The sequence below is a fragment of the Neovison vison genome, chromosome 1, assembly GCF_020171115.1.
Source record: "Neovison vison isolate M4711 chromosome 1, ASM_NN_V1, whole genome shotgun sequence".
Classification (NCBI taxonomy): Eukaryota; Metazoa; Chordata; class Mammalia; order Carnivora; family Mustelidae; genus Neogale; species Neogale vison.
In genome coordinates, this window is record NC_058091.1 from 109,360,390 (window position 1) to 109,504,568 (window position 144,179).

Here is a 144,179-nt window from a genome sequence, read left to right on the forward strand (position 1 = left end):
GGTATCTTGACTTTTTCTACATTGTCTATCTTGTCACACTGCAGTCTTCTTTTTCTCTTTTCTTCTTTCCAACAAGTAAATTTGGAGCACTGTGATGGGGAGGACTCTTTTATTAATTCCTGCTGTTTGAAGTAATACTATATATGTAGTTAGTAAAATTTGTTTAACAAATGAATAACTGAGAGAACCTAGCTGGCTCAGTTGGTAGAGCATGGAACTCTTTATCTCAGGGTCATGAGTTCAACCCACACACTGGGTGCAGAACTCACTAAATGAATGCCTAACTGACTGAAAGAATGAATGAATGATTGAATAAAAAGGAAAAGGAATATTATTGAAGAATATTCAAAAGTACCAATTATATAAACTTTCAGTGACTGGAATGAATACTTATTATTTGAAATAAGGCAAAAGAGAGAGAGAAAGGCAAACATGTTTTGATATTTTGAAGTTGAAAGGATAAACACAGAGAAAATTCATTTCAAATTGTTTGATTTTTTTCTGGGTAAAATATAAAGTAATGTGGTGTTCAGAATAAAGGTTATAAACTTAGAACTGGAGTTGGCACATTGTAATTTTTCTTAGTAAATGATTTAATTGAAATAGGATTTAATAGGATATATATATAGAAAATTTAATAAACCATAATTATACAGATCAACAAATTTTTACAATGTGATAAAAACTGAGGTCTTTCGCTTTCTCTAAGACTGTTTAAAACTGAAAGAAAACATCACTTCTATCTTAGCAAAGCCATGAAGTATGAAAATTTTGTGAGTCCATCAGAAAGCCAAGTTCACAAATCAGCCAGGTGAATTAAATTACAGTATATGACAAGCCCTTTGTGTGTGTGTGTGTGTGTGTGTGTGTGTGTGTGTATACACATATATATATGAGAAGCATGAGCTTCTTATTTTTTTACCTTTAGCAAATTACAGGAGGAGGAGTTAGCTGTCATTAAAGTATAAAAACATGTTAGTTAATTTTTAATCAATTGATTAAAGCCACTCTTCACCCAAGACAAGGGAAAAATCAACCTGCACTATGAGAAAAATTGAGGGAGGATAAGGAACCAGAAAAGGTCCCCTCCCCGTCCCCCACTGTGCTCCATGATAGATCATAGGCATGAAACAAGCCCACTTTTTGGATTCTTCCCCCCATAAAAGACAAAGTCTTAAGATGTTAGAGTAAGGACAGTAAACCAGGGGCCCAAGCAAAGATCTGTTGCTTTGGAAGGAGTGGTAGAAGCAAAGCCCTTTGCCATGTGGTGGGCAGGAAGAATAACTTTCATAGGCAAGGTTCTGCAGTCATTCAAAGGAACGGTTTGCTGTCACGGGGAAAGACACAAGAAATCATCTCATGCCCAAACCCCATAAAATATACCAGCCAGCATTTAGCTATCCCAACTAGGGAGAAAAAGGTGTACTGAGAAAGTTGTACCTCTAAGGTTCAGGGACAGCCCTTCAGAGGCAGAGGTTGGAACAGGAAAACCAAATATCTCCTTGACTCCACCATTAAGTTCAATACTGAATAGTAAGCAATGGTAATCTATAGCTGGAGAATAGGTTGAACCTAGAGTGAGACCACCACCTCTAGTGCAAACATAAGTAGACTTCCAAGAATTGCAGGCTAAACAAGAACATTGAGAAAAACTTACCAGTACCCCATGCCTATAAGATCCACAAAGCAGATTTGTTCACTAAAAATAACTGAACCCAGGTATACCCTGAAGTCAACTTTATCAGTTGAGAAAACTCAAACCCTGCTTAAAAGTCTAAATTAGGGACACCTGGGTGGCTCAGTTGGTTAAGCAGCTGCCTTCGGCTCAGGTCATGATCCCAGCGTCCTGGGATCGAGTCCCACATCGGGCTCCTTGCTCGGCAGGGAGCCTGCTTCTCCCTCTGCCTCTGCCTGCCATTCTGTCTGCCTGTGCTCGCTCTCTCTCCCTCTCTCTCTCTGATAAATAAATAAAATCTTTAAAAAAAAAAAAAGTCTAAATTAACTCAACATCTCATTCTAATAAACTAACGAGAGAAAAGGTGTGTCTATTGAAAAAAAAAAAAATCTTTAGGGACACCTGGGTGGCTCAGTGGGTTAAACCCTCTGCCTTTGGCTCAGGTCATGATCCTAGGGTCCTGGGATGAAGCTCTGCATCGGGCTATTTGCTTAGCGGGGAGCCTGCTTCCTCCTCTTTCTCTCTCTCTCTGCCTGCCTCTCTGCCTACTTGTGATCTCTGTCCATCAAATTAAAAAATATATATATATCTTTGTCTTGACTTTTCTGTACAAAATATTGAGCACTCAGTCAAAAATTATGAGATAATCCAAAAAAGCAAATGGATGAGAAGACAAAATAGTCCACAGAATCATACCTGTAGATGCCCTAGAATATGGAACCACATAAACAGGATTTAAAATAACTTCGACTACCATGTAAAGAGATCTAATAGTCAAAAAGATGATAACTATGTAATATGAATACACCTATATAACCATCAACCCGATCAAAATAGGGCATTTTACCATCATCTTATAAACATTGCTCATGATTTGTTTTAGACAATAGCCTTTCAAAGGTCACCACTATTGGCTTATATTACCATAGATGTTTTTGTTTTTATAATAGGTGGAGATATGCACGTGTACACACACACACACACACACACATACATGCATACACACATATAGATGTTCGTATTATGCAATTTTGTGTATCTGGTTCCTTTTGCTTAAATAGCATTGGTGATATTCATTACGGCTTTGCATTTAGCAAAATGCTAAATTTTGTTTTGTTATTTGGAGAAAAAATAGATACAAAAGAGGTAAGAAAGAATGCTGTCATGAAAACTTTTAAGGTTTCTACTGTAAAAAAATGGATGCTCTCATTAAGCTGGATTGAGAACTCAGGGTGGGAACTAGCAATTCCTATAATCAGTAACAAATAAGTTAAATATAGCATACCTTCAGTACATTCAAGTACAGATTCAAAATCTGTTACTTAAAATCACTGGAGCCAAATGTGTTTTGAAATATTTTCAAATATTTCAAAATATTTTAGGCACAAAATAAATTTCATTTTCATTTTTACATCTCTTAAGCTTTTGTAATAGTGGATAAGAGATTTAGAAAATGGAGCATTTTCACTAGACATACCAAATGAAAAGACCCCATAGAATTTTACTGCTGGAAATAGATACTCTGCAATTTTGGCATGCACATCATAAATGAAACCACTGAAGTAAGAATTTAGAATGAATATAGGAAATGAGAAATCAAAGATAGATTAGGGAAGAGCCATAGAAGGCATATGCTTGAGCACATACCTGGATGTCATGGCATAGGAACATTGACACATAAAATTAATCATCACAATGGTTAAATTGTCAAATGTTTACAAAATAAATCTAGAAGACCAAAATGCCTCTACTGAATTAAGTAGTTTTTATAACTATAAATATAAATTAAATATATTTAATTAACTATAGTTAAATAGTTTTATTTATGGGGCGCCTGGGTGGCTCAGTGGTTAAAGTCACTGCCTTTGGCTCGGGTCATGATCCTAGGGTCTTGGGATTGAGCCCCACATTGGGCTCTCTGCTCAGCAGGGAGCCTGCTTCCTCCTCCCTCTCTCTGCCTGCCTCTGTGCCTACTTGTGATCTCTGTCTGTTAAATAAATAAATAAAATCTTCATAAAAAATAGTTTTATTAACTAGTTATACACATATATACACTACTTATACACTTATACACTACTTATACACATCTCACCTAAACATAACAACACACAAATTTCATATAATTGCTTCAGATCCACCATGGTACCATCTTACCTCTTTCTCCACTTCTCTGAGGGCCTTATAGTCTCTTGATTTTCATTAGAGCTTGTATTTCTATCATTCTTTAATTTGTTTAATTGCATTCTGAATCACTCAGGGAGAACATTTGAGTTCTGCATCGCATAACCAATAAATTGTTAAGTTGTTAAAATTCTACTTCTATGTTATTTCTCATATTTATTTATATCCTTCTTTCCATTTCTAATTGTCATTAATTATTTCCCTATAGAACCTCATTATTTCTAATCTAGAGTATGGAAGTAGCATAATAAGCAAGGTCACCACCTACCCTCTCTTCATTTTGCAATATTTTTACATAGGCCCTTTGTACAGCAAAATTCCAATCATACTGCTTCCACTAATTTTACATTTCTCCGTATTACTATAGTGTAAGCTCCTTTGTCATCAGTTCAGAACCTCCCAAGATCTTGCCACATCTAATCTATAATTTATATACTATACAGTTTTGTCACTATTGTAAATCAATATATCTTATTATATTTAATTTATTAAAGAAACTATATTTTACTTATTATTATAGAAACTATTGCTTTTTGAATATTAATTTTTTATCTTGTTATTGGTGAAATTATCATTTAATTGTCTTAAATTATCTGTAGATGCCCTTGGATTTGCTAAAATGACAGTCATGTAATTTTCCAATAATTCTAGCTTAGTTTCCTTCATTTATTTTCCATGGTTCTTATGATTCCAGAAATAAGAGTAGTTGAGAGATACTGAATAAATATGTTGAGTACAAATTAAGATATTTTTAATCTTTGTCTTGTACCTTACTTTAACGGGACTGTTATCCACATAGTTCCCGTTAAGTATGTCAACGTTTGATAGATATTCTATCAGGTTTGGATGTATCCTTCTATTTCTAATTTTGAAATTATTCTTATAATAAATGATTATTAAATTACAGAACATGATTTTATTCTTTTGAAATAAATACTATTTTTCTCTTTTAACCTACTACACATTTTCCTATTCTGAACCAAATTTTCATTTGTCTTAATGTGTTAACATTTTATACATCTTTGATTTTGAGACTTTTTACTAAAAAGCTCTTCAGTTAGTTTGAGAAGTGAAATTACTTTTTCTGAGAGAACAGGAAGATGGCAGAGAGGGAGGATCCTGAGCTTACTTCTTCCACCAGATACACCCACGCAATAACTACGTGTATTGCAACTCACTCTGAAGATGACCCAAAGACTGACAGCAGAGGCATTCATAGCTAATTATAGAGAGAAGGCCACATGAAAAGGGGCAGGAAGGATGGAGACATAGTCATGAACCAAACCTCTAGGGTAATTACTCACAGATGGGAGTGATATCACAAGTACATAGAAGCTAGAGGATCAGGCCCTACACTAGGCATTCCTGGGTCTGGGGAGCCACAGTGGGAAGATGTGTCCCCATAATATCTGGCTTTAAAAATCACTGGGGCTTACTTTGGGAACTTTACCAATCAGTGGGGCTTAACTTAACTTGATTTAGATAGCTGGATGCTTGCAGAAGCCAGTTCTGACATTCTCCATCTACCTTGTGAGCACTACTTGTCCTGCCCTGGCATTCCCTTGAAGACCCACCCCAGAAGGCACTCCCCCAAAGCAACTACCATCCCACCACAGCCAGTAGGTAACCCCAGCCAGGACTACTTTCTCCAAAGCAGTTACTGCCCTGGGGAGGAGAGCTAATCTCCAAGACCAGCATACCCATAGTTGAAGCAGCCAGGCCTCTCATCCATTTGCACAAGGAACAAATCCTAACCATCAGTTCACCCTCAGCTATCAGGCCAGTTGTAGCAATTCATTGCAGATGGTTGAGCTGAGAGACAACCTTACTCACCAGTGAACATGCAGCAGTTGTGGCTCAGCCAAAAAAAAAAAGACATATGCAACCCACACAGGGGGTAGCCCTAGAGTGTCTGGTTCTGGTTACCAGGTAAAATCGCAGTACAGACCACCAAAACCCCTTCTTTACTTTGACACTACTTCAAGACCAGGAGATAGAGTTGACGTACTTAATATTTAGAAACAAACACGCAGAAACAAAATGAGAAGACATAGGAATATGTCTCGAATGAAAACACAAAACAAAATCACAGATAGAGTTAATAAAACAGACACACAATGTGCCTGATAAACAGTTCAAAGTAATTGTTATAAAAATACTCACTAGCTTGAGAGAAGAGTAAATGAACTCAGTGATAACTACAACAAAAATATAGAAAATATATCTATTATACAGAATAACTAAAGAATATAACTAGAGAATACAATAACTAGAAATGAAAAATACACTATAGGGAATCAATACAAATTAGCAGATATAGAAGAACAGATCATTCATCAGAGGACAGGATAATGGAAACCTATCAAGCATAATAGCAAAAAGAAGAAAAAAATAAGGACAGGTCAAGAGACCTCTGTGATATCATCAAGTATAATATTTACATTATAGGGGTCTCAGAAAGAGAAGAAACAGAGATAGGGGCTACTATTTGAAGAAATAATAGCTGAAAGTGTTCCTAATCCTGGGAAGGAAACAGACATCCAGGTCCAGAAGGTGCAGAAAGCCTCAAACAAGATGAACCCAACCAAGGTAGTCAACATGAAGAAAAATAATTAAAATATAAAAAAAAAATTAAAAAAAATCTTAAAAGTAGCGAATGAAAAATAGTTACATACAAGGGAAACCCCATAAGGCTATTTGCTGATTTTTCAGCAGAAACTTCACAGACAGAAGAAAGAGGCATAATATATTCAAAGTGATGAAAGGAAAAAATCAACAACCCAAGAATACCCAACAAGATTATCATTCAGACTTGGAGTAGAGATAAAGCTTTCCAGACAAAAGTTAAAGTAGTTTGTCACTATTAAACTGGCCTTCCAAGAAATGTTAAAGATAATTCTTATAGTGGAAGAAAGGCCATAGCTAGAGGTAAAAAGCAAACAAACAAACAAAAAAACACAAATCACTATTAAGCAAATATATAATATAGGGGTTAGATCAATTACTTATATAGCTAGTATGAAAGGTAAGCACAAGAGTAGCAAAATCAATTATAAGTCAAGGGATATACAGATTTTTTAACATGTAATATGTGATATCATATACATAAAATATGGAAAGGGATTAAAAATGCAGTGTTTATTGTGTTCATACTTAAACAATTAACAACTTAATATTAAACTACTATACCCATAGGATGTTATTTGTGAATCCCATGGTAACCACAAACCAAAAATCTTTTAATAGACCATTGTCTCCCTGGGACAGAAAAAATACAAACAAATGTGGATTCCCCCATCACTTTTCAGACTGCAGAGATCCTTTATCTTCTGTTTATCTTTGCAGAGAAAGAGAATTTCTATTAGAGATTTTACTGTTGCTATATACCAATACTAAATGTCCAGCTCTTGCCTTTGGGATACTGTCACAAGCGCAGAGAGCGAGAGTTCTCATGCTTCTGTCTAACCTATACTAGTCACGTCTCCAACTTTTGAATCCACTTTGCAATCTGTGTGCCTTCAATTTAATTTTTACAGTTTCCCTAAGTTGTAGTCAACAAGTAGAGATAGGTTATACATGGCTTTCTTCATCTTGGCCAAATATCTCATTGTAATATGATTATATAATTATCAATATTGTTTAACACTTTAAAGAAATTATACACTATAAAAATAAATCCAAAAGCTGTAATTTACTGTCTAAATTATATATGAATTTTCTTTCCAACTCTTCTGTTTAAAAAGCACTTGAATATTTTAATGATCCTAATATTATGAATACTGATGCTGTTTTTGGTGCATTTCCTATTACTGTACCTTAGTCAATACCTGCAATCAGGAATTTTAAACATGAAGGTTTTCATACCTACATGAAAGAGTTTTTTTTTCCTTTGTCACAAAACCTATGTGCTCCAGTAAGTTTATGAAATATAATCTAAATGCTCTATTCAATAATTTTAAAATCCAACTTCAATATGTCTTTTGTTTTGGGGTTGCTTCATCTGACTTTAATTTAATGAGATATAATGCTTATAATAGCTTAACTGTAATCACATGGCTGATAGAGCACAAATAAATTATATGATTGCAAGTACAAGTTGAAATAATTCTTGCAAAATACAAAGATATATTTAGTTATCATTACCTCCAGCTTTACTTATTTTAAATTAAATCTTAAAGAGTAGAATTCTTTTTCCCAGTTAATCCCAAATTCTAAGAGGTCTTTTCTGAACCTGCTAAAATACTGCTTAAGAAGATTCATTAAAAAGAGAACAAAACAAAAAAACAGTAAAGCATATGAACAGAGCAGTATTTTCTTCTCCTTGGAAAATTCCTAATAGAAACCAAGCAACATATAAAATTGAGAATGCACATTAGGGAATACCTTTACATTCCAAAAATAATATTAAATTAAAATATTATCTTCTAAGGGGCGCCTGGGTGGCTCAGTGGGTTAAGCCGCTGCCTTCGGCTCAGGTCATGATCTCAGGGTCCTGGAATCGAGTCCCGCATCAGGCTCCCTGCTTAGCAGGGAGCCTGCTTCCCTCTCTCTCTCTGCCTGCCTCTCCATCTACTTGTGATTTCTCTCTGTCAAATAAATACATAAAATCTTAAAAAAATATATTATCATGTAATAAAATTCTAAGTTAGATTTTGTGCTGAAAATTTTATGAAGGAAAAATGTCGTCAAGACATTCAGTCTTGGGGCCCCTGGGTGGCTCAATGGGTTAAAGCCTCTGCCTTCAGCTCAAGTCAAGATCTCAGGGTCCTGGGATCGAGCCTCACATCAGGCTCTCTGCTCAGCCAGGAGACTGCTTCCCTTCCTCTCTCTCTTCCTGCCTCTCTGCCTACTTGTGATCTCTGTCTGTCAAATAAATAAATAAAATCTTTAAAAAAAAACACAAAAAACAACTCAGTAGATTCTAATTTTAGAGACAGGCTTATGTCACCCAAAACTTGAGGATGAATTTAAATCAAAATTCCCTAACTGAATTTGTACTTGCCTAACAGCCACCTCAAACTTCCCAAAGAAGAAAGGCTGTATTTCTTGGCTAGACCAGAAGGAACATTTTCATGATTCATGGACCATTTACCTTTTATCTTATTAGGGAACAATTATTTGTAAAGGTGGTCTTTGAACTGTGGTGCTATACCCCTCAATATGTCTAGGCTTTATAAGGATTCTTGTTTTCAGGTAGTCTTAAAGGAATAATTTTCAGAGTCTAGCTTCTGCATGTACTTTTTTTTTTTTTTTTTTTCAATACGTAGTGCTCACCGCAACACATACACTCCCCAGTTCCATCAACAAGCCACCCTATCCCACCATCCCCCTCAGCTCCAGCAACCCTCAGTTTGTTTCCTGAAATTAGGAGTCTCTTATGGTTTGTCTCCCTCTCTGGTTTCATCTTGTTTCATTTTTTCCTCTCTTTCCCTTTAAGCATGTGCTTTTAAAAACAGGTCTGCCTGGGGACATATCTGTGATAGAGCAGCATCTCTTCTCACCTTTCACAACCACACTTTCCTACTTGATAAAAAAAAGATATAATACTTAACCTTACTCTTCCTATATCGAATTACCTCCAGGGATTAAACCTCCAGAACAGCCAATGAAATGATTATTTAAAATATTGTTACAAGAACTGGCAAAATGAACTACAGATCTTTTCAATCAAATAGTTTCCAACATTTTCCTTCCAACAAAATTTAGTGAGAGCCCATTCTAATATTCTTTATTCTAACTAATGTCACCAATTTCACAAATAAAGACAGATTTCAGGTATTCAGTAATAATTACCTTATTGAATATCTGTGATGAGGTTTTTTGTTTGTTTGTTTTTTTCTCTTTTTGGTAAACTCTGATTTAACATTTGCTGAATAGTATCCAAAAATGCATTTCTGATCAGCATGTTATCGTGACTAGCTAATTCCTAGATTATTAATCTTTCATTAAAGCTTAGTGTATATGTGCTGCCAAAGCGAGCACTAAAGCTTAGTGTAATATGTCACTCTATGTGCTGATAAAATATCTTGGAATAAATTGTAGATATCATAAGAAATTTTATGTAGGAGCACTACATTATCAATAATTACATGTCAATAATCTAGTTAAGTTCTTGAGTCCTATCACAAGGCACTATTCCTTAAAATGGGTTAAAAAATAAGTACCCAAAGATGTTTCTTTTCATACCATGGAAAAATTTTAAACCATACGAATATTGAAAATTAGGCTTAAGTAATCTTTCGTATTTCTACTTGATGCATTTTTTAATGAATACACAATTCTCAATACTATTTGGAAAATACTACCATTTAAAAAAATAAAATAAAATAAAATAGAAATTTTATTTATTTATTTGACAGACAGAGATCACAAGTAGGCAGAGAGGCAGGCAGAGAGAGGAGGAAACAGGCACCCCACCAAGCAGAGAGCCTGATGTGGGGCTCGATCCCAGGACCCTGGGATCATGACCTAAGCCAAAGGCAGAGGCTTTAATCCACTGAGCCACCCCAGCACCCCAAGAGCAGATATTTCCAAACATGAAAAAACTCAGGAAATTTCTCCTAGAACATCTTAGGCTTTTAATGTAAAAAACTTTATTTCAATTAGAACTTATTTTTTTTCCCAAAAAAGGTATATATTATTTCTCTCTCATATTTTAAAAATAATATTTGAAGTTCTCAAATAATTTTCAAAGCAAATTTTTAATTTTAAGCTTAAAGCTTAATTTTCTTGGTTTAGAAAATCTTGATCATATTTAGAAATTACCTTCATTATTTTACAGAATTTTTAATGAATGGATATTGATTGATATCATAATAATTTTCTACATTTATTGATATGATCATGTTTTTCTCTCCCCAATTTTTAAATGAATATTAAAATAATAACTTTCTTAATGATGACATACTATTCCTTGTTTTCCAGGTCTGTACCTTACTTGGTCTTTGGACATGATTCATCTGATACACTGCCAAACTCCATTCCCTGTACATTATAGTTTTAATTTACATCAATCATCAGTCTTTTTTCAGACTATCTTTATCATTTTCAATACTAATAGTATGCTGGTACCATAAAATGTAAGAAACATGTTTTTTCTTTTTTTCTGGCATTAAAATATTAGGTAACATTCAGAATTATTTTTATGGAAACAAACTAAAATGACTTAGAAAAGTTCACATTGAAAGAACAGGGACTAATGTTTGCAGATCTTTGAACAAATAATGACGACTATTTTTAAATTCCTGCTTTATTTTCAACCCTGAGTTCTCTTTGAAGGCACAAAAAATGATCTGCTTTGTTTACTTATCACCATTAAATCATGAAAGTTAGCATCTTCCAAGAAGTTTGACTATCACCATAAAGCCGGGAATTCAACACTTGGATAAAGCCTTGTATGTTGTCAATGACCCTCATAAGCCATTAAATATACTTAGAGAACATCTCAGATTGCCTTCAACTGAGAAATTGAAATAATTATCCTAAAAGAATTAACTCAATAAAGAAATTTTGATAAATTTCAGAAGAAAATGGAAAATAATATAATTAAACTTTGTAAAAATTATTATTTGTAATTATATCACTATAAGTTTTATAAATAATTTCATTAAAATACCATACAGATTATTCAAATAAGTTTGAATGGTATAGCACTAGTTCAATAAACTAGAATGAAAGCATTCTACTTAACAAATCATCTATTACATTAAAATCTCTTTAAAACTGGAATGAGTAGAGAATTTCCTTTCAAAGTTTTATGAAAATCATGATTAGGACAAAACAACATTTTGAATTAAAATATATACTATCCAGAATTGTATTTAATTATTTATTCAATCACTGACATAAGTGACCTGAAAAAATATATTTTGTGAGGCAAAGTCCTAAGTGAACAGATCTCATATATTTGATGAATTTAAACACAATTTATTTGACTTAAATGCTCTCACTGTAATTAAGAAAAAAGTCTAAAAACCACAGTAAAGAAGACTATGTAACCACTTCTCCTTTGCAAATTAAATGGTACTTCCTGTAACTGCCAGTGGCAAAAAAGTCAAGACCATGAGTGATTGCTTTTTACTATTCAAATATTCAAGTATTGTATTAAATATTTCACCAGTTAATGGATCTCAGGTGACTTAATGACTGAGGCAGGTCACAGCTTAAAGAATTCAATTCTATCATGAAGTTGGCCAAAAGAGTCAAATCAGCTTAAGCATGACAAAATATGTATTTATTTATTTATTTAATATTTATGTAACAAAATAACTTATAACATTCATGACATAATTAATCTCAGGCAAATGGATTAATTTCTAGAGTCAACTTATGCTTTGTTTCAACCAGCCAAATCAGCCTTTACTTTGGTCAATCTGAAGTAGGTAAATACCAGAACAAGCAAACTTCTTAAACCATTACAAAGAAACAAGGTATGCCGCTGGCTCAGTGTCATTGTTCTTCCCTCCAAATGAAATGTTCTTCTATGTATATGAAGAATCACCCTCCCTTCAGCTCATTCAGGTTCTGCTTAGATATTAATTCCAGAGAGACATCCATCCCTGTTCTCTCTGTTTTGTACAATATGATAACCACCACCACTATGTGGCTATTTAACTTTACTCTAAAATAAAATATTTAGTTCCCTTGTTTCCCCAAGAACATTTCAAGTGTTCAAAAACAAATGTAATTAGTGGCTACTACATTAGATAAAACAGAATATATCTGCCATTACAAAGAATTCTATTGGGTATTTCTGCTCTAGGTCCTTAACACATTTTACTTTGCTTAGTTTGTATAACTATTTGCTTTCATTTTATCAATCTATTGATTTCTAATTAGTTGTCTTTTTTATGACAGGAAACCTTGCTTTAGTTACCACACCTTCTAGCATCCAAAATGATGGCTATACAGAGAAGGTGCTCAATAAACACTTGTAGAATGAAAAGTAGAAATTCTTCAGTTTGCTTTGTTTCCCAGCAAACCCTATGATACCTGGGATAACCTATGTTATCTGGTCCTTATAAACATATTAGATATATGCCCTTTGCCATTCTAGTCTATAGCATAGATAAGTAGACATTTTCCTGAGTTTTTTTTTTAACTATATTTTCTGCTTGGCCTTCTAAGCATTATATTGCATATACTAAAGGAGGAAATATCTCTAAATATTAATTACTCTATGAGTAATATGAAGTGTTTCAGTAAACAACTGACCTACAGGGGAGGATCACCATGTTGAGAAACAAAATCAAATACCCACAATGTATAACAAAAAACAAAACAAACAACCCCCCCCACACACAATTAGCCAGTGCAAATTCCAAAGCAAAGTATGTAAATAGAAAAAAAAAGTACTTTATAGTTTGAGAGTTTTAATACTCATGGTTCTTTCCACAGATCATGGCCAAATTGTATGTCCTTGCATTTCCTTTTAATTCTTGTCAAAAATGTAATTAAGAGGAAGGGAAGGAAAGTGAGTAGCCCTTGAGCTCATTAGGCATGAGAGTACATACATTTATTTAAATTCTATGAGGAATTCCAGGCCTACTGAAAAAGATGTATCTTTCTCTTATTGATTTCTCTCATAGTAATACATTTTACTTCTCCGTAAGCTATAACTACACAATGCATTATTATTTTTGTTCTATTGTTTTTCCTGTGGTAGGTGAATGGACACACATAATCTAAACTATTAGTATCATTCTTGTACGGACCTCAAAGAGAAAATTCTTTATTAATTTTGAAAGAGGAGAGAGCTCTGTTTTACTTATCTGTCTGGTATTCTGGGGAAGTTAGATAAAGATAATTATTTTATCAGGGTTCCTGGGTGACTCAGTCATTAAGCATTTGCCTTTGGCTCAGGTCATGATCCCAGAGTCCTGGGATCAAATCTCACATTGGGCTCCCTGCTCAGCAGGAGGCTGCTTCTCCCTCTCCCACTTCTTTTGCTGGTGTTCCCTCTCCTGCTATCTCTTTCTGACAAATAAATAAAATCTTAAAAAAAATAATAATTTTATCAAGCTTATTTCTAAACCAATTTATTCATATTGGTGAATTGATTATTATAAATCAAAACTACAAAAATCATCTTACCAAGCCTGCTGTTACCAGATTATTTTAATAAGCTTTATTGAAATATAACTTACACATTGTAAAATGTGCCCATTTTCAGTATATAATTTTATGAGCTTTGACAAGTTTATATATATATATGTGTGTGTGTGTGTGTGTGTGTGTGTGTTCTGAATAGCCAAAGCAATATTGGAAAAGAAAAACAAAACTGGAGGGTATCGCAATCCTAGATTTCAGGCTATACTACAAAGCTTAGTATTCAAAATGGTATGGTACTTGCACAAAAACAGGTTCATAGGTCAATAGACTAGGGAGTTCAGAAATAAACCCATGATTTATGGTCAATTAATCTATGATGAAGAAGGCAAGAATTATACAAGAAAAGGAAAAGGAAAAGACAGTCTTTTCAACAGCCAGGCTTGGGAAAACTGAACTGCTACATGCAAAAGAATGAAACTGGACCACTTTATTATACCATATACAAAAATAAATCAAAATGGATTGCATATCCAAATGTGAGACTTGAAACCATAGAATTCCTGGAAGAAAACCTAGGCAGTTGCTTCTTTGGTGCTGGTTATAGAAACATCTTTCTAGATGTGTACTCTAAGGCAGGGGAATGAAATAAAAATTAAACTATTGGGACTACACTAAAATAAAAAGTTTTTCACAGTGAATAAAACCATCAACAAAACAAAAGCAGGGGAGGAGTCAAGATGGGGGAGGAGTAGCAGACTGAGATGACTTCAGGTAGCAGGAGATCAGCTAGATAGTTTATCAAACCATTCCAAGCACCTACAAATCCAACAGGAGTTTGAAGAGAAGATGAGCAGCAATTCTAGAAAGAAAATTAACCACTTTTTGAAAGGTAGGACCTGCAGAAAAGTGCATCCAAAGTGACAGGAAGATAGACTGCAGGGGGAGGGGCTGGGTCCCAGCAAGTGGCAGAACAATGGAGCACAAAATCTGAACTTTCAAAAGTCTGCTCCACTGAGGGACATCACTCCAGAGGCTAAGAGGGTCTGGAGTCTTTGTGGGGACAGCAAGATCTCAGCTCCCACAGGGTCACCAAAGGATCGGTGGTGTCTGAGTATTACAGAGCTTGCAGGTATTAGAGCAGGGAAGCTGCCTATAGAGACAGAGCCAAGAGAGTGAGCTCTCAATTCAGGATTACCTTAAACTGTGGTCAGTGGCACAGTCAGACCATTACTCTATGAGCAGGGACCCCACAAGTGGCAGATCTGGGAGATCCCTGGAATGGCAGCAGTTATCTGCTGGGTTTGGAGATGCCACGTGGGGCTGTGTACCAGAGACAGAGATGCTTGGTCACAGGCCAGGTGAGTTTGGCATGCAGCTGGAGGCCAGGGAGATAGGAGTGATTGAGTGCTTTTCTCTGAGGTTGTGCTGAGGAGTGGGGCCAGGAGCTCTCTGCCACTCTGGCCCAGAGATTGGGAGGCCGCCATTTTCATTCTCATTCTCCAGAACTCTACAGAAAGTCTTCAGGGAACAAAAGCTCATGAGAGCGAACCCAAGAAGATTACTTAGCCTGGCCCCTGCCAAAGGTAGCACAATTCCACTTCAGACAAAGACACTTGAGAATCACTACAAAGGCCCCTCCCCAAGAAGATCATCAAGAAATCCCACCAACGGGTGCCTGGGTGGCTCAGTGGGTTAAGCCGCTGCCTTCGGCTCAGGTCATGATCTCAGGGTCCTAGGATCGAGTCCCGCATCAGGCTCTCTGCTCGGCAGGGAGCCTGCTTCTCTCTCTCTCTGCCTGCCTCTCCATCTACTTGTGATTTCTCTCTGTCAAATAAATAAATAAAATCTTAAAAAAAAAAAAAAAAAAAAAAAAAAAGAAATCCAAGACCAAGCTCACTTATCAAGGAGAACAGCGGAATTCCAGAGGAGGAGAAAGAAAAGCATGGAATTCATGGCTTTCTCCCCATGATTCTTTAGTCTTACAAAGTTAATTATTTTATTTTATTTTATTTTCTTATTCTAATTTTTTAAACTATTACTCTTTCCTCTTTTAACAGTTTTAAAACTAGTTCATCTTAACAATACCTTTCATTAAAAAATCATTCTGAAGCTAAATTATTACAGTCATAATTTATCCTTCATCATATCTAACTTTATTTTTTTGTCTACACCTAGGTTTTTTTTTTCCTAAAAAAACTGGGGATAAAACTTCTTCTAATAGATCAAAATATACCCTAAAACTAGCGCAGGGCTTTGTTCTAGTCTCCAGACTGAGCAAATTCTCTCCACTTTCTTTTTCTTTCTTTTCCCAACCAACTTATCTTATCAACTCCTTTTTTAGATTTTTTTTAAATTTTCATCTTTACAGTCATCTCTATCCCTTCATCATGTTTATCCTTATTTTTGTATATATATATATATATATATATATATATATATATATATAAAGTTTTTCTTTCTTTAAAATTTTGGGAGGTATTTTCTTCTAAGAGACCAAAATAATCCCAGAATTAAGTGGGTGACTCTGTTCTATTCACCAGTCTAATTTCTGTATTTTATTTATTTGTTTTTTTTTTTTTTAACTTCTTTTTACCCCCTTTCTTCCCCCATGATTTGGGGTCTCTTCTGATTTGGTTAACTCACATTTTTCTGACACACTGGACCAGAAGGACATCACAGATACATTCAGAACATTCCATCCTAAAGCAACAGAATACACATTCTTCTGTACTGCACATGGAACTTTCTCCAGAGTAGATGACATCCTGGGTCACAAGTCAAGTCTCAACAGGTACCAAAAGATTGGGATCATTCCCTGCATATTTTCAGACCACAATGCTCTGAAGCTAGAACTCAATCACAAGAGGAAATTTGAAAAGAACCCAAATACATGGAGACTAAAGAGTACCCTTCTAAAGAATGAATGGGTCAACCAGGAAATTAAAGAAGAATTGAAAAAAATCATGGGAACAAATGATAATGAAAACACAACTGTTCAAAATCTGTAGGACACAGCAAAGACAGTTCTGAGAGGAAAATATATAGCAATACAAGCCTTTCTCGAGAAACAGGAAAGTTCTCAAATATACAACATAACCCTACACCTAAAGGAGCTGGAGAAAGAACAGCAAAGAAAGTCTAAACCCATAAGGAGAAGAGAAATCATAAAGATCAGAGCAGAAATCAATGAAATAGAAACCCAAAAAACATAATAGAACAAATCAACAAAATTAGGCGCTGGTCCTTTGAAAGAATTAATAAGATTGATAAACCTTGGATCAGACTTCTCAGAAAGAAGAGAAAGGACACAAATAAAATCAAGAATAAAAGAGGAGAGATCACAACCAACACCAAAAAAATACAAATACTTATAAGAACATATTATGAGCAACTATACACCAGCTAATTTGACAATCTGGATGAAATGGATGCATTCCTAGAGACATATAAACTCCCCAAACTGAACCAGGAACAAAATAGGAAACCTGAACAGAGCCACAACCAGTAAGGAGATTGAAGCAGTCATCAAAAATCTCCCAACAAACTAGAGTCCAGAGCCAGACAGCTTTCCAGGGGAAGTCAACCAAATATTTAAAGAAGAATTAATACTTATACTCCTGAAACTATTCCAAGAAACAGAAATGAAAATAAAACTTCCAAACTCATTTTATAAGGCCAAAATTACCTTGATCCCAAAACCAGACAAAGATCCCATCAAAAAAGAAAATTACATACCAATATCTTTGATGAGCACAGATGTAAAAATTCTCACCAAAATACTAGCCAATATGATCCAACAGTACATTAAAAGGATTATTCACCACGGCCAAGTGGGATTTATTCCTGGGCTGCAAGGTTGGTTCAACACCACCAAACAATCAATGTGACAGAATACATTAATAGAAGAAAGAACAATAACCACACAATACTCTCAATAGATGCTGAAAAAGCATTTGACAAATTACAGCATCCTTTTCTGATCAAACTCTTCAAAATGCAGGGATATAGGGTACATACCTCAGTATCAACAAAGCCATCTATGAAAAACCCAAAGCGAATATCATTCTCAATGGGGAGAAACGGAGAGCTTTTCAGCTAAGGTCAGGAACATGGCAGGGATGTCCATTATCACCACTGCTATTCAACATAGTACTAAAAGTCCTAGCCTCAGCAATCATACAACAAAAAGAAATTAAAGACATCCACATTGGCAAAGAAATCAAACTATCACTCTTTGGAGATAATATGATATATTATGGGGAAAACCCAAAAGACTGCACTCCAAATCTGCTAGAACTTCTACAGGAATTCAATAAAGTGTGAGGATATAAAATCAATGCACAGGAGACAGTTGCATTTCTATACACCAACAGCAAGACAAAAGAAAGAGAAATTAAGGAGTCCATCCCATTTACAATTTCACCCAAAACCATAAGATACTTAGGGATAAACCTAACCAAAGAGGCTATGAATCTGTACTCAGAAAACTCTAAAGTACTCAGGAAAGAAATTGAGGAAGATACAAAGAAATGGAAAAATGTTCCATGCTCATGAACTGGAAGAACAAATATTATGTAAATGTTTATGCTACCTATAGCAATCTACACATTTAACTGGCACAAAAACAGACACATAGATCAATGGAACATAATAGAAAGCACAGAAATAGACCCTCAACTCTATGGTCAACTCATTTTTGACAAAACAAGAAAGAATGTCCAATGGAAAAAAAGACAGCCTCTTCAACAAATGGTGTTGGGAAAACTGAACAGCCACATGCATAAAAATGAAACTGGACCATTTCCTTACACCATACACAAAAATTGACTCCAAATGGATGAAGGACCTCAATGTGAGAAAGGAATCCATCAAAATCCTTGAGGAAAACACAGGCAGCAACCTCGTCGACCTCAGCCACAGTAACTTCTTCCTAGGAATATCGCCAAAGGCAAGGGAAGCAAGGGCAAAAATGAACAATTGGGACTTCATCAAGATCAAAAGCTTTTGCACAGCAAAAACTGACAGAATGGGAGAAGATATTTGCAAATGACATATCAGATAAAGGGGTAGTATCCAAAATCTATAAAGAACTTCTCAAACTCGACACCCAAAGAACAAATAATCCAATCAAGAAATGGGCAGAGGACATGAACAGACATTTCTACAAAGAAGACATCCAGATGGCCAATAGACACATGAAAAAGTGCTCCACATCTCTCGGCATCAGGGAAATACACATCAAAACCACAATGAGATATCACCTCACACCAGTCAAAATGGCTAAAACTGACAAATCAGGAAACAACAGATACTGGCAAGGATGCAGAGAAAGAGGAACCTTCCTACACTGTTGGTGGGAATGCAGGCAGGTGCAACCACTCTGGAAAACAGCATGGAGGCTCTTCAAAAAGTTGAAAATAGAGCTACCCTATGACCCAGCAATTGTACTAGATATAAATTTAGTGATTTACCTAAAGATATTTACCCTAAAGATACAAATGTAGTGATCTGAAGGGGCACGTGTACCCAAAAGTTTATAGCAGCAATTTCCACAATAGTCAAACTGTAGAAAGAACCTAGATGTCCATCAACCAATGAATGGATAAAGAAGAAGTGGTATACACACACACACACACACACACACACACTGGAATACTATGTAGCCATCAAAAGAAATGAAATCTTGCCATTTGCAGTGACATGGATGGAATTAGAGGGTATGATATTGAGCGAAATAAGTCAATCAGAGAAAGACAATTATATGATCTCCCTGATATGAGGAAGTTGAGAGGCAACGTGGGGGTTTTGGGTAGTAGGAAAGGAATAAATGAACAAGATGGGATCAGGAGGGAGACAAACCATAACAGACTCTTAATCTCACAAAACAAACTGAGGGTTGCTGGGAGTATGGGGGTAGGGAGAGGGTGATTGGGTTATGGACATTGGGGAAGGTATGTGCTATGGTGAGTGCTGTGAAGTATAAACCTGGTGATTCACAGACCTCTACCCCTGGAGCTAATAATACATTGTATGTTAATTTAAAAAAAAAGCAACCTACTGCATGGGAGGAGATATTTGCAGATGACATATCTGATAAGGGTTTGTTATCTAAAACATATGAAGCACTTACACAATTCTACAGCAAGAAACAAAATAATCTGATTACTGTTTTTGTTTTAAATGGTCAATAATGTTATAGGAATAATTTTAAACAAGAAAAATTACTCTCCATTTACTCAATGTTTGTGTGTGTGTGTGTGTGTGTATACTCCTCATTCTCTTCAAAAAAATCACATTTTCATTGGCTATTATTTTCTTTCATCCTCAATTACCTTCTGGAACATTTCTTGTGATATTAAATTAAGGTAAGAGAATACAGAAAATGAGAGAGATGGGATGAAACAAGATGGGAAAAACAGAAAACAACAGATAGTAGATTTAAATTCTATTTATTTCTAATTATTTGTCATTATTTTATTATATATAACTAAATGAATAGAAATGGACTAAGATTCAAATTAAAGGACAGAGACTAAATATAAAAAGAATGATCAAACTGAGGGTTTTAGAGGGGAGGAGATGGGGGCTGGGTTGGCCTGGTGATGGGTATTATGGAGGGCATGAATTGTATGGAGCACTGGGTGTTATATGTAAACAATGAACCTTGGAACACCACATCAAAAATTAATTATGTACTGTATGGTGGCTAACATAACATAATAAAAAATAATAATAAATAAATAAATAAATACAAATATAAATAAGAAGATCTATTCCCTTTCCAAAAAATTACCATTACTACCACCATAATTCAACAAAACAAATAATATTATTAAACAAAATAACAAGAAGATATTATTAAATAAAGAATACCCTTTTATAGTAAAAAAAAAAAGAAAGATCAACTACTTGCTGTGTGCAAAGTGACTTAAAATATAAAGACAGAAAAGACAAAGTAAAATTAGAAAAGATATGCAGAGACAAAGAATGAAAAAGCTGGAGTGGTTATTTTAAAACTGACAATGTAGTTTTATGAGTTAATAATGAGGGAAATTTCACAGTAATAAAGGGACCAATTCAACAGGAGCCATAATAATCATCAAAGTGTATGTACCCAAGAAAGGTGTTCAAAATATAAGAAGTGAAAATTGATAACATTTAAAAGAGAACAGACAAATGCACAATTATAGTTGTATACTCTAATACTTCCATAACTGATTTAATTGTATAGCAAGTAGAAAACCAGCAAAAATATAGAAGACTGGAAAAATACAATGATCTAACTGTACCTATTGACATTTATAAACACTCCACATATTAGAATGCATATTATTTTTCCAATGAACATAGTATATTCAGCAAAATAGAGCATATAATGTGTTATAAATCTCAATAAATTTTAAGTGATTACATTATGAAGAATGTGATTTTTGACCTCACTGGATTTCAGTTAAGAATTATAACAAAATAATATTTATGAACAAAAAAGTGGTTTGGAAAGTAAACAACCCATATCTAAGAAAGATGTGCCTCAAAAGATGAAGAAAGGACTATTAAAAGTATTTTGAACTTAATGCAAATTAAATACAGTATATAAAATTAATATTGGAAAATACAATATTGAATTAAAATGAAAAAAGAAAACATCTTTTACTTATTGTTTTGAACCCTGAAATTGAGGTCTTTTCCTGTGCAACAAGGCAAGAAAAACTTACAAAATGCATACAGAATGGAAAAATAGAGGTAAAATTCTATTAGTTAAGAGGAAAAATGAGTCTATATGTACATAACATGTACATTATTTAAAAAGCCACAGAAACTAAGAAGTGATTTAGTAAGTTCAGAGGATAAAAGGTCCATATTCATGTTTCAATTATCTTTCTTTATGATTTGGAAATAAAAGCAATTAAGAAGTTAAGTTAAGGGCACCTTGGTGCCTCAGTCAGTTAAGCATCTGCCTTCTGCTCAGGTCATGATCCCCGGGTCCTGGATTAGGTTCCCTGCTCAACAGGTTGCCTGCTTTTCCCTCTGCCTCCCCCCCTCTACTCTTGCACTTTCCTAGAAAAAAATAATAAATAAAATCTTTTTAAAAAAGAAGTTAAATATAATATACATTTATGAGTATAAAAATGAAATAAATAGGCCATATAAACAAAATATGTGCAAGCACTTCTTATTAATGACCTAAATTTTACTAAGAGAAATGAAATAAGCAAAAAATTAACTGAAATATGTTACAGACTAAATTTAAAAAGCTAAACTTAAAAAATATATAGCTGATAAAAAGTGTTGGAAAATAACCTTGGGGTAAATAAAGATTTCTTTTTTAGCAACGTACTGCTGAAACATGAAAGAGAAAACTGATAAATTGGCCTTTATAAAAAATTAAAAACTTCTATTTTTTTTAAAGGACACAGAAATTTAAATGCAGGCCACAGACTATGAGCTATGAAAACCAGCTTGCCTCTGTGCTTTCAATCTCAAATTCATTCTGCTCTGCTCCCTGTTATCTATAAATTCTTAAGGATTTAAAATAGTTGACTTTATTTCAATTTATGTCACTCTCAGATTATTCATGTAGTGTTGCATGCATATAATGGGTAAATGAATATAGCATCTATCAAAAGATCCACTTCCTCTTTAAAGTGTAATATAGTAGATAAGAATACATACTTCTGAATAAGAGAAATTAATAGTTTGATTCTTGTTTCTACCACTTATTGATAGAGATAATTAGTAAGACATTTAACCCTTTTAGTCTGTTTTAATATTTGTAAATTGGTTATTTAAATAGTCTAATAGGGCTGTAGAGGGTGTTTTAAAGCATTTAGCAGAATTACCAAAAATATGTTAGCTTTTTTTTTTTTTAATATGTTAGCTCTTAATAAGTATTAACTAAAAACATTTGAATTATCTTTAACTTTTTCCCTTCACTTCTAAATTGTAATCACCAGCTTCTCTATTTTGGAAAAAAATGAATAAATCTATTGCTTTCTATTTCATAGACCATCTCCTTAATCAGATCACCTATCTTCGATTGCTGAAACAACCTCCAAGTTTACCCTTTGTAAGTCATTTATAAAGCTGCACCACAATGTTCTTTCTAGAAAGCAAAATTTCCCCACTGTGAAGAGCTGTCCAGTAACTCTCCTGTTACAACTTGAACACTAATGAACATACACTGTAGAGTGCATTGAAATGTGGCCCTTTTTTTTTTCACTTTCCATTCTCCTCTTCTATCCTTCACTGTCTATTCTTTATGTGCAGCCATATTAAATGACTGTCATTCCTTTTCTTATGCTTTTTCTGCTCTATGAAAACATGTAGTACCTCTTTTTGCCTGAATGATTCCCACTTATTCTCACTGTCACTTCATCTGAGATACCCTATTATTTTATATTAGGTCAAACGTCGAGGCTATGTATCCCACAGCACTCTCTATTTCCCATCAGGAGGCTTGTGAGATTGTAATAATATTACCATCCAGTCCGCTGGTACCTCCAGTAGGTGCATGATTTATCGGGGCCAAAACTACATCTAATTTCATATGGAGAGCACTGATCTCAAGGCCTGGTATACAACCCATCACTAATGTTTCAGAAATACCTGTGAAGCATATTCTTGTTGAATAAGTATAATTCCCATAAAAAGGATCCCAGAGAATTTGGAAGTTGTCATTCCATATAATTACTTTCTTTAGCAGGTTTTTGTTTTTTGGTTATTTTATTTTATTTTTATTTCATGAGTTTTTTTCCAGCCTCTATCTTTTCTACTTGCTTTTCTATATTTGCTTGTTCACTTCTAAGTAAGTTTAAATCTGGAATTTAATACTGGTCTGCTCCTTTGTGCTCATTACATCTAACTTCTCTGTGTTCTTAGAAAGCCGTAGTCCAGGCTTCAGAATTTAGTTATCATTGACTCTGTTTAGGCTAAGTATTGTCCTGCCACCACTCATGCCAAACCCCAGTACTAGAAGTGACAGTCTTGCCCAGAGATTGAATTCTTGCCATCTAGGAGGGGAAGTAGGGCAAACAACTTCAAACCTGTTATACAGCCTACTGGAAAACAACTAGAAAGCTGAACAGACTAGTCCTCTGCTTACAGTGTATCTAGTGTATGTAATCGCTGCCACTTTCTGATCATCTTCCATTGCTATCTATGTGTCCTGATTCTCTTTTCTTTTGACTTATTCTACATCTCATTTTCCAGTTAAAATACTAACGTCAAAAGTCTCTGGACAATAAATGCATTAACTTATTATTCCCAGATCTATTTTTTTACCCTTATTCAAATACAGTTTTATTTTCTGCACAAAGAAGTTAATATGGACCCCAAATAAATATATTTACCTATTATTTACTAATATCTATTGTTAACCAATACCCCTTGTTTGTTCAAAAGATCATACTGTAGATTTCCCTTTAGGCCATTAGATATTTTACTAAACAAAAATATATGATTTGGGGGGTCTTATGCAGCATAAATTTATTTTCTCACAATTTTGAAAGCTGAGAAGTACAAGATGAAGGGCCAGACAATTCGGTTTCTGGTGAGAGCTTTCTTACTAGCTTGGAGACAGCCATCATCCCACTGCCTGGACGTGTGACTTCTTTGTGGCTTGGAAAGAGGGGGAGGAAGCTCTCCGTTGTCTCTGTGGTCCCTGATTCTGTCCACTGGATCAGGGCTCCACCTTGTGGCCTGTTTAACCTTAATTATCTCCTTGGAGGCCCTATGTCTAAATATAGTACATTGGGATTAGGGATTCAAGGTAAGAATTTTGCAGGGACCCAACTCAATCTACAGCAGAGTAGAAGCTATAAGCAGTAGAATGATCTCCCATGGAAACAGGTGGGGTAGAAACTCCATTTGTGGAGAAATAAAAAGTTCTGGGTTGGTGTGGTTCCACAATACGCTATAGGGAGGGACCACCCTTGCCCCCTACTCTTTGGAGATGCAAGGAAGGGAAGGGCAAGCTAAAATTACTAAGCCAAAGTTATGTTTTTAAATTAGAAAAAAAATGAATGTGCATAATGACAACTCTTCAGAAACATATAAATCTTAGTAATGTAAAATATTTAGAGTAATATTATAGCTTTCGAATCTACTGAATAACATTTAACAAATTCACATTTTATTTTAAATATTACATTTATTTCAAGTTATATCTTCTGTTTCTAGTTATATATTTAATTTACCAAAGAAAATACAGGGTGTTATTTGCTCTATCAGAAATAATAATACCTTATCTTGAGGTGCCTGCATGGCTCAGTCAGTTAAGCGATTACCTTCAGTTCAGGTCATAATTCCAGTGTTCTGGGATGGAGCCCTGTTTCTGGCTCCCTGCTCAGTGGGGAGTTTGTTTCTCTCTCTCCCGCTCCCCCTGCTTTGTGCTGTCTCTATCAAATAAATTATAAAATCTTTAAAAAAGAAAAAAAAATACCTTGTCTTTGTCCATTCTACTGCCACATTTATTTAAACAAAAAAAGGACCAATTCTGTTTGCTTCTCTAGTCCTAGACCATGTTATGGTCTACCCTCTTTCTCTCTCCTTTTCTTCTGGGACTTCTTTAATACAAATGTCATTACCTTTGATCTCCACAACCCTCTTAAATTTGTTTCACAGATTTGTAATATAGTTAGATTTTCTTTTTTGTCATAATCTGCATCCCATCGTGGTATCTCCCAAATTCCTAAATAATTTTGTGTTAATTTGATACATTAAAGTTCATCCTTTGTACTGTAAAATTCCATGGGTTTTGGCAAATGCATAATGCCATGTGTCCACCATTACTATATCATATGGAATATTATACAGTCCAAAAATGTACCCTGTATTTTACCTATTCAACATGCTCCTCAAGAGCATGTTGGCAAGAATCATTGATCTTTTTTACTATATTTACAGTTTTGCCTTCTCCACAATGTCATATAATTGGAACAATACACCATGGAGCTCTTTCATAGGATTCTTACACTTAACAACATGGATTTAAGGTTTATCAATGTCTTTTTGTGTTTTGATCACTTGTTTTTTAATCACTGAATAAAATCCCCTTTATGGATTTAGCCCAATTTCTTTCTTTCTTTTTTTTTTCTTTTCTTTTTTTGACTATATGATGTCTTTTTTTTTTTAGTTTCTTTTGAATTTTAGATTTTTTAAAATTTTATTTTATTTTTTTTCAGTGTTCCAAGATTCATTGTTTATGCACCACACCCAGTGCTCCATGCAATAAGTGCCCTCCTTAATACCCACCACCAGACTCACCCAACCCCTGCCCTCCTCCCCTCCAAAACCCTCAGTTTATTTCTCAGAGTCCACAGTCTCTCATGGTTCATCTCCTCCTCCGATTTCTCCCAACTCACTTCCCCTCTCTAACTCCTGATGTCCTACATGTTATTCCCTGTGCTCCACAAGTAAGTGAAACCATATGCTATGTTTGACTTATTTCACTCAGCATAATCTCCTTCAGTCCTATCCATGTTGATACAAAAGTTGGGTATTCATCCTTTCTGATGGAGGAATAATATTCCATTGTATATATGGACCATATCTTCTTTATCCATTCATGTTTTGAAAGGCATCTTGGTTCTTTCCACAGTTTGACAACTGTGGACATTGCTAATATGAACATTTACCCAATTTCTTTATCAATTCACATGTTGAAGAACATCATGTTTACTTCTAGCTTTTTGTAATTCTAAATAAATCTACTACAAATATTTTTGTGCAGGATTTTGTGTGCACATACTATTCAAATCAATTGAGTAAATATTTAGGAATATGATTAATGAATCATATGATAAAAGCACATGTAATATAGTAAGTATCTGCAAATTTATCTTCCAAAAAGTTACACCAGTTTTAATTCCCATCAGATAGGAAGGGCATTTTCTATTTTTCTTTACTTTTGCCAACATTTGATGTCATCAATTTCAGGATTTTAGACATTCTGATAGTATGTAATGGTACTTCACTATTGTTTAACTTTTAATTCCCTATTGACAAATGCTGTTAAGCATTTTTCCTTATTCTAATTTGTCATCTATTCATATTATTATGTCAGTTGTCTTTTGCTACTTTTTATTGGTTTGTTTTCATGTCGTTGAGTTTTAAGAATTGTTTGTACGTTTTGGTTATAGGTCTTTTACCACATATTGGTTTTATACTTCATTTTTCCAAGTCTGTGGCTTATCTTTTTATTATGTTAAGTGTCTTTTATAAAGCACAGCGTTTCAATTTTTATTTATTTTTTAAAGATTTTATTTATTTATTTGAGAGAGAGAGAGAGTGAGAGAGAGCATGAGAGAGGAGAAGGTCAGAGGGAGAAGCAGACTCCCCGTGGAGCTGGAAGCCTGATGCAGGACTCGATCCTTGGACTCCAGGATCATGACCCGAGCTGAAGGCAGTTGCTTAACCCACTGAGCCACCCAGGTGCCCCAATTTAATTTTTAATAAAGACTAATTTCTCATTTTTTTCTTTCATGGATTGTACTTATAGTTTGTATTTAAAAACTAATTGCCAAACACAAGGTCAATTAAACTTTCTCCTCTATTTTCTTTTAGAGATTTTATCATTTTATATTTTAACTTGGGTCTGTGTTCTATTTTGAGTTAATTTTAGCATAAGATGTAAAGATCATGTTTAGATTTATGTTTTGCAAATGGACATCCAGTTGGTCTAAAATCATTTGTTGAAAGCACTATCCTTTCTCTATTGAACTGATTCTGCTCCATTTCAAAGATCAGTTAATTATATTTGTTGTGTCAGCTCTTCAGCTCTTTGTTCTGTTCCATTAATCAATGCAAACTTTCTTTGACCACAACCAAGCAGTCTTGATATCTGTAGCTTTACAATAATCTCACAGTGTAAGTCCTCTGAACTTGTTTTTCTTCAATACTGTTTCAGTAATCTTTGGTCTTTTGCCTTTCCATCTAAGCTTTAGAATCAGTTTGTAAATACCCATAAAATAACTTAATGAAATTTTGGTTGAGATTGCATTGAATCTATAGATCAAGTTGGGTGTAACTGACATCTTAACAACATTGCATTTTCCTATCCATAAACAAAGAACATGTCTCCATTTCATTATATCTACTTTGATATGTTCATTAAAGTATTATCACTTCCTCATACACATCTTGTGCTTATTTTTTTTAGATTTACATATAAGCATTTCTCCTTTTTACATGCTAATATAAGTTGCATTATTTTTAATTTCCAATCCCAAACTTTAATTTCTTGTATCTAGAAAATAAATTGATTTTGCATATTAAACTTGTATCCTGTGACCCTATAATAATGCTTTTTAATTCTAGGACTTTATTTATGTATCAACCTTTTAGATTTTCAGCACAGACAATGCCATCTGTAAAGAATAGTTTTAATTTGTATTATTTAGTCCATATACTTTTGTATCCTTTATGTAGTAGCAAGGCTTTCCAGTAAGATGTTGAATAATAATGATGAGAAAATATATCCTTGCTTTTTTTCCCCAGTCCTGTCGGGGGAGACCCAGCTTGTCATCATTAAGTATAATGTGAGTTGTAGGATTTTTGCAGATATTCTTTATTGAATGTCATATTTTTTAAAGTGTTTTCTGTAACATTTGATAGGAGCATATGAATTTCCTAGTCTATAGATGTAATGGATTATTTATATAGATTAATGTCCCTTGTTGAAACTGCATTGTATACCTGAATAAATTATCTATAAAATTATTTTTATACATATGGGATTTGATTTGTTAATATTTTGCTAAGGGGTTGGCATCTGTATATATGAGAGATTTTGGTATGTAGCTTTCCTATGGTAATATCTTTTCTGATTTTTAGCTTTAGGACCCTTTCAGTGACATTGAATTAGGTTAAGGTCTCTCTTTTTTTCCCAAGAGACTATGAAGGTTTGGTAACATTTTTTCCTTAAATGTTTGTAAAAATTCACCAATAAAACCATCAGTGGCAGATTATTTCTTTTGGGGGGGAGGCTGGTGATTATTGATTCAATGTCTTAGCACATATGGCTTATTTAGGCTATTTTTCATATGATAGTTTCTCTCATGAAACTGGTTCATTTCATCTCAGTTACCAAATTTTGTAATTAGAGTTGTTTATAGTGTTGCTTTGTGGGATCAAACTGATCATTTTCCATTACTTATTTTGGACTCTGTGTCTTTTTTCTTTTTTCTTGGTTAACCTAGATAGAGATTCACCATTGTTTTAATCCATTAAAAAGAACCAGCTCTCTGTTATGTTGTTTTCTCCACTGATTTTTCTATTTTTTTAATCCATTGATTTCTGCTTATTTTTCTTTTCTATTGATTGCTTCTGTTTGTTTTAGGCTTTACTTGTTTTTCTTTTCTAAGATGTTGAGGTAAAATAATAATTAATTAATTAATTGATTTTTGACTTTGAAGTTTTTTTTTCTAATATTATGTCTTTAATAGTATGCATTTCCATCTAAACACTGCTTTCCCTGCCTCTTACCAATATCTGTATTCACCTTATCTTTTTAGCTTGTTTATTTTATCTGGTAGTTAGTCCTTCTAGTCAAATCACCATCCCTCAAAGGATATTTGAAAATCCTTCATTAAACTATTTTGTAGACAGCATTAAAAAATGCATATCATTCAAATAAATTTACTCACCTGCTTAAAATTAGTTATTTAATGACTTTCTATTTTTTCTTGAGATACAACCAAAACTCCTTAACAGAGATTTTGAGACCACAAATGAGCAGATATTTACATATTTGTAACAACTTATCTTTAAGTACACTGAGCTCTTTTTATTTTCTTTAATGTCTTATGATCATACTTGCTTGCAGTTTCATTACATGATATGTTGTCTACTTGGAATACTTCTATAGACGATTTTCTTGTAAAAACATTAAAACTCTCCCATCTCACAACTTCAACATCTAGTTAGATGCTCATCTCATGTGATCTAAAAGCACTATGTGCTTTCCTTGTATTACACAGCATTAATGCTCAGGCCTTAACTACCTACTTATTGAGAATATGAGTTTAATGAAAGTGGAGTAAAGATCTCTGTTTATCATTATAGGACTAACATCTAGGATAGTGCCAGACATGTACTATCTGAAGGGATTGAAGGGATTCAAAAGAAGAAGAAAATTTAACCATTATTTAATTTACAGACAGTCCATTCTCATGATACTTCAGAAGATAATATACAGTAAATTTTCACCATAATTTTAACGTGATTTAAGTCAGCTTCTGAACTTGCCAGCTCATTTTCCTGGTTAATTCTTTTTTTTTTTTTTAACGTTAACTAATGAAATTTAAACATGGGCATTATTAAAATAAAAATTGTCTGGAACCAGAAAAGACCCCGAATAACCAAGGAATCCAGAAGAAGAAAAGAAAAGCTGAGGTATCACTGTTTCAGACTTCAAGCTATATTACAAAGCTACAGACATAAAGACAGTATGGTGCTGGCATAAAAACAGACATACAGATAAATGAAACAGACTAGAAACCTAGAAATGGATCCATAACTACATGCTCAACTAATCTTAGACAAAGAAGGAAAGGTTATTCAATGGAAAAAAAGACAGTCTCTTCAACAAATGGTGTTGAGAAAACAGGATGACAACACGCAGAAAAACAAAACTGGACCAATTTCTCATACCAGAAATAAATTCAAAATGTATGAAATGCATGAAAGCTCTAAAAGTGAGACAGGAACCCATCAAAACAATAGAGGAGAACACAGGCAGCAACCTCTCTGATCTCAGCCTTAGAAATTTCTTACTAGATACATCTCTGGAGGCAAGGGAAACAAAAGCAGAAATGAACTATGGGACTTTATCAAGATAAACAACTTCAGCACAGCAATGGAAACAATCAACAAAACTAAAAGACAGCCTATGGAATGGGAAAACATATTTGCAAAAGACATATTTGATAAAGGGTCAGTAGTCAAAGCCTATAAAGAACTTATCAAACTCAATACCCTCAAACCCAAATAATCTGATTAAGAAATGGACAGATGACATGAGTAGGCATTTTTCCAAAGAAGAAATCCATATGGCTAACAGATACATTAAAAGATGCACAACATCACTCATCATTATGGAAATACACATCAAGAAAAACCACAATGAGGTATTACCTCACATCTGTCTGAATGGCCAAAATTAATAACACAGGAAACAATTTACTTAGCTCTCAAAGATTTTAAGTTTCATATACCTTAAGATGAAGTCAAAATAGTAATATGTGATTATATTACATGATACATGTTGAATATTTTTCTTGTTTGTAGCTCCTCCTATACCTTTGGTACAATTATCTTTGATTATTTTCTTAAGAAAATCATCAATTATTTTACTGTGATATTATTCATCATTTGGTTTATTCCTTCCCTATTTAACAAACTTTTTTTTTTCAGATACTATTCTAGGAACTAAGAAAATAAAAATGAACTAAGGAGATATAATTTTTCCTCCAAATACACCTTATATTCTAGAATAATGGTATTAAGGAAGTGATTAAAGTAAGATATTTAAACCTAGTGAAACATATTTTTAAATTCTCTATTTATAAAGAATAAAAGATTTAAAAAGAGAGAAAAATAAAACAGAAGAAAAAGGTAAGCTTTATGGAAATATTAGTCTTCCTTTCTTGAGTTCAGTGATAACTAAAAATGTAGTGAACCTGGGGTGCCTGGGTGTCTTGGTGAGCTAAAGCCTCTGCCTGGGATCAGGTCATGATCCCAGGGTCCTGGCATTGAGCCCTGCATTGGGCTCTCTGTTCAGCAGGGAGCCTGCTTCCTCTTCTCACTCTGCCTGCTCTCTGCTTACATTAAAAAAAAAAAAAAATTAGTGAACCTGACACAATTAGACTTAAATATTTCTGAAAGGTTGACTTGTCATGGAAATAAAATTTTAATTTTTTTATTTTAAATAAATTATATGTCTAATAGAATATTATTCTGTCTCTTTAAATTTGATATAACCAAAAATATTATGTTAAGATAGCTCTATTTTTGATTGTCACATAATAACAGGTTAAGGAATAATAGCTTTTTCATCATCTAGCTAAATCATTTTACACCAAAACCCATTGATCAACTAAAACAGCAACAGAAGAAAATTAGTTTAGATCTCTACTCGTAACTCTAAGGACTAATATATAACTTTATTATTACAATTCTCTGCTGGGTAGACTTTAGATTTGTACAATCCATTTGATTTAAACTTCAATTGCCAAGTGCCTAATTCCAAACTACATAACTCTAAATCCTCTTATTCATATTGCACATTCTTTTAAATTTCTTTACTTGTTTCTGATAGGCTTTTGAATTAGTTTTGAGGAGGATTATATTTGTTATAATATTAATGTTATTCTTGAATACCATGGTTTTGTGTTAAGTGGCTCATAAAATATTTGACTGTCATTAATTAAGAAATTTTTTAAAATATGAGCTCTTTGTTGCAAAGAATGGCAAAAATTACAGTCAGGCAGTGTGGAAAAGAATATTGATAATTTTTGTTATTGTTGTTGCTATGTTTTTAAATAAAATAGGCATCACTGGAAGTGATTTATTTTGCTCTGCATGGAATTAACTTCTTACTGAAATAGTTTGTGGAATTACTTTTCATAGTTTTTGTAGCAATAGGTAAGTATGCACAGAAGCAAGTGCAAAATAATTATTTGTTGAAGATACTCCACACTTCAAAATGCATTGTTATTGCTTCAACCCTGGGGAACTTCCTCAACTTTGAGGTCATTTTTTAGCAGCCAACCCCCCCACAACAAAAAAAAATTTGAGATGTGCTGGATGCCTTCAGGAGTCTGGAGAGTGGACACTGTACTTCAAAGCCTACTGATACTGATTAATAAATACATTAGGTTCAACTTTTGACACTGCTGTTTCTACAAGGCAGGAAATTAAAACAGCAAACCCATATTTCTGATTTTTTAAATACAATCCATAAATAACCTTGTTATTAGAGAACTCTATTAGCTCCTTTCCAAAATGGAGGTTTTTATAAAAAGATTTATTTATTTGTTTTAGAGACAGAGAGAGCAGAGGGGAGGGGTGGAGGTAGAGGGAAGAGAGAGAAAGAATCTCAACAAGAGTCTTTCCTGAGCACAGAGTGAGCCCCTCCAAAAGGAGTTTTTAATTGTTGAGTCTCTTTATTATTCATTGTTGAAAAATCAGGGGTAATTATGTTTCACTAGTGACTGGCTGATCAGCACTTCTTTATCTATTTTTCTATATAAACTTTCAGAAAGAATCTGTGGATTAAAGACATTTACAGAAGAGTTCTAATGGTTTGATGTGGGAATTTGAAAATCCAACTCCTCCACATAAACAAGGAATTAAAATAGACACTTGTTTTGTCATATTTATGCCTGAATGCCTAAAGCCATATTTTACTATTTATTCTTTAAAAACGACGTTTCCTCCAAGGGATAAATGGATATAAAAGGTAGGACATGCACACACACACACACACACACACAGTGGAAAGTCATGACAAAGAAGGAAATCCTGCCATTTTCAGCAACATGGATGGACCTTGGAGGCATCATTCTAAGTGAGATAAGTCAGACAGGGAAAGACAAATATGAGCTCTGTATGATATCACAAATGTGTGTACTTGTTAAAGCAGAGTGGAATGGTAGTTACCAGGGCCTGGGGGGTGGGAGAATTGGGCAGATACTGTGTAAGGGTACAAATCTGCAACTAGTAGATAAATAAGTCCTGAGCATCTATGCACATCATAGAAATTATAATACAAATATAGAAATTATAATACAAATACCATATTACAAACTTCAAAGTTGCTAAGAAACTAGATTTATTTTTTTTTCCCGACAAAAGAGAAATGATGATGAAGTAAAATGATAGATGTTAACTAATACTATCCTGGTAATCATATTACAGTATATTAATGTATCAAATCAGCATGTTGTACACCTCAAATTTATACACTGTTACATGCTATTTACCTCTCAATAAAAAATAAAGAATAAAAACTCTTCTATATTTTACTCTGATCATCTTTTATAGTTGTGCATTGTAAACTTAGTCTTTGCAATAGGCCTAGAATTACTTCTAACATTGCAGTTTTTTCCTTGTCTCCGAATTTCCCCACATCCTATGTCCAAACTACTAAAATCAGTTGACCATCTGAAACTGGTGATGAGCTTTAATAGCTAATTGAAATATACTGTTGTTAGGGTGCTACCAGGTTATCAACAGCTTGACCCAATGGTTAAGAGCACAGGCTCTGGGTCAGATTGTTTTGGTTTGAATTCTGACTCAGTCAGTTAACAGCTGTGAAATCTAGGGCAAGTCACTTATACTTGTAAAACTTCAGTTCTTTCATTTTTGAAAGAAAAGTAGATATTTAATTCAAAAGGTTTTTGAAAATTAAATGCAATAATGCCTGAAAAGTATTCTGTATAGCATGAGAATAATATGTAAGTATTTAAACATTGTAAGCAACTATTGTTATTAAGTATCATCCAATGCACAATTAAGAATAACTAAAATACTGAGGGAGAGAAATGTTCTCTGTACTGAGAGTGACTGAGTCTCTATATAACGTTATGTCCCTCATGTATACAGATTAATCAGAATAATTTCAAAACACTGCATTTTTATCCGTATGAATCAAACACTGACCATTATTCATGCAATCAACTTCTAGATTTTAATATAATTTGATTTTAATGTATGGACTTTATATTTGGCATGGGCAAGACTTTTTCTAATTTTTAAAATTTTTTGCATTTTAAGATAGATGTTGCCTTTGTTTACTTTGTTGTTAGAGTTCTAATTTTCATGGATATATATTTATAATTCAAATGAACATGTAAAATGAATCAGTGGAAAATGGGAAAGCAGAATTGGCACGGGTGAGATACTTAAAATGTGTGAATCACTGAATTAAATCATTAGGCTATATTATTTCAATGAACTTCAACACCATCTAGGTCTTATTGTTAGTCTCCTCATGCTACAGATAGGAAAATGAGGTTTAGACTGGATAAGAGGCTCACCAACAATCACAAACTGGTACCATATTGTTTTGAATGACTAATGTTTACTATTTAAGTGTTGGGGCAAAAAAAAAAAAAGTGACATAGTTATGACTCACAATAGGTTCTGAAGGTTTTTATAATCTTTATGTTATTTATGTAAATATATATATATGTATATATATTTGTGAACTTTAGGTCACTGAGCATGGGATGTGGTGAATTTAAATTTAATTCTGGAAAGAGGTTGACAAACTTTTTTTCTTTAAGGAGTCAGATAATAAATATTTTAGGGGTTGCATGTGTTACATTTCTGTGGCATATTCTCTAATTTTTTGTTTTGTTCTTGTTTTTACAATACTTTAAATATGTAAATCCATTCTTAGCTGTAGACCACATGAAAAGAATCTGCTAGCTGGATTAACCTTGTCGGAAATTATTTCTTGACTCCTGGTCTAGAACAAAAATAATTTTTTATTTATTGGCATTTATTACAATATAAGCACTTAGATGAGTAGGCAGATACATGAAATAGTCTGAAATAGAAGCATGAAATAGGAATGACTAAATTATACAGTTTTTTAGTACTCAATTCAAAGTGCACTAAGATATACATTATCCATATTTTGTATATGAAATAAACAAGTAAAATGGTTTATAAATCTGTCCTACATAAGGGGCATTGTTCTTTTGGATATGTGTATTTGAAAAAAAGTCATATCTATTTAGCAACTGATGCCACAGAGTTAGAAAAATATTACCTTGATTTTCTGTCATATCGCCTTTACCAAATGCTTTTTGTCTTAAGGATCATTATAAATTAATGCTAAAAAAGACACTGTCTTTCCTATTATCTTGTGCTAACAAATAACAATTCAAAGAAAATTTAACAAATTGCTTAATGTATTTATATTTTTTAAAAGCCTATAGGAATCTGATATGTTTCTTTCCTGGAATAATGCTGATTTTGTTATTGATAATATGACCTCTATTATGCATGAAACAGGAATCTCCAAGTTAGATTGACAGATCACTACTAGTTATTGTTACAATCACATTTGTGTACTTGTTGTATTTATTCATACATTCAAAACTAGTTTTTGAGAAAATATTTCATATTCAAGTTTATGCCAGTAACTTTACAAGGCAATGGGTATAATTTATTACTCTGAGAGAGATAAACAATTACATAAATATATTTTGTTGCACTATGAAAGAGAATACAGGAATTAAGAGAATGCTATCTGTATTTCAGGAACATGTGGGGTCAATGAGTTCTAAAAAGCTGAAACTGGCTGGATAAGAAGTCTCCGGGTAAAGGAGTACTTTAATAATGAATTGTGCTTTGCACCAAGAAAAATGACCCAATATTTGGTATTAAAAAAAGCTGTGGACAACATAATATTTCTATTGATTGTATGTAGGCAGTGAGGAGAACTTAAGAAAACTGTACAGTTTATTAGAGTGGCCATCTGTATGGATTGGTGCAATTCATTGAAACTGGGAACACGGAAGAAAAATACTGTTTTGATGTTAATTACATTGAGCTTTAACTGTGAGGTATCCAGGGGAAGAGGCCCGGAGGATACTCACCACAGAAATATTTCAAGGAAGATAGATTTCAGGGAAAGTCCAGCATATGGTAGCTATTAGATTCACAGAATTGGTGAATTATCCCTCTGAGGAGAGAAAGGAGCATAGGAATGAACCCTAGGAAATAATGGTATCTTATTGTAAAGGTCTTATACAATTAATATATGTATATTTTTATCCTGTTTCAAACATTCTTTATTTTATATGGTGTTGTATATATTTTGGTAAGATGGTTTCTGTCTTGATGAATTTTATATGAAATAATAAAATAGGAAAACAGTAATACACTGTATGTAGAGTACTTAATCACAAGAGTTTCATTTGGAGAAAGCATTGAGGCTGTACTAAAGCCCTAGAGATATATGTAGGGAAACATGCAGGGATCTACCAAATTTAAATAATCATATATATCAAAACAGTGCCTGGTTTTAAAAAACTGGCACTTTATCAAGTTGAAGTGATATTTATACAATTTCATTGCTTTGAGTAACCATCAAAATAAATAACAGTCCAGGACTTTAAAAAAAATCACAAATGAAAGTTAAAAAGAAATGCCAATATTTTAATAAGACCTATACCATAGAAAACAATGTGAAAGAAGCCAGAATGAGATCATTATGAGGAAAATGTCATAGTAAGATGAGCATTTGTTCTATAGTCCAACTCTTAAAATTAGTTTACAAGAGCCAATAACTGAAAGACCAAATTCTAATGAAAAGCACAGTATAAAAAGTAATTATAAAATCAAAGCCAATAGTTTGAAAGTTTTTATATATTTATTACTTAGGAGAATAGGAACCTATAATTTTCCCTCCTATAATTGAGAGCTATATTTTCTTTCAGTTTTCTTTATGTATTTGGCTTCTTATTTTTTTTATAAAAATAGTAAGATTATTTTCATAAATTAATTGATAGAATAAAAATCTGCATTGACAAAGTTAATTTTTGTTCTTTCTTTCTATTTTAACCACCACAGGTGATCATTATTAAAAAAATATGTAAACATTTCTAGTGTTCTCTATGACTATACCACCATGTACATTTTGAACTTATTATATTTATTCTGGTTCTCATATGTTTAAAAAATATAATCATACTACATAGGATTACTTGTACCATTGTATTTCTTCAATATGTATTTCTTTCAAAGGAAGTATTTTTGATGATTATACTTAATAATCAATGAACAACTGTCTTTTAAAAAATGTAGTAGCTTGGGTCTCCTGGGTGGCTCAGTCAGTTAAACATCTGCCTTCAGCTCAGGTTATGATCCCTGTATCCTGGGATTCAGCCCAAGATGGGCTCTCTGAACAGCAGGGAGCCTGTTTGTCTCTCTCCCTCTGTAGCTTCCCCTGCTTGTGCACAGGCTCTTTCTCTCTCCCTGTTAAATAAATAAAATCTCAAAAAAAATTAGTAGCTGCATAATATTTCATAGCATGAAGAATCAATAATGATAGAATTCCTATAATGGACAATTTTTTCTATGTTTTCTATGTTTGTTTAAGTATTATAAATAGTGACAAATATTATTAAATATATCTTATTTTTGACATCCCTCTTAATATATAAAAGTTAACATTTACAATCATAGATTCATAATTCTTTTAAAGATTTTATTTATTTGAAAGAGAATGAGAGACCCCATGAACAGAGGCGGAAAGGGAGATGGAGAAGCAGATTCCCTTCTGAGCAGAGATCCCCAACACAGGCCTGGATCCTAGGACCCTGAGATCAGGACCTGAGCGAAAGGCAGATACTTAACTAACTTATCCACCCAGGGGCCCCTAGATTAATAATTTTTAATACTGTCAAATAATATTCCAAGAGCATTATAACAATAAATAATCCTCCTAGAAATATATTAACATGACTCTATCTATATACTCTCACCCTCATTCGTTATTAATGCACCTTAAAATATTTGATTATTTAACCACTGAAAATATTTTTTACATGGAAATATAAAAACTATTCCAAATTGTTTGAGTCAACCTTGGATGAAAATATAATTAAAAGCATATGTTGAATTTCTATTCATATAATTCTATAACATTTTTGAGTAACAATCAAAGTTTATTGTAGTTATTGAGATTTTTTTATGGTAAAGACTGGACAAAAAGCACTTGGTTAAATATAAAAGATCAGTTTAATACAATTTCACTGTGCTAGCAGTATAAATGTACTAACCCAATAAGGTAAAAGTTCTATTTTAATTTTATCTTTGTACATTCCATATCTAACCAAAAATTGAGATTCCTGGACCATTTGTTTGCAAATATTCTCCTGTGAACTTTAATTGCAATGGGTTTATTGTAATCACTATGCAAAGCAATTCTTAGATGTGAAATTATGATTACTACAATAGCTATATACATATTTGCATTGAACATTTTAGAGAAAATTGAATTATTCATCAATGTTGTTACACTAAACCTACTTTTCATTAGTATTCCCAATGGTATTCAAATTATGTAGATATTTTTAGAAAAAGAAAATCATTTTTAAGCTTTTTTATTACTATATTTATGAAAGATAAAGTAAAGTATGTTTGGAATAAAATGATTTTACACAGTAAAATACCTTTTTCATAATATAAATGAGGCAATGTTTTCCCTTTAGATTTTTACATATTTTTATTTGTTTCTTATAATGTTCTGTTTAACAATTTGCCTACATTTTATGTAATATTTTTGTGTGGATATTAATTTTTTGTATTTGGATATTAACCCTTCATCCAAATTTTACATCATAACAGTTTCCTTTGAAATATAATTTATTTACTGATTTTGGTTTGGTCTTTTTCCATGCAAGAAGAAAAATCAATGATGTATTCTTTTATGGCTTTTATATTTCTCGCATCCCTTAACTGGGCCTTCACTGGAAACAGTCACATAAATTCCTCTTAATTTTTCCTAATATTTTATAGCTTTTCAAATAAAGTCTCATAAATGAAACTGTGAAATATTAGAAAAAAAACATATAACTGGGTCCAGTGAAAACTAGAATATCAATGGGAAATAATGGTTAACTGAACTAGTCACAATTGATGAAATTATGGAAAAAAACTAAGGTATACATAATTATGTATATGAAATGTGTTTAGGATTTACCTTGATTTTAAAATGGTAATTAATGTTATTATATTAGCATTATTTTGAATCTGAATACATTTTGTTTTATTTTAAAAATCAATTGAGAGTAGTAGGGAATTTGGGTAAATTGGAAGGGGAGGTGAACCATGAGAGACTATGGACTCTGAAAAACAGTCTGAGAGGTTTGAAGTGGCGGGGGGGTGGGAGGTTGGGGTACCAGGTGGTGGGTATTATAGAGGGCACAGCTTGCATGGAGCACTGGGTGTGGTGAAAAAATAATGAATACTGTTTTTCTGAAAATAAATAAATTGGGAAAAAAAAAAAAAAAATCAATTGAGGGGCACCTGGGTGGCTCAGTGGGTTAAGGCCTCAGCTTTCAGCTCAGGTCATGATCTCGGGGTCCTGGGATTGAGCCCTGCATTGGGCTTTCTGTTCAGCAGGGAGCCTGCTTCCCTCTCTCTCTGCCTGCCTCTCTGCCTATTCGTGATCTCTCTCTGTCAAATAAATAAATAAAATATTTTTTAAAAAGTCAATTGAAAATTCTCAGAAATGTATTCTTCCTTTTGAACTTAGGGATCATTTTTACCAATTCCAAGAAACCATTTAAGAATTATTATTGTAGTTTCTATAAATTTCTATAATAATTTAAAATAATTTCTATTTCTATATTGTCTTTAAATCCAGGAAAATTGCATCCCTCTTCATATAATTAAAAGATTCTTAGTCATTTTAGTAACTTACAGTTGTGTAAATAAGCCCTAAATATTTTTGTATAATTTTTCTATTTTATAATTTTTCCACTATCATAAAAGGGATTTTAAAATTATTTCTAGTTGTTGGTACTATCATAAAATAGAAGGCCTCTGTTTAGTAACACGGTATTTTTCTGTTTCATAGAATTGGCTACCAGGACACAAGACTGAAGTTAAAGACAGTAATAACATGACATCTTGAAAAGAGTCCATTCATGTGGGAACCACCCTCTTTCACACTTATTAAAAGTGAATCATCACAATTTTCCTAAACATCATCAACCTTGAAGGATTTAGTTAAATCATGGCCAAAATAATAGTCACCCCTCTACATTTTTTATTTTAATCATTGGGACTTTATTTTTTTTTTATCAGTTACTAGATTGATTTTGGCTGAAATAATTAGTTTCATTATATTTAGCTGGTTTCATTTTATTCTTCTTCGCTTTAAATTGAAATTAGGCATGACTACCAATTATTTTGTAGGATTTGTTAGCATCCTGTGGAACAAGCACACAGTTTTACATACTTTGTTTTTATAAAAGCATATGTTGATATATTCCCTAGGTTGAAACAGCCTTGATCTGCTGTAATGAACATTACTTGAACATAACGCATGTTCAAGAATGTGCTTTTGAATTTAAATTTTATTTAGTCATGTCTTCTTTATAACTATTATATCTAAGAAAAATTTCATCAACATATCATGTTCAGATGTTTTGACATTAAATGCAATATTTACCTTTGTTTTTCACATCAACTAAGAAGGAGCCATCTTTTTTCAAACTCAATAGAATTTTTTTTTTATTTTAAATAATGAAAGAATTTTTGTGTTAGGTCTAAAGAAAGATGTCTTAAGGCAAAGCACTATATACTTCATGGGCTAATTTGTGTCATCCTCAAAAATCATATGTTGAAGTACTAACCTTCAGTATCTCAGAATGTAACTGTATCTGGAGATAGAGTCTTGAATAAGGTAATTAACACGAGGCCCTTAGAGTGGGTCTTAATCTGACTGGCACCTTCATAGATTAGGACACAGATTAGGACACACACACACACACAGGTAAAACCATGTGAAGACAGAGGGAAAGAAAAATAATCTAAAAACAAAGGAGAGAAACATCAGAAGAAACCAACCCTTTCATACCTTGATCTCCTGACTTCTAACCTCCAGAATCATGAGAAAATAAGTTAAAGTTGTTTGAAGTACACAGTCTGTGGTGTGGTATTTTTTGTGGCAGCCCTAACAAAATAATATAATACACTTTTGAAATTAAGCATTAATTTATTTTTGATCCATTGGATATATCCAAAATGATATTTTGGATAAATATCAAATATTTGGATATCAAATATTTGGATAAATATTTGATATTTTTTATCAAATATTTATGAGTTGGGGGCACCTGGGTGGCTCAGTGGGTTAAAGCCTCTGCCTTCAGCTCAGGTCATGATCCCAGGGTCCTGGGTTCGAGTTCCACATCGGGCTCTCTGGTCAGCAGGGAGCCTGCTTCCTCATCTCTCTCTGCTTCTTTCTCTGTGTTCTCTGTCTGTCAAATAAATAAATAAATCTTAAAAAAAATTATGATTTTTTGAAAAGTTTTAGGTTCATAGCAAAATCAAGGGGGGGACACAGAAATTTCCATATAATTTCTGCCCCCTACATAGTCTCCTCAATAATCAAAATCTTCTATCAGAATGGTACAATTGATGAAACTATATTGACACATAATGATCTCTAAAAATCCACAGTTCGCATTGTTTTATGCTTAGTTTTATACAAGGATTTGGACAACTGTATAATACATGTATTCATCATTATGGTGTCATACAGAGTATTTTCAGTCTTAAAAATCCTCTGTGTTCTTATTCATCTCTCCCCGCTGCTCCAAGCCCTGTCAACCACTGATGCTTTCACAGTCTCCATAGTTTGCCTTTTCTGGAATGTCATTTACTTGGAATCATACAATGTGTAACCTTTTTAGGTTAGCTTCTTTCACTTAGTATACGAATTTAAGTTTCTCCCATGTCTTCTCAGGGCTTGCTAGCTTATTTCTTTTTAGCTCTGAACTATATGCCATTATCTGAATGTACCTCAGTTTATTTATCCATTCACCTACTGAAGGACAACTTGGTAGTTTCAAAGTTTCTCCAGTTATGAATAAAGCTACTATAAACATCCATATGCTGGTTTGTTTATAGACATTACATTTTCAAGTCCTTTGAGTAAATACCAAGGACTATGATTGCTAGATCATATGGAAAGATTATGATTATTTGTAAGAAACCATCAGACGGTCTTCCAAAAAGTGACTTGTACAATTCTGCAACCCCACCACCAGTGAGTGAGAGTTCCTGTTCCTTTACATCCTCAGCAACATTTGTGTTGTCAATGTTCTCAAATTTGGCCATTCTAACAGGTGTGCGGCAGTATCACATAACTGTTTTAATTTGCATTCCCTTGCTGACATATGATATTGAGCCTATTTTTATATCCTTATTTGCATCTGAGCCAGAGACATTTTGAACACCATAGCCAACATATAGGCCATGATAACACAACTCAATTCCACTATGCCATATCATGATTTTCTAAGACTCTACAGCAGAAATAAATGCAAGTCTATAAATAAAAGGTTTTCAAAGTCCTCACGTCACACTTCTGCAGAGCAGAAAAGACAAAGGATGATCCTATTTAGTAGAGAATTTCTGCTACTCTCTACTACTTTTTCCTTGTTTTCATTGACATAGTACCAACCCTCTTTTCTGTTTCAAAAAGACCCTAAGCTGACCATCTCCAATTATCCCATAAGTAAACATTCTTCTTAACATCTTCCCCATTCTGATAAACCAAAGACTTTTCATTTCTCAAGCTAGTAACTTAGAAAAAAATAAAATATGATCTGGAAAATATGAAACTCATGTGAGAATCTCTGGCTTTTAGAGTTGTCTTTCATTAATTTATTTATTTTTTTATTGAAATTCTCTCATGGATTTGTTTCTTTTAACAAAAGAAAATTAAATTAGCTTATTAAACCAGTTCCTATGATTTACTTTTTGAGAGAGACAGTAGATAACCACAGTTTTAAAAAAATATGGCTAATATCTTGAACACTATACTAGCAATTCAGGAAGATATTTGTAGCTAATTTTGAAGATAACAACTACAAGCTTAAATGGTTGTTTACATTTTCTTTATACAATGTCGGGCAGAGACCTTGCCTTTTTCATCTTTTCTTCTTAACTGATTCTAATGCAGTGGCTTTCACATTGTAATTGCCCAATAAATATTTGTAGAATTAAATTGAAAATTTTATCACTTTAAATGATTCTTCTTGACACATTCTGGCCAATGGTGAGTTTATTAAACTAGACATTACCTCAAACATAAGTGTTGGAAATAACATTTCAAACTTAAACTAAATTTGACATACAGAGATACTGTTTTTAGAATTGTGTTTACAACATAACTTTGTTATAAGCAATCAATCTTATGCCTTTTATCAAAGAACATATTTATCATTTGAATGCTATTGAATCAGAAATATCCTGGTTTGGCATCAGACTGGTTTGCAGAATGATTGAGCAGTTGTTAGGATTCTGTCAGCCAAATAAAATAAATGCCTTCTTAAAAAATATGAAATACTTAAAATAATAATGGATCTTGTGATTTTATTTTGGAGTATTCAGAGTTTAAACTTCACTTTAAAAGCTGCTTAAAGCATATGTGATGATCTGATTGTTCAGATATAAGTAGAAGATAGCCAGGAACACCAAGATGTGTGACTCTGGTGCTCTTAAATTTATTTCATTCTTATTTATTAAAAATTATTCTTAGTGTATATAAATTATACTTAAAGTTCACATTTATCAACTAAAATAAGAAGTGTTTGGCTAAGTCTATCTTGAATTTCTATACTATTTTTTTCCTCTAAGCAAAGAAGTTGCTTTATCTCAAATAAAATAACAAACAAATGAAAAGTATCTGCTCTGGTGAATGAAGTAATGAGATCTGGGAAATAATTTAATTATTATCTATTTCAGCAATGATTCTCAAACAATAGAAGGAGCTTATCTAAGACCCACTCAACAAAATCATTTGGAGGAATTAATTTTCTTGAAATTATACATGGAATGTTCTGATCTATCAGAAATGAAACACAGGCTAATCTTTGAAAACTCAAAATGTAGTCTGTAAAGTGTCCAATACCTAAGACATATCATTTCTCTAGGGCTTCTTGATCCTTTCTATCTATCTTTTCCTCCTTTTTCTCTTAACCCCCTCCATTTGTTTAGGTATTTTACTTCTAGCCCAACACTGACCATCCATGATTCTTCCTTATAACCTATTTGGTCCATCCACAGCTCCCTGCGGATGGTAAGGCTCTTTGTGTTGCTTAATTTATATCCTCAGGAGATAGGATTTGGTGGGTTGTCTTCTGCTATGCCATAGGTTATTATGGAATGCTTAAGATGTATTTGCCCAAGGCACACTCTAATCATCTGCACCTGAAGGGGGACACAGGACAGTCTCTCTCGCTCTTTTTTTTTTTTTTTCTTTTTCAAGTTTTTATGAGTTTCAGTTAGTTCATATACAGTGTACTATTAGTTTCAGGTATAGAATTTAGTGATTGATCACTTACATACAAAACCCAGTGTTCATCACAAGTGCCCTCTTTAAAGCTTCTTTGGGCAGGGTACATGCCATAAACCACATCTATTACAATCCAAGTATTTTGAGTTTGATCAGCAAAAATTTACCAAGTGCCTACTACATATAATACATTCTGCTGAGAGAAGGTAAATGAGAGGTATAATACATATGGTCTCTATTGTGAGATTACAGTAAAATGGGAGGACTGAATGCATCTATAAAATCCTGGAGAGTGATAGAAAATATTATATTTAAATATATAGTATTTTTATATATTTGATAGCTAAGTGATTTAGGGAGTCAGAAGTGAAAATGATGTCATTGTTGACAGGGTATGAACAGGAAAGACCTATTTGAGGGTGTAGGATTTAAGCTGAAACTTTATCAATCACAAACAGTTGCCTTTCATTCAGGGTAATTAATGGAGCACAGATTTTGAAGAGACTTTAAAATGCATCTTTTTTCTTTAGGACTTCCATTTGTGCATCTCATATGACAACAATTCACATGAACTGTTCACTTAAACTATAATTTGATTTTGCATTTTTTTTCTTTACCCTTTCCATTAATATCACTAACTCTTAACTAAGGGATTAATTCCATGATACTTGTTAGATCTCAGAGTAATCAGCTTGGTACCAAGAACCACACCTGTATTCAGTAAGTATTTAAGTATTTTCTCACTAGTTTAACACAGAAACAAGAATTATACCTAAAATACATAAAGCTTAAAAAAAGTGTTCTAGGGGTGCCTGGGTGGCTCAGTCAGTTAAGCATCTGTCTTCAGCTCAGGTTATGATCCCGGGGTCCCAGTACTGAGCCCTGAGTCTGGGCTCAGTGGGTGTCTGCTTCTCCTTCTCCCTTCATTCCCCTCACCCCTTCATGCTCTCTCTCTCTCTCTGGCTTACTCTCCTTCTCAAATAAAGAAATAGAATCTTTAAAAAAAGTGTTCTAACTTCACATTTTCCAACTTTATTTACCTCCTGACTCATAAAACAGTGACCTAAAAGTTCATTCAGTTGTAATGAATCTAATATCCCATGAGAAATAAGCCTAGTACTTTTCTGTGTCAACATATTTGAACTAAACAGTAGTCTATTTCCTGTCCCCTCAGCAACATTTGTTGTATAAGCACTCAACAGAGGGTATTTTTTTGAATTTTAAATATAAAGCATTTTTCTTAAATATGTTATAGACTTAATTATGTGACATTCAACATTAAATCACATTGGAAAGATGAGAACCTGAATATATTTTCTAGCTTGAGAAAAGCTTTTTATGTTATCTATTTAATATAAACTAGGTTTAATTAATAAAGCCAACTTCTTCTTTTGTTTCTCCATCCCACAATTTTGAAAAGATATAAAATTATACATATATAGTTCTATATATATATAAAGATATATAGATGTTTTTGTTATTTCCTGTGTTGCCAATTTAATGATATCATTTTTTTACCTTTGAAAATTTACTTTTTCCTCAGAATAAATATTGAAATATGAAATGCTGATGTTACTATCTTGCCAACAAGGCATAGCAGATCCGGGAAGCAGTCCAAAGTGCTTCAAAGTGACTTTTGTGCCAAACTAAAGGTTTTTACCTGAAGCCATTATTTCTGGAGAAGAAAAAAAAATTCATCTTTGAAGATAATTCAGGTACATTATGAAATGATTAAACTCTTGTGAGTACAATTGAATATGCCACCTCAGTTTTATCACCACCAAAAACATCATTCTACCACACCCTCATTCACAGGCATTTGTGATTCAGGGCCACCTCTCAGAAATCTGCAAATTCTTACATAGCTTGCCCTTATCTCTCCTTGGGGCTGAGACAGCATCACACAAAGGAGGGGAAAATTGAGGCAGTTGATTTAAAATCAGAAAGGCTGATTTCTAGTCAGTGTGTGGGAATTAACTGGCAAAGGTTAAAAAATGAAGTAATGGAGTAGAGATTAATTACTCTTAAATTAAGTCCAGTACATACTGAAATCCTGCTGACTACAATCACGGGCAACTGTTATTTAATTTGGTAATAATTTTTTAAATGCTCCAAAATGACACAGATTTCAAATGGCAAAATAGAAATCATTGAAGAATAAAATTAATTATATCTCTGAATGTATAAGAATACAATAAGTTCAGTTGCATTCCTAATATGAGTAGCTTGTAGCTCTTGACTATTCAGTTCTTTTCCCATTTATGTTACATTTTCCTTTGGTGGGGATATTGTCCTTCCTTTCACAAGTTAAGCATTTATTTTATCAATTCTCTTAGTGAAATTTTCCTTTTTAAGATCCTTTGGATCTCCAGAAGATGTCAATAACTATACCATCTTTGTTAGTTTTCTGTGATACTTTCTCTCTTCCATCAAGTTCTTCTGAGCCTTTTACTTCTTCAGTGAAATTGAAATACTCAGTGATTTCTGACATCCAGCTAGGATTAGGAATGCCTTTCAACATTGGCACGAGAGTTTATAATATAATATAATGGCAATTAAAATCCGATAAAAGTCAAATCATGCCTTAAGGATTTATTAAGGGGACACTTAAGAAAAATGCAAAAAAATATATTTTTCAATCTTGCCACTGAAGTCAGGTGCCCCTGAATAAATACTGTTTTGGCAACTATCATATCTCAGGACATTGCTGAACAAAGACTAATTAACTGCATTTACATAGGACAGTGCTCCATAGATCTATCTTGCAGGACAGAAATTAACTTGAACAAAACATCAAATATAAATTGCTGGCACCACGATTCTGAGACCAAAGACTAGCAGTAGCATTTGACTCAGAGAAAGTACACAAAGAAACTGAATCAGGGTTGAATTAACAATAATAAAAGATTGTGACCTGGAATATTAAGGTAAAGCTGTAAACCGAGAAACATGCCAACTTAGGAACTAGAAAAATGAGAATTAGATTCAATACCGTATGATAGATAAGGAGAGAACTTCAGAATGAACATGATGGGTTGTGAGAGAAAACTGGGGCACCAGGGGAATTCTCCTGGGGTGGTGCTGGCAGACTAAAACACACATGTACAATATTCAGTTGTAGTACTAAAAACTGGAAGGAGGGCATAATGGGTAAAGTTCTTAAAGAATTTCCAGGAGTTCATTTTTTTTTTTAAAGATTTTATTTATTTATTTGACAGATAGAGATCACAGGTAGACAGGGAGGCAGGCAGAGAGAGAAAGAGAAGAGCAAGCAGGCTCCCTGCTGAGCAGAGAATCTGATGCAGGGCTCAATCCCAGGACCTGGGATCTTGACTGGAGCCAAAGGCAGAGGCTTTACCCACTGAGTCATCCAGGCACCCCAAGAAATTCCAGGACTTCAGAAGTCTGTGCAGTTGTATCAGTAAGGAAAGAGAAAAAAAAAAAGACAATGCCCAGAGATAAGTAAGATTTTTCATAAGGGGGACAACAAAGGTATTTTAAATGAAGGATCATTCACTATAAAGAGTCAGAACTTAGACCATTACAGAATCATTAGAGTAATTCATCAAGGGACTGAACTTCCATGTGGTGACAGTATGTTCTTCCAAAAACAGTGTGAGAAAAGAAAAGCAAGGCAAAATAATATAATTCTGTTCAACAGCAAATACCCGGTACTTCACAATTCCTAGAGAAACATCTTTTTAACTACGCAAGGGACTCCAGAATTCCATCTACTCTCTGTTGAAGCCACCTGCCAGCAAAGCCTGGTGTATTCTACAACTTTCTGAAGGCACTGCCCTTGCATGACAGAAAAAAAATCTCCTTCAGATATCTAAATATATTGGGTTGTGTTTTTATTTGTAAATATGAAAGGATAATCAAGAAATACTAGACAATTTAAGAAACCCAGAAACATAAAGAAGGATCAAGATGAAGCAACAGAACAGTTGGGTTTGATATTCATCATGAGAGATCAGAATGCTGTAAAAAAAGGAAAAAATAAGGGTACTTGGGTGGCTCAGTCTTTAAGTGTCTATCTTTGCCTCAGGTCCTGATCCCAGTGTCCTTGCATCCGGCTTCCTCCTCCCTCTCCTGCTTGCTTCTCCCTCTCCAACTCCCCGCGTTGTGTTCCCTTCCCTCACTATCTCTCTCTGTCAAATAAATAAATAAATAAATAAATAAAATCTTTTAAAAAAAGGGAGTAGAAAAATTTTCTATGGAAGAGAGCATGGATTACTAACATTAATAAAATGATACTGAAATAAATAATCCAAGAATAAGATAACTAATAGAATAAGATAAAGATTAAAGATGTCAAAATATGATATTTTGAACAAGAAGTCTAGAAAATTTCTCAGTACATAGAGGACATATGCAGGAGGTATAGTAATATTCTAACCAATATTTTCAGTGTTTGAAGAAAAGAATTAACGATCTTTTATTTTCTATCACTTTCATGATTTATTTATGAATTTGTATATATATATGTGTATATATATGTATGTCTGTGTACATATGTATTACTATATATGCATATGTCAGATATATAGTCACTTCAATCACTGTCTAATATCTATTGGTCATATTAAAATATTTACCCATTCTTGGGGTGCCTTGGTGGCTCAGTTAGTTAAGCATCTGTCTTTGGCTCAGGTCATGATCTTGGGGTCCTGGCATCCAGCCCTGAGTTGGGTTGGATCTCATGGTCCCAGGATCCAGCCCTTCATTTTCTTCCTACTCAGTGGGAAGTCTGCTTCTCCCTCTCCCTCTGCCCTCCAGGCCGCCCCTTCACCTTCCTGAGTTTGTACTCTTTCTCTCTGGCACATGCAAGCTCTCTTTTTCTCTCTCAAATAAATAAATAAAATCTTTAAAAATATATCTATATATATATAGATATATACAGATAAATATTCTCATGGGCATTGCAGTTGTTTCTAGTTTCTCTTTTTGTTTTATTTTTCCCCCTACAAATTAACCTGCCATGAATATCTTGTGTAGGAAGTGATTCTATTCATGCTTTCAAGATAGATTTCCAATTTTTTTTTCAAGTAGGAATAAAATGACAAAGAGTCACTTAAAATGTAATTTGAATAAATATTTTCAGGTTATCCTTTAAAAGTGTTTTTTCTTTCTACCAATTTCAATCACAGTTGAATATCATTAATATTTATGTTTCTAATTTTTGACCATTTGAAAGGTGAAAAATAATTTCCCATTATACTTCACACACACTGAAAATTATTTTTTTCTTCTTTCTAAAACAATTAGTGAGGTAATATGTCATTCACATGTTTATGGCAATTTCCTACATTCTTCTTTTGCTTACCTTGTTAATAAATATTGCTTATTTTTTCCCCTCATACTTTTGTCTTTTTGTAGTGGTAATCTGTTTGATAGTGATAGCAAGTTGTGTTTAGAAGAGTGGCAACTAAATAAGCTCAGTTTATCATGTAACTTTTTCAACATTTTATGATATATTTTTTTAATCTGTAACTTTCTCTTTAAAGTAGGTGTAGAATCACATCCATCCAAAATATTCAAACGAACTTTAATTTGAGCAGCTTTTCCCCTATACGTAATGTCTAACAAATTCAGAGACATTCCTATTTGGTAAATTGGTCATGTATTCAGTGTTAGCTCTAAAGGAAAGTACATACATTTATCTTTTATTCAACAAATTCTCAGCAAAACTAGGTATTTATAATATCTTGTCTTCCCAAAGAAAAACAAACAAAATGTTTCATCCAAAATTCAGATTCTTGCATAAATAAATTCCTTTAAAAAGGAAAAGTCAATTGTGTATCAACTTAAGTAAACGTTTTTGTTATTTTGGTATTTATTTCTAGTACTAAAGATAGAAAGAAATAAAGTTCTATTAATAGCACACATTTTGTCATGTGTGAAAGGGTTAAAACATTAAACTATTTCCAGTTTTTAAGTAATGTCATCATCTGTTGTTTCTATTTCAAAGTGTCTTATTTCACCACAAGTGAAGTGTTAGAAATTATAGCAGAACATTTAGGAACAGATTCTGGCTAACTTCTTTTAAATAAAATGCTAGCCAAAGGAAAATTGAATGCTTGATGGGTTTAAAATAACATAGTTTTAGAGGAAATAAATTTTAATAATTGAAAGCTTTGGTTTTCAGAGCTATGGAGTGCAGGCCATAGACAACAGCACCATTATAACCTGAGAACTTCTTAGAAATGCAAATTCTTTTTAAAGTTTTGTTTATTTATTCTTACAGAAAGGGAGAGAGAGAATGTCGGGTGGGGGGGAGAGGGAGAGAGTCTCAAGCAGATGCATCCAGCAGACATGGGGCTTGATCCCACATGCGGTTGTATCTCATGACCCTGAATTCACAACCAGAGGCAAAAACCACGAGTCAGATGACTAGTCAACTGTGCCATCCAGGTGCCAGCCCTCTTTCTTTTTTAGAAATGCACATTTTGAGACAACACTTTAGGTGCACAGAGACAACTAGAGGTAGAGTCCACCAGTCTATAATTTAACACATCCTGCAGGAGTTTCTCATGCAGTTTAATTTTTTTTTTTTTTTTAGATTTTTTTTTTGTTTATTTAATTGACAGACAGAAATCACAAGTAGGCAGAGAGGCAGGCAGAGAGAGAGGAGGACGCAGGCTCCCTGCTGAGCAGAGAGCCCGATGCGGGGCTCGATCCCAGGACCCTGAGACCATGACCTGAGCTGAAGGCAGAGGCTTAACCCACTGAGCCACCCAGGCACCCTGCAGTTTAATTTTTTGACAAACACTGTTCTACACTTCTTATTAGTTTTCAATTGGTCTAGCACTCAGGGATTGTGTATGTATATTATATATACTATTTTTATTATAGGTAGCTAGTTTATATGAACAATTATATGACTACATAATTTTATTATAATATCTGCAGTAGGATGAGTGACAAGTTAAAAAGAATGGAAGAAAGATGAATAAAGAAGCCATTATTCTAGTATGAGAGAAATTATGGAAGTGAATGAAAAAGAGATAGTAGATTTTTGAGATATTTAAAAATATCAGATTTATCTTAAAAGTATCTATTGCCTAACACTTAAGAGTCCTTAACGGAAACTAAGATAACCAAAGTCCAAATATAATTTTCTCAAGAAAAACCATATATAATGTACATATGTAATTTTCATTTAATTTCTAATGTTTATATAAGTGGTAGTTAGCCCTGATTCTCTTTCTCCTTACTTCTCATACCATGTCTGGTCTTCCATGTGTGGTCTTTGTTTGTCTTATAAAACCTTAAATACTGCTTAATATATTTGTAAAAATTGCCAACATCTTAACCTGCATAACTTAACTTTTCACAAATATGCACATAAAAGAGTTACTCCCTAATGGAGTTGTTAGAATTTTTATAGGTGATAATTCAGGCAAAGATGCACTCAATCCCTGAATTCTTTACTTTCCCTCATCTCCCTGACCCCCTTTAACTGAAGAGCAGTATACTGTATATATAATTACATGATAAAAGATAAAAACATGTGAAAACTAATTGATTCACTTACTGATATGTTGGGAATATAAACTTTCATAACTAATACTAAAGCAGAAAATAAACACATGCCAAAAGTAAATTTCACTAAGTACATTTGCAAAGCCATACTTTGTCTTGAGGAGGGCAGGGTATGTTGGAGAGGTACACTGAACAATAAATACATCCTGGCCTCAGTTGTTATATCAATACATTTTCACAGAAAATTTTCAACATGGTTTTTAAACAGTTATTGGAAAGTTGTTGATCTTACCTATATACTATTAAATATATTTTAGAGAAACAAAAATGCTCTATGAAACCGAAAATCAACATTTAACAAAGAAATATTCATGACTAATATTCAGTAGGAAAATTATAAATCAGAACAAAAATTCCACATTATAGTAGATCTGTATTGTACATTATGTGAAATTTTTGAAAATGTTATGATTTGGAAGACATAGAGTTATTTTAATGCTTTCTAATGTATTCTAATGTCTTTAAATCTAATGTGTCTTTATCACGGTATATTGCCATGAGAAAAGTATCTGGCATGCAGTGGACACTTGATTAAATTTAAAGAATGAACTTGACTGTACATAAAATTTCTCACTAACACTCTCCACTGTATAAAAGACTTTTCAAAATTTACAAACCTCAAATAAAATTATTTTTTCTGACCTCATATGTGCTTCTGTATAAATATGTCACATCTTCATATATGTCACCAGTTATCTAATTGCTTACTTCAAAACCCCAGGGATCATGGCTATGATGGAGCAACTTCTACCATATCAATCCTGTGACAAGAAAAACTATAAAAGTTAGATAATAGAGGGAAAAAAGAGCCAGTTATAGTAAATGGAGAGCCTCTGAGAGAACATTTTCCAATATTCTGGGGAAAAAGTCTGGACAGTTCAATGAGGTAAGATCCACATGCTGCAAGTGGCTTTCCTAAATCCTAAGTTCTGTGAGCTGGAGGCTGTGAAGCCGGTCAGAGTCAGACCCAGAATAGACAGAACTTTTAATCATGTCCTGAATTTTCCCAGACAGAATTTGAAGTCCATACCTACAAGGCCATCGTAAGTTTTGGTGCCAAAATTTTGGAGCAAAAGTAAGGTGGGGGAAAAAAAAAAGTGAAGAGAACCTGATAATCTGTACTGGTTTTTGACTTGAGACATTTGAGATTTTTATGTTATACTATGAAAGAAGCAAAGAGCCAAGACAAACATGCTTAATAAGCTTAGCAGAGCTTAATCACTCTTAAATAACTGGAGGAAAACGTAGTTTAAGGTCTGCCATGAAAGAGAATTTCTAGTAAAAATATTGTGCTCAGAGTGGAAGTCAACAAGGCTACACCTTGAGGGTGGGGAGGAACTAAATAGAAATAGACCAAGCATCATATCTGGACGTAGTTTGTAAGTGTAAATAAACTAATCTTTTACTTAAAGAGATTATTATTGTAAAACTTAAAACACTAGCAAAAGAAACATATTATAAATAATATTACTGATGACTCGTTTGTGCAGCAGGGAAAAGTAATCAACTGAAAATCTTAAATTGTATTTCGCTTTGATTGCTGTACCAGATTTTGTATTATTCTTGAAATGATAATTATTTTTAGTTGACATCTTTTTTTTCCTTGTGAAAGTAAAACAGAAGATTTTTTTTTTTGAGGAGAATGACTTAAGGCACTAAGAAAATATGTTCATTGTCAAGATTATAAAATATAGAGTTTTATAGTTTAATCTGGTCTATATCAGTCTCTTGTTATGGAATAGACTGCCTTCCTTTTTTCCTGTTATCACAGTAAGGTGAAGCATGTTCCTTAAAACTGACTGAACAGTCCATATAATAGATAAATGGAAACATCATTTGTACTTTTAATTTATAAATTTTATCATTTGATTAATCAAGCTTTTTAAAAGTCTTGATTGTGTTTATTCAGTTGCAAGAGAAAATTAAATATATGAATTGCATCTCCTTTTCCAGTATCATTTTCTCATCATAAGGGATAAATTTTTGTTCAATTTGAGTACAATCACACCACAGGGCCCATTAAAAATAATGGAAATTCCTCATTTAATTTGCCATTGACCAATTGAAAAAATTTTCCCCATAAGGGTAATGAAATAGATAAAACTCCATTGGAGAGAAGATCAGACTTCATTTCTAGATATTTGGCACCTGAAAGAAAGAATGGAAGGAAGGAAGGAAGGGGGGGGGAGAGAGAGAGGGAGGAAGGAATGATCTTTTAAAACCATTTAACTTATAACTTGAATAGTCCAGGAGATAATTTAATAAAATGTTATGCAGATAAAAAAGGAAGAAATGTAATGTTTGAATCAAAGAACAATGTTAGCCAAAAAGAAATAAATTATCAAATCTAGGTGTGAAAAACAACATAACATTGCTAAATCACATACACAAGATCACCTATATTATAATTTCCTTGGTTGAAGCTTTCCAACTTAATGTATTTTTGTTTTCTTATTCAAAGAAAGACTGGAATATCTGGAATAAAAGTACCATAAGATATTACCCATACACACAGGGATCACAGGACTTTAAAAAATGATATAATAATTTAATTTATTTAGAGACAATACAAAAACAATTGCAATTGTTTATAGATTTCATCTTCAAATTCATTTATCTCAGAAAAAGAACACTTCCCATTTAGCTTTGTAGCACAATACAATAAAATATTAAAATGATAAAAAGAAGAATTTTAATTAGTTATCATTATCTAGAAATGAGTTAAAATGTAAAGTAACTGGACCCAGTATTTTTCCCCTCAAACCTCTCTTCGCTCTCCTGTCCCTTGTCTCCCTGTCTCTTCTAACTTTTTTTCCAAAAATGAAAGTTTATATATTTATACTTTAAATATACATAGTTTTTGTCTGTCAATTTTACCTCAATAAAGCCTTAAAAATTAAAAAAAAGATACATTTGAAGCAAAAATTATCTATATTTTACCTCATTTCATGCATATTATAGTTTAAAAAAATGTCAAGGAAGTACAATTTGTTCCACTTTTTATTGACCTTCATTTGAATACTTCTCCTTTTCAACCTCACTGACACTAAATGAGTCCAGAATATCAGCCTATTATAGCTGTTAACAGAAGTGCTTTGTTTTTCCAACCATCTTTCTATCAAAATCAATTAACTTTTAAAATAGATTGTAAATCACTTTCTTTTCTGTTGGAAAAAAAATCCTTATTATACTATACTTCCTACAATTTATGTAAACACATCTCATCTGGGCCTTCCCATCTACCTTTCAAACTCTTTTTCTACTATGAATTCCCATGCACATCCCTACCTCAGGTTTTCCATTTTCTACTAAAATCCATGGCTATGTTGGAATCCAAGGTTCACTCTTTTCCTCAGCCTGCGATTTTTTTCCCTTATTTTTCCTCAGAATTATATACATCTTTAATAACTTGTTAGAAGTTCTATAAGATTTTTTTTTAAGAACTTAGTACTTTAAAAGGAAAAGGCTACTTAGGGAGTCAAGCTTTTATGTGCTTAAGGAAAAACTGAATTGTGTTTTTTGGCATGCAAGAGCATTACATACCACCACCACCAACATGTCCAAGGAAGAAATACTTCACTGGCTATCTTATCAATTAAAACCAGTTTTATAAATGTTCTTAGCCTTTTAAAATATGTTCTCTTTTCAGAAAAGAAGATTAAAAAATAGGGGCGCCTGGGTGGCTCAGTGGGTTAAGCCGCTGCCTTCGGCTCAGGTCATGATCTCAGGGTCCTGGGATCGAGTCCCGTATCGGGTTCTCTGCTCAGCAGGGGGCCTGCTTCCCTTCCTCTCTCTCTGCCTGCCTCTCTGCCTACTTGCGATCTCTCTCTGTCAAATAAATAAATAAAATCTTTAAAAAAAAAAAAAAAAGATTAAAAAATAAATCTTTTTTTCCTAAAATGTCATCATTCAATTTTACCATATCCATTACATATGATAATCAGATATAAGCTAGTTAAGTATAGTCAATGCCTTCTCATTCTACTTTTTGTAATTATTTTTATAACTAGAGGCTTTGACTTCCTTATGTATGCTTAAGAAATGCCAAAAATATATTTCATTTTATTTTTAAAGAATTTTAATTATTTATTTGATGGAGAGAAACAGATCACAAGTAGGCAGAGAGATAGGCAGAGAGAGGGAGAGAAGCAGGCTTCCCACCGAGCAGAGAGCCTAAGGTGGGGCTTGATCCCAGGACCCCGAGACCATGACCTGAGCCAAAGGCAGAGGCTTAACCCACTGAGCCACCCAGGCATCCCAAGAATATATTTTAATATTAAATTAACAACAAAATATGAAAATGAATGCAAACAGTTTAATTAAGCTGACTCTACAACCTAATCCAATGGAGTTACCATTGAAAAATACATTTTACCCTGAATAAACATGTGGTACTAAATTGTATCATTAGTCCTGTGTGTATGTTCTTTGAAAATAGGTGTGATGTGTGCTACTCATTAATTATAGAGTAAGCCAGTTTTGAAAATGAGGAGACAGACGGAAGTGAGAACATATTCTAAATAAGAAAAATGTTTTTCTGTCAGTCAAGAAAATGCTATAGCATTAGTATAAACCACAACCTCTTTTGGCTTAGTACCAGTGTGTTAAATGTATTGTTAAAGAGTTTCATGGCATATACAATGCATTTTTATGTGTCCTAAAAACATTCACTTTGAAGTTATCTTCAAATTATCATGATTATAACATCTTAATGTCAATAAATGGAGCAAGTTATAACAAAATTATTTAATTTTTCACAAGTAAACAAGTATATAGATTCATATATTTATAATAAGTGCATTATAAATAATACATTAGATATAATATTTTCTTGTAGTTTTTTTCATTAAAAAGACATTCTTTAAAAATAATTAATTAAACATCAATTATTCTGTTCATTTTATTCTGTGAGGACTAATAGGATTGTGATCCTATATTTTTGTTTCTGAAAGGAAATTTCTATCTTTTTACACCATCAGCTATATTGACTGTATAATAGAGATTATTATTAAACTCAGTATTTCCTGAGATCACTTATTCCCTAAAAATTTTTCTACACTGTCTTCATCTTGAGAAATAGAGTATTTCCTTCTAAACCCCCTGATGAGTCTCCTCCTTGGGTAAGCATCAACATTTGGCACCTCTTCTGTTGCCTTGATAATATTTAGTTTCATTGCCAGCATTGGTATCAGAGAACAACTTTTACAACATTTGATGCCATTATATTTAGCTGCAATGAAGAGCCTCTCAGATTTTTGTGAGTTCTTTACATTAAGTCTAAGCAAACACACACACACACAAAAAAAATAAACAAAAAAAACACCTAACCAACCAACCAAACAAAAAGTCTTCTTAAACATGCTTTTAAATTCGGGGCACCTGGGTGGCTCAGTGGGTTAAGCCGCTGCCTTCGGCTCAGGTCATGATCTCAGGGTCCTGGGATCGAGTCCCACATCGGGCTATCTGCTCAGCAGGGAGCCTGCTTCCCTTCCTCCCTCTCTCTGCCTGTCTCTCTGCCTACTTGTGATCTCTCTCTCTCTCTCTCTGTCAAATAAATAAATCTTTAAAAAAAAAAAAAAAACATGCTTTTAAATTCTACAAACTTTTTATTCATTTGAACTCTTTGATATTTAAAAATAATATCATGGTCTATATTATCTAAGACCATAACCACAAACCATATTTGGCTACTTAATTTAAAATTAAAAAAAAAATCAAATAAATTTTAAAAATTGGTTTCTTGATGGCATTAGCCACACTTGAAATGCTAAGTAGTCACATTTGACTAATGACTAGTATAAGACAGCACAGAATGTAAAGCATTTCCATGGGCACACACAGTTCTACTGAAGACAGCAGATACCAATTAAATGAAAGGAGTGTAAATCTTCTCTTTAGCATCTCCTTAGGCTTATTCACTCATACTTACTTTCCTCTTTAGTTTAACTTTTTAAAAGAAAAATACCCATTGTGGGTATTTGTTACCACAGAATAAAGGGTAACAAAGATAACAAGCTCCCACATGGGATGAGAATCACTTAAGAGCCTGTTCCTTGCTACTTAATGAAGTGCGCAGTTAAACGTTTCAAACAAATTTCACAAAACAATTTGTCCGTATCCCAGCTTTCTTTCCCAAAGCTGGCCTCTGTGTATGGGTCGCAGAATTTTCTTTTCCGTGATCTGTAAACATATCTTCAGTATCTGTTTGTCATCAACTTGCTTCTGTAATGAAGGAGAGAGAGGGAAAAGCCATTCCTTACCCACCACCCAGTCTCCAACAGACTACCTCAAAACTGAACACTAGTCAATCTCATCAGGAACTGAAAGCATGGTGAAAGAATGAGATGGATTGAGTGTATCTTTGGGAAATTTTATGTTCTAAACCTTTTTCATCTCCATAAATGGTAAGGTGTGAGTTTGAGACACTTTCTGTACTGCTCAATGCCAAGCTGTCAGCTTTAACATCTCAGTGCTGTCAGAACACATTTAACCAGCACTTCCTTCTGACTGACTCCTTCCACACTGTTTGTTGCTTCTAATCTGCAATAAAATAGAAAAATAGATAATCCAACTTTGCAAGATTTACAGGGCAAATGGAGCTCAGAGTGAGAGCCTTTTAATTGTAGATTTCTGTGGTTTCATTTAAGTTATTCTGATGCTTTATACACTTTCACATTTTCTACAATATTTCAAAAAGTTTAAAGACCTCTAACCTTTTTAAAGCAAGTGCCTTTAAAAAAAAAAAAAAATCTCCTTAAAGTCCACAAGGTTCTTAGACTTTGATCTTTTAGAAATATTACTCCGGAATCTCAAATCCTCTTAATTACCAAAGGAGGAAACCTGCCATGAATACCAGTGAACAACTTCTTCATCACATAATCAGTCAATCTGATTCCCCTTTCACTTCCTCTTGTGTGACCTGCACTGAAAACTAATGATGTAAGTAAAAGTTGAGTTTGCAGATGTGAATGCTCAACCTCAAAGAGACTTCATTGCCCAAAGTCACATACTTAAGGGATGGAACTTGAATTCATATCCAAATTTTTAGTACATTAAGACCTGTATATTTTTATAATTACAACTTGTTTCAGAATAAAATTCTGGGAGAAGCAGGAAGATTAGAAGGAATTTTTATCATGAAGCCACATATTTTGTAAGTGAATATTCTAGATGAACAAACTTTGTCCCATCAGGTGCCAGTAATTTAACTTTTTTTTTTTTTTTTGATAGAAATTCTTCCAAAAAGCAGAAAGTACATTTCACTTCCTTCCTCAACAGAGGACACAGCACATAATGTAGTCGTTTTCTTGATGACTCATCATCATCATTATGTATCCCCATTCCTGCTCTCTGTTAAAACACTCAGCACATTTCTGCATATGTTTGGGAGTTTCTGTATTCTTCAATGTCAGGCTGTCAGCTGTAACTTCTCAATGCTGTCAGAATGCCTTCAACCAACACCCTCTCTACCACCTCCCACGTCTAATTTGTTGCTTCTAATCTAACTGTAACTTCTAATCTGCAGTAACCTAGAAAAATAGATAACCCAGCTTTTTAAGATTTACAGGCCAGATACAGCTCAGGATGGGAGGTGGATGGCCAGCTTTAATTTTGGAGTTCCTGTAGTTTCTTCACATTGTTTATACTTGTCGTGTTTCACTGTCTTTCAGAGGGTTTAAGATGATGGAACTCTAACCTGTAGTCAGATAGAGGTGATGTATGGTCCTCTCCTTATGCAAGGTGTCTGTAGGTATACCACATAGACATTTGTAAAAATATTTCACAATTGTTATGTTCATAGCTATTACATTGACCATTATAAAGTGAAGAATATTGCATTTAATCTGCCAGTAAACCAGTTAAGAAAGCACAATTTCATTAACCCCATCTCCTGCAATCTAAAATGAATAAAACACCTCTTTGGGATAATATACTTGTTCTGTAATTTAAATTATCCTCCAGATGAGTAAGTCCTCTGACATGAATCTGCCCTTAAAAGCATATGTATTTTAAGAATGACCTATGGATTAAATCTTCTTGGGAAACTTTCCATGCCAATTTGTCCTTTTCAGAGTCTGCCAAATTTATGTAATTCATGAGCACCTTCTAAAATATCCATTTTATGTCCTTTTTTTTCATTTACCAGAATATCCAATTAAAAAGCAATTTTTAACTTTCTGTAAAAATTAAAGTATTAATGACATAAATAACTTAAAATGGAAGTGCTATGTATTCCATATTGAAGGGACAATCATGCATTATAGTATCTTAATATCTTCTTTCCACATATTTAAAACTACACAGGAATGCTTCTGACTATAAAATTTCTCATTTATTTTTGTCTGTTGTATAAGAACAGAAAAAAAAGTTAAAGAAAAGCAAAACAAAACACGATGCTCCCTTTAAGAAAACACCAAACATCTACCTATGCTTATTTATTTAAAAGGAAAGGTTTTCTCAGTTTAATTGAAGGAGTGAAATCTTTGCATAGGGTTGTATCATTTACTGTATCAGAAGCTTAGGGTAGACTTTCTTTGTATTAGACCATGATCTCTCTCTTCGGGCTTACAAAATGAGATTTATATAACCAGATTGAAAAGCTCATCCTAATGTGCCATTCGGATACAAGATTTGATCACTTACCTGTTATACAGGGTGAACTGATGGGTAGGCAGGTCCTTGACCTGGAGGAGGCAACAGCAGAGAATGGGGAAGGAGTAACAAAAAATCAGGGGCCTTTTAACATCAATCTCAGAGCCACCTTCCAATTTAAAGTTTGTGACTTCTTTTAGCCAGGAAAAGGAAACATTTAAAGCAAATAATGTCTGTTATTTAGTAGGAAAAATAAAAGGGAAATAAAGAGCAAGAGGTGTTTAGCAAACATTATCCTCACTTTATCCATTCACTCTAAATGACCATTTTACTAACCAGTTTTGCCTATGAAGGACAATGTGTAGGTTCATCATTGTTTAGCACACATGGTCATCAACCAGTGTTGAATGCATATATAACCAGATTCTTTAAATTAAGGTGGAAGCAAATATTTTGAAACATTTTAATTTTTAGGTTGTCTATGGGGACATTTGTTTTACATCCCTTTGATCTATCAGGACTCAACTTTAGGAATCTGTCATAGGCTGCGTGTGGTGGGGTCTCCCTCTTTCTAGGAACAGTGTAACTGAACAACTCTGAACAAGTTAACATTAAGTCATCAGTCAACTCAATCATAAGTTCAAGAATAATTTTGACTGAAGCTGAGAAGGAAGAGATAAGGTATTGCAATTTCTTTTGCCATGATGCTTAATCACACATACAAATCAACCCTTTAAAATGAATTTTAAGTATTAATAATTTAGTCCAAATACTCTTCTATTATAAAATCAGGCAGAACTATATACCATGAGCATATAATAAATGAGCACTAACATTCAGTAGCAGTATTTATGTATGTTTTATAAGTTTGGCTGTACTTAATCACCCATAAATTATTATTTTTTATTGCTTCTTGGCCTTTGGGTTAAGATTAAGTGTTGTATAAATTATTTTGGGTTATTCACATCCATAACATCTATATAAGTGGCTCAATGTATTTTTTATTAAAGTGTTAAAATGACAAAATTTTACATGACTTTTCAAGAGTTAAGTACAGTAGTTTATGATTAAAACCAGGTTTTTGCTATCAGGGATATTATTCTGTATAATTATTACAAGGGTGATTTGTATGTGTTGTTCTAATTGAACAGATTCAGAGAGATGAGAAGAGGAGAAGATAAGGCACATGCACATAAGTCTGCACTGTTTGATGTCTAGGATAGGGATGGTAAATGTGTATGTAGGAAACTAAGGTTTTTAGAGTATTTTTCCTCTTTTCTTTGTACACATCACTCAGCTTGTGGGAGGCTATCATATAAAGCACACAAAGCATTTGAATCCTAGTGTCTCAAGTTATAGACTGTGAAAAAAAATCTGTAAACCACATACACAACAATGTATCTAAAATATGTAAAAACTTATAAATTTTAAAAAATATATGTATAAAATGGGAAAAACACTGAGCTCCTATCAGAATGACTAAAATTCTTAAAACAGTGATAACATTTGACTAATGTAGTCAAGAATACAAAGGAACCAGATCACTCCTATCTTACTAGCCGGAAGGCAAAATGTCACAAACTCAGGAAAAGACTGGACGTTCCTTATACAATTGAGCTGAACATGGGCTTACCATACGATCCAACAATTATAGTCTTGAACACTTATCCCAGAGAAATGAAAACTTAACGATCGCATAAAAACTTGAACAAGAATGCTTACAGCACCTTTTATTCATCATAACCAAAAACTGAAAACAATCCAAATGTATTTCAGCAGGAAAATAATGAAACCACGGCACATCCATATCATGAAATGTTACTCAGTAACAAAAAAGAATAAGTTCCTGATATGTATAACAACCCAGATAGATGTCAAGGGGATTAAGATGAGTGAAAAAAGCTAATCTCAGAAAGTTACACTTATTTAACATTCTTGAAATGACAAAATTATGGAGATGGAAAAAAGATTTTTGGTTCCCAGGGGTTAGGAAAGTAGGTAAGGAAGGAAGGAAGGAACTGTGATATCGATTATAAGTAAAGGACATATATGGAAGTACTCCTGTGTAACAATAAAATTATTGATATCTCCCATTTTTATATGTTTTATAAAAGGATAGCACAAGGGATCCTTGTGATCAAACGATCCCATATCTTGACTGTGATAATGGTGGGTTGAGCTACAGTTGTGATAAACATTCATGGAACTAACACACACACACACACACACACACACACACACGTGCACAGAAAACTGATGAAATATAAAAAAGGTGGTGGATTATGTCAATGTCAGTTTCCTGGTTGTGATTTTATATCATTCAGTTCCATAAGGTGTTACCATTGGGGGAAAGTGGATAAAGAATATGATGAATTTTTCTCTATTTTTTTCTTACAATTGCATATGAATCTACACTTTTTCTCAAAATAAATAGTAACAAAAAATGAAAATCTTTGTGAACCACAATTCTAGGAAATTTCTACCAATTGTCTAGTGCTGGCATTAAAGATAAAATAAATGTCTTTGCTCTCACTGATCTTTTTGTAAGGAAAAATCAATGAGAGCAGGTAAATTGTGAATTACTGTGCATGTTGCTAACGGTACAGGCTTTGACACTGAACAAAGCTGTGTTTAAAAAATGGCTGAGAAGATTTCCCTATCAACTAACAGTGGAGAATTCACCCAAGCCCTTTAAGACACAGTTTCTTCAACTACAAAATATATAAAACAGAAATAACAATACTTACATATACTCTAGGTATATACACAATACTGTGTTGCTGTGGGTATTGTACAAAATCCATAATATAGAACACATATCTATACCAAGACATATGTAAATATATATACATTCATAAAAATTTTAATATTTATTATTTTTATTATTTCTTCCCAAGCAACTTGGTATCAAAGAGTATATATCACTATCAAAGTTATACAGAAGGAGACCCAGTTACAGAGAGAACTCAAAGCCAAGTAGGTAGAAGAAGAAATCTGGTAACTAGAATATAAAATGGGAAAGCACACTTTGAAAATAAATAATACATTGATAATTTAGAAAAAAAGGAGTCAAATATAATTATGAGGATATAAAAACCAGAGCATCAAGACTGGCCATGCCAAACCACTGGGATACATATTTGTTGCTCTTATCTTTCTCTCCCTGTGACAAAAACTGATGCACACATGTTGGTTCAGGCTGAACATACAGATTAATGTTGAAGGTTCTAGGTGGAACATACAAAAATACTGTTAAGGAAGCTGATGGGTATGATAAAGTGTATTACTTCAACATAAGAGAATAAAAATAACTTCTAAATTTTCCATGATAATAAGAATGCAATAGGATATAGATTATAAATAAAGGACATCTATGTAAGCACTCCTGTGTATAATAAAGATTTATTGATATCTCCCATTTTTATATACACCCTCATTAAGAAAATACTTGTTGTGATTTCTTAAATAAAATATTTTTAAACAGTAAATATGTTAGCATTTATATACAGAATATAAAGTATTCCCAGGTGTTCCTTAAGCTCGATAGTCCACATGAAGGTTTGAATATTGATTATAAGATTTCTGAATTCAGTTACAACTACATGGTTCCCTCAAGAGGTATGGGTACCACAGGCACTTGACAGATAGCACACACACATCAAGCAAATGTCAAAGAAGCGACAACACACATCCACTAGAATTGATGTGTCTGGGACTTTGGTTTCATTTTGTCATCACCAGGCTTTTCACCAGACCACAATTTTCTTGTTTTGGCCTTCCAAGAACAATGAATTCCATCTAGTTCCTTATAAAATATAATAATTGTCCCTACAAAAAGAACACTTTGCTCATATACTCCCTACCAAATTGCTTAATTTACTTCGTTTATTTCTTCATTTTTCTCCCATTCAACGGTGATTCAGACTAATGCCATATTTGCGTTATACACATCAAGGAACATTTAACAGTCTCTTTATTTAAGGTGGAATGGTCAAGCATTGTATTTCCTTCTTTACCTCTTACTTTAAGAGTGAGACATGATTAGAGTAAAATTCTTTGTATTTACATGTTTTCTGATGTAAAGTAAGCAGATGAGTGGACAGGTTCTTTCCTCTGAACTAATTCCAAAAGTCTGGTTGTCACTTGTTTAAGGATCACTGGCTCAAGGAAACCATCATGTATAATTTAGATCTGATGCAATGTTTCTCAGACAATAAGAATACCCACAAAATTCAGAAAGATTCTCTTGACAAAAATGGTAGAAAAATACAAAGTCAGTAGCTGGTCAATTTCTACCTCTTTGAAGTTGTAGGGATTTTCAAAGCAGTGGATATTAACTAGTTCCTCTCAACATTTTATTGGATAACATTTGGGATGTCTCTGTTTATCCTTTGTGTTTAGCAAGTTCCCTATCCTTGGTTCATTTCTACTTACATATGGTGTAGGACCCAAGGCACTTTAACTCCTTTAGACTGGTCAGAAGGGGATCTTTGCAATTTTCTCTTGTCATATCCACATTCACTTACCCAGAACTTCTCAAATTTTAATCAGCATATGAACCACCTGGGGATATTGGAAAAAATTCAGATTCGCATTCATTAGGTCTGGAATGATACCTGAGATTCTGAATTTCTTATCGGTTCCCCAGTAATGTCAATGGTCCTGGCCCACAAACCACATTTTGTTGCAACCATGGAGACATTACCATCTGAACTGATGCTATAATTGTCCGATTAGGGGAAATCAGGAACTTTACTATGGAAAAATATATTTTGAATTATAAGCATTTCTATTTTTCCATAGTTTCAGTCTTTACAAGGATGGGTGCTTTGAAAAGCTATTTTTCCTATTTCCAGGTCACTTATTATTAAAATATCTTGTATTAAAACACTTATATGATGTAATGAATCATATACTCAATGATCAATATTTAGAAGAAAAATAATATAAAAATTATAATGATGAAATACAGCACTTTTTCCATGTCACTGAGACATAATTGAAAAATGAAATTATAAGATATTTTATTTTTTTATTTTTATAAGGTATTTTAACTGAACATTGTGATGATTTAATATATGGACACATTGTGAAAGGGCTCTTCCCATCTAGTTAATTATCATATCCATCATTTCATATACTTATATATTTTTTGTGGATGTGAGAACATTTGATTTCTACTCTTTTAGCAAATTTCCTTTATATGATTGTCGCCCTCGGCCCGCAAGAACGACAACCAGCCTGGCATGGTGTTAATGCTTCGTCTCTTTATTTCGACAACTTTCTTAGCTTATATGTGTCAGGGTGACCAATAAGGGGCCAAACAATGGGGCGAGCCAATGAGAGTCCTGTTACTATGCTGATTAAATTTGAAACAGCCAATGACTATGTCCTCCTTTAGGTGGGCTTCACCAGAAAGTTCGGTGTTCACTTGCAGCGTATTTTGCTGGCAGTGAGCCAAGCACCATGTGTAATGGTGGGGAGTTTCCCGGCCGGAGGCAGTCCCCGACATATGATAATGTTACCAACTATAGTCACCATTTTATATATTAGTCCTCAGCCCTTTTTCGTCCTATAGCTCAAAGTTACAGTGATTGTTTTTTATTTCCTCTTAGGAAATACTTTCTACTCAGTTTGTTGTGCTATACATATAATATTTTTAATTAGATGCAATATTTATAAGCACAAATAAATCAAAACAATTATCTTATTGTATTTTAGTGTATCCTTAGCATTCAAGAAAATAGCAGCAGTTGCTCCCCACCCCTACTGAGGTCCAGTCGTTGTGCTCTATTTCTGAAGGGACAGCACCAGGACCTAGGGAAGGAAAATTTTCCCTTCCTTAGAATGTGCTCCAGGATAGCGCATCTGACAGAAAGCTGAGAATTTCTTTACATTCCCTGTCAGGGAGTAGAACTTTAGATGCCCTTTCAGAAAAGAAAAAGGAGGGGGAAAAATACAGTAAAACTGTTGCATTCTTCTGGGTTTTTTTTTTTTTTTTTTTAATTATTTTGTTTTGTTTTGTTTTTGTATTTTAGGCAACTGGTGGTTCAAATTTATGTCAGATATTATGAAATTTATATTTTTTAAAGCAGGATAGAGGAGTTTTCTTCATTTTCTGTTGTGTTTAAATTCAAAAGCCAATGTTTTCCATAAACCTCACTGAACTCTTCTCTTTTATGCATTAAATTGTACTTCACAGGTTGATATTTTGCTTTTCCAAATTGCCAGTTCTTTTCCATTTTATAAGTCATTACCATTTCAGTCTGTCAATTTGTTACTCTTGGAGGTTTTTTTTTTTGAGCATAAGAATAACAGGTGCTGGTCTAATTGGAGGTTTCAACTTTAGGAAAAAATTAAAATATTAAAGGCATACTAAAGATATGACTTTGGGTAAACTCCACAAGAATATTTTCAAATATAATACATTAATTAGTAACTGGCTAAGTAAGTAACATTAAATATAACAGAAATATGCTGATAAATATGTCGTTATTCAGAAGCAAATCTAACCTGTCCTGAACATTTATTGTGTTTTGTAGTATAGAAGGTGCCACAAGGTACCTTATAACAGAAGGTGTTATAATAAATTGTATTTCAAAAAATGAATTAAAACAAAACCAATGCAGCCTCCAAAACTGTCTAATTAACAGAGAGAGAGTGAGCAAATGCGGGGGGGGGGGTGTCAGGTGGGGGAGGCAGATGAGAGGAAGGAGAGAAGAAGGCAGAGAGAAGCAGACTCTCTGCTGAGCACAGAGCCAGATGAGGGGCTTGATCTCAATACACTGAGATGCTGACCTGAGCCAAAATAGTCAGATGCTTAATGACTGAGCAACCTGTGTCCTCAATTTTAAACTCTAAAATTTAATATTCACCAGGTATTGCTTCAAAATAATAAAACCAAGAAAATATTAACAAAATATTCATAATAACTGAAAATATTCATTTTCTTTCAAAATCTGTTGTGAAACCATGACAGACTCATCACTGAAGACCAAGTTGGCTAAATGTTCCAAATTTTCAATTCATGATATTATTCTTCAAATATATTATTCAAGATCTCTATCAAGAAAATTCATTTAAAGGAAATATGGTAGAAATCAAAGATGAAAACATGATTACTCTCTGAAAAGTAAAAAAAAAAAAAAAAAAAAAAAAAAAAAAAAAAAAGAGTAATGGTTTGGAAGAAAACTGTAAGGAGAAGAGTAGAATAATCTTTCCCAGGGAGCCAACTGATTTGAAAGATGGGGAGGAAGCAATCATTTAGATATACTTTCTAACATTTCCCAAGTAAGAGCCAAAGGTGAAGTATATCCACATAGTTTCAAGGCTGACTTTAATTCTTTAAAAAGACATAGGCTGAGGGGCACCTGGGTGGCTCAGTCATTAAGTGTGTACCTTCAGCTCAGGTCATGATCCCAGAGTCCTTGAATGCAGCCCCCATGAGGTTCCCTGCAGTAGGAAGCCTGCATCTCCCTCTTCCACTCCTCCTGCCTTTGTTCCTTCTCGCTCTGTGTCAAAAAAAAAAAAAAAAAAAAAAAAAAAAAAGACTGAATTGGAAGGCAAATGTATTAGAAAGCCAGCTCATACCTCTTGTGTAGAAATCTTTTGAGTGAAATGCTAAGAATTCAGAAAAAAATTCAAACAGCATTCCAGTATAGGGGTTAGTTGGTTCAATTTGTGTATTTCTTGTATCATTCTTCTATTTCAAAACAGTTATTTGGAAACAGTATTTTAGAAAATTACAAAAATTATTGAATGACTGAAATTTAATTCTCTCATAGTTTTTGACCTGTTACATAATTAGTTACAAGTAATATCTTTTGGAGTATATATTTAGACTAATTCTGTGGCTATATTAGTTATACTATAAAATTAATTTTACTATTTTCTAGTTTTGTCTCTATAGAGAATGTAGCTTAAAATACCAAGTTAGTAATAATAATATTAACCAAATAATAACTAATACAGGTGTTTACCATGTATCCTCAAACTTTTAAAGTATTTTGTATACATTACACCATTGTTCTTTCCAAAAACTCTAGAAGACTAATATAATATTAGCCATAGTTGACAGATGAAGTCTCCTAGAGATAGGATAAGTAACTACAGTAAGTAGTAGAGTCAAGATTTGAACCCATAGTATCTGATTTCAAAGTCTAACTCTTAAACCTTATGTCCATAAATGTAATATAAATCTGCACCCCTCCTCCACTGCTGGCATTTAAACCAGCTATGTCTATGTCCAGCGCTGAGTCTACAGAGCTCTACAGGGCAGTAAGCTGAGTATAGCATATCTAATGCCAAGCAAAGGACTGAGTTACTGCTGAGCAAAATAATAAAAAGCACAAATGAACTAATACTATTTGGGGAAAAGTGAAAATCAATAAAGTAAAAATGGACCATTGATTTTGTGGGTCAACATTTGATGGAATTGGCTTCATTTGCTTTTTATTTATTTTATTGTTTCTTAATCAGGTTTAAAGTGCTTTGGGTATTTCAGAGATCTATAGTAGATGTTAGACTGTTTTCATTTTGCATCTAACAGTTGACCTTTAAAGCTTGCTTCCACCTGCTCTGCCTGTTAACATTGAGTTTTTGCTTTCTCACACATTTAAAGTTGCCAGATTTAGCCAAAATCAACCAAAAAAGTAAATTAAAAAAATCTATCTATCTATATATTGTCTGAAATGAAAATTTAATTGAGCTTTCTATTTTTAAAATATATATTCATACATATATATGAATATATATTTGAATATATATATTTGAGTATATATACTCGAACTATGTGTATATATATATATTCAAATAGCATAAATACATTTCATGCTATATTCAAAAAATACTTTAAAAAATAATTACTCATTAATCTGAAATTTAAGTTTAACTGAATGCCCTATTCTAGAAACTACTCAACCCAACATAAATTTGAGGGATAGATATTAAGAGATAAAGTTGCCCTGAATCTAAATGTAAAAGAACATCTTTAGGTTATTATCGATATTACATTTTACTAAGTAAGCACCCTTGAATCATTTTACTTGTTTGAGCCTTTGTCTTGTTGATAAAATGGAATCATTAGATACTCCCCAACCCTGACAATTGAAGTAGATAAAGACTTATTTTTAAATGATATTTAAAATTCAAGAGCTATGAAAATGAGAATCTTATATTTTTTTCTCTCATATACAAACTAACTCGTACTCTAACTGATGTGCTTTACCATCACATGCATCATATTACAGACAGAGATCTTTCCACACATTGTGACATGATGCTTACTTTATACATGAACTGAGAGTGGTTAATGAGCATTAAATAATTAAGTTTAAAGCAATAACTTCTCTCATATAATCATTCTGACCATCAGTGAATACTGTAAAATAATTATCATTATTATGGTTTTTTTTAATTTTTTATTTTTTCTTAAAGATTTTATTTATTTATTTGACAGAGAGAAATCACAAGTAGATGGAGAGGCAGGCAGAGAGAGAGAGAGGGAAGCAGTCTCCCTCCTGAGCAGAGAGCCCGATGCGGGACTCGATCCCAGGACCCTGAGATCATGACCTGAGCCTGAAGGCAGCGGCTTAACCCACTGAGCCACCCAGGCGCCCCTCATTATTATGTTTTTAAAGGAACTTGATATAAATGCTTTTTTTCTTCAAATTCATTCATAGAACAGGAAAGAAAAAGTCTTAATGTTTTCCTGAAAAAATGTAGTGTTAGGTTTTCCTGACACTTAGAAAATGTAGCTGCACAATTAGTGAGGAAATCTATACCACCAAAAGATATACTAATTGCAAAATTGCTATAAATTGTACTATGTTTGATAAAGGATGATTTTCTGACTGTGAGACACATTTTTTGCCATTAAAATGATTTCTGACTTTTACCCTGTTATTATAAATTCATGAACATTACTTGTTCTGCCAGACATCCACATGGTTGCAAATGAGAATCCTATAGGAAACAATCTTTAAATTAAGACACTGTCAATAAGTTCCAAGCTTCCTCTAAAGGCCTAGGCATTTCTTTTTACACCGTGATAAAGGATATCACAAATCTTTTAAAACATTAGAATTGGTTAAAAACTATCAATGAGAGATAAATACAACTAAATTTACTTATTGATGTTTAATTAAAATTACCATATTTTTATTAATTCTATCAGCAATCATCTGTTGAGACATTCTTTGTTTGGAGTTATCTAACTTTGACAATAAATTGTTCTTACTTTTCTCTATTTTTCTTATTTTTTTTCTAATTTCTACATGTCCAAAGGAAGCCTTTTACTTTTTAAAAAAGTTGAAATTTTTTAATCACCTGCCAAATTAGAACTAAACCAACCTTCCACATTAGCTTATTGGTTGAAATATGCTAAACACTTTCCAATGTAGTAAACTCAGAAAGTTAACTTCTTACATGTTTCTGCAATTTTGTTACCCTGTATTACCTTATATATCAGTTTAACATGCTCAGCTTTTGATTAATAACGAATAAATGCAGGTAAGGATGGTATGAATTGACCATATCTGGCTCTTAGAAACAAAATTTATAAAATACACACATGCACAAACACATGCTCAGTGGCCAATCACTGACACGTTTGGAAAAATGTGACAACATCTGTGCTTTGGAAAAATCTAGACACCATCTCTGAGGTCTAGAATAGAAAAAAAAAAATGACTAAATGACTAAAAAAAAAAAAAAAAAGACTAAAGAATATTTATGTTTTAAGAACATAAAGCAAAAGAGATAGAGCTGGAATACTGTGGATAAATATTTAAAATGCTTCCCTTTAAAAAGACAATACATGAAAGTTGTCTGAATTTTTCTTTCTTAGTATTATGTGCAATTTCATTAACTCTTAAATTGCTACTTATCATTTTGGAGAGAAGGGAAAAAAAAATGTTTTTTCTGACCATATGATGAGATGAGAGAACCACAAGGTGGAAACAACATGGGTGACTGAGTCATAGCATGAAAGATAAGCACCTGTGAAGAGCTACCTTATTCTCACCTGAGAAAAATGCAACTTTATATTACAAAACACTAAGGTTTAAGAGCTTCCAATTCCTTTTTAGAGCCTATTATTTTAACTAATAGTGCCACTTTTTTTTCCTACAAAATTAGGTATATTTGAAAAGTAGTAGAAAGGAAATATAACTTAAGCACAGTCTTAGACTCATATTTTTTATTTCCTTCCTCCCACCATTTGTGTTACTGTTGCCATACATTTTATTTTTATAAATTCTGCCTTAGAATTTATAATTCTGCTTTAGAAAGCTAGTTAATTATTATTAAAAGTGAATAAAAATAAGAATACAATGTCTGGGTTTTTTTTTTTTTTCTTTTTTTTTTTTCATTTCCAGAGCTCTCTACTTGCATGTAGATTCAGATTTTTGTCTGGTATCATAGTCCTTCTCTCTGAAAAAAGCCCATTTAAAAGTTCTTGTGGAATCAGAATGCTGGCTATAAATTCTTAGATTTTTATTGTCTGAAAATGTGTTTTTTTTTTGGCCTTCATTTTTAAAATATAAAATATATTTTTGCTGAGTATATAATTCTGGGTTGACAATTTTTCCTTGCTTCCAGTACTTTAAAGATGACCATACCATTATCTTAAGGCTTATGCTGTTTTCTTGCAATAAGCCTAGTGTAATTTTTATCGTTGTTCTTTTGTGTGTAAAATTACTTTTTCTCTTGTCTTTAAAGCTGTTTCTCTTTACCTTTAATTTTCAGGAGTTTAACTCTAATGTCTATTCATAGTCTTTTTTTTTTTTTTGAGGGGGTATTCATCTTGCTTATATTATTCTTAGCTTCTTGAATCTATGCTTTGTTGTCTTTTATTTTTATTATTATTATTTTTGTTTGTAAAATCTCACCATTTTCTGATCCAATGTTAATTATGCCTTTTTGGTCTCTTTTCCCTTTATTGGACTCCAATGACAGACACATTTGTAGACTATTTGAAAATTTTCCATAGTTATGGATGCTGTGGTCTGCTTTTGCTGTTGTGGTATTTATTTGCTTGTTTTTTTTTTGTCACTCCTTTTTTCTCTGTATATTTCAGTTTTCATCAGATTTTATTGACTTATCTCCCAGTATATCAATTTTTTCCTTATTTCTATTAAGTCTACTGGTGAATTCACTGGAGAGATTTCTCAGTGGCTCTATTGTATTTTTTATTTCAAGATTTCTTACTTTTTCTAATAAATCCCTCCAGCTTTTCATACATGTTGTTTATCTTTTCCATTAAACTTTTAAACATACAAACATAATTACTTAAAAATTCCCGTTTTGTAGTTCAAAAATTTGGATTAGCTAGTCTGGCTCATTATACTCCTAGATCTTCTTGATTTTTGTATGTTTGCTCATTTGTTGCTTAATTAGACTCGACATTGTAGGAAGAATAGAAGACATTGAAATCAAGAATATATATGTCTGGAAATAAATAAGCTTCTTTTGTCTTATATTCCTCTAATAGTGGAATGCTATTATCTTGTATTTAGAATGGTACTTGAGATGGCAAATAACTTTTCTTAGACTTTGTACTTCATCCTCAGATTTCAGTTATTCCTGCTTGCCTGTATCATGGAGAGAGTATTTCTCCACAGTCTTCTCCCTCCCCCAGAGTAGATTTCCATTTTTTCCAGGCCTATGGTGGGAGTAGGTAATTGTTCTCTTGTCCTCAACTACCATTTATTAGGGCTTTTCCTGACCATCCCATTTAAAATCTCATCCCTCTTTTAATTTAATCTTTTCCTATGGCTCTGTAACCTTAATTTTTCTCCTTTGTATTTATTACCATGAGATGTAATATATAGTTTGTTATATTGCTTTTTGTCTCTCTTTCCCACATTTTTGTCTTTCTTTTGTTGCCAGATCTTTAGAGCCTAAAATAGTTCTTGGCACATACTCAGTTTTATGAAAGCCCTATTGAATGAATTAACGAAAGCTGAAGTAATTTGAAAATACTATGGGTTTCTTTCTATAAAGACTTGAATATTTCCATTCACAATATTAACAATATAGACTAAAATAATATGGACAATTAAAATTTAGCTTTTATAATTTTTCTTTAATTGTAAAGGAGCCTTTCATTTTCCCTTAATACTGTGTGCTTACTCTAATAGGAAAAGGCCCAGTAATGGTGGTTTAACATACAAATAGCCACAGTAAAATGTAATTGTCTTAATAGCCAAGCATAAGGATTTCTCAGGAAGAATTACATATCATGAAACAACATTTTGTAAAATAGTCCTCTCAGAAGGTAAAATTTACTATTCTCTCCTTTCTTTTCCGGACGTAGTATCATAATGTACTGAAGCCACAGAAGAACATCAAAGGCATTTGGGTAACAGTTACAGAGGAATTAAATAAAAGGTGGAAGCTGAGGTGCATTAAATGTAATCAGTTCCCAGCGCTCTCAATCCACTCAGCACATGGTGTTAAATTCGCATATGCCATGTGAATGACATGCTAGATGGTAGTAGAGTTGTGAGATGTGTGAGATGGTGTAATTATGTGGCAGATGGGGAAGAATTGATATACTGAGATAGGGACAACCACTGAAAAACACTACACCAGGATAATGAAAAGCTTAGAAACGTTAAGACCCTTAAAACTTGGCAAACACCTTTGAAGGATGTTGAAATTCTGTAGACCCCTCATTGCGGACTCATACGTGGTTTCACTAAGGTATCAGGCAACAGGGAGTACCTCAACTGACAGCTGGCTTATGCTCATAAAGGAAAGAAAAGTCAAAGGAGCTGAGAACCTACAATTAAATCTCATATAAAAGACTAAACAGCAACTCTAAAAAAATAATGTAGAATTATGGAGGGTAACCTCATCTTTCATCTTCCATAGTTCAATAGTGGTTTTAAAAACATAAATCCCTGGGACCTACCTTCTGATTCCTTAATACAATATGTCTGAAATGGAGTCAAGAGATTTAGATTTGCAACTGTTGTCATGAAAAACCATTATATAACCTGTGCTGTAGAAATTACCCCTGACTCTTCATGGAGTATATTGGTGTTATGGCTAATTTATTATAGAAAAAAAATTAAGTAATGGTCAGTCTATCGTTTTGATTTTCCTTCTTAAGTTATGTTGGTTTTAGTGATGATGATGATCCTCTGACAGAATTCCCTCAACTAAAATCAAGTCAATCCTGAAAGTTTTCTGAAAGTGAAAAACTGATAACAGATTTGTGTCCTTTAGTGATAATAATATAGGGGCCATTCATATTGAATAAAGCTCATATACCATAAATATGAATAGTAAATCCCCTGAAGATAGAACTGAAATTATTCTTAAATAGATGTGTTTTTTCTCTATTTGCATTATGTTACACACACACACACACACACACACACACACACACACAGCTTCATAATCAGAGACTCATTCCTTTTCTAATATTTTTATACTGAATTTATAGGTATAATTTCCAACTACTATGGGTTTTAGGAGAGCATTAGCTTCTTGCAGGCTGCTATTCAGTAATATCAGGGAGTCCAAATCATTCTCAGTGAAATTTCCAGTGGAGGTAATCCTCCCTCATTTATCTAACTAGTAAATTGAAAAGAAAAAAAAAAATCCTATAACCTAACAGCATGAAGATTAGATATAATGAAAATTTGCCAGACATTTGTATAAAATGACAAATGTTGGTTTTCAGATGCTTGGTTCCCATTAACTCTAATATAAATTACTCAAGACGAATGGCGACATTTGGCATGTTTATCACTGCAAATCTAGGAGTTTGGTGTGTCCTTCCTCTGGAATATTTCATATACTTTCAGTAGGACAAAAAGAGGTTCTGTTTAGTCAATAAATTTTCCATTTCTAAAAGCTAAAAGTCAGTTTCCTTTTTAGTATTTGACGGTGCAGACTATTTATGAAACATTTAATTCTCATGTCTGAGTTTTGGGAGTTAAAATCTTATCATCTCATGCCCACTGTTTAATTTCAATGTAACAAAAGGAGTAAATAAAACTTAAAACCAAGTTAATAACAAATTAAACTCAGTCATTCTGTCATATAAAATTTGGAAATTATACTTTCATATGCCAAAATGTATTCTTATGTTCATGCATCAGTTGCCAGAACATGTAAGTAGAAATAGTCTTGTATTTTCATTGGCATACATCTGAAATGAAAGCTGGTATTTCTATTAGGAGTAGGATAGGTAAACCTTTAAGTAAATTGTTTAAATTATTTATTAAATTATGATAATGAGGTTATTTTGTAATTTAAAATACAGAACATAATAAAGTCTTGTTTAAACACTGTTATAAAATAAATTTGCAATAATTTCTATATGCTGGGGTCTGGACAATTCCATTTAATAATTTGTGGAAAAATGAATTAAGCACTTTTTAATGATCACAGAATCCTATGGGATATATTATGTATTAATGCAATTCAAGTATATAATGGAATATCAGTACATGTGAACATCCAAGTGGATGCAGTTCTTACATTGAAAACAAACATTTTTCATTAGTAAACCTAGTGATTCAAAATAGTCTTTGAGCTGGACTTTTTCTGGAATATCTGATTTTGTCATTCTTAATGTACACTCTTCTCTGATTCTTGCTTGTATGCCATTATGCTCTATATCCCCAAATTTTCTATAGTAGAATGATCTTTTTTTTTTGTAAAGATTGTTATACTACTCAGAGAAACTTTGATTTCCTAATACATATAATTCATAATATATTTGTTACTTTACTTCAGAGATTTCACCCTTTACTCCTAAATATCTAGATTTCCACTTTCCTAGAAATTTCTCCACAGATCTGAATATTTAGTCAAAGACTGAAAAACTTCTATATAAACTTTCCTCACAAATGACTTTTTTAGTTGTTATATGGTAAGTGTGAAAGAGTTATATACGCTTTGGGAACTAAGAAAATGAGGTTGAGATGTTCACCGAAAAAATATCTTCAGCATTCTTGGTTATTAATGGTATCACTTTCTCAAATTTCCAAAAACATTTTATGCCTTGAGGAACTTGGAACATTTTAGCTTAAGTCAACCAAGACCATGTGTATTTGGACTACATCTTAATGTAGGCACTTGAGCTATACCTCTTTTCACACTTGACTCTGATAAGAAATGTCTTGCAACTAGAAGTCATAAGGACTCACTATGCCCCCTGCCATCTCTTCAATATTTATTTTACTTATTTTATAAATCCTAAAATGTGAAAAACAAGAAATCTTGAGTTCAGTCAACTATAAGTATGACAAAAGATACAGCAAATGAAATACAAAAAAAAAAAAAGTGCATTTCAAAAAAAAACACAACAGCTTTGTATTTCAAGTGAGAGGTGTTACAGTGGGGGTGGGGGTGGGAGGACACTTACACTTCCGAGGCTATAGAAATTCCTATTGAGGAGAGCCAATTTCATAGTTGAGATATAGAATTAAGAAAATTCTAAAGAAGGAAAAAAAAAGGCTAAATGTCTATTTTAGGTTACAACATCCTCTGACATAATGCCACCAGTATGTTGCAGTGTCGGGAGTGTCAACAGGACCGGCATGGTCTTAACTCCTTCCTTAGGAAAGATGGGATTTCTTTGTATTTTGTGCCAGTTCATCTCTGATTATATAATAGAAACCAGTGGGAAAATAAGACGTCCCTTATAGCTAACTTTCCTGAAAGACTCCATTCATTAAAGGAAAAGATTAAAAAGTCACACTGAGTAAAAAGCATGCTTGCAGATAGTTAACAGCAGCTCTTAAAATGGCAGCTTCTATAAGAAAGTGCAGGTTGAAAGGCAGAGTTGGTCACATATCACACATTCACCCGCTACTTATTTCTACATGTGAAGTAAGTAACCCTATCAGCAGCAGTGCCAACAGATCCTCAAACATAAAGGCCCCTCATAGCAGTTGTGAGAACAATCAGGCAGCGTGGTCCCTTTTCATGTTGGAAACCAGCATATTTCAGCTCTGCCATATTTGTAGGGGTTTTGGCATCTGTTCAGAATCTCTTTAAATGTGCTGAGAGTTCTCTTCATTTCTTCTTCCATTACAGTTCTCCCATCAAACAAGCCTACATAGCTGAAGCCCAAAGGAATCTGAACCCTTACATGAAGATTAACGTGTGCTCATCCAAAAAGTAGAACTCCATGGCAGACTTTGAACTAGTCAACCAGGAGTTATTACATGCTGACACTGGTGCCCTAGATGCACATGCTCAGGAGGAAATGCAGCTGGTATCTGATTGTTTCACAAGTGACACTGAACTCTGATTTGAATGAGGCAGAGGTTGTGTATAAACCTGCTCTAAGAATGTCAGACTTGCAGCCATGAACTCCCGGCAATGACCTTCAGCAAAACAATGAAGTTGACTTTTGCTCCCTCAGCAGTGCTTTGCTAGCATGCATTGTGTTACAGGAGAAGATCATCCAAATGTTGGTAGGAACGATGGACTCACTCAGAACCCACTACCCCCACTTCCATTAACAGGGATTGCAGAACCGTTTTACAGTGTGTTGCCACAACAAAAGCCCTCCAGCTGGTAAGGATATATTCCAGGACAGAGAGCTCAGAAGGGTGGGAGACATGACACCATTAAAGCACACTGAAAACATTTTTTTTTTAATTTTTTTTTTGTAGTCTACAAGCCTGTCAGATAAAAGACTGAGTTAAAGCTCTGTTAAGGCAGAGCTTGGGAACAGCATTAGCTGAGAGACTGTTTCGATGCTGTGATCTGCAATCGTACAGCCGAGTTCAATCTGTGCAGAAGAAATGGTCTCTCTGCAGGGCGAGCCAGCTACAAGCTGGGCTGAGTTCTAACAGAGGCAGCAGGCTTGGCTGAAGCATGAGGTTAATGTACAAAGTGAGTGTGCTGATCATAGATGGAACTGTTTAGCCAGCTCATTTCTCAGCACAGTAATACAATCTTGGAAGAAGCATCACTTCAATTTGGAACAGAACCGAAGGGATTCGTGTTTTCTGTGCTATCACACTGGTGATGTCCAGTCTCGTTTTTTCCCTCAGTCCGGCTTCATATGGTCCTCATGGGGAATAAATGAAACTTAACGGAAATAATTCCGTATGACATTTATTAGGATTATGGATTTTTTAGGCCTTGTGATATGGTCAATTTTATACTAGAGGCCTGTAAATATATAAATGAATAAATGAATGAATGAAATCTTCCCCAAACTCTGATGTTGCTGTTCACCTGTCCTAAATTTCAGAGTCATCTGCCTGAAAGAAAAGCGATGTGCAGCCTCCCAGAGCTACTAATGCTATCCCACCACAGCATCCAGAGAAGGATGCTCTCAGGTAACAAGTGTTAAATCAATAAGCTCTAACTCACATTTACAATTCTTATTGCCCCATTTTAGGCATCCCATTATTGTTGTGTCCTTAAATTAAAGTTAAAGCGAGGGTTTTGTTTGTTTGTTGTTTTCTTCTGTATTCTCACAAGAATACTCCATATACCACCTCACGACTTTGTTAACCCTTTCCTGAATTTGTTATAACTATATATCTTTGTTCTTCTTTTCACGAAGGTGAAGGTATTCAGAGGAAAGCTGTTATTTATTTATTTTTTTTATTCCTACAACTAATGTTTTCTGTGACATAGAAAGTACCCAGTAAATGACTGCTGAATGAAAGTTAAAAGACAAATCTAATAAGCACAAATGCATGTTAATTTGCCCCTCTGCAACTGTGAATTTCAAAATATTTTATTTTATTTTACTTTTTTGCTCATTGACAAGAGGAGCAATGGGCAACTCTAATTAATTAATCAGTTTAAATTTATTACTGTGTATACTCTACGGAGATTAGTAACAGGCTGAGCCTCAGGTGTGGGGCAAGGACTTGGCAGAATTCCTCCTTCTCCCATGTTAGTCCATCATCCTTCTTATCCAAAAAGGGAGGCTAATAAATTATAATAGCAGTGACAGCTACTTCTGCTCTCCGCTTACCATGTCATAAGTTGTTACATCATAGGCAGATTAAAAAAGAACTTCACAGTTTTCAAGTCTTATAAAATATGATTCAACATACTCTGTCTTTTCTTTAACATGTTATTTTCAACAAGCAGAATTCTTTTACTGTGAAAAAGAATGTGATTTGAATGACTCGAAAACAAAATCTAGATCAAAATAGCTCCCTCATTGACCCCATCTAAAACTGCCATCTGAATATTCAATTTGGATTAAGGAAATGAAGTTTAAGCGTAAGCGATATAGGGCAGAGTTAATTATTTGAGACATTATTCCTCCCTAGTATCTAAGTTTAAATTAGTAACAGAGATACGGGGGGTTGAAAGGGAACGTTAAAGATAATCAAACTGCAGTATGAAGAAGTTGAATCTTTTTTTTTTTTAATTATGCAATATTGAGGGGAAACAAGACTAGAACCCAAATATATTGGTACCTAACACAAAATTTTCACCAATCCAGGATAAGCCCAGAGTAGGGTAAGAAAATCTGCATGGGGAGGGGGCGCCTGGGTTGCTCAGTGGAGTAAAGCCTCTGCCTTTGGCTCAGGTCATGAGCTCAGGGTTCTGGGATAGAGCCCCACATCAGGCTCTCTGCTCTGCAGGGAGCCCGCTTCCTCCTCTCTCTTCTGCCTGCCTCTCTGCCTACTTGTGATCTCTGTCTGTCAAATAAATAAATAAAATCTTTAAAAAGAAAGAAAGAAAGAAAGAAAGAAAGAAAGAAAGAAAGAAAGAAAATCTGCATGGGATGTGTAATTAGAATGTCCTAGTTTTTCACTCTGGGTGACTCACTTACTTTCTATATGATGTGAAATTTCTGAGTGATAGTTTTCTCATCTATACCAAAAAGATATAATTGACTTCAAAACCTTTGCATTTAGGGGCACCTGGGTGGCTCAGTCAGTTGAGTCCTACTTCTGACTTTGTCTCAGGTCATGATCTCAGGGTCTTGGGCTCTGTGCTCAGTGAGGAGTCTGCTTCTCTTCCTCTCCCTCTCCTTCTGCCCCTCCCCCCATTGCACATGTGCGCTCCCACATGCTCTTTCTTACTCTAAAATAAATGAGTGAATCTTTAAAAAAAAGTTTACAATTACTTAATGAGACTAATCATATAGGTGGTTTGTAAAAGCACTACAAAATATATAGTGTATTATCACTTCCAAACAATATGAAGATCTTATGAAGATTATACGAAATCCAATCATTCTCTTCTCCAGTGAATGTTTTCAATATTATCTCTTTTTACATTTTATTTATTTTAGAATTCACTTCATAAACATAAACATGAATCCTTCTGAGTTGGTAAAGTTATTCAATATTATTGAACTCTGTATCCTTTTCCTGAAAAATTTAATCACATATCAAAACTAAAAAAACAAAAATCAAAAAACAAACAAACAAAAAACCACAAAACACACAATAGCATGATGCCTAGTATATAGTAATACCCAAACCATTCTTTCTCTTCCTCTTCTTTCCCTTTTAGTGCTGCATTTATGGTGGTTGATTTTGGTAGTGGTGATGGTCTCAGGTTCTTTCTACCTTCCCAGAGTGGTTGTATATCTGAGAGCAGCAAACATTTTTCCCATTTCATAAGTGCTTATTGTCTAGGGTGAGACTACATATACAGCAAGTAAAAATCCATCAGTAATCATTAACTTCACCAATAATCATTAAGTAATCATTACTTAAGCAGTAAATAAATATCAATAGGATAAGTAGAGTCAGGGTACCATCTGAATTCTGTAGATGATGAAAAATGAACATCAAGTAAGAAGATTTAAAAATACTGTGGAACTTCTAAAGATAAATCTCAGACCTCAGCTAATTTACAATTTGACCTAAGTATTACCCTGCCTATATATGTGACCTTACTCCAGGAACTAAATTAAAATCAGCATCCTAGAAGTTGTTTCTATTGAGTATACACAGGAATATAAAATGGAGATTTATATGAGGTAGGTAAATTACATAATTCTTGAAAGTAAAAATGTACCAGAAATTTCAGTGACTTGACAAAACACAAGTTTGTTGTTGTTGTTGTTGTTGTTTTTTCTTATATGTAGTCCAGTTTTAATATTCTTGCTTGGGCAGCTTTGCACAAAATTGTGGCTTAGAGACCTGGCCATTGCATGACACTGCTCTCTGGCATAAGACTGCATAGTCAATAGAAGATGACACAGGAGTTTTTAATTTCAGGCTTGGGGGTGTTAGATGTTATGTGGACATTGCTGGTCACATGATCCCCCAGAGCAAAGATGCTAGGAAGTGTCTTCCTGTGAGTCCACAAAGATGAAACTATGCAGGGAATACATACATTGTGTTTGCTAGAAACGGCCTTTCCTGTAACCAAAGAGTCTTTCATCATAAATAGGCAGACCCACTTGATTGCAAAAGCTCTGAAAAATGTGATTGTCCAATGTAGCCAAGAAGAAAGAGATACTATTTGGTGAACACAGAGTGTTGCATCAGTCCCAGTAGTAAAGATGGGAAGGACTTCCCTTTCTGGGAAAATCACTGCTTATAAAAAGAATACCAGAAAAAGAATAGCAGAAAAAGGCATGAGAAAATACACTTCTGCCAACTATTAAGAAGACACAGCATTAGGAAAGGCAACCATCAGTGTCTGACAATAAAAAGCAATGTGAAATTATTTGGTATTCCTGAACAAACTGTTATTTTATTCCTGGTACATCTGATAAACAATATGTTATTTACTTGCAATGTCTTTCCATTCTTGGCTGATAGGTAAATTCCTAATCATTTTCCAAAATTAATTCAGCCATCAAAACCTCTGTTAAGACCTACTAATATACTTTCTTCCCTCAATACACAGAACATTTACCTATCTTATGGCCACTTCTCTTCATACTGCATTGTATTTCTGTGTTTGGTTATATGTTTCTTGTAATAAACTCTGAGGAAACAAAATGAATGAAGATTTCTTCTTGTAACTTTCAGATCTAGAATAGGGTGTGACATGTAACAGATGCACAATAAATGCCTATTTCTTTTTTGGAATTTTTGGTTTAGTAGTAGATCATTGACCAACTTTCCGTTTCAATCCATGCCTTCACACAACTTTGAAAAACACATTTTATCAAATGGTTATTAATAAGTTTTCTAGGAAAAAATGTTCTACCACATGAATTAAGATGATTAGATTATATGTGTCTTTTGTACTTGGAGTAAGAAGAAAAAAGAGTATGGTAGGATGAAATAAATGGTTTGAAGATTAGGAGATGACTGAGCAAAGTGATTTAGGAAATATAACTTTCATGTGGATTGTGAATTTAGGTACCACATTTACAAAAGTAGAAAGAGCTAAAAAAATTCCTTGAGACACATTCCATAAGCCTTCTTAATGTAATACATTATAGTTTGGAGAAAAGGACCTCTTTTTATCTATGATTTTTGAACTTGTTGTTCTCAGATTATTCGTTGTTTAAATTTATTTTTATTTTACAGCCTTTTGATAATACCTGACTCCCAAGATCTTCAAATTGTGTTTGTAACTTCTTAAGAAATGATAGCCTACTGAAAAACAGGTGATTCAGAAATATATAATTCCTAATTATCCAGAGTTTGGTACTGTGCAAATCTTTTTCAATAATTATGCTTATTTGGTCTGCTTTAGTGAAAACATGGATATTTTATTTTCTTAGAAAATATATTGTTTACATTGTTGCTAGATTACTATTTCACACACAGTATTCAAATTAATTTTGAATTACCCTAGGTATTTTTGTGATTCAAGGATAGAGTAAGGACTTCAAGTCTTTTTTGCTGGATATATAAAACAATAAAAAATAATAGGCAGTAACAATTAAAATGAAATTTGCTACCGATAGATACAGTTTCTTTCACTGCTTTCCAAAAGCCAACTGCAAAATAGCTAAGTCATTTCCCATTGCTTTGTCTTCCCTCAGATTATTACACTGGATCCAGACTCCCCCAAATACAAGATTGTTGGCACTGGTTCTTGAAGCAAATCCCACTGAGAAGGAAATAAACCAAACGAGAACATTAAACTAAGAACATGATAATTTGATCTGATCATTTTGAGAATGCTGGCTATTTCAACAGAACATGTTGCACTGATTCTCATTTTTGTGATGTTAAATATGGACTATTACATTGCAGCTTTCTGTGACAAGTAAGTAGTATCAACATGTATCCTTGATCTTCGTCCATTCTAGAGTGGGTCACTACAACTTACTTCAGCACCCTTTGTATTCTTCCTGGTTTCATCACTCATTAAAGCAGTCTTCTATTGACACACTTTAATACAATCCAAACCAAAGGACCTATTTCCTTAAGAATGGCTCCTGGCTCTCATATGCTTCCCCAGTTATTCTTAACTTACACCTTGCACAGGTTCAATGATTTCTGGTGCATCAGCTCTTTACCTGAATATTAGTCTGTTATTGAACTTGAGTGCTATGACCAGTGCTCATAGTTCTCAACCACAGACATTCTAAACAATGATTTAAGAGTTTTTCTGACTTTTTAAACCATCCTAAGGATTGGTAATTCTTAGCCTCACCCACCTGCTGAAAAATTTAACAACTGTCATTTTATTCATGTTGATTATTCTCTTAGAATAAAATCATAGAAATTACTTCTACAGTCAAGTGTACTCAAGTTTTAGGACTACTCATGCATTTTGGACAGTTGTCATCCAGAAAAGTTATATTCACCTGTTCATCTACATTTTCATTCCACTTTTCCTTTTATGAGTTTGCCATTTAAACACACCTCTACAATAATGTATATTACTTTTCTAAGGGCAGAGATACATCACCAAGTTATTTTAGAGAAAAAAAAATCATTACTTCATGTAATACTTAAAGACACGAGCTTTAATTTATGTAAAAGTTGTAACAACTGTACATCTATATGTGTTTAGTAATATCATCTCAAAATATATAAAGCAGAAACTTACTGAACTACAAGAACATTTATAATTTACCAGAATTGGGCGCCTGGGAAGCTCAATTGGTGCCTTTGGCTCAGGTCATATCCCAGACTCCTGGGACTGAGTCCCGCATTGGGCTCCCAGCTCCATGGGGAGTCTGCTTCTCTCTCCGAACTTCTCCCTTCTCGTGCTCTCTCTCACTCTCTCAAATAAATAAATAAAATCTTAAAAAAAGTAATTTACTGGGATTTGAGTGACTTTATTTTGTTATTAGAATCACCTTTCAATGTAATAGTTGATATATTTAAATAATTTATGTAATATTTGTCAATTATGAAGCTTAAATATAATATAAATTTATGAATATAGTTCTTTGATCAGTAGCCTGTATCTTTTCACATGGTTATCCCACCCATTAAGGTCCCCCAAACTCAGTATTATTTACATTACTGACCACATCCAATAAAGAAGTATTAACAATTCCTCACATGGAACCCGTACTCCAGCTCTACTCCCTAACTACAGCAAAACCATAAACTCTCACCCTCACCATCATACTTCCCACCGTACCTTGCCTACCCATGCCGGCAATCTCAACCCCCCCTTTCCTACCAAGAGGAGATAATATTTATCATATGTACTCTTCATTTTGTCACTTCTTTTGGATTTTAAATTCCACTGGGCAGTAATATTTTGTTCTGTTTTGTGTTGTTCACTGTGGTGCCTTCACGACTAAAACAATGCCTAGAATAGTTCTAAGGACAGTAGGTGAACGGGAATTCTGCCAAAAGGACAGTGAGTATACTACCCTCATTATCTTAATTTTGTAATTAAATTCAGGTTATTTAAAACCTAACCAAGCAAAATAGAAGCTGGTACAAAATGTGCACATACATCCTTGCTATCATATAGTGGTAATCTATGCTTGTCACCTTTCTTCCTGACAATTTGCAGGCTAACCAGGTACCTACTTAATTAGATCCCTTTTCTATATTTCTAGCCCAAATCCTCCAATGTTTGTCACATTTATGAATATTTGCATTTCCTTCATTGTAGTCTCTGATTTTTATTAGCTCATCACATTTTCTACATTTTTTTTTGTAAATTTGATGACATTTCTAGAGGGCCTGAAATAAAGTAGTAATATTTCTTAAGCAAGTATCAGTCCTTCCTCCTTAAATTATATTTTCTACTGAAAAATCCAAAATGGAATCATTAAAATTGGAGATTAATTTAAAAATGCATTAATTTCTAACCAATTCTATAATCTATATTGTTATAAATTTTCTTGTAATCAGAGAAAAATTTAACTTCATACAAATGAATTCAAATATTTTCAGCAGAATTAGGGATTTAATTTGGACATAGTACATTGTGGTTTAGGGAAATCACAAAAGTCACCGATAAATAGGTTTCTAGAATTGAAGATCAAAAACCGTGTAGCTAGTTTTTATCTATGGTTTCAGTTATTTTACTGAATTTCAAAGTATATGAACTTTTCTTGTTTTGATTCTATCTTTTGAAGCAGCATTCAGAGTTAAATCGGAGTTCTTGTTTAGAAAGTTGTACTCACTATCTCAGCTGTATTAACTACAAATGCCAGATACTTCAACTATAAATATCATTCCATTTCTTCGGTAAAGTCTTCTTTCCTTTCCTAGCATTGCTCTTTGACTTTCATTACTGTATATCCATTTTTTTATTAATAGAACACTCCACTATCTTAAATAAACCAGTGATTTCCAAAGGATATTTATTCTATGCTACCAATTTTTTTCATAGCAGAACTGTTACTCTTTTTTTTCTATCAGAAATAAGAAATTAAAAATAGAACTTCCCTATGACCCTGCCATTGCACTCCTGGGTATTTATCCCAAAGATACAGATGTCGTGAAAAGAAGGGCCATCTGTACCCCAATGTTTATAGCAGCAATGGCCACGGTCACCAAACTGTGGAAAGAACCAAGATGCCCTTCAATGGACGAATGGATAAGGAAGATGTGGTCCATATACACTATGGAGTATGATGCCTCCATCAGAAAGGACGAATACCCAACTTTTGTAGCAACATGGATGAAACTGGAAGAGATTATGCTGAGTGAAATAAGCAGAGAGAGTCAATTATCATATGGTTTCACTTATTTGTGGAGCATAACAAATAGCATGGAGGACATGGGGAGATAGAGAGGAGAAGGGAGTTGGGGAAAATTGGAAGAGGAGGTGAACCATGAGAGACTATGGACTCTGAAAAACAATCTGAGGGGTTTGAATGGCAAGGGATGGTGGGAGGTTGGGGGAACCAGGTGGTGGGTATTAGAGAGGGCACGAGTTGCATGGAGCACTGGATGTGGTGCAAAAATAATGAATACTGTTATGCTGAAAATAAATAAAAAATAAATTAAAAAATATATATAATATAAAAAAAAAAGAAATAAGCAACTACCCCACTACAACTTCTAATGCCACTCTTTATATTCCATATATACAACAAACACATTAAGTTTAATCTAATAAAGACAATCATGCAACATGGGGAAATAAATATGTGTGTGTGTGTGTGTGTGTGTGTGTGTGCATGTGTGTGTGTGTGTAATATTTTCTCCCAACCAGAAGAAGAGCAGATGGGATGATCAGATATGGACAAAGAATATAACTATAGAACATTGGTGCCAAAATGTGGTTCTTGTAAAGGCAGCATAACATCATATAGGAACTAGACTTACTTTCAGAGCTTTTGTGTATAGGGTCCAAGGTCCAGCTTTCTCTGCTTTAACTGATCCTTAAGGTAATTTTGATGTGCACATAATTTGGGTAACCACTGGTATACAGGTAAACAGATCTGAGTTAGAATCATATCTTCTTCACTTCCATGTATGAGATAACATGGGCTGAATGCTTATGAATGTCTCTCAAAATTCATATTGAAATCCTAACCTCCAAGCTGGTAGTTCTAGGAGGTGGAGCCTTTGGAAAGAGCCCGTATCTTCAAGGTGGAGCCCTCATGAAGGGAAGTAGTCCCTTATAAAAGAGGCCTGAGAGGCAGCTTTGTATCTTCTGCCATGTGAGGGAACATTGAAAAGATGGCTATATATATGAGGAGGGGGGCCTTCACTGGATATCGAATCTGCTGACCCCTTGATATTGGACTTGCTAGCCTCCAGAACTGTGAGAAATAAACTTTTGTTATGTATGAGATACATAGTCTATATTTTTTTTTGTCATAGTCCAGAGATAGAGACCATTAAGCTTTGAGGGAGTTCTATGACTTTTGTAAACCTAGAATATCCTCCTCTATATAATTAGGCTAGTTATTTCTGTACTGAAGCTAGGTGTAGGTAAGTGTGTGAGTGTGTGTGTGAGAGACAGAGAGAGATAGAGGGAGGAAGGGAGAGAGAATTAACTAGAAAACATTTACCACTGTATCTGTCACATAACAGCTTCTTAACAAAACCCAGATTTTCCTATGCTATTTACTACATAATCTGCTCAAGGAAATCTGTTCACATAATAATTACACTTTCGTGGGGGGGGGAGCTAATTTGATTAGCAATGATGTAAGGGAATCTTCTAAATAATGGATTTTGTGGCTTTCTTATTCTGTGAATTATCCAGTGGGTACAAAATGGGGGAAGCATATCCAAGCATTGTATCACGTTCATATGTGCAGGGAGTATCCCCCTTAGACCAGGGCAAGCAAGACCTTCCCTGATCAGGGCTCCCTATGTCAGCTCTCAGTTCTTTAGATGTCTTCCTCAAACTTTTCTCAGTCCCCCTCAGATGTCTTGAACATCTTTCCAGCTTTCTGGAAGCACCAGAAAACAGGTGGTCTGAGGACCTGACCTGGGCCTGCTTTAGTCCTGGGTCCAGCAGCGCCTTCTACAAAATTTCCAAAACTCTTCCTCCTCCCTGGGTGTCTAGGATAGCCTGGATTCCCCCAGACACCAGAGGTTGCCCCATGTATCAGAATGACCTTTCCACTTTCCAAGCAATAGCAGAATGAATTGACCCTTCTTCTGAATCCTATCAAAATGCAAGGCCAAGAGGCTTTAACTGTGATGAACAGCTCACAAGATAAGACTTGTTTTTCAGTTATGTCATTGTGAATATAATTCTCTTTTTCTTTTTACCTTTATTATGTCCTTACTAAATCATATATAAATATGCTGGAGAAATAGTGAACAGATTAGTATTATATATCTTTTATTTATGTAATTAAAGTTTTTATTTAAATTCCAGTTAGTTAACATACAGTGTAATATTAGCTTCAGGTGTACATTTCCATACATCGCCCAGTACTCATCATGACAAGCCAAGTGCCCTCCTTAATCCCCATCACTGATTCCACCCATCCTCCCATATACCTCCTCTCTGGTAATCATCAGTTTGTTCTTGACAGTTAAGAGTCTATTTCTTGGTTTGTCTTTCTCTCTCTCTCTTTTTGTCCCTTTGTTCATTTGTTTTATTTCTTAAATTCCACATAAGAATGAAATCATATGGTATTTGTCTTTCTCTGACTTATTTATATCACTTAGCATAATACACTGCTGCTCCCGCCACCTCGTTGCACATGCAATAATCTTACCACCAATCACCTATATTTAACCTCTATTCTACATTATATTTTTTTGAAACTGGAGCTTCATATATAACTGAACATGAATATATTTATGTGTGTGTGTGTGTATACACACATATATATACACACATACATATATATATGAAATCATAGACATAAGGTTTTGAAACTTTATATAAGTTAACAATTTTTGAACATCTTGTCATATTGGTAAATGGAAACATATATTTTATTTGTATAATCTGTTTTATTCTGTTTCAGAATTTATTTAGTTATTACCTCTCTGAGTGTTTTCATTACTTCCAAAGCAAGTAACATGTTGATAGACAATAAGGTACATTTGCATTTGTTTTTGGTTCATTTTTGGCAATGAAAACTATGAGTCAGAAAACACACAGTCATATATTTGCTGACGGAAATGTAAATTGACAAAAATATTTTGAATGACAACTTAGAAATATGTATCAAAAGCCTTGAAAAATAAACCTCCCAACTTGGAGTCAGCAATTATTTTTAACAAATTTATTCTGTACAAAAGGAGTGAAAGAATGAAGGAGGTATATAAAAATATATTTCAAAAATTATTTGTAACACTAAACTATAAACTGAATTTCATTATGCTTAAAATTATATGTAATAAAAATAATTTTTTTGAATGAATACTTGATATTTTCTATTTGTACTTCAGATGGTTTACATAGCAATACTTTAGTGGTTCTTTTAAATAAATATTTGTTTATTTAATGTTTACTTTTATTTGGGCAGAAAGAAAATATTAAGGAAGAAAATTGATATATATCCAAATATGCTATCTATCGCAAAATAAAATATAAAACATTAAAATATTACCCATTTTTGTAATAGTTCTCAATTGCTCATTTTAGGAACCAGAAGCCAACTTTCAAATCCATATATAAAAATGGAATAGGGAAAATTGCTATATTCTTTATTTAACTTAGAAAAATGGTATGTAATATGACCAAAAATAAAGATAATAACATTACACAATATAGCTTCTAATATACAAAGACATTTCCTGTAAAAAAAAATCTGTAGCTAAACTGTGTTCATAATATCTAAAATATTCTGGTGAAATAATTTCACATTTTATTTTTAGAGTGTGACTCATCTATTAATATCAGGAAATTTCCACTAAATTTTAAAATATTTATCCTTAAGTTGTATTAGTTATTAGGCTGATGCTCAGTTAACAAAATCATAGAATAGTAATCCATGCAATTTATGAAAACTTAAATGAGGTTTTGCAAATTTTACAATAACTGATTCTGTGATTTTTTTTAAATATGGGCTTAATACAGGTGCTTATGAAATGTAAGTGGATTTGTGTATAAAACCTGAGTATTAACAATAAGAAAAATATTAATTGGTTTGGATGAAGCAAATTTAATATCAATATGGTATTCCTAATTCAATTTTATAGTTATTAATATGGTTTATAACAGAATCATAAAGGAACATATACACAGGTGATTAAGCATAATTTCTAAAAAAATCTAGAAAATAAATTGCTATTATCAAACTTTAAAATGACTTAAAAAGGTGGGATTTTCAGGATAAGTTCTTGACTTCCTGTTGCTTAGCCCTATAGGAATTACTGCCCATCACTTAACACACCCTTGTTGAGTTACCATGACTACCATTGCTCTGGTTACCATGACAAAGTGTTCTTTGTTATTGATTCAGGAATTTAAAATTTCAACCGTAGAATTTTAGAACATAGAAATCATTTAATCCAAACATCAAATGTAATAAGTGAAAGAAGAAATCCAAAGCAACAAGAAACAGTTTTAAAAAGAACAGTATGTAGGTTAGACATATATGAATATTCCTAGCATAGCTAATGTAGAACTTATTAATAAAAATATACAAAAATAAATATTAAAAATATGCAAGCCATGAGAAAGAAAATACATGTCTCTTTAACATATAAAGAGGTGCTCAATTTTGGTAGTTTTCAGATTACCTGTAAGTTAAAGCAAAAATGATAGATTAGCTTCATCTACCTAATTGGCAAATACTTAAGCACCATTCAAACTTTACAAAAAATGCAGGAAAATAGAAACTCTCACATATTACTAGTGGAAATGTGAGATGCTGCACACAACTTTTTTGAAACAGTGGGCATTCTTTTGTCATAAAAATAAACATTACTTTTAAAAAATGCTTCTTTGACTATTCAATTCATATATTCATATAAAAGCACAATTATAAAATAACAAATGCACAATTTAATCATTCTAGCATGTCTTGTGGGGCCAAAAACAGAAACAATGGAAACGTTCAGGAGAAGGGGAATAGCTAAATGATTTTGGCATGTATATGTTATGTGATATTTTACAGATATGAAAAATGTTGAATTTAATATACACATATTGAGTTGAATAGTTTTCTAGGATACATTTTAAGGGGAAAAAATCAAAGTAAAGAATAAACATTGTTGTATGATCCCACTTTTTTTAAAGAAACAAACATTAAAAACGACTATAAAGCTTTATGATTTTGTGTTTGTGAATGTTAACATGAAGTATGATGAAGGTGAATGTATATGGATAAGAATAATCACATTTTCTTTTTTAAATGTTTATGAGAAAGTTTCTTAATAAACAATGACTCAAGAGAGTAATGATTCTACTTTAGTTATGACATGATCCTGATGTGGGTCATATTATTTTATATCCTTTTGCTATGAAACTCCTGGAAGGTCTAGCCTAGGTAATTAGCCAGGGCATAGCTGAGCACCCCCACAATCAAAGAATACCAATAATGAAGAGGGAGATGAAAAGTAAACAAATGATTGTGAGCTAACAGTCCTATCCACTGACGGAGTAGGATAACTGTATATTAACTGCCACATGGAGACCAGAGGTATAACACTGGAATTTAAATAATCACATAATACTGTGACCATGAAAGGTATACATTATGTGAAAAGTAGGACTAGAAAAAAATGTGCTCACTATTATAGGGACATATACAATACCATGTGTGTCTCTGCCAGGCTTTTCTGGGTATTTAATATCATCGTACCACCCTAATGCAGGTTTGAAATTAGAGTTTGTATGACGTATTTTATAAAATCTCCAAGCCAAATAATTAATGCAAAAAGAGATTCTCTTGTGATACCTCTTGTCAACTCAAATAAAGCAAATGTAAATGAGAATTTTCATATCTAAAGATGAAGATTCCATTCTTCCTGTTCTTGTTCCAATAATAGAAGAAATTAATTTATGAAAAACTGGGAAGTTTTTCAGAATTACTTAGAGAATGAATGAATTCCTGTTTGAGTAGTAAGAAATACAAAAATAAGATAAAAGAATATGATTAAGGAGTGGAAATCTATTTCTCATTTTCATTCTATTTCCATCCAGGAAATGGGAAAATCAAAGAACAGGGATTCAAGAAGAAAGTTTACAAAGGAGAAGCTAAAATAGATGGTGTTAAAGAAATCTATATATAAAATGTATACTGATCTATTTAAGATATGCATAAAAAACTTTTGGTTAAAAATGACAATTAAGTGCATTGGAGCAAAAATAATTTCTTTTAAATGTGAAAATAGTACTAAGATTAAAGACATTCCAAACTAGAACTTTTTCACTCTACTCAAATTTCCTACAAATTCTCTACATTTTATTCTCAGCACTTGATGTTTCCATGACTTATGGGGAAAAGAGAAAACATTAGGCATGAATTCTTTCAATATCATGTCCATCTACTTCCTACTATAATTCCTTATCTCTGGTTCAGAGAAAAAGCTATACTATCTCTTGAAGAAGACTAATCACCTGCACAACTGCCATTTTACTCTTAATATTTCTTCACAAATTACTTCATTACAAATTACTTCATTACATGTGTGATCCCATTAGCAACATGCATAATTCCAAGTTAGCTTTCAGTAAGTTGCTACTGAGCAAAGCTCATTTGGTTCTCTAAAACTGACAGTTATACCACTGAGGAGAAAGGCAGATTTGAATTTGAAAACTGAAAAAGATAAACCAGCAAAATATTAGCTGGGGAATAAAGAAGATTAAAAGAATTCTTTTCCAGAAACTGATAAACTTTAATAGGATAGAGTCATTTAAAGCATTTTGAAGTTGCATGAAATAAAATTGTGTCAAATGTAATATATTGCACAAAATATAATTCTATTATCCCAACTCACCACAGATTTATGTAATATAATGCATATTAATAGAAGAGAACAAATTGGAGGTTAAAACAATAACAAATATATTAATAGAAACTTTTTTGAGTTTCATGATGAAAATTAATAATTGTCAACATATGGCAAAATTTTCTGATTTAAAAGTGTGTCCAGTGCACTTGGGTGGCTCAGTAGGTTAAGCGTCTGCCTTCAGCTCAGGTTATGATCCCAGAACCCTGGGATTGAGTCCCACATCAGACTCCTTCTTCAGCGGGGAGCCTGCTTCTCCCTCTGCCTGCTGCTCCCCTGCTTGTGCTCACCCTCTCTCTCTTTTTCTCTCTCTGACAAAAAAATAAATAAAATCTTTAAAAAAAATTTAAAAGTATGTGTCCAGTGTGCCCATATTGCAGATAGCTGATCACATCACAGAGTCCTCATTCACTCCCATCATTGGCCTTCTTTGCCAGTTTACAAATATACCCTTCAATTTTGGACACATGATCTATGGACCTCACAAAATGTAATTAATAACTTTCACTCTTAGTCCCCCTCACTAGCCAATATTTGGGGAGATGAGTGGGTAGAGTGGTTCCTGTGACAAATGTGCCACACACACAGACAGCATTCATACTTTATCCTCAATGACTGAACTGCAGTGCCTGAGTCCTCCTTCCCTCTGGAAGGTTCTTTTAGAGTATCATTTATTTTCCCAGCTGTGTAAAATCTTTTATGTTTCTGAGGATAATTTCTATTTTGAGGATTAGTGATGATGCAGTTTCTAATATACCAAATGTCATTATTAATAATCAAATAATAGCGATGAGGGGTATCATCATGGATTCCTTTAGTGGTGTTGTTTTGTAAGCTTTGGTGAGAATGACTGTCCTACCATTGAAAATGGTGATCTTTCTTAGCTCTTAAGACAAGAGAATAAGGCATTTATAATTTTTTTTAAATGATTTTATGCCAGTTGGGTGGTTATGGCAATTTCTGAAACAGTGGTTTTAAATAAACCTTTATTGTTGCTTATTCTGTACATTCAGTGAAATATGCTTTTAATAAATGCAGAAAATTACTTTGTAATACTTTCAAATGTAAAATTTTATATCAATTTTGAGGAAATATTTACCTTGTGATACCCTACCTGTAAAAAACATTAAATCGAGTTTATTTGAATGTTCTTCTTTCATCCTGTGCAGATGCCCATAGTGCAATAGAATTAATGAACAATAGAAGACTATAGTACAATATAATTGCTTATAACGTAATTAAACTTATTCAAATCAATCTTATCATTTTGGTGCTTTCTTATTTATTAAGATATTAATATCTGCATGTACCTTTAAAAAGATACTGCTTTAGTAGTGCCTCGGTGTGTCAGTCAGTTAAGTAACTGACTCTTGAATTTGGTTCAGGTCATAATCTCAGGGTCCTGAGATAGAGCTCCACACGGGGCTCCACATTGTTTCTATAATGTAAAATGTGTCTTAAATGTCTATTACAGGGGGTCCTAGGTGACTCAGTAGGTTAAGGAACTGTCCCTTGATTTTAGCTCAGGTCACAAGCTCTGCATCAGGCTTCATGTTAGCTAGCGAGTCTGCTAGAGATTCTTTCTCTCCCTCTCCTTCTGGACCCCACCCCCACTGACTGGCTCTCTCTCTCAAATAAATACATAAAATTTAAAGAAATGTCTGCTACATATGTTATGCTGGTAAATATTTTGTTATGTGAATATCTTCTATAATAACCTTTTCAGGTGTTTTTCATAATTCTCTGAGGATCAAATCAAACAGTATATATGAATATGGTTGAAAAAAATGTAAACTTTTTGTAAGTAAATTATTTTATTATACAGGGGGAAATATCATAGCTTCTTTGTGAAACTATAGCTCTTTCATATAAATAGAAATGTGAATTATGAGGTGAGGGAACTGTTGAAAGACTGTGGGTCATAGTGCACAGATTTAATGATACTCGTTTGACATCAATTTCTATTTACATGAGTGCTTATTTTTTTATTTAAATTACACATTTACAGGATTCATGACCTTCTCTTGTTTTTTACCACTACATTTTAAAAGTCATCATTTTTGAACACATGCATTGTATCCTTCTCTTGTTGATTCAAGCTATCAGTAACTCATATTAAAGGCTCTGAGAAGCCCTATGGGATGTTGTATTTAAATAAGAATTGTTCAGTATTGTTTTCCTCATCTAAAGTATTCCTCAAAATTTTGGAAAATAATCTCAAAGTATTATAATATTAGCAAATAGACTGTGAACAATTAATGAGGTGATGTTTGGTGTTCGTGTGTGCAGCAAATTTTAAGAAACCAAGACTCACAACCATGGTTCAAATCCTACGTTAATCTTTAATTTCTACATTCTTAAAATAATGCCAGTAAGTCCTACCAGTAGAAATACTGAGACGATACAATGAAAATGGGTTTAAGGCCCTTTGCAGGGTAACTTATGTTATAGTAAAGTTATCCCTCATTTCTTAATGACAAAAATCTCCTGTAAAAATCCTAAAAGCCTGATCTGAAAAACAAGATTCATGAGAAACAATCTGGTTTACAAGAGATTTTAAGGATATTAATACCCCTATGGGAATTTACCATCCTAGAGCATAATTGTTCCAGAGGTCCAAGAACAGATCTACTTATCAAAAACAGTAGATACTGTCCAAGGTTATAAGTCTGGTATATAAAATAAAAGCCAAGCCCAGTTGATTAAAAAAAAATACACACACACACACACACACACATATTTAAAATATGCTAAATATTTTAATATATTAAATTTAATTATATTAACTATATTAAAATATATAATTATATTTCATATAAAATATAACATAATGTAAAATTTATGATACTATATATATTTATACATTTATAACTAGAGTCACATTGAAGCACTCATGTTGGAATATATATTTGATTCCTTCTCTTAGATATATCTTGTGGTAAACCAATGTATAAGGGTACATTCATCAAGTGAGCATAAAATCAGAACATTAAATTCAGTTAATTAATTATAGGCCAGGAACTATGGTAGTTACATGATTTAAAATAAAATCTTTTTAGATTGGAGTGATCTTTTGTAGCCATTTCTAACAATATAAATTATCTTGTTAGTAGCTCCAAGTACTTTAACCCATTGAACATGGTTGCTTCAATAATGTACATAATTTAGGTGGACATCTCAGAGATTTGTCTTTCACAGTCTCATTTTTATATCTTCTTAAAACTTCCTAACCCCTCTTGTGGCTAGCAAACTCCATGTCTTTCTTCAGTTGTGTAAAGTGTTCAATCTAATCCTGTTTTGCCATCTTATCTCTGATACTGAGCTTATATTTTTGCTTTGACCTATCAAAAATTAAGCTCATGGGCCCAACTTTATAGAAGATATGATTTCTCTTTTCTTTTCTTTTCTTTTTTTAAAATTTTATCTATTTATTTGACAGACAGAGATCACAAGTAGGCAGAGAAGCAGGCAGAGAGAGGGGAGGAAGCAGGCTCCCTGCTGAGCAGAGAGCCCAATGCAGGGCTCGATCCGAGGACCCTGGGGCTAGATGCGAGGATGCTGGGATCATGACCCGAGCCAAAGGCAGAGGCTTTAACCCACTGAGCCACCCAGGCACCACTGATTTCTCTCTCTTTTTTTTTTTTTAAATATTTTATTTATTTTTTTGACAGACAGAGATCACAAGTAAGCAGAGAGGCAGGCAGAGAGAGAGAGAGAGAGGAGGAAGCAGGCTCCCTGCTGAGCAGAGAGCCCGATGCGGGGCTTGATCCCAGGACCCTGAGATCATGACCTGAGCTGAAAGCAGAGGCTTTAACCCACTGAGCCACCCAGGTGCCCCCACTGATTTCTCTTTTCTAAGTGAGATATCTCACATAACCTCAATGCCAACATTTTTATTGTCAGAAAGTAAAACAAATGGGATGCCTGCTGGGGAGGTTCAGTTGGTTAAGCATCTGCTTGGATCAGGTCATGATCCAAGCTTCCTGGGATCAAGCCTCGCATCAGGTTCCCTGTGCAGTGGGGAGCCTGCTTCTCCCTCTCCCTTTGCCACTCTGCCTGCTGGTGCTCTCTTTCTCACAAATAAATGAAATCTTAAAAAGATATATATTTTAAAAAGTAAAACAACTGAAGACTTTCAAAAAAAATGAAACACTAATTTGCCTAAAGCAGCTTATATATAAAAGATGATAGTTGGATGATGATAGATAGATGATAGGTAGATAGATAGAAAGAGAGGGAGGGAGGAAAGGAAAAGTTAGGAGGGAGGGAGAAAGGAGGGAGAAAGGGGAGAAAGAAGGGAGAAAGGAGGGAAGGAAGAAAAAAAGGATCATTATTTTGCCTATACTAAGAAAGAAGGTGCATAAATGACTAGGTGATTATCTTAGAATGTATACAATTTATGTAAACTCAAGTCCTATACATATAGTGCAAAGATATTTGGGATAAGTTAAAATGTATTGAGTATGGGTTTATATATGTGGGGTATTATGGGACACTGGGATTTTTCTATTGAATTTCCGTTTACTACTGAAAAATTTCATGTGGGATTTGGAATTCCAAAGGCCTAATACTACTATGTTTAATACTCCAACATTTCTAGTCTTATTTGAAATACAAATTATATAATTCCTGACTTTGTGTTAATAGAAAAATACATTCTCTGTCATTTAAAGGACAATTCCACTCCAGTGTTACCATGTAAAATATACTTGCCTCAGCAAGAGTTTTCTATGAAAGTTGCAGCACAGCTGATCACCCATCTCCCTTGGAGTCAATTATTTTTAAATTTCCAATCTGGATTTAAGCCTAGTCATTGTGCCAAAGGGATTTTCAATAGAGTTTGTAATGACTTGTTACTTGTGCCGAGATTTCTCAGGCAACTTTGATTCTGCTTGATCTATTGTTGCATTTGATTTTATAGATCACTGAGGAATATACAACCACTTCTATCACCATGTGTAACTTCTGAATTCTAATCTAACTTGCCTTTGCCCAACAACTGTGTTGGACATACAGAGTCACGGAGTATGTGTTTTTCTTAGGGCTCTAAATGCCTGTGCTCTTTAAAATATAGAATGAGAGCTACCTTGTCTAAATAAATATGTTTAGAATGAGTTGGGTTAGTATTGTTTAGAGGATAGAATTGTTTCTCCTTGTCTATAATCTCCTTGACAGATGTTGGACTATTGCCTACACTATGCTGGGTTGGTAAATAAACTGCTGTTGTTTTCATACTAAAATCCTAGAGGTTATGTTAGATCACACTTTCATGATGCACCTTAATGCAAAACATCTGTTTCACAATCTACTCTCAATCACCAAAGGTATAAAGAATATTAAGTTTCTTTTTCTCTCTGACTCATTAGCTTACTGATGAGCATCGTTGTATGCAACCATACGGAATGCCTAACAGTAAAAAATATAGTCCTTAAGGTAGTTGAGATAATTAAAACAAACAAACAAACAAACACAAAAACAAGCTTACAAGAAGCCTTAGTTTCACAATAGCTCCTATGTTTTATTCAGTATCTTCTCTCTTGGATCTCTATTAAATACCTACAGCTTTGAATTAGCTACTCTTTTCCTCTTCTACTCTTTCATGTCCCACAATGGGTAACAGAGTCATTCATTACTTCTTGCAAGATAATGGGTCTGGTAGTATAGACAAACTTATGCAGCTCCTAGAAATATATAGTGCTCCACATTTTTACACCTTAATCCACCTCTATTGGCATTTGCAAGGACTTTCTCCATGGCTTTCTCAGCCTAGGAAGTCTCCTTAGGCTGCCCAAAGTCAAATTTTAAAGCACAGCTTATGAGACTCACTACAAAATGGTTCTTGCCTACCTCTTCAACTTCACTTTCTGCCACTGCTCATTACTCATATCATATTTGGGAACAACTAAATTGTAGTTCCAAGAAGATAATGTGTCATTGCTCACCTTCATGCTATTTCTTAGACTTTACCGTAACACCAAGGTCAATTTACAAGATCCTCAGATGATTTCTATCGTACTGACACTTGTGGAACTTATCCCTTTGAAATCACCAGTGGATTTGTTGTTCTTTCCTGCTATACTGAGAATATTTGAAAGTGATGATGTCCTTTTGGTATCTGTTATTCCAACTCCTGGCTTCTAATAGTGTGATCAATAAATCATTGTTTTCTCTCTTCTTTTTCCAAAGAAAACTTATACTTGAGATGTCCATCTTCCAAGCAAAGTAAAATGGTGAATAACTAGGTTTCAAATAAATTATTTAGAAAAAACATTAATATGTGACTATCCATCCATTTATCCATTAATTAATTTTTTTATTATTATGTTCAATTAACCAACATATTACATCATTTGTTTTGATGTAGTGTTTAAAAATTCTTTAGTTTTTTATAACACCCAGTACTCATCACAACGCATGCCCTCCTTAATACCCATCACGCAGCATTAATTAATGTTAAATGGCATTTTACATGTGAAACAAAACAAAACAAAACAGGAATCTTTGGACCTTGAAAGAATAGTCAGAAGTCTGTCATATCATTCAGCTACACAGAACCCTGACTCTATTGGAAATTTCAACAACTCCTCTTGTATTTTGCATTTCATTGTCTCTCGCCTTATCAAGGATATAGTTTATCTCGTCATTCCCTTTTTCCAAAAACAGTAATTTATTCTTCAATAATGGATTATTCACATAAAAATATATTCTAATAATTCACATTGATATTTTTTTTAAATTTCCTTTGATTCCCTATACCCTTTCATTTCTTTGCTCCTCTTCAAAGAAACTTACTGACCATATTTATTTATTTTTTTCTTTTCTATTTCCACTAATACCAACTCATTCAAAGCACCACAATCACTGGGCATGAATCCTGCAATTACTTTATAATTTATATGTATGCATGCATTCTTACCAATTCCAGTTTTTTACTTATCATTCAAATTAAATTTTAAAAATGTAAACCAGATCATACCATTCTCTTGTTTAATACCTCCCAAGGGTTTCTACTGCTCTTAGAGTAAGACCTAAATTATTCACCCTCAATTAAAGATGACCAGGATTCTAGCCTCTCTGTTTTCTGAATTCCTTCCACCGTAATCAAAGCTTTGTCTACCCAAAATCCTTGTCCCAAGTTAGTGCCCTTACCTCTCCCTCCCAAGTTCATGTAAGTGTTGACTGCTAAAGGATTTACAGATCTACTTTCCTCTATATAATTGCCCTCAGGTGACAGAAGCCATTTTAGTAGGAAAGTCAAATCCTCCTGATAGACGGTCACCCCAACCAATGGCTAGCTGAAACTGGGCATAACTGACCAGCCTCACTGCATCAAGAGTATATGAAACTATACCACCCAGTTAATACCTGAACCTACAACTGCACTGTGAATTTTTCCCGAACCTGGTCTGTTATACCTTCTCCTTTGCAGGTTATTTTTCTCCCCTCTTGAGTACTTCAAAAATTCATATAAAAACCTGCTTCTAGGAACCTGATCTAAGAAACTTTTCCTCACTATGCTTAATCATGCTGACTTTCTCCTTGATACATATGAATTCTTCTTCTTTTTTTTTTAATTTTTTATTTTTTATAAACATATATTTTTATCACCAGGGGTACAGGTCTGTGAATCTCCAGGTTTACACACTTCACAGCACTCACCAAAGCACATACCCTCCTCAATGTCCATAACCCTACCCCCCTTCTCCCAACCCCCCTCCCCCCAGCAACCCACAGTTTGTTTTGTAAGATTAAGAGTCACTTATGGTTTGTCTCCCTCCCAGTCCCATCTTGTTTCATTTATTCTTCTCCTACCCACTTAAGCCCCCATGTTGCATCACCACTTCCTCATATCAGGGAGATCATATGGTAGTTGTCTTTCTCTGCTTGACTTATTTTGCTAAGCATGATACGCTCTAGTTCCATCCATGTTGTCACAAATGGCAAGATTTCATTTCTTTTGATGGCTGCATAGTATTCCATTGTGTATATATACCACATCTTCTTTATCCATTCATCTGTTGATGGACATCTAGGTTCTTTCCATAGTTTGGCTATTGTGGACATTGCTGCTATAAACATTCGGGTGCACGTGCCCCTTTGGATCACTACGTTTGTATCTTTAGGGTAAATACCCAGTAGTGCAATTGCTGGGTCATAGGGCAGTCCTACATTCAACATTTTGAGGAACCTCCATGCTGTTTTCCAGGGTGGTTGCACCAGCTTGCATTCCCACCAACAGTGTAGGAGGGTTCCCCTTTCTCCGCATCCTCGCCAGCATCTGTCATTTCCTGACTTGTTGATTTTAGCCATTCTGACTGGTGTGAGGTGATATCTCATTGTGGTTTTGATTTGTATTTCCCTGATGCCGAGTGATATGGAGCACTTTTTCATGTCTGTTGGCCATGTGGATGTCTTCTTTGCAGAAATGTCTGTTCATGTCCTCTGCCCATTTCTTGATTGGATTATTTGTTCTTTGGGTGTTGAGTTTGCTAAGTTCTTTATAGATTTTGGACACTAGTCTTTTATCTGATATGTCGTTTGCAAATATCTTCTCCCATTCTGTCAGTTGTCTTTCGGTTTTGTTCACTGTTTCCTTTGCTGTGCAAAAGCTTTTGATCTTGATGAAATCCCAATAGTTCATTTTTGCCCTTGTTTCCCTTGCCTTTGGTGATGTTTCTAGGAAGATGTTGCTGCGGCTGAGGTCGAAGAGGTTGCTGCCTGTGTTCTCCTCAAGGATTTGGATGGATTCCTTTCTCACATTGAGGTCCTTCATCCATTTTGAGTCTATTTTTGTGTGTGGTGTAAGGAAATGGTCCAATTTCATTTTTCTGCATGTGGTTGTCCAATTTTCCCAACACCACTTATTGAAGAGGCTGTCTTTTTTCCATTGGACATTCTTTCCTGCTTTGTCGAAGATTAGTTGACCATAGAGTTGAGGGTTTATTTCTGGGCTCTCTATTCTGTTCCATTGATCTATGTGTCTGTTTTTGTGCCAGTACCATGCTGTCTTGATGATGACAGCTTTGTAATAGAGCTTGAAGTCCAGATTTGTGATGCCACCAACTTTGGCTTTCTTTTTCAATATCCCTTTGGCTATTCGAGGTCTTTTCGGTTCCATATAAATTTTAGAATTATTTGTTCCATTTCTTTAAAAAAGATGGATGGTACTTTGATAGGAATTGCATTAAATGTGTAGATTGCTTTAGGTAGCATAGACATTTTCACAATGTTTATTCTTCCAATCCAGGAGCATGGAACATTTTTCCATTTCTTTGTGTCTTCCTCAGTTTCTTTCATGAGTACTTTATAGTTTTCTGAGTATAGATTCTTAGCCTCTTTGGTTAGGTTTATTCCTAGGTATCTTATGGCTTGGGGTGCAATTGTAAATGGGATTGACTCCTTAATTTCTCTTTCTTCTGTCTTGTTGTTGGTGTAGAGAAATGCAATTGATTTCTGTGCATTGATTTTATATCCTGACACTTTACTGAATTCCTGTACAAGTTCTAGCAGTTTTGGAGTGGAGTCTTTTGGGTTTTCCACATAGAGTATCATATCATCTGCGAAGAGTGATAGTTTGACTTCTTCTTTGCCGATTTGGATGCCTTTAATTTCCTTTTGTTGTCTAATTGCTGAGGCTAGGACTTCTAGTACAATGTTGAATAGCAGCGGTGATAATGGACATCCCTGCCGTGTTCCTGACCTTATTGGAAAACCTTTCAGTTTTTCTCCATTGAGAATGATATTTGCGGTGGGTTTTTCATAGATGGCTTTGATGATGTTGAGGTATGCGCCCTCTATCCCTACACTTTGAAGAGTTTTGATCAGGAAGGGATGCTGTACTTTGTCAAATGCTTTTTCAGCATCTACTGAGAGTATCATATGGTTCTTGTTCTTTCTTTTATTGATGTGTTGTATCACATTGACTGATTTGCGGATGTTGAACCAACCTTGCAGCCCTGGAATAAATCCCACTTGGTCGTGGTGTATAATCCTTTTAATGTACTGCTGAATCCTATTGGTTAGTTTTTTGGTAAGAATTTTCGCATCTGTGTTCATCAAGGATATTGGTCTATAGCTCTCTTTTTTGATGGGATCCTTGTCTGGTTTTGGGATCAAGGTGATGCTGGCCTCATAATATGAGTTTGGAAGTTTTCCTTCCATTTCTAATTTTTGGAACAGTTTCAGGAGAATAGGAATTAGTTCTTCTTTAAATGTTTGGTAGAATTCCCCCGGGAAGCCGTCTGGCCCTGGGCTTTTGTTTGTTTGGAGATTTTTAATGACTGTTTCAATCTCCTTACTGGTTATGGGTCTGTTCAGGCTTTCTATTTCTTCCTGGTTCAGTTGTTGTAGTTTATATGTTTCTAGGAATGCATCCATTTCTTCCAGATTGTCAAACTTGTTGGCGTAGAGTTGCTCATAGTATGTTCTTATAATAGTTTGTATTTCTTTGGTGTTAGTTGTGATCTCTCCTCTTTCATTCATGATTTTATTTATTTGGGTCCTTTCTCTTTTCTTTTTGATAAGTCTGGCCAGGGGTTTATCAATTTTATTAATTCTTTCAAAGAACCAGCTCCTAGTTTCGTTGATTTGCTCTATTGTTTTTTTGGTTTCTATTTCATTGATTTCTGCTCTGATCTTTATGATTTCTCTTCTCCTGCTGGCCTAGGGTTTCTTTCTTGTTCTTTCTCCAGCTCCTTTAGGTGTAGGGTTAGGTTGTGTACCTGAGACCTTTCTTGTTTCTTGAGAAAGGCTTGTACCGCTATATATTTTCCTCTCAGGACTGCCTTTGTTGTGTCCCACAGATTTTGAACCGTTGTATTTTCATTATCATTTGTTTCCATGATTTTTTTCAATTCTTCTTTAATTTCCCAGTTGACCCATTCATTCTTTAGAAGGATGCTAGTCTCCATGTATTTGGGTTCTTTCCAAACTTCCTCTTGTGGTTGAGTTCTAGCTTCAGAGCATTGTGGTCTGAAAATATGCAGGGAATGATCCCAATTTTTTGATACCAGTTGAGTCCTGATTTAGGACCGAGGATGTGATCTATTCTGGAGAATGTTCCATGTGCACTAGAGAAGAATGTATATTCTGTTGCTTTGGGATGAAATGTTCTGAATATATCTGTGATGTCCATCTGGTCCAGTGTGTCGTTTAAGGCCTTTATTTCCTTGTTGATCTTTTGTTTGGATGATCTGTCCATTTCAGTGAGGGGAGTGTTAAAGTCCCCTACTATTATTGTATTATTGTTGATGTGTTTCTTTGATTTTGTTATTAATTGGTTTATATAGTTGGCTGCTCCCACGTTGGGGGCATAGATATTTAAAATTGTTAGATCTTCTTGTTGGACAGACCCTTTGAGTATGATATAGTGTCCTTCCTCATCTCTTATTATAGTTTTTGGCTTAAAATCTAATTGGTCTGATATAAGGATTGCCACTCCTGCTTTCTTCTGATGTCCATTAGCATGGTAAATTCTTTTCCACCCCCTCACTTTAAATCTGGAGATGTCTTTGGGCTTAAAATGAGTTTCTTGGAGGCAACATATAGATGGGTTTTGTTTTTTTATCCATTCTGATACCCTGTGTCTTTTGATTGGGGCATTTAGCCCATTAACATTCAGTGTAACTATTGAGAGATATGAATTTAGTGCCATTGTATTGCCTGTAAGGTGACTGTTACTGTATATTGTCTCTGTTCCTTACTGATCTACCACTTGTAGGCTCTCTCTTTGCTTAGAGGACCCCTTTCAATATTTCCTGTAGAGCTGGTTTGGTGTTTGCAAATTCTTTCAGTTTTTGTTTGTCCTGGAAGCTTTTAATCTCTCCTTCTATTTTCAATGATAACCTAGCTGGATATAGTATTCTTGGCTGCATGTTTTTCTCGTTTAGTGCTCTGAAAATATCATGCCAGCTCTTTCTGGCCTGCCAGGTCTCTGTGGATAAGTCAGCTGCCAATCTAATATTTGTACCATTGTATGTTACAGACTTCTTTTCCCGGGCTGCTTTCAGGATTTTCTCTTTGTCACTAAGACTTGTAAATTTTACTATTAGGTGACGGGGTGTGGGCCTATTCTTATTGATTTTGAGGGACGTTCTCTGAACCTCCTGAATTTTGATGCTCGTTCCCTTTGCCATATTGGGGAAATTCTCCCCAATAATCCTCTCCAGTATATTCTTCTCCCCTCTCTCTTTCTTCTTCTTCTGTAATCCCAATTATTTTAATGTTGTTTCATCTTATGGTGTCACTTATCTCTCGAATTCTCCCCTCGTGGTCCAGTAGCTGTTTGTCCCTCTTTTGCTCAGCTTCTTTATTCTCTGTCATTTGGTCTTCTATATCGCTAATTCTTTCTTCTGCCTCATTTATCCTAGCAGTGAGAGCCTCCATTTTTTATTGCACCTCATTAATAGCTTTTTTTATTTCACCTTGGTTAGATTTTAGTTCTTTTATTTCTCCAGATAGGGCTTTTATATCTCCCGAGAGGGTTTCTCTAATATCTTCCATGCCTTTTTCGAGCCTGGCTAGAACCTTGAGAATTGTCATTCTGAACTCTAGATCTGACATATTACCAATGTCCATATTGATTAGGTCCCTAGCCTTCGGTACTGCCTCTTGTTCTTTTTTTTTGTGGTGAATTTTTCCGCCTTGTCATTTTGTCCAGATAAGAGTATATGAAGGCGCAAGTAAAATACTAAAAGGGTGGCAACAACCCCAGAAAAATATGCTTTAACAAAATCAGAAGATATCCCAAATTGTGAGGAGGGAGAAAGGGGATAAAAAGAGGTTCAAAAAGAAAGAAAGAAAAAAAGAAAAGAAAAGAATTTAAAAAAAGAAAACGAATAAAGAAAAATATAAAAAATAAAAAATAAATATATTTTTAAACTAGTTAAACTAGTTAAAAAACGTTAAAAACAAAAGGGTAAAAGTTAAAAACAATTTAGCAGCAGAAGAGAAAAAAAATGAAAAAGAAAAAAATTAAATTAACTGCAAGACTAAAAAAATCACAGGCAGAAAGCCATGAGTTCTGTGCTTTTCTTTCTCCTCCTCTGGAATTCTGCTGCTCTCCTTGGTATTGAAACCTCACTCCTTGGTAGGTGAACTTGCTCTTGGCTGGATTTCTTTCTTTTTTTTTTTTTTTTTTTTAAGATTTTATTTATTTATTTGACAGAGAGAGATCACAAGCAGGCAGAGAGGCAGGCAGAGAGAGAGGAGGAAGCAGGCTCCCCACTGAGCAGAGAGCCTGATGCGGGGCTCGATCCCAGGACCCTGAGATCATGACCTGAGCTGAAGGCAGCAGCTTAACCCACTGAGCCACCCCTGCGCCCCTTGGCTGGATTTCTTGTTGATCTTCTGGGGAAGGGGCCTGGTGTAGTGATTCTCAAGTGTCTTTGCCCCAGGCGGAATTGCACCACCCTTACCAGGGGCCGGGCTGAGTAATCTGCTCGGGTTTGCTTTCAGGAGCTTTTGTTCCCTGTGCGTTTTCCGTAGAGTTCCAGAGGATGGGAATACAAATGGCGGCCTCCTGGTCTCTGGCCCAGAGGAGCCGAGAGCCCGGGACCCCACTCCTCAATGGGCCCTCAGAGAACAGCGCCCAGTTACTCCTGTTTGCCTAACCTCCGGCCGCGCTCCGAGCTCACCGAGCCTGCGGCCGGTTCAAGGTAACACCGAGCTGCGAGCTTACTGTCGGCTCTGTCTCTGTAGCCAGCTTTCCCATTCCAATACCCGCAAGCTCTGCAACACTCAGACACCCACGATCCTTCTGTGACCCTGCGGGACCTGAGGCCACGCTGACCCCGCGTAGGCTTCACCCTGGTTTAGCCTCTGGAGCGATGTCCCTCAGCGGAACAGACTTTTAAAAGTCCTGATTTTGTGCTCCGTTGCTCCACTGCTTGCTGGGAGCCGGTCCCTCCCCCCGGGGTCTGTCTTCCCGTTGCTTTGGATTCACTTCTCCGCCAGTCCTACCTTTCAGAAAGTGGTTGTTTTTCTGTTTCCAGAATTGCTGTTCTTCTCTTCGATCTGCCGATGGATTTGCAGGTGTTTGCAATCTTTTGATAAGCTCTCTAGCTGATCTCCTGCTAGCTGAAGTAGTCTCAGCTTGCTACTTCTCCGCCATCTTGACTCCTCCTCCTGAATTATTATTTTAATGACATTTTTACTTGATATTCTTTCATTTAGAAATGTTTATCATTCACCATTCTTCCAAATATCACAATTTAATTCACAGTTTGGTTACCATTAACTTTTTTTTTTAAATAAATACTGTTGTTTTATTTATGTTTTCCTTTATGAAGTTTTCCTTTATGAAGCAAAAATGTGTAAGAGCAGGGTTTTTTGTCTTCCTTTTCCGGCCAGTTATCCCCAAAACATGTAAGACTGCCTGACACTCAATAAATGTTCAATAAATATCTGTTGTACAAATGGATGCTTATAAAGCAAAGAGAGATATTGCATTCACAGACTCCATATAGAGTTGGTTGCTCTAAGGTTTAAAATCTTCCCTTGCATTGGTCTGGGGATATCACACTCTTAATGGTTCTTTTCTAAATCTCTGGCTACTATTTTCAGACTCATTTAAGTAGCTAAATAACCTAGGGCCATGAAGAATTTTGCATGCTCATTCCTCAGACTGCCCTTGCTGTTTTCTTTATAAGTAATTTCCCTACTTTTCTGTCCCTTTTCAGTTTGAAAGCTTTTAGGAGAAAGCTAGCATGGGCCATACATGATGTATATGATGGATGAGGCCTATGTATCCCTTTATCCCCTTGAAAACCCTTTAAAAGTGATGAACATTCTCCAACACTTCATCTTGACAGATGGGAATCTACGCTGATATTACAGTTGCATAGTCAGTTAGGGTTCTCAGAGAAGCAGAACTCATAGATCTGTCTGTTTATCTATCTATGTAGAGAGATATCTACCATAAGGAATTGATTCATTAGATTACAGAGGCTGAGAATTCTCAAGAACTGCAATTGACAATTTGGAGTCCAGGAGAGCCAACAGTGTAGTTCTAGTCTGAAACCAACAGGCTTAACCCTTAGGAAAACCAATGACTGGATCTGATTTCAAAAGCAGGAAGAAGCTATTGTCCTAGTTCAAATAATTATGCAGAAGGAATTCCTGTGCTCAAGGGAGAGTTAGCCTTTATATTCTATTCAGTCTTTTGATTGATTAGATGAAGACCACCACATTGAGGAGAGAAATTTGCTTTACTCAGTCTACTGATTCAAATGTTCATCTCATCCAAAAACATCCTATTAAACACACCCAGAATAATGTTTGAACAACTATTTGGGGACATTTTGACCCAGTTAAGTTGACACATAAAATTAACCATCACACACACAAATAAATTCATGTTCAGAAAGGAATTTTTCTCTTCTTGCATCTTCAGAATGGCATTGATATGAAGTCAGGAGTGGGCTTTTCATACTTATAATGTTAAGAGAATTATACACCTTTATTGACTTATTCTTTTACACACCTACACACACACACACACACACACACACATACACACACACTCACTCATTCTATTTCTTATACCCTAGCTTTTTTGGATAGACAAAGAAAAGTATCAACATTTGTAGACTTCTAAAACAAAGCTAAGTAACCAAAATCTAACTACAAAGTGCCTCTGTCTGTAGGGTGTGTTAGAATTCAAATGTTATGTTTATAGTATGTTAAATTCTACATCATTATTGAATTTTTATTCTATTAATTATTTTGAGGAACTCTAAAATTAAAGTGATAAGTGTGATTTATTCTCTCAAAGTAGCAAAACAGTAGCCTAAAATCTGATGATAATTTGGAAAACCAAATACCATGTTGAATTGTTAATTCTAAAACTAAGTGAGTCTTTTAATTTTCTTTAGGACTCATATGTCTTGTTCAGAGATACAAGGCAAATCATTTACAATATATTACAATTTGTATGTATTTAATATATTCTTAACATTGTTGTATTGCTTTCTTTTTCACAGAAAAGGCATTCACACTACAGTCTATTTCTTACTGGAAGAAAGATATTTATATTTCAGTATGATGATATACATTCTATCAATACAAACTTCAATATACAAACACTTTTATGTTTGATGTGCAAACACAGTTTCACATGAGGGAGTTACAGAGATGTTCTGCCTACACTTTTCAAACACTATCATACAAAATTCCATTTTTAAAAGATTATTTATTTATTTCAGACATAGTGTGCACATAAATGCAGTAGGTAGGGGTAGAGGGGGAGAGAGAGAAAGAATCTCAAGCAGACTCCCTACTGAGCCTGAAGGCCAATGCAGGGTTTCAATCTCAGGACCCTGAGATCATTACCGGAGCTGAAATCAAGTCAGATGCTTAACCAGCTGAGCCACCCAGGTGCCCCTACCCTGCAACATACTATTTTTAAAAATCTAAAATTAGTGTCTATGAAGCATTTATGTGAAAATATAAAGCACATAATATAGCTATCCCTTAAAATTATGCACATACAAAAGTATTTTATCACCTAATAATCATACTACTTTACTTTTCTTTCCTTGATGATCTGGGAAACTGAAGTGATATTCTCTTAAGCAGCTCTAATTTTCTGTCAAAACCATGCCTTACATAAGCTAATATACTCTCTTACATTTTCTGTGGAAATATTACCATTTCTACCTAATCATTACTGAAACAATAAATCTTCTGAAGTTACAGAGCTAAGAACAGGATGGAAATAGGCTTGCTGAAATAATGCCACACACCAATATGACAAATTCTACTTTGCATTAACTACAGCAATTTTTTTTTCCCTCAAAAGCAGACATATTTTAAATTACAACTACCTATATTGATGAATATCTTGCACAGTTTTGGGTGATTATATCAATTTAATGTTTTATGTATTAATGAATTAATACCAATATATTAAATAGCATGATTGAGATAATTTGGATCTTAAGTATTACTACTACTGACAGAGCATTTTCTGGATAACAGATCATCAGTTTTATCCCAATTGTCTGACAAGTATAAATGATTTCCAGACCAGAGTGCTAAAATGACTTTAATCCATTTTAAAATTAATGAATTCTATTCTATTATATCAGTGCAAGAGATTTACACTCAATACGGAACTAACGTAAAATGAAAAGATTTTAAAACATAAGCCAGGGTACCGGGAAAATCAAAAGAAAGAAAGACAAGGTGCACTGTTAGAAGATGTCACCTTGGGCAGAGCTCAAAGAACTTTAATTGAACAATAAATTGTGTGGAAATAACTGCAAATATATTCTTAGTTGCTTGGATAAGTCAGGTTTTGGCTTGCATTTGTCCCCACAATCTCACTATGCTTTGCATTGGAGTTACATTGAACATGTAGAAGTCTTGTCTTTCAATAAACCCAAGAAGAGTATTACTTGGTAAATAAGGAATGATAGCCTAACTAACACCAACTAGCTCTAGGCTAATGCCTGTAATATAAACACTCTGGGCCACATTAGTTCACATGCTCTTTTTTTTTTCTTTCTTTCTTCCTTCTTTTTATCATTCTTTTTTTAAAATTTAATTAAATTTAATTTTTTTCACTGTTCCAAAATTCATTGTTTACGTATCACACCCAGACTCTGTGAAACAAATGCCCTCCATAATACCCACCACCAGGCTCACCCAACGTCCCACCCATCTCCCTTCCAAAACCCTCAGTTTGTTTCTCAGAGTCCCCAGTCTGTCAAAGTTTGTCTCCCCCTCTGATTTTCCCTCACCCATTTCTCCTCTCCATCTCCCAATGTCTTCCGTGTTATTCCTTATGCTACACAAGTAAGTGAAACCATATGATAATTCACTCTCCAAGCTTGGCTTATTTCACTCAGCACAATCCCTTCCAGTCCTGTCCATGTTGATACAAAAGTTGGGTATTCATTCTTTCTGATGGAGGCATAATATTCCATTGTATATATGGACCACATCTTCTTTATCCATTCGTCTGTTGAAGGGCACTATGGTTCTTTCCACAGTTTGGCAACTGTGGCCATTGCTGCTATGAACATTGGGCTACAGGTGGCCCTTCTTTTCACTATATCTGTATTTTGGGGGTAAATACCCAGTAATGCAATTGCAGGGTCATAGGGTAGTTCTATTTTAAATTTCTTAAAAATTCTTCACACTGTTTTCCAAAGTGGCTGCACCAACTTGCATTCCCACCAACAGTGCAAGAGGGTTCCCCTTTCTCCACATCCCCTCCAACACTTGTGTACTGTCTTGTTGATTTTGGCCATTCTAACTGGTTTAAGGTGGTATCTCAATGTGGTTTTGATTTGAATCTACCTGATGGCTAATGATGATGAACATTTTTTCATGTGTCTGTTAACCATTTGTATGTCTTCTTTGGAGAAGTGTCTATTCATGTCCTATGCCCATTTTTTGACATGATTATCTGTTTTGTGTGTGTTGAGTTTGAGGAGTTCTTTACAGATCCTGAATATCAGCCCTCTGTCTGTAGTGTCATTTACAAATATCTTCTCCCATTTCCGGGTTGCTTCTTTGTTTTGTTATTTCCTTTGCTGTGCAGAAGTTTCGATCTTGATGAAGTCCCAAAAGTTTGTTTTCACTTTTTTTTTCCTATGCCTTTGGAGACATATCTTGAAAGAAGTTTCTGTGGCCAGTGTCAAAGAGGTTACTGCCTATGTTCTCCTCTAGGATTTTGATAGATTCATGCCTTATGTTGAGATCTTTTATCCATTTTGAGTAGATCTTTGTGCATGGTTTAAGAGAATGGTTGAGTTTCATTCTTCTATACACAGCTGTCCAATTTTCCCAGCACCATGTATTGAAAAGACTGTCTTTTTCCACTGGATATTTTTTCCTGCTTTGTCGAAGATTATTTGACCATAGAGTTGAGGGTCCATTTCTGGCCTCTCTACTCTGTTCCACTGGGTTATGTATATATTTTTCTGACAGTTCCATGCTATCTTGGTGCTCACAGCTTTGTAGTAAAACTTGAAATCAGGCAACATGATGTCCCCAGTTTTGTTTTTCTTTGTCAACATTTCCTTAGCAATTCAGGGTCTCTTCTGGTTCCATACAAATGGATTGTTTGTTCCAGCTCTTTGAAAAATGCCAGTGGAATTTTGATCAGGATGGCACTGAAAGTATAGATTGCTTTAGACAGTATACACATTTTAACAATGTTTATTCTTCTGATCCATGAGCATGGAATACTCTCCCATTGTGCCTTCTTCCTCTTCTTTCATGAGTGTTCTATAGTTCTTCAAGTATAGATCTTTACCTCTTTGGTTAGGTTTATTCCAAGATATCTTATGGTTCTTGGTGCTATAGTATGGAATCGGTTGTCCAATTTCCCTTTCTGTATTTTCATTGTTAGTGTTTAAGAAAGCCACTGACTTCTGTACATTGGTTTTGTATCCTGACACATTACTGAATTGCTGTATGAGTTCTAGTAGTATGGGGGTGGAGTCTTTGGTTTTCCCATATAAAGTATCTTGTCATCTGTGAAGAGAGAGAGTTTGACTTCTTTGACAATTTGAATACCTTTTATTTCTTTTTGTTTTCTAATTGCTGTTGCTAGGACTTCTAGTAATACATTGAATAACAGACATGACATGGCTAGAGTGGACATCTTGTCATGTTCCTGATCTCAAAGGGAAGGCTGTCAGCTTTTCCCCATGGAGGATGATATTTGCTTTGGGTTTTTCATGGATAGATTTTATGAAGTTGAGGGATGTTCCCTCTATCTCTGTATTTTGAAGCATTTTAATCAGGAACGAATGCTGTATCTTGTCAAATACTTTTTCTGCATCAATTGAGAGGACCATGTGGTTCTTCTCTCTTCCCTTATTGATTTGTTCTATCACACTGATTGATTTGAGAATGTTGAACCACTCTTGCATCCCATCTTGCATCCCAGGATAAATCCCACCTGGTTATGGTAGATAATCTTTTTAATGTACTGTTGACTCCTATTAGCTAGGATCTTGTTAAGAATCTTGGCATCCATATTCATCGGAGATATTGGTCGGAAATTCTTTTTGGTGGTGTCTTTGTCTGGTTTGGAGATCAGGGTAATGCGGACTTCATAAAAGAGTCTGGAAATTTTCCTTATGTTTCTATTTTTTGAGACAGCTTCTGGAGAATAGGTATTATTTCTCCTTTGAAAGTTTGATATAACTCTCCAGGAAATCTATCAGGTCCTGGGCTCTTGTTTTTTTGGGAGGTTTTTGGTCACTGCTTCAATCTCGTTACTAGATATTGGTCTACTCAGGTTGTCAATTTCTTCCTCAATTTTGGAAGTTTATAGGTTTCCAAGAATGCATCCATTTCATCTAGGTTGCTTAACTTATTGGCATATAACTGTTGATAAAAATTTCTGATGATTGTTTCTATTTCCTTGGTGTTAGTCATGATCTCTCCCTTCTCATTCATAATTTTATTAATTTGGGTCCTCTCTATTTTCTTTTGGATTATTTTGGTCAATAGTTTATCGATCTTACTGATTCTTTCAAAAAAACCAGCTTCTGGTTTTATTTATGTATTCTACTATATCTCTAGTTTCTACCTCCTTGATCTCTGTTCTAATCTTGATTATTTCCCTTCTTGTGTGTAAGGTTGGCTTAATTTGTTGTTGATTCTCCAGTTCTTTAAGGGGTAAAGAGAGCTGGTGTTTTCTGGAGTTTTCAGTTTTTTTGAAGTAGGCTTGGATGGCTATGTATTTCCGTCTTAGGACCATCTTTGCCGTATCCCAAAGTGTCTTCATTCTCATTGGTTTCCATGAATTGTTTAAGTTCTTCCTTGATTTCCTGGTTGATCTAAACATTCTTAAGCAGGGTGGTCTTTAGCTTCCAAGTGTTTGAATTTCTTCCAAACTTTTTCTTGTGCTTGAGTTCCACTTTCAAAGCATTGTGGTCTGAGAATATGCAGGGAATAATCTCAGTCTTTTGGTATTGGTTGAGCCCTGATTTGTAACCCTGTATGTGGTCTATTCCATGTGCGCTAGAGAAGTATGAGTATTCTGTTCTTTTAAGGTGGAATGTTCTGTATATATCTATGAAGTCCTTTTGGTCCAATGTGTCATTCAATGCTCTTGTTTCTTTATTGATTTTTCTGCTTGGATGATCTATTACTGTGAGTGGTGAGGTAGTTTTCAAATGGGTCTCCTGTAGACAACATATGGATGGTTCCTGTCGTTTTAGCCAATCTGCAACCCTGTGCCATTTTATGGGAGTGTTTAGGCCATTCACGTTGAGAGTGATTATTGAAAGATAAGTTTTTATTGGCATCATGTTTCCTGTGAAGTCCTCATTTCTATAGATCGCCTCTGTAAATTTCTGTTCTATGTCATTCTTGGGTTCTTTCTTCTTTTATAGAACATCCCTTACTATTTCTTGTAGTGCCAGCTTGATGATCACATACTCTTTTAAACCTTGCTAGTCTTGGAAACTCTTTATTTCTCCATCCATTTTGAATGTCAACCTTGCTAGATAAAGTATTCTTGGCTGCATGTTCTTCTCATTTAGTGCCTTAAATATGTCTTGCCAGCCCTTTCTGGCTTGCCAGATTTCTGTGGACAGGTCTGACATTATTCTGTTGGAGCTTCCTCTGTATGTAAGGAATCTCTTCCCCTTAGCTGCTCTCAAAAGCTCTTGTCTAAAATTAGGATTCATCAGTCTTACAATCAAGTGTCTTGAGGTCTTTCTAGATTCATTGATCTTGGGGGGGGGTGTTCTCTTGACCTCTATTACAGGAATGCTGGTTCCTTTCCCTAGTTTGGGAAAATTTTCACAGAGAATTTGCTCAACTGTATCTTCTAAACTACTTTCTTTCTTTCTCCTCCTCTTCAGGGATCCCAATAATTTTGATGTTGAAATGTTTCATGGCATCATTTATTTCCCTAATTCTGTTTTCATGACTTCTAAGCTATTTGCTCCAGGCTTCCTCCTGATCCTTTTTCTCTCTCAGTTTGTCCTCTAGATCACTAATTCTATCTTCTGCCTCAGTTACCCTAGCTGTTAGAGTATTTAGATTAGATTGGATCTCATTGACAGCATTTAAAAATATATATTTTATTTATTTATTTGACAGACAGAGATCACAAGTAGTCAGAGAGGCAGGCAGTGGGGGAGGGGAGGCGGTGGGGAGCAGGATCCCCACTGAGCAGAGATCCTAATGCAGGGCTGGATCCCAGGACCCTGAGATCATGACCTGAGAGGAAGGCAGAGGCTTAACCCACTGAGCCACTCAGGCGCCCCTTGATAGCATTTTTGACTTCTTCCCAGGTGGCTTCTATTCTGCCCTAATAGATTCCATGTTGTCATTAATAGTTTTCTTCAGCCTAGCCATTGCCTAGATAATTGTTACCCTGAGTTCCCTTTCTGACATACCGTTTATGTCCATATCCAATAGCTCTGATGGAGAGGGCAAAGTCGCCGAATTTTTCTTCTGTTGGTCTTCTAGTCATTTTGGTGAGAGGTGGTTGAGGGGATGTGTAGCTAAATGTATCAACCATGGTGCAGGCAAGGTGCACCTGGAACACTTCTGAGCAATCGAAAGTCACCACCAAAAAGAAAGAAGAAAAAAAGAGAGAGAGAGAAAAAAATAAAAGAAAAAGGAAAGAACATTGCTGCTATAAACATTCGGGTACACGTGCCCCTTTGGATTACTATGTTTGTATCTTTAGGGTAAATACCCAGTAGTGCAATTGCTGGGTCATAGGGAAGTTCTATTTTCAACACTTTGAGGAACCTCCATGCTGTTTTCCAGAGTGGTTGCACCAGCTTGCATTCCCACCAACAGTGTAGGAGGGTTCCCCTTTCTCCGCATCCTTGCCAGCATCTGTCATTTCCTGACTTGTTGATTTTAGCCATTCTGACTGGTGTGAGGTGATATCTCATTGTGGTTTTGATTTGTATTTCCCTGATGCCGAGTGATATGGAGCACTTTTTCATGTGTCTGTTGGCCATCTGGATGTCTTCTTTGCAGAAACGTCTGTTCATGTCCTCTGCCCATTTCTTGATTGGATTATTTGTTCTTTGGGTGTTGAGTTTGTTAAGTTCTTTATAGATTTTGGACACTAGTCCTTTATCTGATATGTCGTTTGCAAATATCTTCTCCCATTCTGTCAGTTGTCTTTTGATTTTGTTAACTGTTTCCTTTGTTGTGCAAAAGCTTTTGATCTTGATGAAATCCCAACAGTTCATTTTTGCCTTTGCTTCCCTTGCCTTTGGCTATGTTCCTAGGAAGATGTTGCTGCGGCTGAGGTCGAAGAGGTTGCTGCCTGTGTTCTCCTCAAGGATTTGGATGGATTCCTTTCTCACATTGAGGTCCTTAATCCATTTTGAGTTTATTTTTGTGTGTGGTGTAAGGAAATGGTCCAATTTCATTTTTCTGCACGTGGCTGTCCAATTTTCCCAACACCATTTATTAAAGAGGCTGTCTTTTTTCCATTGGACATTCTTTCCTGCTTTGTCAAAGATTAGTTGACCATATAGTTGAGGGTCTATTTCTGGGCTCTCTATTCTGTTCCATTGATCTATGTGTCTGTTTTTGTGCCAGTACCATGCTGTCTTGATGATGACAGCTTTGTAATAGAGCTTGAAGTCCGGAATTGTGATGTCACCAACTTTGGCTTTCTTTTTCAATATCCCTTTGGCTATTCGAGGTCTTTTCTGGTTCCATATAAATTTTAGAATTATTTGTTCCATTTCTTTAAAAAAGATGGATGGTACTTTGATAGGAATTGCATTAAATGTGTAGATTGCTTTAGGTAGCATAGACATTTTCACAATGTTTATTCTTCCAATCCAGGAGCATGGAACATTTTTCCATTTCTTTGTGTCTTCCTCAATTTCTTTCATGAGTACTTTATAGTTTTCTGAGTATAGATTCTTAGCCTCTTTGGTTAGGTTTATTCCTAGGTATCTTATGGCTTGGGGTGCAATTGTAAATGGGATTGACTCCTTAATTTCTCTTTCTTCTGTCTTGTTGTTGGTGTAGAGAAATGCAATTGATTTCTGTGCATTGATTTTATATCCTGACACTTTACTGAATTCCTGTACAAGTTCTAGCAGTTTTGGAGTGGAGTCTTTTGGGTTTTCCACATAGAGTATCATATCATCTGCGAAGAGTGATAATTTGACTTCTTCTTTGCTGATTTGGATGCCTTTAATTTCCTTTTGTTGTCTGATTGCTGAGGCTAGGACTTCTAGTACTATGTTGAATAGCAGTGGCGATAATGGACATCCCTGCCGTGTTCCTGAGCTTAGTGGAAAAGCTTTCAGCCAAACTATGGAAAGAACCTAGATGTCCATCAACAGATGAATGGATAAAGAAGATGTGGTATATATACACAATGGAATACTATGAAGCCATCAAAAGAAACGAAATCTTGCCATTTGCGACAACATGGATGGAACTAGAGCGTATCATGCTTAGCGAAATAAGTCAAGCGGAGAAAGACAACTATCATATGATCTGCCTGATATGAGGAAGTGGTGATGCAACATGGGGGCTTAAGTGGGTAGGAGAAGAATAAATGAAACAAGATGGGATAGGGAGGGAGACAAAGCATAAGTGACTCTTAATCTCACGAAAAAAACTGTGGGTTGCTGGGGGGAGGGGGGTTGGGAGAAGGGGGGTAGGGTTATGGACATTGGGGAGGGTATGTGCTTTTGGTAAATTGGAAGGGGTGGTGAACCATGAGAGACTATGGACTCTGAAAAACAATCTGAGGGGTTTGAAGTGGCGGAGAGGTGGGAGGTTGGGGTACCAGGTGGTGGGTATTATAGAGGGCACGGCTTGCATGGAGCACTGGGTGTGGTGAAAAAATAATGAGTACTGTTTTTCTGAAAATAAATAAATTGGGCAAAAAAAAAAAAGCTATAGGAGAGCCTGATCAGAGCTCAAGTCTTTCCAGTTCTTGCTGTACAATGAATGCAAAATCATTCAACAAAAAAAAAAAAAGGAAAGAAAAGAAAAGACCCAGCCAGAATGTGCCCCAAAGGTAAGATTTATAAGGTATACAAACAAAAACAGAAAAACAAAAAGACTGACTAGAGTAAATGACAAGGAAAAAAAAAAAACAAAAAAGAACCCAGCCAGAATGAACCCTAAGGACAAAATTTATATAACACCAGAACAAAAACAAATACACAGAATACACAGAAACTCTGAAAGAAGAAAAAAATGGGAATGTGGTTATAAATCCTTGATGTGGGTGAGGAAGGTTATTTTGATTCTTCCTGGGTGTATCTTGATATCTTTCTTAAAGGACTCAATTTTCCAGAGATAAAGGGAGATTAAAACTGGTTTATATGAAGGGGTAATGTGGATTAGGGAAAGAGGATTACCTTGAAGCTTATAACTATATGTATATTAAAGAAAAGAAAAGAAAAGAAAAATACAGGTATATGTACGAAGAAAGTTCAAGTTAAATGTTATTATGGTTAAAATGTTATTATGGAATATGTTGTATTAAAAGAATTAAAATAAAATTTAAAAATAAAAGTTGTATCTATGAAATATACAGGTTTTAGGGCAATATCGAGAGCTTAATATATTGTTTTCCCCTGATACTGGGGTTTTACAGTTTTATGGGGACCCTTTGGTGGTTGTCCTCTCATTCTTTTGGCTGGCTTTCTGAGGGAGGGGACTGCTGTATTGTTTTTCAGTCAGTCTTGCTTGGGTTGAGTCCTCCTGTCCCCATCAAGGGCCTGGGCTCTGTGGAAACCAGTTTTTCAGGCTTTTGTTCTCTGGAGGTTTTTGTTCTTTGTTGGCTTTTGGGGGCTTTTAGGAGGTTTAGTGGAAATCAGACTGCACCCAGACCTCCATCTCAGAGAGAAGCCTCATTCTGCTCCCTCTGGGTGGTCCAGAACACACAGACTCCTCCTTTATAAACTCCACTGAACAGTCCAACCCCCAATAAGCAGTGCACATCCCCAACCATTGTCTCAGGGGTCGCCTGAAACACCCCTTGTCTCTGCACCTCCATGTCACTAAAACTGTGAGTGATATTGGACCAGGGAGCCCACTTCCAGTGGCTGCCTTTGCTGGGACTGCTGTCTGGGGTTCAGACCTCAGGGTTTTGCAGGTCTCTGCCTGCCAAGAGATCCTGACCAGAGATCTCTCTGAGTTCCTGGGAGTGTCCAGACTCTTGCACGTCCTAGAGACCACCGGCTTGAGCCCACACGGAATACTCTCAGGCGCAGGTGGGGAACACCATTCAGACCCTGGTCACACATTGAGCATAGAGTGCAAAAGGCTGTGGTTCTAGAGAGTACCCACCAAACTCCCTCATGCAGGAGTGGGAGTGTACCCCAGCTGAGCGGTGGTGCAAGCCACGCAAACCTGAGGGCTCTGGTATCAGGAACTGGAGGCTCTGCCACCACACTCTTTCTGGCATGGGTGGTCACCAGCGGTGGCTGTCCTGGGTCCATGGGCTTAGGCCCATGCCCATGATGGCTTGATTCCACCAGCTGCCCCTTAAGATCTTTTGCTCTTTTTGAGTGCTTTTAATTAGACTCCAAGTTAATGCTGGTCTCCAATCACAGGGCACTTTTGTATTGCAGTATTTCTTTCCAGTGGGTCACTTCTGATGGCTCCCTCCCCTTCTCTTTATCCTCCTATATCAGTCCAATTGTTCCCACTCTGTTTTACCTCTCCATTGGTGTCTTCTGCTCCCACATAGATCCAGAAATGTACAGTCCTATATCTCAGGCTAATTTCATGGGTGTTCAGAGTGTTCTGGTAGATAATCCGCTCACTTTAGGGGACTGGTGGAAAAAGGGTCTTCTACTTCTCTGCCATCTTGCCCCTCCTCCTCCCACATGTTCTTATAAATTGAACCAAAAGGAATGAGCTAACAAATTATGGTTACAATATGGAGAAAATTCCAAGAAATATTAGTAATAATGCAATACATTCTTAGGATTTTTAAAGTTTGGGAATAAAGTTTATTATTTTCAGTCTCTTCTTTCAAAAGAGCTTTTTTAGTGTTTGCCAATCCTCTTGGTTTTTAAGTTAGGAAACTTCTTATAGTTGCATTTGCAGTGCCAAAGATTGAAGATGGATAAAGCAGCAATACTTTAAAAAGTAAGAGTTTGACTCTACCAGTAGCCAAGATCACAGAACTGACGCACCTTTAAGCCAGCATCATTTTACTACACAGGAAACTGTGCCGTTAAAGTTCTGTTATACAGAATGTACAAAATGGTTTAGCTGTACAATGCAAAATATTTATATTGAATCTAGACACTGTCTTCTTTAATCAACCCGTATAATGGAAAAAAGGTGAAGTAATGTCTATTCTAAAACACTTAATAAGTAATCAATAATATTTTTAATGTAGCACAAAGAGATCCCTTGAACTATCTTAAGAAAAGGGGGATTATTAGTGAACTAATCCAGGCGTTTTCTTCAGAAACCACAGACACACTATATCACAAGTTTGCCAAAACACTAAAGACCTGAACACTAAAACCAAGACCAAAGAAGCAAGGAAAATGGTAGACATCTTGGAACAGTTTAGTGGTTTCTTACAATATAAAGCATATGCTTACCAAACAGTATTCCAATAGCACTCCCAAGGGAGCTGGAAACATATGTTAACATAAAAACCACACGCAAATGTTTATAATAGCTTTATTCATAATCACCAAAACTTAGAAGCAACCAAGATATCCTTTGGTAGGTGAATGGTTAAATAAATTGCAGCACATCCAGACAATGGAGTATTACTTAGTGATAAAAGACATAAGCTATGACATCATGAAAAGACATGTAGGGATCTTAGATGCTTGTTACTAAGAGAAGGAAGTCAATCTTAAAACTACATAGTGTCTGATTCCAACTATGTGACATTCTAGAAGATGCAAAACTATGGAGAGTAAAAAGATCACCAATTGCCAGGAGTTGGGGGAAAGGATGAATAGGTAAAATAAAAACCATTTTTAGAACAGTGAAAACACTCTTACATTTACTCACTATACTTATGAAGTACACCTCAAAAGCTTGAGGTTTCTCTAAGTCTTAAGTACATCTGCATTTTGTTTTGAAGCAAAGTAAAATTTTTTTGATTTTGTTTTGAAGCGATGTAAAATTCTTTCTTTTTTTTTCAAAATGGCTTCAATATCCCAGTAACATCTATTGAGTAATTTTTCCATCCAGTAATTTGTGACCTATAGTCACTAGGGGTTTAAAAATTGTCTTCAGTGATTTGCCAAAGACAATTTTGTTTTACACCAACATAATCAATTTGTGGATATTTTTATTAGTAATACATAGATGTATTCAAGCAAAGATCTGCACATGGAAATACTGCAACTGTTTATGTTTCTGGTATGCATCTCCATTTGACCTTCAATTACACCTAATATTCAACGACATTATTTTCTTCCAAATAAGACCAGATTTCTGACTGGTACTCTCTTTCCAGATGGTCTTGTGCTTGGCAGATTTGATGTGCCATGTCACATAAAAGGCTCATGAAACTGAAGTGGCACTGGCTTCATATAATGCTTTTATTATCGGCATACACACAGCACATGGCACAGAGCCTCTCTGCCAACAAATTAGCACCTAATGTTTCTACCATCCAAGTTCAATTCAACAATTTAACTCGGTAATCCTCCATAATTTATGTTGCTGCCTGACTCCATTATTTCATTTTAATGTATTTTCCAAAAAACAAAATGTACAGAAACAAAACAAAACAAATTTTTAAAACACAAACAACAACAACAAAATGTCCATACAATCGATGTACAAATAAGCACCTAATAGGTACATATGTGAAGTAAATATCTTAAACAAAATTAATAGACTGATTTTAAAAATTACTAATTAAGAAAGATATGTAGAATTTTAAAAGATGTGTAATAGAACTAACACACTGGCTGTTTATTTTAAAAGCTTTGGGGACATTTGTAAGATAGCCACATTTTAGTAACCCATATCTTTTGTGAGATTAAATCTGTCTGCTGGGAATATTCCTGCATGGGTAGAATAAAGAGTACTGCAAACTTTGGTGAGGAACAAGCTATCTTTATTAAAGTATTTATCATTTTTACAGCTGGAATTGGTATTAATATTTCAACAAACAATACCAGTAAGCCTTATCTTCTCTTTGTTGACTTTAGTTAAGCACTGTCAGCAGTAGGCTGTTTAGAACAGCTTGGTCTGTTCAAGCAGAATAATTCATCTTAGGGTTTAAAAAAAAAAAAAAAAAAAAAGAAAGCTCCCTTTTAGCATGGAATAGGAAAACGCCAGAGCAGAAACACAAACTTAGTCCAAAGGACATAAAGCTTGACAAATTTGATTGACATTCTTTCCCAGCTTTGAAAGCATCTGAAACTGAGGAAGGAATATTAAACCTATTGACACATTTTAAACAAAGGTAGAGAACAAGCTTACAGATTTTCTCTCATTTACTACATAGGCAATTACACATGAATAAACTAGAATTTATGGTCATACCTTCTTGAATATAATGTAAGAGAAATCCATGGAACAGAGATAAATTCATTGAATTCAGTAAGTACTACAGTATTTTGTAAGTTTTTACTTAAATGTCATTTGAAGCTATGATCAAACCTAGAAATCAAACTCCATAATTGAAAAATTAGAGTGACTCTGAGATAAAATGGGCTTAAATGGACTATTTTATTTGATTTTGCACATGTTAAGGACTAACTCTATTATAGAGTTAGAAGAGTGATAATTAAAATGGCTTATTTTGTTATATGACTGGTTTATGAGTTTGCAGAGTTGAACAGGTTATCCAGGTCAAAATCGTATCAAGGAAATAGCATTTCAATATTAATGAATATTGTATATACAAAAATTACATTCTTGATTCACAACCATCCCCATTGGGGATGAAAGGTGGAAAGCTTCAGAATATTTTGTTTAAATAAACTGTGAGAAAGTACATATGTATGTATATAAATCAAAAAATGTTCTTATAGTTCAAAAGAAAGATTCCATATTGTCCTTTTCTAACAGAAAGTGAAAATTATATCAAGCGGTATGTTATTAAGATCTATAGCTTTCTGTAATTTTTATAATGTACTTTATGCTGATTTGGTGATTTGAGTATAATTCTTTAGCAGCATGGACACTAACTAATCCTACAAGATGTTCAGAAGAGCAGCACTCAGAGAGCATCTGTTGTATGGGTTGGTCCCATTCACTTACATGGTCTTGGCTCAATCACAAGTCCTAAGCCACAGACTGGGGTTAAAGCAGAAGGTATTCTCTTTTGACTGAATATATGGCTAGGTTGTTGAAGTGACTTTCAGAACTTTAAAAGTATTTAACCGATACTCTGATATGCTTACAGAAAAATTCACAAATAATAAATATATAATACTTAAGTATTACCAACAAGTGAATATACCAATGAAAACCACCAAAATTAAAAAAAAAATAGAGCACTGCCAACATCCCAGAAGCCCCCATCTGCCCCTAACTTATCATCCCTCCTGTCCAATTATAATCACTGCTCTTATTTCTAAAAACATAACTGTTTATTTATTTTTATATATAAGAATATATGCTGTATGTGTGAGTTTGTATCTGGTTCATTATGTTTGGGAGAGCCACTCTTTTTTTTCCCATGAGCAGTAATTTTGCACTTTAATTACTGTAAGGATTCAAATTAATGAGCTTATGGATGTTTTTCCAGTGTTTCTAGCTAACATATTCATTTTTTCTTTCAACACTTTAAGTCTTCACTTTGCTCTCTTGCTTGCATAGTTTCTGATGAGAAGAACCAAGATAGTTCTAATTGTTGTTCCTTGTGGATAAGGCACATTGTTCCTCTGAGGATAAGAAGTAGAAAAGGAACTTCCTTTTCTGTGGCTATTTTCAAAATTTTCCTTCATGCTTGGTGGTTGGATATGATATATTTACATAAAGATTTTTTTCCTTAATATTTAATTTGCTCTATGTTCTTGGAGTTTCCTCTTGATCATAGTTATTTCAAATATTTCTCTTTGTTTTAAGATTTTATTTATTCATTTGAAAGAGAGAGCATGGGTCAGGGGAAGGGGCAGCAGGGGAGGGAGAAACAGACTCCCATCTGAGCAGGGACTCCAATGTGGGGCAACCGAAGCTGAAGATAGAACCCTCAACCTAGCCACCCAAGAGCCCCTATTTCAGACATTATTTATGCTCCCTATCACTTTCTTCTGGTATTCTAATAATGTGTATGTTTTACCATTGGTAATTGTCCCACAATTTTTGGATATTCTATTCTTTTTTGCTAAATCTTTTTTTTCTTTACATTTCACTTTGTGAAATTTCATTGATAACATTTTCAAGCTCACTGATGCTATCCTTTGGCATGTGAAATCTACTGATGAGTCTATCAGTGTCATTTTTCATTTTTATTACAGTTTCTGATTTAAAGAATTATTTTCACTCATTCTTGGAGTGTGTTTTTACTTGAATTACCTATCAATTATTGTGTACTGCCCAATTTCCTTAAAAGAGCGCCTCACATATTATTTACAGGTTTTTTTTTTTCTTTTCTTAAATTCTTGGTCTTACAGTTCCAGAAGCTCTTGTCATATTTGAGTCTGGATTTGATAGTTGCTTTTTCACTTAAGCCTGTATTATTACTTGCCTTTTAGCATACCTGTAATTTTTTTTATGAAGGCTAGATGCAAGGTACCAACTAATAATAGGAATGGAGGTATATAGAACTTTAGTGTTAGTTCTTAATCTGTCTAGAAATGGGTCTGTATTTAGTGTTTACTATAGCTATAGATGTCATAGGCTTCAATTTCCTTTAGCTTTTTTTTTCCTCTACAGTCTAAATTTCTCTAGAAATCCTTTCTTAGAGTCTGAACGTTAAAGTTTTCCAGCTAAAACACACTGCTATTTTATTGCTGTTCTGCTGATGTGGGAAGTATGTCATATCCTTACAATTTAATCTTTGTCCTGTATTGGAGGTGTGTCCTTCAGCTGTGTTACACAGCTTTTTTCACCCATCAGATGAGACAGAAAAGCTAGTAGTGTATGGAGTTGGGTTCTCTTTCCTCTTGTAGTTTAAGAATCTGGTAAACTCTCTCCTGATGGAGGCCTTCAGAATACAGAACACTTTAGACATATTTCTATGTCTAATATTCATCTATGCCCTCCTCTTGCTAGCAACATAAGGTTTTTTTTTTTTTTTTTTTTTCTGATTGTTTTCAGTGAGAAACTTCTGAGGTTCCTAGAGTTAAAACCCAGAGACATGTGGGAGCTCCCTAAGATGGACAATCATGAGTTTTAAACTTTCACAGTAATCTGTATTTTACCATCAGCATTAACCAGTGTTATCCTTCACTATTTACACAACAAGTTTATGACTCCAGAAGCTTCTCTTGTAGGTGAGCACATTTCAGCCTTGATTCTCTATATTCATCTGTCTTTCCAGATTTTGGGGTGGCAGCTTGCCCTGTGACTTCAATTCTCTGACAAATCCTAGAAAAGTTATTGATTTCTACTTCTGCAGCTTTTTCTTCATTGTAAGAGCAGAAATGATTACTTCCAATCCTTTATGCATTGGAGGCAAAACCAGAAGTGACTTAAGTATCTTTTTAAAATTGGGTTTTCATGCAGCCACTGTGGGAAACAGTATGGAGGCTCCTCAAAAAATTAAAAATAGAACTATCCTATGATCCAGCAATCACACTACTGGGTATTTACTCAAAAAGTACAAAAACACTAACTCAAAAGGATATGTGCACCCCTATGTTTATGGCAGCATTATTTACAAGAGCCAGATTATGGCATCAGTCCAAGTGCCCATTGATAAATGAGTGAATAAAGAAGATGTGGTGTGTCGTTAATATCATTCTCAATGGGGAAAAACAGAGAGCTTTTCCCCTAACATCAGGAATATGACAGGGGTGTCCACTCTCATCACTGCTGTTTAACATAGTACTGAAAGTCCTAGACTCAGCAGTCAGACAACAAAAAAGAAATAAAATGTATCCTACTGGGCAAAGAGAAAGTCAAATTGTCACTCTTCATAGATGATATATTACTCTATGTGGAAAACTCAAAAGATTCCACCCAAAATTGCTAGAACTCAAACGGGAATTCAGCAAAGTGGCAGGATAGAAAACAATGCACAGAAATCAGTTGCATTTTTATATACTAACAATGAGACAGAAGGAAGAGAAAAAAAGAAGTCAAGTTCATTTGCAATTGCACCAAAACCCATAAAATACCTAAGAATAAACTAAACAAAAGAGACAAAGAACCTGTACTCAGAAAACCACAGGACACTCATAAAAGAAATTGAGGCAGACAAAGAAATGAAAAAATGCTCCATGCTCATGGATTGGAAGAACAAATATTGTGAAAATGTTTATGCTACCTAGAGCAACCCATGCATTTAAAGCAATCCTTATCAAAATATCATAAACTTTTCACAGAGCTAGAACAAATAATCCTAAAATTCATTTGGAACCAGAAAAGACCCTGAATAGCCAAAGAAATGTTGAAAAAGAAAGCCTAAGCTGGTAGCATCCCAACTCCATACTTAAAGCTCTATTACAAAGATGGAATGATCAATACAGCATGGTACTGGCACAAAAACAGACATATAGATCAATGGAAGAGAATAGGGGCCCCAGAAATGGACAGTCAACTCTATGGTCAACTAATCAAGGACAAAGCAGGAAACTATGTCCAGTGGAAAAATGACAGTCTCTTCAACAAATGGTGTTGGGAAAATTAGACAGCAATAGCAGAAGAATGACATAGGACCATTTCCATATAACATCACAAAAAGAGACTCAAACGGATTAAAGAAATAAATGTGAGACAGGAATCCACCAAAATCCTAGAGGAGAACACAGACAGCAATCTCTTTGACTTCAGCTGTAGCAACTTCTTCCTAGAAACATTGCCAAAGGCAAGGGCAAAAATGAACTATTGAACTGCATTAAGATCAAAAACTTTTGCACAGCAAAGGAAACAGTCAACAAAACTGAAAAACAATTGACAGAATGCGAGAAGATATTTGCAAATCTCTTATCAGTTGAGAGGCTAGTATTCAAAATCTATAAAGAACTTACCAAATTCAACACACAAGGAACAAATAATCCAATCAAGAAAGGAATTGAAGACATTTCTCCAAAGAAGACATACAAATGGCCAACAGACACACACCAAAAAATGCTCAACATCATTCTTCATAAGGAAAATACAAATCAAAACCATAATGAGACACCACCATACACCAGTCAAAATGGCTAAAATTAACAAGTCAGGAAACTACACATGTTGGCAAGGACACAGAGAAAGGCAGACCCTCTTACACTGTTGGTGGGATGCTAGCTGGTGCAGCCACTCTGGAAAACAGTATAAAGGGAAGTTCCTCAAAAAGTTAAAAATAGAGCTACACTATGACCCAGCAATTACACTGCTAGGTTTTACCCCAGAGATACAAACGTAGTGATCTAAAGGAGTGCATGAACCCCAGTGTATATAGCAGCAATGTCCACAATAGAAAAACTATGGTAAGAGCCCATATGTTCATCAACAGATGAATGGATAAAGAGGATGTCGTATATATGTACAATGGAATACTACTCAGCCATAAAAATACCCTGAAATCTTGCCATTTGTAACAACATGGATGGAATGAAAGAGTAATATGAAAGTGGAATAAGTGACTAAGAGATAAGACAATCATCACATGATGTCACTGATATGTGAAATTTAAGAAACAAAACAGAGGATCATAGGGGACAGGGGTTAAAAATAAAACAAGATGAAATCAGAGAGGGAGACAAACCCTAACTAAGAATCTCTTAATCATAGGAGACAAACTGATGGTTGCTGGAAGGGAGGAAGGGATGAGGCAACTGGGTGATGGGCATTAAGGAGGGCATGTGATGTAATGAGCACTGGATATTATATAAGACTCGTGAATCACTGAACTCTACCTCTGAAGCTAATAATACACTATATGTTAATTGAATTTAAATTTAAAAAAAAAGATGTGTATGTGTGTGTGTGTGTGTACACAAACACATACATAATAGAATATCACTCAGCCATAAAAAAGAATGAAATCTTGTGATTTGCAACAACATGCCCATAGCTATAGAATATAATGCTAAGTGAAATAAGTCAGTCAGAGAAAGACAAATAAAATGATTTCACTCATATGTGGAATATAAGGAACGAAATAAACAAAGGAAAAGAAAACAGACAAACCAAGAAATAGACTTTTAACTATAGAGAACAAACTTGATGGTTACCAGAGGGGAGGGGGGTGGGAGGATGGGTAAAATAAGTGATAAGTATTAAAGATTATTTTCATGATGGGCACAAATAATGTACAGAACTGTTGAATGACTGTAATGTATACCTGAAACTAATAAAACACAGTATGTTAACTATATGGAATTAAAATAAAACTTTAAAAATGGGTTATTTTTCACTAATATAAACATTTCACAAATATTAAGGAAATATGTTCTTTGTCAACTATTTGTTTTTGCAAATATTTTATTTTATTCTGTGAATTTCTTGTCTTTTTTAAAGGATTCCTTTTTCAGTTCTTTGAGAGCAGTTTTTAACTTTGGTAAATTTCAAGTTATCATGTTCTTTCCTTATGTGGTTATTGATTTTGCATTTGATCTAGAAAACCCTTGCCCAGCCAAATGTTACAAAGATATTTTCATGCTTTCTTCTAGGAGCTTCATATTTTTAGTTTTTACATTAGGCCTATAACCAATAACAAGCTATCATCTTTATATGGTTTGTTGCATCAAGTTTCCTTACTTTTTCAAATGGTTACCAGTTTCCAGTACCATTTGTTGAAAATACATTCCTTTCCCCTATTGAATTAAATTGGTACACTTCACATAATCATTTGTTTGGAATGAAGGTCTATTTCTGAATTCTCCTATGTTCCATTGAATTGTATTTTTAAAACAAAAGTATGTTTTCTTAGTTATTTGAGGTCTGCAGTAATTTTTAAAATCATATAATGAAAGACCTTCCAAGTTAGTTTTTTAAAATTATTTTGGCAACTCTAACTGCATTATATTTCTATATAAATTTAGTATCAGCATGACAATTTCTAAAAAAAAAAAAGAAAGAATACAGAAAGAAAAAAGAAAACCTGGGATTTCATTGACATTTTATTAAATCTATAGAAAATTGAAATTTTACTAAATTTAGTCTTCCTATGTGTCTATATGGCATATTACATCATTCACTTATAAGAGACATTACAATAACTGTTATTTGAGTTTTCTCAGCAGTATTTTCTTGTTTTCAGTGCAGAGGTCTATAAACCTTTTGCTAAACTGACCATTTTGTATTATATGCTATTGTAAATGATGTTGGTATTTTCATTTTATTTTCCAATGCTTTATTATATAAGTACATCTTCTTTATGTACCTTGATCTTTATAACTGAACACTCACTGAATTTATGTATTATATCTGATAGTTTTGTGGTATATTATTTAGGATTTTCTAAGTAGATAATTGTTTCATTTGCAAATGGTGATGCCCTACTTTTTATCCTTAGTAGTTATTTTTAAAATGTTTGCATTTTTTTTTTCTTTTCTAGTGTATCGGTGATCGTGAACATATATGTATTGTCCTCTAATATTGAGGTGAAAGCATTATGTCTCCCACCATTATGTATGATGTTAGCTATGGGTTGTTGTAGAAGATTTCTGACTAAGGAAATTTTCTCATTTTATTTGTTGAGTTTTATTTTGTTTTGTTTACCATGAACAGGTATTGAGATTTATTAAATACTTTTTCTTCTGCTATAAATACTTAGGATTTTCTCAGGTATCTTCTGTAAATGTAGTACAAAAATTTATTTTTTTTCAATTTTGAACTAAACTGATATTCATTGTGTGAGGTGAATACCCTTTTTGGCATGAGGTGCTACCCTTTTAATGTACTCTTTAATTTGATTTGCTAATTTATTTTGGTAAGAATTTTTATATGTCTATACTTTTCTTGAAATGCCTTTGTCAGGTTAATAGCACTAGAATTATAAGAACAATACAAAGCAAAATAAAAAGTATGTGCTTTTCTGCTGTTCTGAAAGACCCTATGCAGTGTTTTGTTTGTCTATATGTTTGTTTTCTTAAGGATTTGTTACTTAAATATGTTTCTTTCCTCAAGGGCACTGATAGCTTAGTTGACCATTTCTTAACCCAGGAAAATACCTGAATTTTGACTAGTCCTTTCACTTCATTGGTCCATATCCAGATCCATCATTTTCCTAGAGAAGTTTTCTATTTTTTTAAGGATTCTTCTGTTACAAATCAGTTTATAGAGTTTTCTCGTGTTTATCCCATTGGATAGATTCATAAATACGTATAATTTAAAAGTCATCAGATAAAATATCGGTATTCATGAAACTCTTTCAGGTTTTAAGAAAGAATTACTCCATGTGATCTGAAAAATGTAGGTATATCATAATAATGAAGCAATAGTTCCAGTTACCTCTGAAAAGGCAGCACATCACTACCATTACTTTTTCAGCTTTTCTGGTTTATTTTTTTCAATTTTTTCTATGTTTGATACTCCAAATTCCATTAGAATAGTTTCATTTTTAATTAAAATATTTGAAAACACCATTTGTGCTTATTTAATTTACCAAATTCAAAATAAAAATATTTAAATGATCATACTCAAAATTTGCTAGCATTTGGTAAATGGTCATTATCATCAGCATCTACATCTCTTCTTATTTAAAAGCTAAATAGCATAGTTACAATTTGAAGTTGGGTGAAAAAAACAAAGTTCTGAATGAAGATACATCATAAGACTCATTAAGTACAATACAAAGGCTGAATTAGCTGAATCAAGCTCTGCCAGTTCTCTCCTGAAAGAGATGTGGAGTGAAAGTTTTAGGGCAGATTATTTCATTTAAGTGGGTTTAGCAGACGTGGTCCCCTTTGCACATAGGCTAAATTAGAAAAATAAAAATATTTGGATAAATAATCAATCTGAAGAATGGATGAAAACACATACACTAAAATGAAAAATCAATGTACAAATCCATACCTTGAGAATATAGAAGAGTGATAGTAGATATTTTGTATTTAGGACGATGTGTAGACAGAAATTTTTTCCATTTAATCCCCATATAACATATAAATATTTTATTTCATTAATACCAATGTGGAAACTAAGATTTAAAGAAATATAATAAACTACTTTAGTTTTCTTGCCTGTTAAACTACTTTAGTTTTCTTGCCTGTTACCCAGTTAACAAAAGAGATTGGAACATGCAAATAAACTTTTCAGATTCCATTTAAAATGCTCAAGATTACTTTTATATCATCAAATACATTTTCCTAAAAGCAAGCTGTTAAGTAATTTGGAAATTAAATGCTTACCAGAATAATAATTTTCATAAATGTTGTTAATCAATGTTCTTCCCTTTAGGTTTACTTACCCTTCTGTAAATACCAATCTCTAAATTGAACTACAAACATGACTCATTCAAAATTTATTTAATTAATTTAATTAATTATGTAAGACTTTATTGGTTTCTAAATTATTCACTATATGGAAATTCAATGACATATGCATGTGTAAGATTATAGAATTTTGAGCTATAACAAAACAAAAATGAAATAGTTCAACACCTTCATTTTAGTAATGAAGAAAAAAATACTATTTAAAAATTTACTTTTCTTAAATCAAAGATCCAGTATGCATATCTGAGTACACACACACACACACACACACACTCATTTTTATTCTAATCTCAGATGATGATGTGATTACCCTCAATATCTCAAGAGACAATAAAAAATAAATAAATAACAAAGTTGAACTTACTGTTTAGGGAGAACCAGAACAATCTGGTATAGTTTCTCCAAGTAGAGAAGACTGCTGATATTATATGAGGATTCTGAGAAGCGCGGACTTTCAGAGAAAAATGATTTAAGATCAACTGCAAACGTGGTTACTTCTGTAAGATTTCTGCTGACTGACTAACACTCAGAAGTAATGGGTACTGGAATGGGTGTGTTTCTGATTGCTGGAGTTTTAGAAATGAGATGCTGATGTGGATTGTTTGCTTGCAAAACGTTTTTACTGAGACAAGTTTTTCTTCATTATTTCTAGGAATTTAAAAGCAGTCTGATGATACTTGTTACAATAGCTACAAAATAACACTTTTGTTGCATATTAGATTTATTATTTTTGCTATTATCATTACCTTTTTTCTGTCTTTTACTCAACAAATGCTGCAGGAGATATCAATAAAGCTTCTCCAGATCTTCACCAATGTTGTTGCTTCCCCTTAACATGAGATTTTTATTCGTAAGGGTTCATTTTTTGTTTGTTTGTTTGAGTATTCATCAGAATTATTCCACTGTATTTTTGTCTTTTATTTATTTATTTATTTTTAATTGTTAGGATGTGACCATGTAGAAGCCATTAAAATTTGTGGGGCAATTGGGTGGCTCAGTAAGTTAGGCATCTGCTTTTGCCTCAGGTCATGATCCCGGTTTGCTGGGGTCAAGACCCACATCAGACTCTCCACTTAGCAGCAATTCTTCTTCTTCCTCTCCCTTTATGATCTCTCTCACTTTCACTCTCTCTCAAATAAATAAATAAAAATGTAAAATACAGATATTGAACAACTGTGAAACCAACAAGTAGTATTAGATAAGATAAAATGAAATGAAACTGAAACCATGTCCAGGATTATGTAGTGCTGAATAAATAAAGAGATCCCAAAGGTACTCTGAGCCCATCTAAATAGACAGGTAACTTATTCTTTGAGCTTGGATATACTTACACATACTGGTAGTGTTGATACAGATATAACATGAAGTATTAATAGTGATGAAAATTCCCACCTCTTCGGTTGGCCAAAAGAAGATTTGAGGCCAATCTATTATCTATAACCACTTGGGCTAAGGAATTTATTGTGCATCCAAGTCTCGATCTATATAATGTGTCATGTCAAAGTGAGAGATTTTTGATGCCAACCAAATTTTTCCAACTCCAGCTCATATTGATGGTATCAATACCCTTAGAAACCAACACCATCAATTAGTATGTATACCCTCAGAAGAGTGTTATGCCTTCATAAACTTTGTGAGGAGGAATTAGCTACTGTATGTATTTTATAAGCTTGGAATAGTCTAATATCCTTACAGAGCAATTAGCCCTGAGTAGATATTAAATAAATCTGATTCTTGTATAAGAAAACAAAACCAAACAACATTAAATGTGATCAAGCTTACTTAAAAGAGCAGTATATTATCTCTGGGGGTTGTGATAATAAATGTACACCAGTACATCATATGTATATGTTTTTTTAGTTATAGAAATAACCCATTTAAAATGTCTAGTCTTTTTTTTATTTTTAGAATCAAATTTATATTATTACTAAAAAGAGACTACATATACAAAAGATTCATGGGAAATATGTTTGCAGATGGATGAATTTCTTTGATCATAGTAATTGTTACATGGGTATAGCTGTACCAATCCTGTCCTAAAAGTACAGTAATAAATACCATTCTGATATCACATAAGGTAATTTATTTATTCATTAGAATATTTACAATCAAAATTCATTTTAGTAAAATTAATTTCAGATACTGCTATTATGTGCATTTCCATGGATTTTGCAAAATAGGATGTATTAGATTGCACCATTACTAACTGGGAGAACTGATTAAATATGTTGGACAATGACTTGTTTCTAAGAAGTCTTGAATTAACAAATACATTATTACTAATAAATAAACATAAAAGATTTAGTCAAACATAAATGAGCTAAAGCCAGTAAATGTAAAATGTCTAATCTAAAATAATAAGAATTACATAAAGGAGTTTATAACATATAAAGTATCTATATTTTAGGCTTCTTGAGTGGAAGCTGTCTATTTCATATGTTTGTCTGCTTATTTCATGGATCCAGGTAAACAGTGAAAATCCATGGGTCATCTGGACAATGTCTGTGGAACCTAAATTCAATATCTTTAGTTTTCCAATTCTTTCCAATTTTTACCGGATAGGTGATGTCATTTCAATTGTGAAACAAGAAACAAAGTATTAATTTCTAATTTAAGTGTTATAATGGTAGTTAACAACCTTCTAACAAGGTTTATAAGCAGTTTTTCTCATGATGTCTTTTCTAGTATACTGGATCACAACATCATGCAATTTTAGGTCATGGTGTACACCTTTTTCTTAAAATCTATTTCCATCTCTTTTTCTCTGTTTCTCCATCTCTCTGTCTCTCTCTATGGACTGACAACAGATAAATAAATAGATAAAGATAGATGTCATCTATATACTTACATCTTCTATTGATTCTATGGAGACCCTTAACTAATACAGATTTTAGTGCCAAGAGTGGCAGAATCATAAGAGTGAGTTTTCTGAATTGATTCTGGACTTTCTGAAATTGGTTCTAGTCCAGTCTGATTAGATTCAAAGCAATTAATAACCATATTTCTAGTAGTTCAAAAAGCACTCATAGTTCATGACATTATGTATCAATGTATTAAGAGATATGCCAAATACCACCATTGGATACGCCTAATCAAATACTTACAAGTCAAGGTTCTCCAGGAGACTGCACATGTTCTGAGTCAGCATTTGATATTTGGTGCCATATCTTCCACTGACAGGAATCACAGGTCCAGGAATCAAGAGGTGAAAATGGAAGTGGTATCACTTATTGTTACCCCTGTGATTCACCAGCAATTTTTTTTTTTCCCATTCTGTCCTCATGACTTTATGCTCTGTTGTCCTAAAGGTCTAAATTTGAAAGTGTGAAATATTTCCATATTTACAAATGTTCCAGAGACACAAAGATTCCATTAAATTACAAAATTAATTAAATTACAAAATAAATTAAAATTGCTGCCCAGACACCTTGTGCTCCTTATTCCCCCTGAATTGACAGGCAAAAAAGGAAGTTAGTATTCTGTCTGGGGTGACTAATTCTGATTAATTGGGAGAAATTTACCTCTAGTGAGGTAAATTGTGAGGTAAAAGTGAGGAAGTGTTTTTGGAATAAAAGTGATCCTTTAGGGCATCTCTTAGTATTACCATACCCTATGAAGAAAAATCAGTGGAGACTTACAACCATCAAATTCAGTCAAGACTACTAATGGACTAGGCCCTTCAGGTATGAAGATCTGGGTTATCCCAACAGGTAAAGAACCATCACCAACTGAGGGAACTGCTGAAGACAAAGGAAATACAGAATGGGTAGTGGAAGAACACTGTTATAAATGAAACTGTTATAAAAGAAACTGTTATAAATGACCATGTACAGAAAGGCATACTGTTACTGCTATAAGTATTTTCTTATGAATATGTACATATATAAATAAAAAATAGTCATCTTCTTCTCTCTTTTATCCCTTTATATAACATAAAATGAATTGACTTCACATCATAGTATTTAAGTATTGTTAATTTTGCATCATAATATTTACAAGATACCATGGAGAAGAATAAACATCATCCAAAGACTTGCATCCTCTTCTAGGAAAAGGGTTAGTTTGTTTTCAGTTGAATGCAGACAGTTTTGCCATGCTGGGTCAAATTATGACCTTGTTACTGTGTTTATTTAAAATATGGTTTAAGGAGATGGGTATAGGTGCTAAATTGACAAGGGGTGGATTTATGGTGGTTAATTTTATGTGTCAGCTTGACTAAGGTATGGTGTCTAGATTTGGTCAAACACCAGTCAAGATGTTGTTGTGAAAGTACATTGTTAGATATGATTGGAATTTAAATCAGCAGACTTTGAATAAAGACATGATCCTTCATAATGTAGGAGTACTTTATCCAATCAAGTTTGAATGACTTATGAAAACCACTGATATTTCCCTAGGAAAAAGGAATTCTGTTTCTAGATAACCTTTGAACTACATCAACTCATCCCTGAGTTTCCAGTCTACATGCTAGCCAACCCTGAAAATCACAAAATCATGTGAGTCAATTCTTCAAAATCAATCTCTAAATCTCCACACACACACACATACACATATATTCACATACAACTTACTGGTTCTCTCCAAATATCTATGAAATAAAATATATAATTCTTTTTTTCTCATAAATTGATTAGAAGTGGGTGACATTGCTTTTATTTATTTGTTTATTTTAGAAATATAAAGTAGTAATTGAATCATGGGATCCAAATTACTGTTTTTGTTTTCACTTAAGCTATGCATAATTTATTGTTGCTTTATGATACATTTTGCAAAATTTACAATTAAATAAAATGTTAAACCTAACTAAAATAAGCCATAAAGGATCTTTACCTATACAATGTGATTTTATTTTAGATTATACAATTTATTCTATTTTGTTATTTCCTAAAAATTTAAATTAGAAGACAGAAATGACAGTAGTGAATTAGGTAAAAGAAAAAAGAAGAGTGAACGTTGAGAAGATACAAGTTACAAAAGAAAAGAAGATAATGAGAACTAAGAAAGAGAAGATAAGGAGATGACTAAGGTCAAATAATTATAGCTAAAAGACTAATGTAGTTAAAGAGACAATATGCATTGAAGGAAACATACTCCACAACATTTGTACCTGTTGTCAAGTTCCACATTTCCTCATCCCCTACCTTTGGATTTGGGCTACCCTGATTCAATGGCTCAGAATTGTTTCCCAACTCTCTATTATCAGTGTTTTTTCTCACAATACCTGACTCTGGGATAGATGGAAACAGGCAACAATCACTGCAAGGCTCCATGATATTTTATCTAACGGTAAATCTATATTGTTTAGAAATTGACATAATTTAAAAATCTACAATATTTAAAATAATGCTGCCTGAATTACTTTCCCATTCCAACATACACACACACACACACACACACACACACACACGCACATGCTCCACTTATGTAAACCTCAGCCCTCTTAAATTCAACAGCTTAGAAACCTGAAACCTTTTAAGACCAGAGTGTAAAGTCAGTTGATTTGGCTGTATCCTCTGCCGTGCACACCATGCCATCCTTTCTATTGTGTTATGATGAATGAAAGACACTAGCATCTCTATCCCTTTCTTTCTCCCTTATATTCCCAGATATATCCCAAATGGATAGTGTCAAGGGTATCATAGAAAATATAGTGCTGAAAAGGTGAATAAGAGCAATGATAATCAAATGCATGTGAGAGATAGATGCTATTCTTTGTATCATAGTTTGATACGTATTTTTTTTTCTGATAATAATGGTGGTGGTTTAAAAAGGGGAAAAGATGTGGCGCCTGGATGGACAGTTGATCAAGCGTCCAACTCTTGATTTCAGCTCAGGTCACGATCTTGGGTTCACACCGGGCATGGAGCCTGCTTAAGATTTGCTCTCTCCCTTTCCCCCTGCCAACTCCCACTCTCCCTCAAAAATAAATAAATAAGTAAATAAAATAAATAAATAAAGGAGAGGGTGGAGGAGAAATAGGAGATTATAAAATAATGTTTAATGAGTGCTTGTTATAGCTTAAACAGGATCTGTTTTTATATATCATCTTATTTAATACTTGCATAAGGAGGGTGCCTGGGTGGCTGTTATTAAGCTTCTGTCTTCGGCTCAGGTTGTGAACCCAGGATCTTGGGATTGAGGCTTGCATCCAGTTTCCTGCTCAGTGGGGGAGCGTGCTTCTCCCTCTCGTACTCTCCCTACTTATGTTCCCTCTCTGGCTCTCTCTCTCTCTGTCAAATAAATAAATAAAATATTTTAAAAAATACTTGCATAAGGAAAATAACTATTGTGTTTAATTTACAATGCGTAAATTACAAATTTGAGTAATAACTTATTTAATACTACATAAAATGTATGTTTTAAATGAAATATTCATCAATCCAAATATTACACTTTCAAATATGTATGTGAATGTGAAAGCTAAACTGTCAGAAAATTACCCCTGTAACTTATTTCATTCCATGTTTCTGTATCTTTGAAGAGATTGATTGAAGCTCCTGTGATTGTGATGGAAAAATGAAGGTTTGCTCAATGTTTAAGGCTGTAGTAAATACAAACCAAACTAAGCTAAGAGAATTTAATTTTCCACTATTAAAATAATCAATGATATGAAACATATTTCAGAAAGAGAACCAAGGTGGGACACCTGAGTGGCTCAGTGGGTTAAGAGTCTGGCCTTGGTTCAGATCATGATGTCAGTGTCCTGGGATGGAGGCCTACAACAGGCTCCTTTCTCAGCGGGGGCCTGCTTCTCCCTCTGCTGACTGCTCTCCCTGCTTGGGTGAGTGTGCTCTCTCTCTCTGACCAATAAAATCTTAAAAAAGAAAGAAAGAGAGGAAGAGAGAAAGAGAGAGGGAGAGAGAGAGAGAAAAGGAAGGAAGGAAGGGAGGGAGGGAGGAAGGAAAGAAGGAAACCAAGCAAAAATCATTGACAAAGTACAGGATTTTTTTGTTTTGTTTTGTTTTGTTTTTGTTTTTCTTTAGTGAAATACAGTATTTGAAGTTAGGAGCTCAGAAGATGCTTACAATACTAGGTCTTGGTAGATGCCAGATAAGCTTACCTTCTCTATTACTGGCAAAATGGTCAAAACGAAACCCAAACTCAAATTCTGTTTCACAGCATCCGTATGAAAAGCTCATCTTTCTGGGAAGTTCATCAGAAAAGCTATATGGAAAACACCAATGGCTTGACCATCTCTGAGCCAATTACCTGAGCCAGGAAGATAAAGTAAACGGATTGGCCTGTCTTGGTCTGTTTATTCACTACTCTGATAAGACACCATGTTTATAATGACACAATTTCAAGCCTCTCCTTATTCAATTAGAAAAAGTAGTTCTATTATGAGAAGAAGAGAAAAGGACAGCTATTGGACAAAAATCAACAGATATCCATAATGTTAGGTTTGCAAAGTCTGGTTCTCTTCTAGGCTCTACATGAGACAGCTAAGGCTCTTGTACTGTAGGACTTCTTTTACCTTGATTTTAGTCCTCTACTCCGCCATCTTTGTCCTGGTCTGATTGGGTATCTCCTGGCAATGTCCATGGCACATAGAGCTAGAAGTCGATGCCATTCACTGACCCAGAAACAGATTTTGACTTTTTTGGTTTGTTTTGGTTTTTAAGTGGTAGACAGACAGTGAGGGTGGTGGTAGCAGGATACCTATGAGCTAGGTTTACTATCTGTGTGGTGTACCACAATGTACAAAGTGAGGCTCGTCACTACATGTAGGGGGGATGCATGTTAGCCTTCCTATTTGTCTGGAAATGAAATATAGAGAGTTATTTTGTTTTTAATTAAAATCAAACTTTTTTTTTTAATGTAGTGCCTCACTTAGACACTAAATGTCATAGTATGCCAGTTCCTATTACCTGTTCAAATTTTTCTTCCCCCTTCCTCTATGCAGGATATGTGGAAAGGTCAAAGATACCAGATGATCAGCATTACTCAGGGCCAATTTAATTCCTCTCTCAGTCAAATGAAGTTAGAAGGAGATGATATTTAAATTCTATCTCCATGTATAATTCTTCTATTACCTAAGAGGCAAACAGATGTATATCCAGTAAACAGTAGATTTAGCCACAGCTTTTTAAAATGTACTATTTGTTAATAATATTTGCATTAGCAAAAACTTCAAATAAGAATATAGGCATCCATCTCTATATTTAAACCCATGCTTTAGTGCATATTGGAAATAGAGGAGATACTTTTTTAGTGAATCACAGAATGCTAATTTTAAATAATTAAAAAATACTATTTCTCTACTTTTACCAATGTCTTCAGAAATAAATCCTTTACAACTAAATCATCTCAACTTGAAAGCTTTTATCTTATAAGACAAATATTTCTAGGGGCGCCTGGGTGGCTCAGTGGGTTAAGCCTCTGCCTTCAGCTCAGGTCATGATCTCAGCGTCCTGGGATTGAGCCCCGCATCGGGCTCTCTGCTCAGTGGGGAGCTTGCATCCCTCTCTCTCTGCCTGCCTCTCTGCTTACTTGTGATCTCTCTGTCAAATAAATAAAAAAAAAATACAAATATTTCTAGAATATTCTACAACCTATTTTTCTTTTCAATGAGCATATCAATCATGTCTAATTTAAATACAAGACAAATAATACATAATATATTCTCTTAGGCATGCATATTGATTGACATGCACATGCCATAAGAGAATAGAAGTGGATTTGTTGCTTATACAAGACTGACCAGATGACATTACTGTCCACGTATCACTTGACAAAAAGCAAAGTTACTCAGGAGAACAACAACAACCTCCACTGCTGTCTCTCACACAATTTTTTCCATACTTTCAAAAGCAAGAAAATATTGACCTCCTGTTGTTGTCCCAAGGTATGGTTTTAAAAAGAGTTCCATTCAGTATAGCTCAGGAGTTTTCCCAAATGGGGGTTTTGGGACATGACAGAGAGTTCCAATTAACCTAAGACCCCAAAGGCTACTAGTTCAAGGAAAACAATTTGTTTCCCAACTCAGGGATAAATCTAGCCCAAGAATAGGACATGATGAGTATCCTAGAGCATTCACAGGCATTCATTATGCTCATGCTTTCCATAAAAGATACAGACCAAAGAAGATACTCTCTTGAAAAAGAGATTGGAAAGTAAAGTCCAATCTTATAAAAAGTCAGAAATTAACAAGAAATCATTTTTTATGATAGGAAAAATACATTACCTGCTATAATATCTTTTAATTTAGATTTTAAACACTGATACAATATAATATGGCACTGATGATAACTTTAAATTATTTGGATTGATTATCAATAAGTAATTTACACTTTTAGGTAGTCAATAGATTTTCTGAAATAATGTTATATGGAAACGCTTAAGTAGCTTATTGCATGGAAATATGCCACCAAATTTCTCTCTTTATTAGGAATGTGTTTAAAAATAAATTTCATCATTTAATGTTTATACATATTATATATTAAAAGTTCTAGAACTTATTCTGTAGTAATGAGGTTGATCACTTAGTTACTGTCACTCACCTCACTCTGTCTAAGCCCCTTCTTGAATTTAGCAGATTCCATAGTAGATAACAGACCTCTTTAGTTCCAGCTTTTAATTCCAGTTTTTCCAATTATTTAATTACAGTTTTTATCCTTATTATTCGGCTCAATTTCATTTCTTCTCAAGGACTCCAAGTTCAATAATACTGTCATCAATCTTCAATATCCCTATAAAGCTCCCAGAACTACTATGTAATGATCTTAGAGCCTTCAGATAATTCAAAGGTGGACAGGAGTAGAGATTTTCAAAGGTGGACAGGAGTAGAGATTTGCTCTATAAAAAGGGACTGAGACTTTGCTTGACAGAATCACGATGACCATAAAATTGAAGCAGAGTATTTGTGGCTTGGGTTACAGTGCTTTGGAGTATTTTTAATTTGGATTATCAAACAGAGTACCTTATATTACTGGAATATACTAATGTTTGTAAACTGGTATAAAAGTTAGGTTGGCATTTATTTAGGACACCTATCAATACTCCAAATCTAGAATGTCACAACCAAATCTAAGTCAATCCCAGTTATGTTCCCAAGGAATGGATGAAGAGACTAGATTGATAAATATATACGTGATAGACATATAGAAAAAAATAAAGAAACAATATTCAATGAAACAAAACTGCTTTCTGAACCCAGATTCCAGAACTTCAATGAAGAATTATCTTGTCTGGGCTGCATGGATTATGTGGCATATGTCTTTTACTAAATTAGGGACAATCTTAATCCCAGAGTTGAACCAAGCAAGTATCTGCTATTTTTCCTAAACCTCTTCTCCAATCTGATAGTGCACTTACTTCAATTATATGAAAAGTCAAGTGCACTAACCCCAATTAAATGGAGGCATAATTAATGACAGTGTTCTCTGTAGTTTTTATGACTGACCTGACACTGACCTATCCTATAAGCTCTATTTCAGTTAGGACACCTTCTTTATGATACCTTACAAACAGTGTCATATTCTGGACAGTCATATTATTTCTCACATTACAAGAAGTCTTAAAAAATTCAATTCCATGGTTGGGCAGTGGTTTAATTATAGCCTCAGAGACCAAAGGTCTTCCCTTTTCTTTCTCCATTTCTTTAATGGTTGGTCATATCTACTCTAAAGGTAACTATAGTGTGAAACACCACATCTTCATAAAATATCTTTCTAAGCAGCAAGAAAGTTGAAGGATGAAAAAGAAACAAAAACAACTCTTTCTTTTTGCGCTTCTTCTTATTCGGACAGAAAAATTCTCCACACCTGCTTCTCCAGCAGACTTTTACGCGTCATTGTTGAACATGGATCATGTCTATTATAGACAAGTATAAAGGAACAGGATTTACCTGGTAGGGTTAGAATAATCATGATTCATCTTCCAGACTGGGCATCTTTATGTCCCACACCTGCTTCTTAAACTCCCAGTCACAGATTTGCTATCACAGTATTGTCATGAAGTAGCAAGTAGAAATGGAAACTGAGTAGCTGAAGAATGATGAAGTTTATGACCTTCTGAATTTCCCAGTCACATAGAAAACAAGGGGAGCAGGAAAAGTAAATGTGTAAGAAATGAAGTAATTTAACTTTAAAATGGGTATATATAGAAAGAAGGTCACAACATTTTTTTTCAACTTTGATAAAGGTTTTATTTGCTCAAAATTCCAATTCTTTCTTAGTTCTATACAGGAAAAAAGAAAAAAAAATCTTGGAATCCTCTTAGAATTTGACAAATGGCACAATACAAAGGTGCAACAAAAATACATTTTAAAGCACCTGTGCTTCAGTTTATTATGGGACATGGAAAGAAATTATGGAATAAAAGACTTTTAAGGAATGCAAACCAGTTTGCTCTTCAAAAACCACCATGTTTTTCAATGATGCAGTATAGAAAAGTAAATAGTTTTGCAGTTATTAATAAGCAGCTGAGCATATATATTCAAAAATTAGGAAATTGTTCAGCTTTATCAATTTGTTATAAAAAGAAATAAATGAACTAAAACAATATTCTCTCAAAACATATGATCTTCCCCAAAATGATGAGTCATATCTATCTTAGCTACCATTATTCTATAGAATAACAGAGAAAAAAATATTTGGAACTGAAATGAAATGGTCAAACAGGCTCAAGATGCACTTCAATAGAAGATACACACACACATACACACACACACACACCTCTGGAACACCATCCTGGCTTTCCTCTTCCCAGCTCTTTGCCTGTCATAACTTTCTTGACATCTTAGATGTCCAAAATGTATGTTTCTCTTTATCATAACATTTTATCCTACTTCAGTTAGAATAGATGACAGGCTGTGAACTGTAAACTCGGGAAAATTCTCCTGTTTGGTTCTTAATATTCAGCTACTGAATGTACCAAAGTCAGAGAAACTAGAGAAATGTCTTCTGTTTCCAGAGATAAGAGCATAGCAGAAGGATGCCAGTAAAAGAGACTCTGCC